Source organism: Telmatherina bonti, assembly GCF_933228915.1.
Source record: "Telmatherina bonti genome assembly, chromosome: 1".
Taxonomy (NCBI): domain Eukaryota; kingdom Metazoa; phylum Chordata; class Actinopteri; order Atheriniformes; family Telmatherinidae; genus Telmatherina; species Telmatherina bonti.
The window spans coordinates 37,220,731-37,364,909 of record NC_136619.1 but is presented as its reverse complement, the minus strand read 5'-3'; the positions used below and the strand labels follow the sequence as shown (position 1 = coordinate 37,364,909).

The 144,179-nt window shown below is 38.5% G+C and overlaps 3 protein-coding genes across 3 annotated transcripts; all 3 read right to left on the bottom strand.

The window, feature by feature from the left end:
- Positions 1 to 46,815: 46,815 nt before the first annotated feature.
- On the bottom strand, positions 46,816 to 99,720 carry mapk8ip1b (mitogen-activated protein kinase 8 interacting protein 1b; the record flags this gene model as incomplete). Its single annotated transcript, XM_079243820.1, has 12 exons — positions 46,816 to 46,888; positions 47,971 to 48,069; positions 48,207 to 48,277; positions 50,362 to 50,478; positions 50,658 to 50,761; positions 52,259 to 52,431; positions 53,508 to 53,583; positions 56,955 to 58,091; positions 59,873 to 59,954; positions 66,712 to 66,969; positions 82,220 to 82,331; positions 99,644 to 99,720. 12 exons carry the CDS (start codon positions 99,718 to 99,720, stop codon positions 46,816 to 46,818), a joined length of 2,379 nt encoding a protein of 792 aa, XP_079099946.1.
- A 2,375-nt stretch (positions 99,721 to 102,095) lies between these two features.
- Positions 102,096 to 107,272, bottom strand: LOC306774584 (malignant fibrous histiocytoma-amplified sequence 1; the record flags this gene model as incomplete). The annotated part of the gene is made up of 8 exons (XM_079264684.1): positions 102,096 to 102,178; positions 102,655 to 102,829; positions 102,915 to 103,072; positions 104,006 to 104,505; positions 105,230 to 105,423; positions 105,536 to 105,641; positions 105,953 to 106,247; positions 106,521 to 107,272. 8 exons carry the CDS (start codon positions 107,270 to 107,272, stop codon positions 102,103 to 102,105), a joined length of 2,256 nt encoding a protein of 751 aa, XP_079120810.1. The 3' UTR covers positions 102,096 to 102,102.
- Positions 107,273 to 116,293: 9,021 nt separating this feature from the next.
- LOC306764916 (guanylyl cyclase-activating protein 2-like) lies at positions 116,294 to 118,324 on the bottom strand (the record flags this gene model as incomplete). Its single annotated transcript, XM_079252214.1, has 4 exons — positions 116,294 to 116,421; positions 116,566 to 116,674; positions 117,707 to 117,856; positions 118,127 to 118,324. 4 exons carry the CDS (start codon positions 118,322 to 118,324, stop codon positions 116,294 to 116,296), a joined length of 585 nt encoding a protein of 194 aa, XP_079108340.1.
- Positions 118,325 to 144,179: the final 25,855 nt, after the last annotated feature.

Genomic DNA, 144,179 nt, shown 5'->3' with positions numbered 1-144,179 from the left:
AGTTTTCCCTCGTAACTCTGTTCTATCCATTTTTTGATAACTTTTGAGATTATTTTACTTGACTACACGAGGACTCAGAAGAAAATTCATTATAGTCAATGTTTGTCAGATTGTGTTGTTAACAAATTTAAGAAGTCTATTTCAGCAGTATTTCCTCCAATACCATGTGTTAACTTGACAGGAAACACCCACCCAAGCTTTACTCCGACACAGGTCGATGAATGCGTTGCTAGAATGACAGCTTTAATGCGTATAACACTAGATAATGTTGCTCCTCCAAAGAAGAAGAGAACCAGTCAGAAGAAGTGGGCCTCATGGTTTAATTCCCAGCTTCAAGCTTTAAAACAGACATCAAGACGTTTGAAAAGAAAATGGCATTCATCTGACTTAGAAGAGTGTCGCATAGTCTGGACAGAAAGTTTAATCGTGTGCAAAAAAACGTCTTTAGAAGCTAATTTTCATTTGGACCGTTTCTTGCCTGTACAGCTCTCCAGGTTAAAAAACATAATAGCTTAATCTAAACCTTCAGCCTGTGTTTTAGATCCTATCCCAACCAGATTATTCAAGGAAATATGTTTCTTAATCAGAGATCGTATTTCACCAGTTTTGGCTTGTTAGCTGTTCTGTATAGGCCTGAACCCCCTCAGCCAACTAATCAACAAGACTGGTTATGGATACCAATTTAGGAAATGGGACCACTATCAGCCATCTCCTGTACATGGATGACATCAAGCTGACTACATAGTGAAACAGGAGACAATCAGAAGAAAATGCATCTGAAAATACTGTATACCTGCAGAGTGCTGCTTGGATTATTGGAGAATAATCTGAACCAAATCTTTTTTCTGTAAATATAGGTGTTTTTGTATATTTTCTATATATTGGATCTTTATTTTGACTAATATATTTGTGCTTGTCATATTTTTAGTGTTTTACTTATGTGTCTTTAAGCTGAGAGACTCTTAAAAGGTTTGTTGTGCTTGCATAGTGTCAGTAAAGATCTTTAATGTTTCAAACTTAAAGAACTGAACAAGTGGAATATGTGGCTATTTGACAACCTTTGTCAAAGTAAGAATCTGGTCTGGAACATTCAGGTGAGCAGGTCCAGTGATCTGATTCACACCACAACCTGAAGGAAAGCCAGTGTTTTGATATGCAAGAGGAGTTGTTGATTCTTATCCGAGGGCTCAACCGGTTTTTCATTCCAACATTCTTCAAAGAAAAACAAGGTGGTTGTTTTCTGTGAAGACCTTAACAGAAGACATCAGCTTTGTTGGCAGGGGATAATTCATAATCTGCAGCTTTTTTCTACAGTTCCACTGGTGGAAAAAGCATGACTTTGGCTGCAGCCAGAAAAGCCTTGGTGAAAGATCACTAGCATTTATTGAAAAAGATTTCTTTTGTAATATTCCTGCGCTTAGGCACAGGTCCCGGGGGAATGAATGAGGCAAAAAGGTAATACGAACACAACTTTTATTTTGTACAGTTCATAAGGCAACCAGTCTCAGACTTGTATGGGATTCGATAGTCAGATAGCAGTTTGTATTTGAGCTAGTCACTTGCTCCCTTTAGTGCACGGTCACAATGGGAGGAGCCACAAGGCAACGCCTCAAACCCACCCACTCCACAACACAGCACTACAACAGAAGTTCCCCACTTTTACATCCACACAGCAAACTCACCAATACAGAGGGAACTCTTAGGACCCACCCATCCCTGGTCTCACCGTGGGGCAAGCAGCGGCAGCATCCAACTCCTAATTTAACAACTCCTACACGGTCCAATACTGGGTGCAAGCAACGCCATTAAAACGTTCCTACACTCACACAGCACATTCATACAATTTATAGAATTAAAAAGTCTATTTAGCTTGCCCCTGGGTCGAGACCCTCCCACGGGGTCTGAGTTTTGGCGCTGGTCCGACGCAATCAGCTGTCACAGGCAGCGCAATGAGACCTCCAAGGACGGCAGGAGTACCTCTCCTCTGGCTGGGGAGTGGAAGAGCGTGCACCTATGTATTCCCCTGACTTCTCCTATCCCTGCATGGATGGTGAACTCACCCTACAGTCCCCCTAACTGTCTTCGCCGCCGGCAGCCCTACACAGCTGCGATCGGCACCCTCCCACCAGGCCCACTGAGCACTAGACGGTTGCTTGACTGGGTAATCACCCGATAGCAGTCACCAAGCTCCTCTCCCCAGAACACCTCACACACACTGACTCAGTCCTTTTGTCACCTCTGCTTGCTCTACCCCGGGTGCTGCCACTCACCTAATCACCAGAGCAGCTCCCACTCACTACGCTTTATTTCTTGTGAGTTGGTGTGGCACAGAGGGAAGGAGTCTACAAACCATCTAATTTACTGTATTGCAGAAATGATGGAAGTGATCCTTCATGAACTTATTGCATGTTACTCATAAAAATATTTATTTTTTTAAGCCGCGTGAAACCTTCACAGCTCATGTTGATCTTGGCTCATTCAGTACTTTGCACCTCCAGCAACAAACACTGAAGTAAAGTTCTACAGTAATCTGAAATTTGATGCGCATTAGCTCAATGATCAAAACCAACTTTCTTTGTTTCAAACACATGGCCAAACATTTCTCTGCATTGGTTACAAGAGAGTGAGTGAGACCTCCACCAAGCAGCAAATTTCCACAGATATTGTGATTTATAGCCAATGTTCTGGTCCTGAATTAATTTTATATGTATACACTAGATTCACACAATTGATCAGGGGCGCTTGTCCAGAATTTGCAGGAGAAGTTCTCAACAGGTTTTACAAAATACCTTGTAATGAATTACCTTGTCTTTACATATGTTCAGAGAAGGTTTATGGGCTACATGCTCTGAAATAAAAAAAAAATAGCCTGTAACAATTAGAAAAAAAAAACTAAAATAGTTTTTCAATGCTTTTTGGTGTAAACAGAGCTATAAAACATCTAACTTGATTGTTTTGACAGTTTAAGAAAAGAATGTCTTTTAATGAGGTGTGTCAGCATTGGATTGCTTGGGGGTAAACAGAAACTGTACTTAATGTCAAGCAAGGCTGAAGAGCAACATGTTTAAAATGCCAACAAGGTTTTGTCTTGGACTGTTTGTTCTCCAACTGATTTGATTATGCGTGACATCTTTGCTAAACTGAATGGGGAGCACACACACACGTAAAGTGTATTGGTTATGCTCTTATGCACCATACTACGTGTAAAAGCTGAGGCATTTTCCAGATCCTTCGACCCGCCAGTCTCTGAGTCTGTGAAATTCACAACCATTTTTAATTAGTTTTAAAACACATAGCAGGTAAATACAAAAAAAAAAAAAAAAATCACACATAAAACATTGTGGATGTTGGGTTTAAACCCCAAACATTTAAAGAAGGGAGACGGACGCAGTTTGACTGTTTGCGCTTTGCAAAGGGAAGGGCAGTTTCGGAGAACCGACCAGTCTCCAACTCTCTTCAACTTCTTCTCCTGAACTCGCAATTTTTAATTAACAAAGCTTGGTGTTTTCACATACCATTAGTTGTTCAAGCGTGTGCATCATACCTTCTTCATACCGACCTGGAACCTTTCCTGCCAACCGAGGTCAGGAGGTCAAGGTGTGGACACTTTTAGATCAGGTAACTTTAAAAGGTTGTCATGCTGGGGAATGAGAGGCGCTACTGGGAATGAGACGTCACGGAGAGGAGAGAAGGCGCTAAGGTGAGAGAGAATGCGCTGACGCGAGACTTGGCGAGATTTGGCAGGATCAACATGACGCGCTACTGAAGTAAAAAAAACCTTTATTACCAGGCTAACGGTAAGAAATGAAACGAATAATTTAAAACAGTTAAAATCTCCAATCGCACCAACCCGGTCACTCTGGATAACAACGAAGTAGATCTCACCAGCCCGATAGAGGTAATCGAAGAAAGCTTCCAGCGGATCATAAAGGGGAAAACCAGCAACACCGCGGCGACGGCGTCCAAAACCGGTTCCACCTCCAAAAGAGTTCGCCCAGCGGATTCCCCCGAAGTAACCTCGCCAGGTTCTCCAACAGGTAGTGTTACAACGGATATCCTAATCTCCATCGACGGGAAGTTATCCAGCCTAGACGCCAGGCTTTCCCTGCTGGAAGTTCTACATCGGGAGTTCCAGTCGTTAAAGCGCAGTCTAGAATACAGCCAGCAGCAGGTAGAAGCTTTAGCTATGGAGAACAACGCGCTTAGAGACTCTGTTAAGACTCTCACGGATGGAGTATGCCGACTAACGGAGGAAAATAAAAAAATGAAAGAATTAGTCTTAGATATCCAGGCCCGTAGCATGAGAGATAACTTAGTTATTTCAGGGCTCCCTGAGCAGCCAGAGGAAGACCCAGAGGTAACCATGAAAGAATTCATCCGATCCCACCTTAAGCTTCCAGAGGAAAAGGTAAAAGCCATCTCCTTTCACCGTGTTCATCGCATGGGAAGAAAAACATCGGAGGGCAGACCAAGACCAATAGTTGCTAAATTCGTGCTACACAAAGAAAAAGAAGAGGTGAAGCGCTGTGGGAGACAGCTCCGTGGGACTCATATCAGCATGAGCGATCAGTTCCCCAGAGAGATCCTGGAGCGTCGTAAGATCTTGTTCCCCATCAGGAGGAAATTCTTGGACGGAGGAGCCCGCGCGGTCATCTCGGTGGACAAGCTCTATGTCAATGGCCAGCTACATCGTGACCATAACACCACTCCCTGGCTCTACTAACCTCACATATGTATCCACACTCTACACGCTTTGCACTGGTGATATTAAGGCTAATAAGTCTCACTGGGATTTAATCAGAGTTTAATGTTTGCTCACAATAGTTAACAACACTGCCAGTCTCTTTCACAAAACAGATCTCCTTATGGGTTTGTTTTTCCTTTTCACCCACTTTCCTCTTTTGGTCAACTTCTGGCTCATCTTTTTCTCTCTCCTTCCATACTCTTTTCCTTTTCTTTTCTAGCTGCCACCTCACAGAACTAAATAACACGGATGCAAAACTACACAGTTCATTTGATAACACTTACATACATAACCCAACACTCTCACTGTTATTATTTCAAACATATTTAGTAACATTCAATACAGTCACACAACACAAGGCATACATACTTACACCTGCGCACACACACTTATTCACATCAAGTGGAAGCATCTAACACCTACCCTGTCACCACAAGCATGACAGTACTTAGGTTTATCACGTGGAATATTCACGGAGCTGGGACCAGAGAGAAGAGACTAAAAATCTTTAACAGGCTAAATGATCTACAGGCAGACATTGTGTTCTTAAAGGAGATTCATATGACAAATACTTCAGTGGACGCTCTCTCTACATCACAATTTCCTCATGTTTACTCCGCCTGCTATAACTCCAGACAGAGAGGGGTTGCCATTTTGATAAACAGAAAAGTGACATTCACAGAAACCAACAGAACCACAGATCCAGAGGGAAGATATATTATAGTGACATTAACTATTCAAAATATGAAGTTATGTTTAGCTAATATATATGGGCCAAATGTGGATGATTCCTCCTTCTTTCATTCCTTTTTTAAAACTGTCTCAGAACACTCAGACAGCACACTTATCATAGGAGGAGATTTTAATTTGGTAATGGGTCCTGTAGACAGGATGAATAATTCAGAAAACAATAGAAACTGGCAGTCTACAAACACTGTTAAACAATATATGGAAGAACTTGGTCTTTGCGATATATGGCGGTCTTTTCATCCTAATATCAAGGAATACACTTTTTTTTTCCTCAGCTCGGCCATATCAAGACTGACGATGATTGCAAAATGATAAAAGGAAAAAATAAATAAATAAATAAATAAAATAAAATAATTATAATAATAAAAATATTCAGATTATCAAGGGCAGCTATATACATGAGATGTCTCCCTTGACAGAGCAAATCTGTCTGGCAAACAATGGCACGCAGATTGCTGTTCTGTATGCTGAGATGCTGGACAGGACAGGTTAAAAAAAAAAAAAAAAAAAAAAGGTTGTCATGCTTATGACTGGTTAAAATGAGATACACAGAGGAATAAAATCAAAACAATAATATAAAACTCCAACATCGTAACTAACTTAATTAACTTACTTACATAATTATGCCATTTTCATAAGCTTTGCATGTGTTTTTAATGTCATTCACATTGTACACAGTGGTAGATAAGTCACAACACCTGGCCACAGCTGGACTGCACAACATGTTCTCTTTTATAACCTCACACGTTTATTGTCAAATGTGTTAAACATGGAGGTTCATTTGGTTATAAAGTTACAGTATAGTTGTTAGTAATTTACCTGTTGAGGAGGAAATTAGTAATTGTAGGTTGATTAGTGAGAACCTTTGTTTTTAATCAGCGTTTTCCACCTGGTTAGAAGCAGCACTAATTTCACCCACGCACACTTACACCATTTGTGGTACTATTCTTTAATAAGTTAAAAACACTTAAGAATGAAAAAATGCTTCATGAAGAGATCCTGGGAGTGCAGTCCAAAAGAGAGCTTGGGTTAAGTTGCAAGAAATTCCTAAACATGTTAGGTATGCTCGTCATTTAACTACAATTCTTTAGAATTACAGGTCAACATGAATAAAAAAGATTAAGAATTTATGTTTTCACTAAAAACACAGACTTGGCATCAAGTTTCTAGACAATCTGCAATTTACATTTTGCCTGCTGGCAAATGACACAATGCAGCACGTGTGTGAACATGTGTACGTGTTACAATAATGACAGGACATCAGCGTAGTTGCATTAAAAATTTAAAATCAAGAACAATTCACAGCTAAAAAAAAAAAATCCAAAATAAAGATAAATTCCACATACTACACATTGAATCAATACAGTGTAATATTTATAATTACATATATTAAATTATTATTTATATATGGCATTTCTGTACACTCGTATAGCCCCCACTGCAGCGCTTCTTCTCCTGCTAACGTGATTGGCTCTTGATAAGGGAATTCATAGAAAAGTTAGTTCTGATCTCTGGATGCAAACACAATGGCTTTTATCATCATCAGGTGATGATGGTTTTGTTTGCGTGGTTTTCTTCATAAAAAATGTGGGAACTGTAACAGGTGAAATAGCTGAATAGCTAGAAGTGACACTATTGGAAGTGTTACTTCCAATAGTTCATCTTACTTTTACAGACATTTTTACCTTCTGTTAAATGTACATGACCTAAAATAATCTGTTAAATAACAAGTTGGTTATAGAAGATGTAGGAAGAACAATTTTTCAAAAATCACTTTGTCTTTATTGTCTGCAGAACTGTGCTGTACCCGTGCTACATAAAAGGAGGCTGTTAAGATAAAAAAAAAAAAAAAAAAAAAAAAAAAAGGTAATCCTTCAGATTTACTCAATGATAAAAAATATTTAACTGATTTGATTTCAGGTCAAGGTGAGTTAAATTTCATTTCATGTGACTAAGCAATTATCCATCCTTTTTATTTTGGGCGGAGGGGGGGGGGGTTAATAGCTTTCCAGCTTAGGTGTCGAGTTTAGTGCAGAGAGCTCCAACTAGTCCTAAAGGGGTCACGATCCAGTTGGTTCTACAGTTCTACACAAGGGCCCATTAATTTGAGTGATGTATGTCAAAGGAGAGAAACATCTATAACTTGTAGGACAGTGACCCTTCAGGACCAGAGTTTGACATCCCTGCTTTGGTGGTTTTCTAGACCGGTTATCCAACTTGTAAAACAGCCAACAGTTTTAATTTGTGCTGTTCCAACTTCAAAACCTATCCAGCGTATAATCACCGGGGTGAGTGGCTGACCTGCGCTATGAATCTGGATTTTCTCCTATTCAGGGAACTTTATGGTAAAAGCTTGGTTTTCAGTACGACGACGCGGGTTCACCTCTTACAGGGGTCATTCAGCCCGGTAACTTCTGCTGAACGGCTAACCTCTGTGGAGCAGGCTATGCTCTGGAAAAGAGATCAGTGAGTATAAAAGCACCACATGCTGATGATTCAGTTCAAAGCCCTGCCCATTCTTTCGACGTTGGTGCACGGATTTTGATGGGGCATTTGGGAGAGAAAGAATTTAAATATTTCTTTTTGCTTCTGTTATTGAGTTGCTACTAAGTACTTTTTGCTCCACAAGGGTTGCATCTGAAATAATGAAGTTAATAATTATGGTTAAACACGGCGGAGGTGGCAGGAGTCAAGAGGATAATAAAACTGAACAAGTTCTGACCAAATCAGGGCTGCAATATAGAAATTCTAGCATTTATTTTGCTTGATAAATTATTATACAATCTGCCAAATTTATGCAACAACAGAGTGAGCTTGGTTTCCTTTCTGTCCGTTTCTGCGGCAACAGTGAGTCTTTTACCCTGAATTACGTGTCTAAAAAACTCTAATACAATATAGAGAATTAAAGGTTTACATATTTAAAGATTTGCATGAATAAAAAAACCTATATTTCATACTTTTGGATCTTTGCACATTTTAGCCCTTCCACACATGTATTATAAGCATGCTTGTTCTGATGGATTAATATTCTTTTCATCTTTGTCCATTTAATATCTTAATTTTAGGTAAGAGATACTCAACCTCGTTTTATCATCTTACCATATTTGCTGTTTTTGAAACAAATATTCAACAGCACGGGTACAGTACTATGGTATAAAAAAATATTGTAAAATATAATGGTGAAATCAAAACAAAAAACACAACCAAAATTTGCATATATGTGATGCTAATTAAGACAAAAAGTCCTTGTTCACATACTGGACATGTAAGGAACTGAATGCAACAATGCATAGCAGAAGACAGGTGAAAATTCCAATTCTTTCCATACGTTCCCTGGAAAAAAAACAATGCAAATTGAAATTACAATTAGACATGATAGTGAAACACACAACATATTTATGTTGTTATACATAATGCATCTCATATGTGATGACACAGAGCGAGATTGCAGAACTGCATAATGAAGAAAGGTGAATAAAGCAGGATATGACATAACTTCTACCAACTAGTTCAGTTTTGACCTGAGACCTTAACTACTAATTTTGACAGAATAAATGTGAGCTTTGCAACACACACACAAACGCACACACACGCACACAGGATAGGGTCTGATTTGTGGCCACAGTTTTAGAACCCCCCAGCCCACACTTTTAAAGAGAGAGGCACACAATGTACCTCATGTTTGTAAGACTTTCTCCATGTCGTAGCAAACAATCCTTAAGGTTAAAGGCACACGATTGTTGGCTCGTAAAGATGCACCTTTAATAAAACAAAATACAGAATTTTACAAGCTAATTGTACAGGTGTTGTTATATTACAAAGGTACACAGACACATATGCACAACAATGCTTGCTGTGGCATTACCACCATATTTGATATTCAGTTGTGCTTATTGTCAGAGTCAGGTGATAAGCTCATGCCTGTGAGAGCAGCTGAAAAAACAACATCCATGTTGCAAAGAGTGGCTAAGTATGCAGGTAAATTGCAGTAAACTGGAGTGGAGGCGTGCTGCCAGTCGTCAGACACCAGGATTCTTCACTCTCTGAAGCTTATTTATTCCCTCCCAGATAACTGAGACTCTCACCTTTTCATGCAAATAAGCAGTCACCTGTGTTTGCAGAGGTATTCACCCTGCAGCAGGAAACGGTATGATGAGCACAGCTTGGACTTCCTGACTAATGTGGTTGGAGAAGAGGTAAACTTTATAGACTGCCTTATTGAATATTTCAACACATATAGTGGTCCAGGTAAATGCACCATCTAATCTCTGATTTGCTCTCTAATCATTTAAATATTGATTAACCTTCACATCGCATTTAGTAATCAAAAGTTCATTCATAAAAACGTTTTGAGGAATGTAAAATTAGTTGATAATAAACATTTAGTTCAATTTGTTCAGTAGTTATTGATCAACTAAAACTTTGTGGCTTCTATTGTGAAATTTTACAAAAGAAAAAATGCCATGACTAAAATTAATTTAACCATCACTTTAACCCTTAAAACCAGTCTTCTCTCTTAAATATAAAGACAGTTTTATTCATATAATTTTACAGGGGAATTACCTCATAGTTAGCCATTTTTTTATGATCAAATTCAAAATCTAATCATCAAAATTGGGTATCACTATGACTACTGAAAAAAATACTATATAACCTTAGAGTATGTTAAGTTTTTTTTGTTTTTTTTTCCATTAAATACAAGTTTTTAAATATTTATCTACTGAAAACAGACCAGTTTTCTATGGCAAATGATTACTAATGACTTACCAGTGAGGAGACTTTCGCAGATAAAAGTGCAAACGTCAGGTTAAGAAAACTGCATAAATACCCGTGGAAATTAAAAAGTTGTGTTTCAAGTTTTATCTGGGTGGGGGCAAAAATTTGAATCATCCTCCTCCAAATATGCAAAAGCAGAATCATCCGGGACGATCTTGATCAGTTTAAAAACCCTGTTTGTCAGTTTGTAGTCACGCACTACATTAGATATAACAAAGTGCCTGGAGGGATGAAGAGGAAAACAACTCATTTTTGGGGGGTTTGAAGCCAACCAAACATCTCTTTGTAATTATATATTGTTTAATTAGTAATGATCTAAAAAATAGATCTGAAGTAGACTTACAGAATTGTAAGGACTGGAGAGAGATTAAAAATACTACTCAAGCAATCGCCTCAAACAAAAAGCTATGATGGAACAGCAAAACTAATAAAGAAACTAATTTTTAAAAAAAGTCCAGGGAGATAAATGAGAACAGGAAATGCCACGGTCATATACCTCATGATGAGTGGACTTAATGAAGCTCACATGCCGGCTCAAACATAGTGTCACACAGTGACACAGTGTGGTGATGAGAAATGGGCTACTGGAACACGGAATAGTGTGACGGGGTCAAATGCATGGGTTTTAAATGAAATTGTTTTATTGCATGTGTCTTTATCTTTGCTGTTTGACTACTAACCCCAGGCCTAACGAGCTCCACCTTAATTGTTAAATGGGAACACCTGTGAGTGTCTGGACTATTTAAAAGAGCAACAGGTGTGGCAGAAGACAGAGAGAAGGAAAACAGAAAGAGAGGAGCAGGACAAGGAAGGGGACGGAGCTCCTGGAAAATGGACGACGGACGACGACGGGACTGCTGAAGGGCCAGTGATGACTGGTCCCACCGCGGCTTGCTGGTGGCCAGGCAGAGCCTGAAGTGCAGCAGCCGGTCTAGACCCAAAGGCGCAGCTACTCAGTCCTGGGCCTACGGATACTCCTGGCCCAGGACCAAGCGTGAGTATGAATGGCTTAGTTTAGGGTCCAGAGGGAGGGGCTGGCTGCAGGGCCAGGCGGGAGGGTCGCCTTCCTAAGCATGTAGACTGCCGCGTATGCTCCTCTCTGCAGGTCCTGGACGTGACGTCGCCGATGGAAGGCTGAGAAGACTGGATCCGTCGCTGCAGAGAGGAGGGCCACCCCAAGCCGCACAGTGGTCATTTTAAAGGACATTTTTAAAGGACATTTTAGAGGACTGGGGTTTTATTTTAACTTTTTAACCTTTTTATTATTTTATCTTGTTTTTATTAAATTGGTTTTTATTGAGACTTCGTGTGGTTGACTCTGCTCCCCCTGATTTTTAAAAGAACCAAGGTGGCTGGGAGGACCCTTCTTTTTTTACCTGTTTTTATTTTCTTTATTTTAACACGCCCCGGCCTCCCTGTGTTACAATAGACTATACTGGACATGAGAGGCTAATAAGGAACTGTTGGAATGCTACTATGCAAGTTACCCTACTGAGTGGGGCTATATGAAGAAGTTGTGGGACAGATGGATCCTTCGATACCCACAGTCCACAATGACACCGAAACACCTAGAAGCACAATGTTCCAACATACGCAACATACAACATACTGTTGTGCTACGTGCTATAGGCGGTTCCAGTCATCAGAGCACCTGCCTGTATAAGGCTGTGGGCTGTTTGCTCTCGTTCTCTCTCAGCCCAAAGCTTGGTTTGTTCAGACACTGACTTGCAACCACTTTACACTACTGATTCCCACGTTTACACGCTGCATACACATACTTTAAGTGCTTTCTTTAAATAAATACATCTTTGTGTATTTACAGCGTGGCTTTCCCTCATTGTTGTCACGGCCTTCCGCACCGGTCGTGACAAAGGTTCATGGATAAAAGCTGATTAATATGAGATGATTCAAGCTGACTACATAGTGAAACAGGAGACAATCAGAAGAAAATGCATCTGAAAATACTGTATACCTGCAGAGTGCTGCTTGGATTATTGGAGAATAATCTGAACCAAATCTTTTTTCTGTAAATATAGGTGTTTTTGTATATTTTCTATATATTGGATCTTTATTTTGACTAATATATTTGTGCTTGTCATATTTTTAGTGTTTTACTTATGTGTCTTTAAGCTGAGAGACTCTTAAAAGGTTTGTTGTGCTTGCATAGTGTCAGTAAAGATCTTTAATGTTTCAAACTTAAAGAACTGAACAAGTGGAATATGTAGCTATTTGACAACCTTTGTCAAAGTAAGAATCTGGTCTGGAACATTCAGGTGAGCAGGTCCAGTGATCTGATTCACACCACAACCTGAAGGAAAGCCAGTGTTTTGATATGCAAGAGGAGTTGTTGATTCTTATCCGAGGGCTCAACCGGTTTTTCATTCCAACATTCTTCAAAGAAAAACAAGGTGGTTTCTGTGAAGACCTTAACAGAAGACATCAGCTTAATTCAACATAAATTGGGAAATGTTAAAACGCCATAAAAAAATATATGGATCTCCTTTTCAGTAGTTTAGGCTTCCATTACTCAGATTTATTATAATTATTTAAATTGCATTTTCAGTTTTCCTACAGATCAAGGAGATCCCATCATTTTCAGATGGCAAACACACAATACCTAATTCATAGCTGCAAAATATCCTACTTCGTTGTTAAACACTTAGCTGGGTCCATGAAGGAACTTACAGTATGTGAAAAAGAACTTCCTCCCTCTTATTCATTCATTCATTATTATATGGCTTTTATTAAAACAAATTACTGGTCCATAACAGATCCTTAAATTATGTAAAAAGAATGAAAGAAAACATCCATCCATCCATCCATTTCCTTAACTACTTAGTCCAGTTCAGGGGCGCAGGAAGCTGGAGTCTTTCCCAGCCACCATTGGGGAAGATGCAGGGAGACCCTGGACGGGTTGCCAGTCCATCACAGGGCAGAATTAAAACGTATCAGATATTTTTATACTGTGTTAATGTTAAAAAGAGTATTTGAAAATATTTTTAAAAAATTGTAACAACTGAAGCATTTGCTAAGTATTGGTTAATTATTAATATATACTGAATTCCTCATTTACAAAGCATATTTCTGACAGTAAAACTCATTTGTATGTGGTTTATAAGACAAATTGTAGATGTTTCACTCGTCATTGATAAGCACATTAGTTAGGAGTTCAAAATTCCTGAATGAATCATTTATAAAGCAAGTTTCTGAGATTAATACTCATTGGTATGTACTTAATAAACACATTTATTCATTTTGTACTCTTTATAACTTATTTTTATGTATGCTTGCACTCACAGGGTTAAGGTGTGTGCCAGTGGTTATTAAATATCTTAATGAATATTCTGTACAAACTCACAAATTTATTTTTCAACCAATGTGTTATGAGCAGTTATTAAAATAATAAAAACAGATACAAAAATTTCAACATAGTACATTAAAAAATAAAAAGTAAAAAACTCAGAAAAGGCTAACATTTCTGAGCTCATTTTATCCACTCTGTCCAATTTGGAGTCGTGGGAAGCTGGAGCCTATCCCAGTAATAATACGGCAAGAGGTGGGTACACACCTGGACAGGTCGCCAGTCCATATTTAATATTTAACAAAAAAATTCAAAATGTTTAAAAAAAACAAACAAAAATATAAAACAAGACAAACAAACCTGATATCAATCTTACAGCTTTGCACTTGGAGCTAAAATGTATTTAGCAGCCAGGTGCTGCCAGATGATCTGCAACTATGCGTTGAAAGTATTTTTCTTTATTGGCACAATTACCATGAAGGATAATGTCCAAGATTTTTGCTGTTGCTGAATGTAATGTGATACTCTTACAGTAGCTGTTTGAAACCCGGACAGATAGATATTCAAGAAATTAGTTAGAATTAAATAAAATAGTACCTCAAATGAGGTTCCTAAAAGAACATATTAATAGCATGACATTAAGAACCAGATATGCTGTGATGACAAATGGGCTACTGCAGTGGTTCCCAAACTTTTTCGGCAGGGCCCCCCTTTCATTAACAACATCAATGTCAAGGCTCCCCCATCCCGTCAAATGTACCAAAGAAACATATTAAGAAATGCGTCATTAGGTTAGTGACTGTATTGTAGTTAAAACCATGTCAGTGTCAGAATTATGATCCATTCTTCTGCTTTAGTGTGAAATGTTTTAAACTAGGAATCTCTTTGAACTTCTTCGGGTGAGCCGAGGTTTCATTGAGACGGATGCTGCTTTAGTAAAACAACTCTACTAGATATGATATTTTATTTTATGGTTTATTTTTAAAGTAACCATCAGGATTTTCTTTGTTTTCAGCATGAAAAGTCCCCAGGTAGTGTTGTAACTTGTTTGGCTTCATACTTCACAATATTAGAATATAATATTTTGATACTATTCTATTCTACAGTCATTTAACAGACGCTTTTATCCAAAGCGACTTACATATGAGTGAACAACACAAGCACGAAAGCTTTTTCTTGCATGTCCTTTCACTTTTCACACTACAACTGGAAGGTTGTCCTGCAAAAAACAGAAAAAACAAAAACATGGTCATTTCCTTCACAGACCTAAAGGTGCAGGTTATATCCCAGTGGTTGGACCAAGAAAATTCATTCATGGCTTTAATTAAAGCCATCCCTAAAAGGTAACTGAGGGGTCAATCTCAGCTGCCACAGACAAAAACTAATATTTACAGAAAGCATCACTGCTGGGTATGTTGTAAAAATATTTGAGCTCACCCAGATTAAATATTCAGCTGTGTTGCCATCACACTACCATACTATTAATGTGATTAGCTTTGTTTCCAAACATAATCTATGACACGGTGATGTCAGTGTGTGAGACCGACTGTCTGTCTGTGCAATGTTTGTTTATGTTCATTCTAAATGTCAAAGTTCCTGCTAGCATATGACCTTCAAATACTTAGAAATCTGAGACAACACATTATGGGCAGAAAACCTTTTGCTTTCTGCTGTGTTTCTGCTGTACCTATATTCAATTCAATTCAACTTTATTTGTATAGCACCTGTTACATTCTGTTAAAAATAGTTCTATGGTGGTACTCCAGATAGTACTTCCTGTTTAAGTGTTGATTCCTGTTTCGTGTCGCAGTTGCATTAGCTAAATCAGAAGCACCTGTGATCTATAGGGTGAGTCTATAAAGGCCCCTGGTTTTTTCCTCTCCCTCTCTCTCTCTCCCTTTCCCTCCCTCTCTCCCTCTCTCCCTCTCCATCTCCCTCCCTCTCTCCCTCTCTCCCTCTCTCTCCCTCTCTCTCTCTTCCTCTCCCTCCCTCTCTCCCTCTCTCCCTCTCTCTCCCTCTCTTCCTCTCCCTCCCTCTCTCCCTCTCTCTCTCTCTCTCCCTCTCTCTCTCTCTTCCTCTCCCTCACTCTCTCTCCCTCTCTCTCGTCGGACCTGCGGCCACATGCCTTGGACACTCGGGTGAAGAGGGGGGCGGAGCTGTCAACTGATCACCACATGGTGGTGAGTTGGCTCAGATGGTGGGGGAGGAAGCCGGTCAGATCTGGCAGGCCCAAACGTGTTGTGAAGGTCTGCTGGGAACGTCTGGCTGAGTCCCCCGTCAGAGAGAGCTTCAACTCCCACCTTCAGCAGAGCTTCAAACATGTCCCGAGTGAGGCGGGGGACATTGAGTCTGAATGGGCTGTGTTCCGTGCCTCATTCTCATCATCACACTCTGGATCTTGTTCTGACATATGGCATCAAAAGAGATCAACTAACAGTTTTCCCTCGTAACTCTGTTCTATCCATTTTTTGATAACTTTTGAGATTATTTTACTTGACTACACGAGGACTCAGAAGAAAATTCATTATAGTCAATGTTTGTCAGATTGTGTTGTTAACAAATTTAAGAAGTCTATTTCAGCAGTATTTCCTCCAATACCATGTGTTAACTTGACAGGAAACACCCACCCAAGCTTTACTCCGACACAGGTCGATGAATGCGTTGCTAGAATGACAGCTTTAATGCGTATAACACTAGATAATGTTGCTCCTCCAAAGAAGAAGAGAACCAGTCAGAAGAAGTGGGCCTCATGGTTTAATTCCCAGCTTCAAGCTTTAAAACAGACATCAAGACGTTTGAAAAGAAAATGGCATTCATCTGACTTAGAAGAGTGTCGCATAGTCTGGACAGAAAGTTTAATCGTGTGCAAAAAAACGTCTTTAGAAGCTAATTTTCATTTGGACCGTTTCTTGCCTGTACAGCTCTCCAGGTTAAAAAACATAATAGCTTAATCTAAACCTTCAGCCTGTGTTTTAGATCCTATCCCAACCAGATTATTCAAGGAAATATGTTTCTTAATCAGAGATCGTATTTCACCAGTTTTGGCTTGTTAGCTGTTCTGTATAGGCCTGAACCCCCTCAGCCAACTAATCAACAAGACTGGTTATGGATACCAATTTAGGAAATGGGACCACTATCAGCCATCTCCTGTACATGGATGACATCAAGCTGACTACATAGTGAAACAGGAGACAATCAGAAGAAAATGCATCTGAAAATACTGTATACCTGCAGAGTGCTGCTTGGATTATTGGAGAATAATCTGAACCAAATCTTTTTTCTGTAAATATAGGTGTTTTTGTATATTTTCTATATATTGGATCTTTATTTTGACTAATATATTTGTGCTTGTCATATTTTTAGTGTTTTACTTATGTGTCTTTAAGCTGAGAGACTCTTAAAAGGTTTGTTGTGCTTGCATAGTGTCAGTAAAGATCTTTAATGTTTCAAACTTAAAGAACTGAACAAGTGGAATATGTGGCTATTTGACAACCTTTGTCAAAGTAAGAATCTGGTCTGGAACATTCAGGTGAGCAGGTCCAGTGATCTGATTCACACCACAACCTGAAGGAAAGCCAGTGTTTTGATATGCAAGAGGAGTTGTTGATTCTTATCCGAGGGCTCAACCGGTTTTTCATTCCAACATTCTTCAAAGAAAAACAAGGTGGTTGTTTTCTGTGAAGACCTTAACAGAAGACATCAGCTTTGTTGGCAGGGGATAATTCATAATCTGCAGCTTTTTTCTACAGTTCCACTGGTGGAAAAAGCATGACTTTGGCTGCAGCCAGAAAAGCCTTGGTGAAAGATCACTAGCATTTATTGAAAAAGATTTCTTTTGTAATATTCCTGCGCTTAGGCACAGGTCCCGGGGGAATGAATGAGGCAAAAAGGTAATACGAACACAACTTTTATTTTGTACAGTTCATAAGGCAACCAGTCTCAGACTTGTATGGGATTCGATAGTCAGATAGCAGTTTGTATTTGAGCTAGTCACTTGCTCCCTTTAGTGCACGGTCACAATGGGAGGAGCCACAAGGCAACGCCTCAAACCCACCCACTCCACAACACAGCACTACAACAGAAGTTCCCCACTTTTACATCCACACAGCAAACTCACCAATACAGAGGGAACTCTTAGGACCCACCCATCCCTGGTCTCACCGTGGGGCAAGCAGCGGCAGCATCCAACTCCTAATTTAACAACTCCTACACGGTCCAATACTGGGTGCAAGCAACGCCATTAAAACGTTCCTACACTCACACAGCACATTCATACAATTTATAGAATTAAAAAGTCTATTTAGCTTGCCCCTGGGTCGAGACCCTCCCACGGGGTCTGAGTTTTGGCGCTGGTCCGACGCAATCAGCTGTCACAGGCAGCGCAATGAGACCTCCAAGGACGGCAGGAGTACCTCTCCTCTGGCTGGGGAGTGGAAGAGCGTGCACCTATGTATTCCCCTGACTTCTCCTATCCCTGCATGGATGGTGAACTCACCCTACAGTCCCCCTAACTGTCTTCGCCGCCGGCAGCCCTACACAGCTGCGATCGGCACCCTCCCACCAGGCCCACTGAGCACTAGACGGTTGCTTGACTGGGTAATCACCCGATAGCAGTCACCAAGCTCCTCTCCCCAGAACACCTCACACACACTGACTCAGTCCTTTTGTCACCTCTGCTTGCTCTACCCCGGGTGCTGCCACTCACCTAATCACCAGAGCAGCTCCCACTCACTACGCTTTATTTCTTGTGAGTTGGTGTGGCACAGAGGGAAGGAGTCTACAAACCATCTAATTTACTGTATTGCAGAAATGATGGAAGTGATCCTTCATGAACTTATTGCATGTTACTCATAAAAATATTTATTTTTTTAAGCCGCGTGAAACCTTCACAGCTCATGTTGATCTTGGCTCATTCAGTACTTTGCACCTCCAGCAACAAACACTGAAGTAAAGTTCTACAGTAATCTGAAATTTGATGCGCATTAGCTCAATGATCAAAACCAACTTTCTTTGTTTCAAACACATGGCCAAACATTTCTCTGCATTGGTTACAAGAGAGTGAGTGAGACCTCCACCAAGCAGCAAATTTCCACAGATATTGTGATTTATAGCCAATGTTCTGGTCCTGAATTAATTTTATATGTATACACTAGATTCACACAATTGATCAGGGGCGCTTGTCCAGAATTTGCAGGAGAAGTTCTCAACAGGTTTTACAAAATACCTTGTAATGAATTACCTTGTCTTTACATATGTTCAGAGAAGGTTTATGGGCTACATGCTCTGAAATAAAAAAAAAATAGCCTGTAACAATTAGAAAAAAAAAACTAAAATAGTTTTTCAATGCTTTTTGGTGTAAACAGAGCTATAAAACATCTAACTTGATTGTTTTGACAGTTTAAGAAAAGAATGTCTTTTAATGAGGTGTGTCAGCATTGGATTGCTTGGGGGTAAACAGAAACTGTACTTAATGTCAAGCAAGGCTGAAGAGCAACATGTTTAAAATGCCAACAAGGTTTTGTCTTGGACTGTTTGTTCTCCAACTGATTTGATTATGCGTGACATCTTTGCTAAACTGAATGGGGAGCACACACACACGTAAAGTGTATTGGTTATGCTCTTATGCACCATACTACGTGTAAAAGCTGAGGCATTTTCCAGATCCTTCGACCCGCCAGTCTCTGAGTCTGTGAAATTCACAACCATTTTTAATTAGTTTTAAAACACATAGCAGGTAAATACAAAAAAAAAAAAAAAAATCACACATAAAACATTGTGGATGTTGGGTTTAAACCCCAAACATTTAAAGAAGGGAGACGGACGCAGTTTGACTGTTTGCGCTTTGCAAAGGGAAGGGCAGTTTCGGAGAACCGACCAGTCTCCAACTCTCTTCAACTTCTTCTCCTGAACTCGCAATTTTTAATTAACAAAGCTTGGTGTTTTCACATACCATTAGTTGTTCAAGCGTGTGCATCATACCTTCTTCATACCGACCTGGAACCTTTCCTGCCAACCGAGGTCAGGAGGTCAAGGTGTGGACACTTTTAGATCAGGTAACTTTAAAAGGTTGTCATGCTGGGGAATGAGAGGCGCTACTGGGAATGAGACGTCACGGAGAGGAGAGAAGGCGCTAAGGTGAGAGAGAATGCGCTGACGCGAGACTTGGCGAGATTTGGCAGGATCAACATGACGCGCTACTGAAGTAAAAAAAACCTTTATTACCAGGCTAACGGTAAGAAATGAAACGAATAATTTAAAACAGTTAAAATCTCCAATCGCACCAACCCGGTCACTCTGGATAACAACGAAGTAGATCTCACCAGCCCGATAGAGGTAATCGAAGAAAGCTTCCAGCGGATCATAAAGGGGAAAACCAGCAACACCGCGGCGACGGCGTCCAAAACCGGTTCCACCTCCAAAAGAGTTCGCCCAGCGGATTCCCCCGAAGTAACCTCGCCAGGTTCTCCAACAGGTAGTGTTACAACGGATATCCTAATCTCCATCGACGGGAAGTTATCCAGCCTAGACGCCAGGCTTTCCCTGCTGGAAGTTCTACATCGGGAGTTCCAGTCGTTAAAGCGCAGTCTAGAATACAGCCAGCAGCAGGTAGAAGCTTTAGCTATGGAGAACAACGCGCTTAGAGACTCTGTTAAGACTCTCACGGATGGAGTATGCCGACTAACGGAGGAAAATAAAAAAATGAAAGAATTAGTCTTAGATATCCAGGCCCGTAGCATGAGAGATAACTTAGTTATTTCAGGGCTCCCTGAGCAGCCAGAGGAAGACCCAGAGGTAACCATGAAAGAATTCATCCGATCCCACCTTAAGCTTCCAGAGGAAAAGGTAAAAGCCATCTCCTTTCACCGTGTTCATCGCATGGGAAGAAAAACATCGGAGGGCAGACCAAGACCAATAGTTGCTAAATTCGTGCTACACAAAGAAAAAGAAGAGGTGAAGCGCTGTGGGAGACAGCTCCGTGGGACTCATATCAGCATGAGCGATCAGTTCCCCAGAGAGATCCTGGAGCGTCGTAAGATCTTGTTCCCCATCAGGAGGAAATTCTTGGACGGAGGAGCCCGCGCGGTCATCTCGGTGGACAAGCTCTATGTCAATGGCCAGCTACATCGTGACCATAACACCACTCCCTGGCTCTACTAACCTCACATATGTATCCACACTCTACACGCTTTGCACTGGTGATATTAAGGCTAATAAGTCTCACTGGGATTTAATCAGAGTTTAATGTTTGCTCACAATAGTTAACAACACTGCCAGTCTCTTTCACAAAACAGATCTCCTTATGGGTTTGTTTTTCCTTTTCACCCACTTTCCTCTTTTGGTCAACTTCTGGCTCATCTTTTTCTCTCTCCTTCCATACTCTTTTCCTTTTCTTTTCTAGCTGCCACCTCACAGAACTAAATAACACGGATGCAAAACTACACAGTTCATTTGATAACACTTACATACATAACCCAACACTCTCACTGTTATTATTTCAAACATATTTAGTAACATTCAATACAGTCACACAACACAAGGCATACATACTTACACCTGCGCACACACACTTATTCACATCAAGTGGAAGCATCTAACACCTACCCTGTCACCACAAGCATGACAGTACTTAGGTTTATCACGTGGAATATTCACGGAGCTGGGACCAGAGAGAAGAGACTAAAAATCTTTAACAGGCTAAATGATCTACAGGCAGACATTGTGTTCTTAAAGGAGATTCATATGACAAATACTTCAGTGGACGCTCTCTCTACATCACAATTTCCTCATGTTTACTCCGCCTGCTATAACTCCAGACAGAGAGGGGTTGCCATTTTGATAAACAGAAAAGTGACATTCACAGAAACCAACAGAACCACAGATCCAGAGGGAAGATATATTATAGTGACATTAACTATTCAAAATATGAAGTTATGTTTAGCTAATATATATGGGCCAAATGTGGATGATTCCTCCTTCTTTCATTCCTTTTTTAAAACTGTCTCAGAACACTCAGACAGCACACTTATCATAGGAGGAGATTTTAATTTGGTAATGGGTCCTGTAGACAGGATGAATAATTCAGAAAACAATAGAAACTGGCAGTCTACAAACACTGTTAAACAATATATGGAAGAACTTGGTCTTTGCGATATATGGCGGTCTTTTCATCCTAATATCAAGGAATACACTTTTTTTTTCCTCAGCTCGGCCATATCAAGACTGACGATGATTGCAAAATGATAAAAGGAAAAAATAAATAAATAAATAAATAAAATAAAATAATTATAATAATAAAAATATTCAGATTATCAAGGGCAGCTATATACATGAGATGTCTCCCTTGACAGAGCAAATCTGTCTGGCAAACAATGGCACGCAGATTGCTGTTCTGTATGCTGAGATGCTGGACAGGACAGGTTAAAAAAAAAAAAAAAAAAAAAAAGGTTGTCATGCTTATGACTGGTTAAAATGAGATACACAGAGGAATAAAATCAAAACAATAATATAAAACTCCAACATCGTAACTAACTTAATTAACTTACTTACATAATTATGCCATTTTCATAAGCTTTGCATGTGTTTTTAATGTCATTCACATTGTACACAGTGGTAGATAAGTCACAACACCTGGCCACAGCTGGACTGCACAACATGTTCTCTTTTATAACCTCACACGTTTATTGTCAAATGTGTTAAACATGGAGGTTCATTTGGTTGTAAAGTTACAGTATAGTTGTTAGTAATTTACCTGTTGAGGAGGAAATTAGTAATTGTAGGTTGATTAGTGAGAACCTTTGTTTTTAATCAGCGTTTTCCACCTGGTTAGAAGCAGCACTAATTTCACCCACGCACACTTTCCTCTCGCTTTCCTGCCACACCATTTGTGGTACTATTCTTTAATAAGTTAAAAACACTTAAGAATGAAAAAATGCTTCATGAAGAGATCCTGGGAGTGCAGTCCAAAAGAGAGCTTGGGTTAAGTTGCAAGAAATTCCTAAACATGTTAGGTATGCTCGTCATTTAACTACAATTCTTTAGAATTACAGGTCAACATGAATAAAAAAGATTAAGAATTTATGTTTTCACTAAAAACACAGACTTGGCATCAAGTTTCTAGACAATCTGCAATTTACATTTTGCCTGCTGGCAAATGACACAATGCAGCACGTGTGTGAACATGTGTACGTGTTACAATAATGACAGGACATCAGCGTAGTTGCATTAAAAATTTAAAATCAAGAACAATTCACAGCTAAAAAAAAAAAATCCAAAATAAAGATAAATTCCACATACTACACATTGAATCAATACAGTGTAATATTTATAATTACATATATTAAATTATTATTTATATATGGCATTTCTGTACACTCGTATAGCCCCCACTGCAGCGCTTCTTCTCCTGCTAACGTGATTGGCTCTTGATAAGGGAATTCATAGAAAAGTTAGTTCTGATCTCTGGATGCAAACACAATGGCTTTTATCATCATCAGGTGATGATGGTTTTGTTTGCGTGGTTTTCTTCATAAAAAATGTGGGAACTGTAACAGGTGAAATAGCTGAATAGCTAGAAGTGACACTATTGGAAGTGTTACTTCCAATAGTTCATCTTACTTTTACAGACATTTTTACCTTCTGTTAAATGTACATGACCTAAAATAATCTGTTAAATAAGTTGGTTATAGAAGATGTAGGAAGAACAATTTTTCAAAAATCACTTTGTCTTTATTGTCTGCAGAACTGTGCTGTACCCGTGCTACATAAAAGGAGGCTGTTAAGATAAAAAAAAAAAAAAGGTAATCCTTCAGATTTACTCAATGATAAAAAATATTTAACTGATTTGATTTCAGGTCAAGGTGAGTTAAATTTCATTTCATGTGACTAAGCAATTATCCATCCTTTTTATTTTGGGCGGAGGGGGGGGGGTTAATAGCTTTCCAGCTTAGGTGTCGAGTTTAGTGCAGAGAGCTCCAACTAGTCCTAAAGGGGTCACGATCCAGTTGGTTCTACAGTTCTACACAAGGGCCCATTAATTTGAGTGATGTATGTCAAAGGAGAGAAACATCTATAACTTGTAGGACAGTGACCCTTCAGGACCAGAGTTTGACATCCCTGCTTTGGTGGTTTTCTAGACCGGTTATCCAACTTGTAAAACAGCCAACAGTTTTAATTTGTGCTGTTCCAACTTCAAAACCTATCCAGCGTATAATCACCGGGGTGAGTGGCTGACCTGCGCTATGAATCTGGATTTTCTCCTATTCAGGGAACTTTATGGTAAAAGCTTGGTTTTCAGTACGACGACGCGGGTTCACCTCTTACAGGGGTCATTCAGCCCGGTAACTTCTGCTGAACGGCTAACCTCTGTGGAGCAGGCTATGCTCTGGAAAAGAGATCAGTGAGTATAAAAGCACCACATGCTGATGATTCAGTTCAAAGCCCTGCCCATTCTTTCGACGTTGGTGCACGGATTTTGATGGGGCATTTGGGAGAGAAAGAATTTAAATATTTCTTTTTGCTTCTGTTATTGAGTTGCTACTAAGTACTTTTTGCTCCACAAGGGTTGCATCTGAAATAATGAAGTTAATAATTATGGTTAAACACGGCGGAGGTGGCAGGAGTCAAGAGGATAATAAAACTGAACAAGTTCTGACCAAATCAGGGCTGCAATATAGAAATTCTAGCATTTATTTTGCTTGATAAATTATTATACAATCTGCCAAATTTATGCAACAACAGAGTGAGCTTGGTTTCCTTTCTGTCCGTTTCTGCGGCAACAGTGAGTCTTTTACCCTGAATTACGTGTCTAAAAAACTCTAATACAATATAGAGAATTAAAGGTTTACATATTTAAAGATTTGCATGAATAAAAAAACCTATATTTCATACTTTTGGATCTTTGCACATTTTAGCCCTTCCACACATGTATTATAAGCATGCTTGTTCTGATGGATTAATATTCTTTTCATCTTTGTCCATTTAATATCTTAATTTTAGGTAAGAGATACTCAACCTCGTTTTATCATCTTACCATATTTGCTGTTTTTGAAACAAATATTCAACAGCACGGGTACAGTACTATGGTATAAAAAAATATTGTAAAATATAATGGTGAAATCAAAACAAAAAACACAACCAAAATTTGCATATATGTGATGCTAATTAAGACAAAAAGTCCTTGTTCACATACTGGACATGTAAGGAACTGAATGCAACAATGCATAGCAGAAGACAGGTGAAAATTCCAATTCTTTCCATACGTTCCCTGGAAAAAAAACAATGCAAATTGAAATTACAATTAGACATGATAGTGAAACACACAACATATTTATGTTGTTATACATAATGCATCTCATATGTGATGACACAGAGCGAGATTGCAGAACTGCATAATGAAGAAAGGTGAATAAAGCAGGATATGACATAACTTCTACCAACTAGTTCAGTTTTGACCTGAGACCTTAACTACTAATTTTGACAGAATAAATGTGAGCTTTGCAACACACACACAAACGCACACACACGCACACAGGATAGGGTCTGATTTGTGGCCACAGTTTTAGAACCCCCCAGCCCACACTTTTAAAGAGAGAGGCACACAATGTACCTCATGTTTGTAAGACTTTCTCCATGTCGTAGCAAACAATCCTTAAGGTTAAAGGCACACGATTGTTGGCTCGTAAAGATGCACCTTTAATAAAACAAAATACAGAATTTTACAAGCTAATTGTACAGGTGTTGTTATATTACAAAGGTACACAGACACATATGCACAACAATGCTTGCTGTGGCATTACCACCATATTTGATATTCAGTTGTGCTTATTGTCAGAGTCAGGTGATAAGCTCATGCCTGTGAGAGCAGCTGAAAAAACAACATCCATGTTGCAAAGAGTGGCTAAGTATGCAGGTAAATTGCAGTAAACTGGAGTGGAGGCGTGCTGCCAGTCGTCAGACACCAGGATTCTTCACTCTCTGAAGCTTATTTATTCCCTCCCAGATAACTGAGACTCTCACCTTTTCATGCAAATAAGCAGTCACCTGTGTTTGCAGAGGTATTCACCCTGCAGCAGGAAACGGTATGATGAGCACAGCTTGGACTTCCTGACTAATGTGGTTGGAGAAGAGGTAAACTTTATAGACTGCCTTATTGAATATTTCAACACATATAGTGGTCCAGGTAAATGCACCATCTAATCTCTGATTTGCTCTCTAATCATTTAAATATTGATTAACCTTCACATCGCATTTAGTAATCAAAAGTTCATTCATAAAAACGTTTTGAGGAATGTAAAATTAGTTGATAATAAACATTTAGTTCAATTTGTTCAGTAGTTATTGATCAACTAAAACTTTGTGGCTTCTATTGTGAAATTTTACAAAAGAAAAAATGCCATGACTAAAATTAATTTAACCATCACTTTAACCCTTAAAACCAGTCTTCTCTCTTAAATATAAAGACAGTTTTATTCATATAATTTTACAGGGGAATTACCTCATAGTTAGCCATTTTTTTATGATCAAATTCAAAATCTAATCATCAAAATTGGGTATCACTATGACTACTGAAAAAAATACTATATAACCTTAGAGTATGTTAAGTTTTTTTTGTTTTTTTTTCCATTAAATACAAGTTTTTAAATATTTATCTACTGAAAACAGACCAGTTTTCTATGGCAAATGATTACTAATGACTTACCAGTGAGGAGACTTTCGCAGATAAAAGTGCAAACGTCAGGTTAAGAAAACTGCATAAATACCCGTGGAAATTAAAAAGTTGTGTTTCAAGTTTTATCTGGGTGGGGGCAAAAATTTGAATCCTCCTCCTCCAAATATGCAAAAGCAGAATCATCCGGGACGGTCTTGATCAGTTTAAAAACCCTGTTTGTCAGTTTGTAGTCACGCACTACATTAGATATAACAAAGTGCCTGGAGGGATGAAGAGGAAAACAACTCATTTTTGGGGGGTTTGAAGCCAACCAAACATCTCTTTGTAATTATATATTGTTTAATTAGTAATGATCTAAAAAATAGATCTGAAGTAGACTTACAGAATTGTAAGGACTGGAGAGAGATTAAAAATACTACTCAAGCAATCGCCTCAAACAAAAAGCTATGATGGAACAGCAAAACTAATAAAGAAACTAATTTTTAAAAAAAGTCCAGGGAGATAAATGAGAACAGGAAATGCCACGGTCATATACCTCATGATGAGTGGACTTAATGAAGCTCACATGCCGGCTCAAACATAGTGTCACACAGTGACACAGTGTGGTGATGAGAAATGGGCTACTGGAACACGGAATAGTGTGACGGGGTCAAATGCATGGGTTTTAAATGAAATTGTTTTATTGCATGTGTCTTTATCTTTGCTGTTTGACTACTAACCCCAGGCCTAACGAGCTCCACCTTAATTGTTAAATGGGAACACCTGTGAGTGTCTGGACTATTTAAAAGAGCAACAGGTGTGGCAGAAGACAGAGAGAAGGAAAACAGAAAGAGAGGAGCAGGACAAGGAAGGGGACGGAGCTCCTGGAAAATGGACGACGGACGACGACGGGACTGCTGAAGGGCCAGTGATGACTGGTCCCACCGCGGCTTGCTGGTGGCCAGGCAGAGCCTGAAGTGCAGCAGCCGGTCTAGACCCAAAGGCGCAGCTACTCAGTCCTGGGCCTACGGATACTCCTGGCCCAGGACCAAGCGTGAGTATGAATGGCTTAGTTTAGGGTCCAGAGGGAGGGGCTGGCTGCAGGGCCAGGCGGGAGGGTCGCCTTCCTAAGCATGTAGACTGCCGCGTATGCTCCTCTCTGCAGGTCCTGGACGTGACGTCGCCGATGGAAGGCTGAGAAGACTGGATCCGTCGCTGCAGAGAGGAGGGCCACCCCAAGCCGCACAGTGGTCATTTTAAAGGACATTTTTAAAGGACATTTTAGAGGACTGGGGTTTTATTTTAACTTTTTAACCTTTTTATTATTTTATCTTGTTTTTATTAAATTGGTTTTTATTGAGACTTCGTGTGGTTGACTCTGCTCCCCCTGATTTTTAAAAGAACCAAGGTGGCTGGGAGGACCCTTCTTTTTTTACCTGTTTTTATTTTCTTTATTTTAACACGCCCCGGCCTCCCTGTGTTACAATAGACTATACTGGACATGAGAGGCTAATAAGGAACTGTTGGAATGCTACTATGCAAGTTACCCTACTGAGTGGGGCTATATGAAGAAGTTGTGGGACAGATGGATCCTTCGATACCCACAGTCCACAATGACACCGAAACACCTAGAAGCACAATGTTCCAACATACGCAACATACAACATACTGTTGTGCTACGTGCTATAGGCGGTTCCAGTCATCAGAGCACCTGCCTGTATAAGGCTGTGGGCTGTTTGCTCTCGTTCTCTCTCAGCCCAAAGCTTGGTTTGTTCAGACACTGACTTGCAACCACTTTACACTACTGATTCCCACGTTTACACGCTGCATACACATACTTTAAGTGCTTTCTTTAAATAAATACATCTTTGTGTATTTACAGCGTGGCTTTCCCTCATTGTTGTCACGGCCTTCCGCACCGGTCGTGACAAAGGTTCATGGATAAAAGCTGATTAATATGAGATGATTCAAGCTGCTACATAGTGAAACAGGAGACAATCAGAAGAAAATGCATCTGAAAATACTGTATACCTGCAGAGTGCTGCTTGGATTATTGGAGAATAATCTGAACCAAATCTTTTTTCTGTAAATATAGGTGTTTTTGTATATTTTCTATATATTGGATCTTTATTTTGACTAATATATTTGTGCTTGTCATATTTTTAGTGTTTTACTTATGTGTCTTTAAGCTGAGAGACTCTTAAAAGGTTTGTTGTGCTTGCATAGTGTCAGTAAAGATCTTTAATGTTTCAAACTTAAAGAACTGAACAAGTGGAATATGTGGCTATTTGACAACCTTTGTCAAAGTAAGAGTCTGGTCTGGAACATTCAGGTGAGCAGGTCCAGTGATCTGATTCACACCACAACCTGAAGGAAAGCCAGTGTTTTGATATGCAAGAGGAGTTGTTGATTCTTATCCGAGGGCTCAACCGGTTTTTCATTCCAACATTCTTCAAAGAAAAACAAGGTGGTTTCTGTGAAGACCTTAACAGAAGACATCAGCTTAATTCAACATAAATTGGGAAATGTTAAAACGCCATAAAAAAATATATGGATCTCCTTTTCAGTAGTTTAGGCTTCCATTACTCAGATTTATTATAATTATTTAAATTGCATTTTCAGTTTTCCTACAGATCAAGGAGATCCCATCATTTTCAGATGGCAAACACACAATACCTAATTCATAGCTGCAAAATATCCTACTTCGTTGTTAAACACTTAGCTGGGTCCATGAAGGAACTTACAGTATGTGAAAAAGAACTTCCTCCCTCTTATTCATTCATTCATTATTATATGGCTTTTATTAAAACAAATTACTGGTCCATAACAGATCCTTAAATTATGTAAAAAGAATGAAAGAAAACATCCATCCATCCATCCATTTCCTTAACTACTTAGTCCAGTTCAGGGGCGCAGGAAGCTGGAGTCTTTCCCAGCCACCATTGGGGAAGATGCAGGGAGACCCTGGACGGGTTGCCAGTCCATCACAGGGCAGAATTAAAACGTATCAGATATTTTTATACTGTGTTAATGTTAAAAAGAGTATTTGAAAATATTTTTAAAAAATTGTAACAACTGAAGCATTTGCTAAGTATTGGTTAATTATTAATATATACTGAATTCCTCATTTACAAAGCATATTTCTGACAGTAAAACTCATTTGTATGTGGTTTATAAGACAAATTGTAGATGTTTCACTCGTCATTGATAAGCACATTAGTTAGGAGTTCAAAATTCCTGAATGAATCATTTATAAAGCAAGTTTCTGAGATTAATACTCATTGGTATGTACTTAATAAACACATTTATTCATTTTGTACTCTTTATAACTTATTTTTATGTATGCTTGCACTCACAGGGTTAAGGTGTGTGCCAGTGGTTATTAAATATCTTAATGAATATTCTGTACAAACTCACAAATTTATTTTTCAACCAATGTGTTATGAGCAGTTATTAAAATAATAAAAACAGATACAAAAATTTCAACATAGTACATTAAAAAATAAAAAGTAAAAAACTCAGAAAAGGCTAACATTTCTGAGCTCATTTTATCCACTCTGTCCAATTTGGAGTCGTGGGAAGCTGGAGCCTATCCCAGTAATAATACGGCAAGAGGTGGGTACACACCTGGACAGGTCGCCAGTCCATATTTAATATTTAACAAAAAAATTCAAAATGTTTAAAAAAAACAAACAAAAATATAAAACAAGACAAACAAACCTGATATCAATCTTACAGCTTTGCACTTGGAGCTAAAATGTATTTAGCAGCCAGGTGCTGCCAGATGATCTGCAACTATGCGTTGAAAGTATTTTTCTTTATTGGCACAATTACCATGAAGGATAATGTCCAAGATTTTTGCTGTTGCTGAATGTAATGTGATACTCTTACAGTAGCTGTTTGAAACCCGGACAGATAGATATTCAAGAAATTAGTTAGAATTAAATAAAATAGTACCTCAAATGAGGTTCCTAAAAGAACATATTAATAGCATGACATTAAGAACCAGATATGCTGTGATGACAAATGGGCTACTGCAGTGGTTCCCAAACTTTTTCGGCAGGGCCCCCCTTTCATTAACAACATCAATGTCAAGGCTCCCCCATCCCGTCAAATGTACCAAAGAAACATATTAAGAAATGCGTCATTAGGTTAGTGACTGTATTGTAGTTAAAACCATGTCAGTGTCAGAATTATGATCCATTCTTCTGCTTTAGTGTGAAATGTTTTAAACTAGGAATCTCTTTGAACTTCTTCAGGTGAGCCGAGGTTTCATTGAGACGGATGCTGCTTTAGTAAAACAACTCTACTAGATATGATATTTTATTTTATGGTTTATTTTTAAAGTAACCATCAGGATTTTCTTTGTTTTCAGCATGAAAAGTCCCCAGGTAGTGTTGTAACTTGTTTGGCTTCATACTTCACAATATTAGAATATAATATTTTGATACTATTCTATTCTACAGTCATTTAACAGACGCTTTTATCCAAAGCGACTTACATATGAGTGAACAACACAAGCACGAAAGCTTTTTCTTGCATGTCCTTTCACTTTTCACACTACAACTGGAAGGTTGTCCTGCAAAAAACAGAAAAAACAAAAACATGGTCATTTCCTTCACAGACCTAAAGGTGCAGGTTATATCCCAGTGGTTGGACCAAGAAAATTCATTCATGGCTTTAATTAAAGCCATCCCTAAAAGGTAACTGAGGGGTCAATCTCAGCTGCCACAGACAAAAACTAATATTTACAGAAAGCATCACTGCTGGGTATGTTGTAAAAATATTTGAGCTCACCCAGATTAAATATTCAGCTGTGTTGCCATCACACTACCATACTATTAATGTGATTAGCTTTGTTTCCAAACATAATCTATGACACGGTGATGTCAGTGTGTGAGACCGACTGTCTGTCTGTGCAATGTTTGTTTATGTTCATTCTAAATGTCAAAGTTCCTGCTAGCATATGACCTTCAAATACTTAGAAATCTGAGACAACACATTATGGGCAGAAAACCTTTTGCTTTCTGCTGTGTTTCTGCTGTACCTATATTCAATTCAATTCAACTTTATTTGTATAGCACCTGTTACATTCTGTTAAAAATAGTTCTATGGTGGTACTCCAGATAGTACTTCCTGTTTAAGTGTTGATTCCTGTTTCGTGTCGCAGTTGCATTAGCTAAATCAGAAGCACCTGTGATCTATAGGGTGAGTCTATAAAGGCCCCTGGTTTTTTCCTCTCCCTCTCTCTCTCCCTCTCTCTCTCTCCCTCTCCCTCCCTCTCTCCCTCTCCCTCCCTCTCTCCCTCTCTCCCTCTCCATCTCCCTCCCTCTCCCTCTCTCTCCCTCCCTCTCTCTCTCTTCCTCTCCCTCCCTCTCTCCCTCTCTCTCTCTCTTCCTCTCCCTCACTCTCTGCCTCTCTCTCTCTCCCTCTCCCTCCCTCTCTCCCTCTCTCCCTCTCCATCTCCCTCCCTCTCTCCCTCTCTCTCCCTCTCTCTCTCTTCCTCTCCCTCCCTCTCTCCCTCTCTCTCTCTCTCTCCCTCTCTCTCTCTCTTCCTCTCCCTCACTCTCTGCCTCTCTCTCTCTCCCTCTCTCTCGTCGGACCTGCGGCCACATGCCTTGGACACTCGGGTGAAGAGGGGGGCGGAGCTGTCAACTGATCACCACATGGTGGTGAGTTGGCTCAGATGGTGGGGGAGGAAGCCGGTCAGATCTGGCAGGCCCAAACGTGTTGTGAAGGTCTGCTGGGAACGTCTGGCTGAGTCCCCCGTCAGAGAGAGCTTCAACTCCCACCTTCAGCAGAGCTTCAAACATGTCCCGAGTGAGGCGGGGGACATTGAGTCTGAATGGGCTGTGTTCCGTGCCTCATTCTCATCATCACACTCTGGATCTTGTTCTGACATATGGCATCAAAAGAGATCAACTAACAGTTTTCCCTCGTAACTCTGTTCTATCCATTTTTTGATAACTTTTGAGATTATTTTACTTGACTACACGAGGACTCAGAAGAAAATTCATTATAGTCAATGTTTGTCAGATTGTGTTGTTAACAAATTTAAGAAGTCTATTTCAGCAGTATTTCCTCCAATACCATGTGTTAACTTGACAGGAAACACCCACCCAAGCTTTACTCCGACACAGGTCGATGAATGCGTTGCTAGAATGACAGCTTTAATGCGTATAACACTAGATAATGTTGCTCCTCCAAAGAAGAAGAGAACCAGTCAGAAGAAGTGGGCCTCATGGTTTAATTCCCAGCTTCAAGCTTTAAAACAGACATCAAGACGTTTGAAAAGAAAATGGCATTCATCTGACTTAGAAGAGTGTCGCATAGTCTGGACAGAAAGTTTAATCGTGTGCAAAAAAACGTCTTTAGAAGCTAATTTTCATTTGGACCGTTTCTTGCCTGTACAGCTCTCCAGGTTAAAAAACATAATAGCTTAATCTAAACCTTCAGCCTGTGTTTTAGATCCTATCCCAACCAGATTATTCAAGGAAATATGTTTCTTAATCAGAGATCGTATTTCACCAGTTTTGGCTTGTTAGCTGTTCTGTATAGGCCTGAACCCCCTCAGCCAACTAATCAACAAGACTGGTTATGGATACCAATTTAGGAAATGGGACCACTATCAGCCATCTCCTGTACATGGATGACATCAAGCTGACTACATAGTGAAACAGGAGACAATCAGAAGAAAATGCATCTGAAAATACTGTATACCTGCAGAGTGCTGCTTGGATTATTGGAGAATAATCTGAACCAAATCTTTTTTCTGTAAATATAGGTGTTTTTGTATATTTTCTATATATTGGATCTTTATTTTGACTAATATATTTGTGCTTGTCATATTTTTAGTGTTTTACTTATGTGTCTTTAAGCTGAGAGACTCTTAAAAGGTTTGTTGTGCTTGCATAGTGTCAGTAAAGATCTTTAATGTTTCAAACTTAAAGAACTGAACAAGTGGAATATGTGGCTATTTGACAACCTTTGTCAAAGTAAGAATCTGGTCTGGAACATTCAGGTGAGCAGGTCCAGTGATCTGATTCACACCACAACCTGAAGGAAAGCCAGTGTTTTGATATGCAAGAGGAGTTGTTGATTCTTATCCGAGGGCTCAACCGGTTTTTCATTCCAACATTCTTCAAAGAAAAACAAGGTGGTTGTTTTCTGTGAAGACCTTAACAGAAGACATCAGCTTTGTTGGCAGGGGATAATTCATAATCTGCAGCTTTTTTCTACAGTTCCACTGGTGGAAAAAGCATGACTTTGGCTGCAGCCAGAAAAGCCTTGGTGAAAGATCACTAGCATTTATTGAAAAAGATTTCTTTTGTAATATTCCTGCGCTTAGGCACAGGTCCCGGGGGAATGAATGAGGCAAAAAGGTAATACGAACACAACTTTTATTTTGTACAGTTCATAAGGCAACCAGTCTCAGACTTGTATGGGATTCGATAGTCAGATAGCAGTTTGTATTTGAGCTAGTCACTTGCTCCCTTTAGTGCACGGTCACAATGGGAGGAGCCACAAGGCAACGCCTCAAACCCACCCACTCCACAACACAGCACTACAACAGAAGTTCCCCACTTTTACATCCACACAGCAAACTCACCAATACAGAGGGAACTCTTAGGACCCACCCATCCCTGGTCTCACCGTGGGGCAAGCAGCGGCAGCATCCAACTCCTAATTTAACAACTCCTACACGGTCCAATACTGGGTGCAAGCAACGCCATTAAAACGTTCCTACACTCACACAGCACATTCATACAATTTATAGAATTAAAAAGTCTATTTAGCTTGCCCCTGGGTCGAGACCCTCCCACGGGGTCTGAGTTTTGGCGCTGGTCCGACGCAATCAGCTGTCACAGGCAGCGCAATGAGACCTCCAAGGACGGCAGGAGTACCTCTCCTCTGGCTGGGGAGTGGAAGAGCGTGCACCTATGTATTCCCCTGACTTCTCCTATCCCTGCATGGATGGTGAACTCACCCTACAGTCCCCCTAACTGTCTTCGCCGCCGGCAGCCCTACACAGCTGCGATCGGCACCCTCCCACCAGGCCCACTGAGCACTAGACGGTTGCTTGACTGGGTAATCACCCGATAGCAGTCACCAAGCTCCTCTCCCCAGAACACCTCACACACACTGACTCAGTCCTTTTGTCACCTCTGCTTGCTCTACCCCGGGTGCTGCCACTCACCTAATCACCAGAGCAGCTCCCACTCACTACGCTTTATTTCTTGTGAGTTGGTGTGGCACAGAGGGAAGGAGTCTACAAACCATCTAATTTACTGTATTGCAGAAATGATGGAAGTGATCCTTCATGAACTTATTGCATGTTACTCATAAAAATATTTATTTTTTTAAGCCGCGTGAAACCTTCACAGCTCATGTTGATCTTGGCTCATTCAGTACTTTGCACCTCCAGCAACAAACACTGAAGTAAAGTTCTACAGTAATCTGAAATTTGATGCGCATTAGCTCAATGATCAAAACCAACTTTCTTTGTTTCAAACACATGGCCAAACATTTCTCTGCATTGGTTACAAGAGAGTGAGTGAGACCTCCACCAAGCAGCAAATTTCCACAGATATTGTGATTTATAGCCAATGTTCTGGTCCTGAATTAATTTTATATGTATACACTAGATTCACACAATTGATCAGGGGCGCTTGTCCAGAATTTGCAGGAGAAGTTCTCAACAGGTTTTACAAAATACCTTGTAATGAATTACCTTGTCTTTACATATGTTCAGAGAAGGTTTATGGGCTACATGCTCTGAAATAAAAAAAAAATAGCCTGTAACAATTAGAAAAAAAAAACTAAAATAGTTTTTCAATGCTTTTTGGTGTAAACAGAGCTATAAAACATCTAACTTGATTGTTTTGACAGTTTAAGAAAAGAATGTCTTTTAATGAGGTGTGTCAGCATTGGATTGCTTGGGGGTAAACAGAAACTGTACTTAATGTCAAGCAAGGCTGAAGAGCAACATGTTTAAAATGCCAACAAGGTTTTGTCTTGGACTGTTTGTTCTCCAACTGATTTGATTATGCGTGACATCTTTGCTAAACTGAATGGGGAGCACACACACACGTAAAGTGTATTGGTTATGCTCTTATGCACCATACTACGTGTAAAAGCTGAGGCATTTTCCAGATCCTTCGACCCGCCAGTCTCTGAGTCTGTGAAATTCACAACCATTTTTAATTAGTTTTAAAACACATAGCAGGTAAATACAAAAAAAAAAAAAAAAATCACACATAAAACATTGTGGATGTTGGGTTTAAACCCCAAACATTTAAAGAAGGGAGACGGACGCAGTTTGACTGTTTGCGCTTTGCAAAGGGAAGGGCAGTTTCGGAGAACCGACCAGTCTCCAACTCTCTTCAACTTCTTCTCCTGAACTCGCAATTTTTAATTAACAAAGCTTGGTGTTTTCACATACCATTAGTTGTTCAAGCGTGTGCATCATACCTTCTTCATACCGACCTGGAACCTTTCCTGCCAACCGAGGTCAGGAGGTCAAGGTGTGGACACTTTTAGATCAGGTAACTTTAAAAGGTTGTCATGCTGGGGAATGAGAGGCGCTACTGGGAATGAGACGTCACGGAGAGGAGAGAAGGCGCTAAGGTGAGAGAGAATGCGCTGACGCGAGACTTGGCGAGATTTGGCAGGATCAACATGACGCGCTACTGAAGTAAAAAAAACCTTTATTACCAGGCTAACGGTAAGAAATGAAACGAATAATTTAAAACAGTTAAAATCTCCAATCGCACCAACCCGGTCACTCTGGATAACAACGAAGTAGATCTCACCAGCCCGATAGAGGTAATCGAAGAAAGCTTCCAGCGGATCATAAAGGGGAAAACCAGCAACACCGCGGCGACGGCGTCCAAAACCGGTTCCACCTCCAAAAGAGTTCGCCCAGCGGATTCCCCCGAAGTAACCTCGCCAGGTTCTCCAACAGGTAGTGTTACAACGGATATCCTAATCTCCATCGACGGGAAGTTATCCAGCCTAGACGCCAGGCTTTCCCTGCTGGAAGTTCTACATCGGGAGTTCCAGTCGTTAAAGCACAGTCTAGAATACAGCCAGCAGCAGGTAGAAGCTTTAGCTACGGAGAACAACGCGCTTAGAGACTCTGTTAAGACTCTCACGGATGGAGTATGCCGACTAACGGAGGAAAATAAAAAAAATGAAAGAATTAGTCTTAGATATCCAGGCCCGTAGCATGAGAGATAACTTAGTTATTTCAGGGCTCCCTGAGCAGCCAGAGGAAGACCCAGAGGTAACCATGAAAGAATTCATCCGATCCCACCTTAAGCTTCCAGAGGAAAAGGTAAAAGCCATCTCCTTTCACCGTGTTCATCGCATGGGAAGAAAAACATCGGAGGGCAGACCAAGACCAATAGTTGCTAAATTCGTGCTACACAAAGAAAAAGAAGAGGTGAAGCGCTGTGGGAGACAGCTCCGTGGGACTCATATCAGCATGAGCGATCAGTTCCCCAGAGAGATCCTGGAGCGTCGTAAGATCTTGTTCCCCATCAGGAGGAAATTCCTGGACGGAGGAGCCCGCGCGGTCATCTCGGTGGACAAGCTCTATGTCAATGGCCAGCTACATCGTGACCATAACACCACTCCCTGGCTCTACTAACCTCACATATGTATCCACACTCTACACGCTTTGCACTGGTGATATTAAGGCTAATAAGTCTCACTGGGATTTAATCAGAGTTTAATGTTTGCTCACAATAGTTAACAACACTGCCAGTCTCTTTCACAAAACAGATCTCCTTATGGGTTTGTTTTTCCTTTTCACCCACTTTCCTCTTTTGGTCAACTTCTGGCTCATCTTTTTCTCTCTCCTTCCATACTCTTTTCCTTTTCTTTTCTAGCTGCCACCTCACAGAACTAAATAACACGGATGCAAAACTACACAGTTCATTTGATAACACTTACATACATAACCCAACACTCTCACTGTTATTATTTCAAACATATTTAGTAACATTCAATACAGTCACACAACACAAGGCATACATACTTACACCTGCGCACACACACTTATTCACATCAAGTGGAAGCATCTAACACCTACCCTGTCACCACAAGCATGACAGTACTTAGGTTTATCACGTGGAATATTCACGGAGCTGGGACCAGAGAGAAGAGACTAAAAATCTTTAACAGGCTAAATGATCTACAGGCAGACATTGTGTTCTTACAGGAGATTCATATGACAAATACTTCAGTGGACGCTCTCTCTACATCACAATTTCCTCATGTTTACTCCGCCTGCTATAACTCCAGACAGAGAGGGGTTGCCATTTTGATAAATAGAGAAGTGACATTCACAGAAACCAACAGAACCACAGATCCAGAGGGAAGATATATTATAGTGACATTAACTATTCAAAATATGAAGTTATGTTTAGCTAATATATATGGGCCAAATGTGGATGATTCCTCCTTCTTTCATTCCTTTTTTAAAACTGTCTCAGAACACTCAGACAGCACACTTATCATAGGAGGAGATTTTAATTTGGTAATGGGTCCTGTAGACAGGATGAATAATTCAGAAAACAATAGAAACTGGCAGTCTACAAACACTGTTAAACAATATATGGAAGAACTTGGTCTTTGCGATATATGGCGGTCTTTTCATCCTAATATCAAGGAATACACTTTTTTTTCCTCAGCTCGGCCATATCAAGACTGACGATGATTGCAAAATGATAAAAGGAAAAATCCAACAAATGCTGGGATGATGTTCACTGAGGAAGGTTACAATGATCTGAAGAAAAAGAGGCACTACTAGTGAAGATCTGCTGGGATAGGCTTTATCTTCGTCATGACTCTTAATTGGACTAAGCTGTTAGGAAAATGGATGGATGGATGGATATGATAATAAGAAAAAAAACCTTCTCTTTAGATAAAAGCAAATATACAGATGCAGGGAGAGGCCATGCTTTGTTTTCTATGAGATACTTTATTCAATTGGAAGATGATTTAAATGTAGCAGTTCCTTGTCCATCACGGAACCAACATAGAAAACATAAAAAACATAAAAGAGAGAGAGAAAGAGAGAAAGAAAGAAGCTCAGTGTATCAGGAAATGTCCCTCAGCAGTCTAAACCTATAGCAGCATAACTAAGGGATGCTAACCATCCCTAGCTATAGGATTGAAGTATAAACTTTATTGTGATGTTGTGTGCCCTCATTCAATGGTGTTGTGGGAAGAGAATCCTGTTTTGCAGAGCTGCTTGCTTGTATCACTGAAGAAGGTAAACTGAGCGTGTGAAATAACTGTGTTTGCTTTAAGCTGTCAGTAAAGGTCATGAGAATGTTGAGAAGACTCAATAACACAACTGAGTCAGCCACTGTGTGTATGTGGGGAAAAGGTTGGCCACCTCTCTACCTGCTCTCGCACGGTGTTGTTTGTGCAAGAGTATAAAGTGGAGAAGCCCCAGACTTCGGTGGAGTCTGCTGCGGGTCTATTCTGATCAGCTGGTTTTGGCACTCTCTACCGGGGTTGTGGTCTCCCCAACCTATCCGCGTTACGGTAAGAGCTGGAAACTGAAAAGTGCCTTAACTGATGTGTTGCTTACTCTTGTGCTGCAAGATTAATAAAACGCTGAGTTAATCATTGGGCAGAGAGTTTGTGTGTTCATTATTTGCCGACTTCCTACGATCCTGCAAAATAAATAAAAGTGTTTCATTACACGGACTTATCAAAAAGATAAGTCTTCAGCCTAGTCTTAAAGGTGGGGAGGGTGTCTGCTTCCCTAACACTAACTGGGAGCTTATTCCATAAGAGAGGTGCCTGATAACCAAAGGCTCTGCCTCCTGCTCGGCTCTTTGAGACTCTATGAACCACAAGTAAGCCTGCAGTCTGCGAACAAAGTACTCTAGTTGGTATATAAGGAACTATGAGGTCTTTGATATATAGTGGTGCCTGGTTGTGGAGGGCTTTATATGTAAGGAGAAGGATTTTAAATTCTATTCTAGATTCAACAGGCAGCCAATGAAGAGAGGCTAACATGATCTCTCCTGCTTAAAGAAACCAAAAGAAGTAGAACTGGGCTCGCAAGGCCTCCATATGAATGAAGGAATAAAGAAATAAAATTAACAACAAAGAGAAAGTGAGGAAAAACTAATTTCCCATTATAAAAGACAGCATTTGTAAAATAATACATTCAATAATTTTACTCTAACTTTTGACTTGATTAAAATTATTATGTTTCTTCAACAATAATGTCTCTATGGTTTATGTGAATTACCTTGTCTTTACATATGTTCAGAGAAGGTTTATGGGCTACATGCTCTGAAATAAAAAGAAATAGCCTGTAACAATTAGAAAAAAAAAACTAAAATAGTTTTTCAATGCTTTTTGGTGTAAACAGAGCTATAAAACATCTAACTTGATTGTTTTGACAGTTTAAGAAAAGAATGTCTTTTAATGAGGTGTGTCAGCATTGGATTGCTTGGGGGTAAACAGAAACTGTACTTAATGTCAAGCAAGGCTGAAGAGCAACATGTTTAAAATGCCAACAAGGTTTTGTCTTGGACTGTTTGTTCTCCAACTGATTTGATTATGCGTGACATCTTTGCTAAACTGAATGGGGAGCACACACACACGTAAAGTGTATTGGTTATGCTCTTATGCACCATACTACGTGTAAAAGCTGAGGCATTTTCCACATCCTTCGACCCGCCAGTCTCTGAGTCTGTGAAATTCACAACCATTTTTAATTAGTTTTAAAACACATAGCAGGTAAATACAAAAAAAAGAAATCACACATAAAACAATGTGGATGTTGGGTTTAAACCCCAAACATTTAAAGAAGGGAGACGGACGCAGTTTGACTGTTTGCGCCTTGCAAAGGGAAGGGCAGTTTCGGAGAACCGACCAGTCTCCAACTCTCTTCAACTTCTTCTCCTGAACTCGCAATTTTTAATTAACAAAGCTTGGTGTTTTCACATACCATTAGTTGTTCAAGCGTGTGCATCATACCTTCTTCATACCGACCTGGAACTTTTCCTGCCAACCGAGGTCAGGAGGTCAAGGTGTGGACACTTTTAGATCAGGTAACTTTAAAAGGTTGTCATGCTGGGGAATGAGAGGCGCTACTGGGAATGAGACGTCACGGAGAGGAGAGAAGGCGCTAAGGTGAGAGAGAATGCGCTAACGCGAGACTTGGCGAGATTTGGCAGGATCAACATGGCGCGCTACTGAAGTAAACAAAACCTTTATTACCAGGCTAACGGTAAGAAATGAAACGAATAATTTAAAACAGTTAAAATCTCCAATCGCACCAACCCGGTCACTCTGGATAACAACGAAGTAGATCTCACCAGCCCGATAGAGGTAATCGAAGAAAGCTTCCAGCGGATCATAATGGGGAAAACCAGCAACACCGCGGCGACGGCGTCCAAAACCGGTTCCACCTCCAAAAGAGTTCGCCCAGCGGATTCCCCCGAAGTAACCTCGCCAGGTTCTCCAACAGGTAGTGTTACAACGGATATCCTAATCTCCATCGACGGGAAGTTATCCAGCCTAGACGCCAGGCTTTCCCTGCTGGAAGTTCTACATCGGGAGTTCCAGTCGTTAAAGCGCAGTCTAGAATACAGCCAGCAGCAGGTAGAAGCTTTAGCTACGGAGAACAACGCGCTTAGAGACTCTGTTAAGACTCTCACGGATGGAGTATGCCGACTAACGGAGGAAAATAAAAAAAATGAAAGAATTAGTCTTAGATATCCAGGCCCGTAGCATGAGAGATAACTTAGTTATTTCAGGGCTCCCTGAGCAGCCAGAGGAAGACCCAGAGGTAACCATGAAAGAATTCATCCGATCCCACCTTAAGCTTCCAGAGGAAAAGGTAAAAGCCATCTCCTTTCACCGTGTTCATCGCATGGGAAGAAAAACATCGGAGGGCAGCCCAAGACCAATAGTTGCTAAATTCGTGCTACACAAAGAAAAAGAAGAGGTGAAGCGCTGTGGGAGACAGCTCCGTGGGACTCATATCAGCATGAGCGATCAGTTCCCCAGAGAGATCCTGGAGCGTCGTAAGATCTTGTTCCCCATCAGGAGGAAATTCTTGGACGGAGGAGCCCGCGCGGTCATCTCGGTGGACAAGCTCTATGTCAATGGCCAGCTACATCGTGACCATAACACCACTCCCTGGCTCTACTAACCTCAGATATGTATCCACACTCTACACGCTTTGCACTGGTGATATTAAGGCTAATAAGTCTCACTGGGATTTAATCAGAGTTTAATGTTTGCTCACAATAGTTAACAACACTGCCAGTCTCTTTCACAAAACAGATCTCCTTATGGGTTTGTTTTTCCTTTTCACCCACTTTCCTCTTTTGGTCAACTTCTGGCTCATCTTTTTCTCTCTCCTTCCATACTCTTTTCCTTTTCTTTTCTAGCTGCCACCTCACAGAACTAAATAACACGGATGCAAAACTACACAGTTCATTTGATAACACTTACATACATAACCCAACACTCTCACTGTTATTATTTCAAACATATTTAGTAACATTCAATACAGTCACACAACACAAGGCATACATACTTACACCTGTGCACACACACTTATTCACATCAAGTGGAAGCATCTAACACCTACCCTGTCACCACAAGCATGACAGTACTTAGGTTTATCACGTGGAATATTCACAGAGCTGGGACCAGAGAGAAGAGACTAAAAATCTTTAACAGGCTAAATGATCTACAGGCAGACATTGTGTTCTTAAAGGAGATTCATATGACAAATACTTCAGTGGACGCTCTCTCTACATCACAATTTCCTCATGTTTACTCCGCCTGCTATAACTCCAGACAGAGAGGGGTTGCCATTTTGATAAATAGAAAAGTGACATTCACAGAAGCCAACAGAACCACAGATCTAGAGGGAAGATATATTATAGTGACATTAACTATTCAAAATATGAAGTTATGTTTAGCTAATATATATGGGCCAAATGTGGATGATTCCTCCTTCTTTCATTCCTTTTTTAAAACTGTCTCAGAACACTCCGACAGCACACTTATCATAGGAGGAGATTTTAATTTGGTAATGGGTCCTGTAGACAGGATGAATAATTCAGAAAACAATAGAAACTGGCAGTCTACAAACACTGTTAAACAATATATGGAAGAACTTGGTCTTTGCGATATATGGCGGTCTTTTCATCCTAATATCAAGGAATACACTTTTTTTTCCTCAGCTCGGCCATATCAAGACTGACGATGATTGCAAAATGATAAAAGGAAAAAATAAATAAATAAATAAATAAAATAATTATCATAATAATAAAAATATTCAGATTATCAAGGGCAGCTATATACATGAGATGTCTCCCTTGACAGAGCAAATCTGTCTGGCAAACAATGGCACGCAGATTGCTGTTCTGTATGCTGAGATGCTGGACAGGACAGGTTAAAAAAAAAAAAAAAAAAGGTTGTCATGCTTATGACTGGTTAAAATGAGATACACAGAGGAATAAAATCAAAACAATAATATAAAACTCCAACATCGTAACTAACTTAATTAACTTACTTACATAATTATGCCATTTTCATAAGCTTTGCATGTGTTTTTAATGTCATTCACATTGTACACAGTGGTAGATAAGTCACAACACCTGGCCACAGCTGGACTGCACAACATGTTCTCTTTTATAACCTCACACGTTTATTGTCAAATGTGTTAAACATGGAGGTTCATTTGGTTGTAAAGTTACAGTATAGTTGTTAGTAATTTACCTGTTGAGGAGGAAATTAGTAATTGTAGGTTGATTAGTGAGAACCTTTGTTTTTAATCAGCGTTTTCCACCTGGTTAGAAGCAGCACTAATTTCACCCACGCACACTTTCCTCTCGCTTTCCTGCCACACCATTTGTGGTACTATTCTTTAATAAGTTAAAAACACTTAAGAATGAAAAAATGCTTCATGAAGAGATCCTGGGAGTGCAGTCCAAAAGAGAGCTTGGGTTAAGTTGCAAGAAATTCCTAAACATGTTAGGTATGCTCGTCATTTAACTACAATTCTTTAGAATTACAGGTCAACATGAATAAAAAAGATTAAGAATTTATGTTTTCACTAAAAACACAGACTTGGCATCAAGTTTCTAGACAATCTGCAATTTACATTTTGCCTGCTGGCAAATGACACAATGCAGCACGTGTGTGAACATGTGTACGTGTTACAATAATGACAGGACATCAGCGTAGTTGCATTAAAAATTTAAAATCAAGAACAATTCACAGCTAAAAAAAAAAAATCCAAAATAAAGATAAATTCCACATACTACACATTGAATCAATACAGTGTAATATTTATAATTACATATATTAAATTATTATTTATATATGGCATTTCTGTACACTCGTATAGCCCCCACTGCAGCGCTTCTTCTCCTGCTAACGTGATTGGCTCTTGATAAGGGAATTCATAGAAAAGTTAGTTCTGATCTCTGGATGCAAACACAATGGCTTTTATCATCATCAGGTGATGATGGTTTTGTTTGCGTGGTTTTCTTCATAAAAAATGTGGGAACTGTAACAGGTGAAATAGCTGAATAGCTAGAAGTGACACTATTGGAAGTGTTACTTCCAATAGTTCATCTTACTTTTACAGACATTTTTACCTTCTGTTAAATGTACATGACCTAAAATAATCTGTTAAATAACAAGTTGGTTATAGAAGATGTAGGAAGAACAATTTTTCAAAAATCACTTTGTCTTTATTGTCTGCAGAACTGTGCTGTACCCGTGCTACATAAAAGGAGGCTGTTAAGATAAAAAAAAAAAAAAAAAAAAAAAAAAAAAAGGTAATCCTTCAGATTTACTCAATGATAAAAAATATTTAACTGATTTGATTTCAGGTCAAGGTGAGTTAAATTTCATTTCATGTGACTAAGCAATTATCCATCCTTTTTATTTTGGGCGGAGGGGGGGGGTTAATAGCTTTCCAGCTTAGGTGTCGAGTTTAGTGCAGAGAGCTCCAACTAGTCCTAAAGGGGTCACGATCCAGTTGGTTCTACAGTTCTACACAAGGGCCCATTAATTTGAGTGATGTATGTCAAAGGAGAGAAACATCTATAACTTGTAGGACAGTGACCCTTCAGGACCAGAGTTTGACATCCCTGCTTTGGTGGTTTTCTAGACCGGTTATCCAACTTGTAAAACAGCCAACAGTTTTAATTTGTGCTGTTCCAACTTCAAAACCTATCCAGCGTATAATCACCGGGGTGAGTGGCTGACCTGCGCTATGAATCTGGATTTTCTCCTATTCAGGGAACTTTATGGTAAAAGCTTGGTTTTCAGTACGACGACGCGGGTTCACCTCTTACAGGGGTCATTCAGCCCGGTAACTTCTGCTGAACGGCTAACCTCTGTGGAGCAGGCAATGCTCTGGAAAAGAGATCAGTGAGTATAAAAGCACAACATGCTGATGATTCAGTTCAAAGCCCTGCCCATTCTTTCGACGTTGGTGCACGGATTTTGATGGGGCATTTGGGAGAGAAAGAATTTAAATATTTCTTTTTGCTTCTGTTATTGAGTTGCTACTAAGTACTTTTTGCTCCACAAGGGTTGCATCTGAAATAATGAAGTTAATAATTATGGTTAAACACGGCGGAGGTGGCAGGAGTCAAGAGGATAATAAAACTGAACAAGTTCTGACCAAATCAGGGCTGCAATATAGAAATTCTAGCATTTATTTTGCTTGATAAATTATTATACAATCTGCCAAATTTATGCAACAACAGAGTGAGCTTGGTTTCCTTTCTGTCCGTTTCTGCGGCAACAGTGAGTCTTTTACCCTGAATTACGTGTCTAAAAAACTCTAATACAATATAGAGAATTAAAGGTTTACATATTTAAAGATTTGCATGAATAAAAAAACCTATATTTCATACTTTTGGATCTTTGCACATTTTAGCCCTTCCACACATGTATTATAAGCATGCTTGTTCTGATGGATTAATATTCTTTTCATCTTTGTCCATTTAATATCTTAATTTTAGGTAAGAGATACTCAACCTCGTTTTATCATCTTACCATATTTGCTGTTTTTGAAACAAATATTCAACAGCACGGGTACAGTACAGAACAAAAAAAAAACACAAAAATCACAGCAAAAACCCCTGCATCTTAAGCTGCATTCAAACTATTTAAACCCAGCACACACACACACACACACACACACACACACACACACACACACACACACACACACACACACACACAGTGGCAATCCAACAAATGCTGGGATGATGTTCACTGAGGAAGGTTACAATGATCTGAAGAAAAAGAGGCACTACTAGTGAAGATCTGAAGACACCAGAGTTTAGTGTTTGCTCCCTTCTCAGCTCTGTGCTGCAGTACCAAGAACCATCCGACTGAAGAACCACTGCTACACGTAGAGCATTTCTATTTCTGAAGTGAAAACTGAGGAGCAAATCTGTAAATCAGCAAGTGAAGGAGATTCTGTTGGTCGGATCTCATACTCTACCACCACACAACCCAAACCAGGAACTGTTCCCCCCTGAACATCTTTGTGAGAAATTTAATGTTAATTAGGACACAAGATCGCTACACACAATAAAAAAAGCCAAGTGTCTCTGGTATTACATTAGGCACAATGGGGGGTAATTAAGCTTACACAGCACTGCAGTGCCAGCAGAAGCAGCAAAAATCTTTCTGAAGACGGATCAACTGTTTCTAGGTGATGCACAAAGCAATCCCAATTTTTCTTTTCATTTTAGGTGATTTAGGATTATGTTTTTTTTATTCTACCATATGGTCAGAATGTTTGCTATTCTCCTTATCCAATAGTGGTCCACTTACAGTAAACACTTTATTTTTCACACGGTTCCAGAATAGACAAATGACCATCTACTAAATGAGTCATATAAATCTGTAATACAAAGTGTTTCTTGGCACTTCCCTGCTGGTCTGCTCACACAACGTTGAATGGCAACACAAGCTTAAATCTGCTCTCATGTTTCTGCCCTGCGTCTCCAGTCTGTAAAGTTTAAAAGAACACTACAAGAATTTATAGTCGCATTTAGAAGTGGTCAAAAACGTGGACTTTTTTGTCACAGCGGCTGTGCTACAAGGATACTGCTCCTAAGTAAGTCTGTATTTCACTAAATGTACATTGTTGAGAATGTTATCTTTGCAAATGTACATCTCCCTCATGCTTGAACTCTTGGTACCTAAAATTAAAGTAAACTCGTCACTTGTTCAGTTTCGCTCCTGCTTGAATGATGCTACAGGCTAACTAGTGCTGCCAAGGCTGTAGACATACAACATTTGTGCTTTCATCGTTTACACCCTGTGGCATTTTGCATCTGCTTTCTCTTGCATGTCCTTTCTCTCTTCCTTTGGCTTTTCTTAATTCATTATTTTCACACTTTCACAACAGCTTTTCCAACAGCCCCAACACTCCTCATTTCCCTGCTCGTTTGCTGGATAGTTTTGTTTTTATTTCATTTTTTTCTTTTAAATTTGGCTATTTCTGTCCTTCATGCAACATTATGTTATGATACAGTGTACTGTACAGGGTTGTGGTTAAAGGCGGGGTTATTCCAGGTAAATGTCTTCTGTAGGGCACGAAAACTCCACAAACTCTTTGTAGTACAACTGGAAGGCTTTCCTGCAAAAACAAAAAGACACAAAAACATGGTCATTTCCCTCACAGACCTAAAGGTGCAGGTTATATCCCAGTGCTTGAAACGAGAAAATTCATTCATGGCTTCAAGTAAAGCCATCCCTAAGCGGTAACTGAGTGGTCAAACTCAGCTGCCACAGACAAACACTAATATTTACAGTCAGCATCACTGCTGGTTTTGTTGTTGTGAAGACATTTGAGCTTCCTCAGATTAAACATTCAGCTGTGTTGCCATCACATTACCATACTATTAATGTGATCAGCTTTGTTTCCAAACATAATCTATGACTAAATGATGTCAGAGTGCAAAACCGACTGTCTGTTTGTCTGAGCAATGTTTGTTTATTTTGTTTTTCTTCATTCCGCATGCCCTAGCTCTGCTGGCACATGACTGCTAAAACCTTTTATTTCTGAAATTTGGACTCAGTTTGGAAAGGATGAGCAGAAAAAATCTTTGCCCTCTGCTTTTCTCTGATTTTCCGCCTCCTTTCTACTGTGTTTGAGCTCCACTAGATGTTGGGTGAAACGCAGCAGCTGGCTCGTGAAACTAAAGGTTTGTTTGGCATGCTCTCCTGTTCTTTGGAGACACTGCTTCAGTATAACATTGCTTCATTTCATGGCATTATTTAGATCCAACTTGTTCCTGTCTGGTTTCTGTTGTGGTACAATGGCACTCCTTTCTACACAGATGTGGGATGACTCAAAACTACAGCGGTTTTCCACGCCTTCAGTTGCCTAATGCATGACTTCAGCTCCAGCCAGGATACGCTTGGCAAAAGATCACTAGTCAAGAAAACATACATTCTGAAGGATTTCTTTCCTTCCTGTTGGTTGGATTTAATGCGCATTATGTGTGTTAATCAGTTGTACTGAAATGTTTCTGAAATCCTGCCACCTGCCATGATATCAAGTCGTGGAGGAGGGACAGTGATTGTTCACATAAAACTTATTTTATGACTATTCTTTTTCCACTTTACTTCGTTTCATCTCAGTTAAATTGTCAGGATGTTTGGTATCACATCCCGATCAAAGCTTTTCATGACACTATACCAACAAGTGCAACTTACCCCACTGATTCTGCAACCGGTTTGGTGGAGTTTTCAGACACAAACACGTGACAGGCAAATCTGTGGTCTGCTGGGTGTTTAGTTATGAAACCAAAATACCTGTAGAGAAACAAAACAAAACAAGCTTTTCAAAAGAAGTCCAATCTTCAACTGAATTCTGGTGTATTTCTTTATTTCTAGTGACTCTGCAGATATTTGACAGTGTAAAAAGGGATTTTTTTTCTGATTTTACTTACTTGCTGTTTTTGGGATGATAACCACAAAAGGAAACGTTTTTTAGCTGGAAGAAGTGGCTGCATTCGTTACTCTGTTAACACAATACAAAGAACAGAAGTAAGAATAAAGTCTGAGGTCAAGATCAAGAGGTGTGTTGAAGCTGAATTTTCAGGCAAACATGTCCAACACAGGAGTCAGATATCTTTTTCTTACTGTGACCTGAAGTACCAGTATTAGTTACAGGTTAAGTACTGGTATTAGTTCATTAAACCACTCCATTAGACAAATGCAGTGGTTTAATGAACTAATCTTTAGATCATCGGAGCCGTTTAAAGCAGAGTTGATCCTTGAGGGCCGCCGTCCTGCAGGTTTTCCATGTATTCCTGCTTCAACACACAGCAGGATTGTGGCCCTCGAGGACTAGAGTAGGACACTCCAGCTTTAAATAAAAATCTAACAAATTTACTTGTGTATTAAAACCATTAAATGCTCTCAGTGACTTATAAGCCCTCTAAAATGATCTGTGTTCCGAATTCTCAGGCACTGGCGGCACTATGGATGGCGATGTTAAACCTGATAAACACGTCAAAGCAGTTTTAGAATCCAGTTTTTATCACCTTCATTGTTTTTGTTTTGTTTTTTTTAAAATAAAAAGTTAATTGTTTTTTTTTAGCTTTTGAGCTCTTTAATAAGTTGTGCATGCTTTTATTTCTACCTGTCTGGACTACGGCAACACTCTTTATTCTGGCATCTGCAATAATGCCCTTTCCAGTTTGAAGTTAGTCCAGAAACCCACACCAGGACTTTTAAATGGGGCCAGAAAATGTGACTCATCACTCCTAATCAGCTCCTTTGCACCGGCTGCTGGTACGTTTTAGAATTAATTTTAATTTCCTATCGTTTGTTCATAAAGCTTCATATGGACCCCTCCCCCAACACATTACCAACTGCCTCCAAGTTTACACTCCAGCGCGCTTTGATGTCCAAAGACCACCGTCTGCTAGTGATGCCTAAGACGGGACTTAAAACTTGAAGGAACAGGGCCTTCTCTGTATTCAGTCCCAGCATCCAAAAAGTTCTCTCCCTCCATGCCTGAAGTCCCCCCACCACCCCCCAGTGGAGTGCTTTAAGTCCGGTCTACAGACCCACTTATACTTTTTGGGCTTTTAACAGCACGTGTTTTGTGTTGTCCTTTTGTCTTTATTTGTGCACTTCAGTTTTTTTAACATGTTTAATTATTTCAATGTGAGCTAGACTTCGCTTTTGTTTTTTGTTTTTTTTGTTCATTGATATTACTGGTCATTGACATGGATACATGTTCTCTTTTTAAAATAAGCTTTATAAATAAAGTCAATTAGATGACAAAAAACATAACACATCAAATTTTACCATATGTCCAGCATATTGAAATAAGAAGTGCAGTACACAAAAGTTCTAATTCATCTGAAAACTGTTACAGATTGTAAATTTTCAAGCACTTTTCACTAAACTCAAGATTTCCTAAAATCTTGGCTTGTAGTTTCTTTTGACGACCACCAGAGGGAGACATGCGCCAATGCCCCAACGAGATACTACCGGAATGAGGAGTTCCTCCAAGGATTTATCAGTAATAATCATCCAATAATTTCGTACATTGTATCTGTTGATGATATTTGACCTTGCCCTGCATCCTGCTGCTCGCCTCATTAAGACCAAGGAAGTGGAACATACAACTCCAATACTCAGATCTTTACACTGTCTTCCCATCTGCTAAACAGCTGACTTCAAAATGCTGCTGTTAGTTTATAAAGCACTGAATGGTTTCGGACTAAAACTTAGGATCTTCTGGTTTCTAATGAACCAACCAGATCCCTCTACTTTCCATTAAAACAGCTGTTAATTCCTACACAGTAACTTGTATTTAACATATTTTACTGCCCTTATTTTAGCTCTCTCTCTTTATTTCTTTAAATTGTTTTATAAGTTTGTTTTTAATGCTTCCTGTATGCATCTAATGCTTTTAATGTTTTATGTAAAGCAGTTTTAACTGTTTTGTACATGAACTGTGCGATACATATAAACCTGCCATGCGTTGTCTTGTTTTTTCCACATTCCCACATGCATGTTGAAATCCCTGTATTTCCTCAAAACTCACTTTATGTGACTGGATGTACAAAGGAACAGTTAGAGTCTTACTCTGTCACAGGCATAGTAATCCTCCTGTACTGCAAGCTTGATGCCTTTGACACTGATCTCCAGAATGCAGGAGGAAGGCGGGTTGTACTTGACTGTCATTCTTCTGTTGGTGGCAATCTGGAAAACAAATGTAAGAGATTATTGTGATCATGCAACAGACCACAGTCTCTTAAATTACTTTTATCAGGTAATTTTAGTTTAAAAGTCATCATAAGTCTGTAAAATCTTTTGCATCCAGACGTTTTTAGATTCAAACACAGATGCAAAGACACACATGTGCATTAAAGGCTTTCTACCTTCTGCATTGCTGCACACAGAACATCATTTCCTTTGTGGCAGGGCACTTGAACTGATCCCAAAAACTTCAAGCGGTAACTGTCCATCCATTCGCTGCTTTTCACTGCAATAAGTAAACAGAAAAAAATGTAAGAAACAAGAAAAATTAGTCAAAGACAATAAATGGCACAGTGACATTTAGGTACCCACAAAACATAGATAAACAAATTACAGGTGAGATTCTAGTTATTATTCTAAAGAAACAGTTCTGGTTGTGTTCAGTTTTTTTACTTATATGTGCAAAATTCTTATATACATATATATCCTATATACTTATACATACTTTTACTTAAATATATTTTCACAGAATAATATCCCAGACTGTGGGCAGTATTGGTGTGTTACAGTTTGTCAGACTTTCAGACGGACCAATAACAGTGATTTTCTTTAGGAAAAATTGTAAATAAGGTCAAAGAACTGAATGGCATCAAGGTGGAAAGTTAAGTAGACTTTAGTCAGAAAAAGCAAAAATAGTATTACTTCTGCTATCATTTCTGACATTCACTGCAAATTACATCATTATGATATTATACAAAAATGAACAGTGTTACCAACTTGGCTCACAGTGGGAACAAAAGAGGTAGTCAAATATACGAGGAGTTATGACCATTCACTTTATTTACAGAACTTAATCAAAAATAAACTCATAATCGGGTCTGGGTGAGTAAAATATCAGTAGTGAAATACTGTGAATGGTTGTGTGACCGTGTGTGCAAAGTTGTACAAAAATACAATCTAAAACTTAACAAATCCTAATAACCGTGATGGGGAGAGAAATGCTGCCCAGCCAGAGGAAAAACAGAAAGTGAGTCTGCAATAAAGCAGGCTTTATAAGTTAAGCCACTCCCACCTCTGCAGGTGCTCTCCTAATCACCAGTCACTACAAACAAAACTAAGATGGCAGGCCATCACAACAGCATACAAAATTATTAATAATAACTGTAAACAATCATGACTGCATCCACATGGCGATGAAAGTGGTTTCATTTTCAAATAGGTTTTCTGTAAAATCTGACAAACTAAGAATTTTGTGCTTTCATACAAAACCACTAAAAACATTGTAGTAACTTATCCAGGCCTTACGAGCAGAACATGGAGCTGACGCATAAACCCGCGGGATGTAAAAACATGCAAAGTATAACATGACTGAGAATCTAGCTGAAAAGGAGACATTGTGTAAAATAATGACAAAGTAGAACTTCTGCTCTTTTTTGCTGCACATGATGTTCAGTATCATCTGCAGCACGAATGCAACACTGTAATCTGGCATTGTCGTACCTGTTGGTGTACTGCTAATGTGGGTTATGAACACCATGTATAGGTTGTAAACGTGGAAACCAAGAATTTAACCTGTCAAAATGATTAACTCTGGGACGTGTTTTTAAAAAAAAAAAAAAAAAAGCGTAGAGGCAACGTTTAAATGATTTTTAAAAAAAAAACTACTTGAAACACGTAAACTTGTTTTGTGGCCTTATGAAGTACTTTCATACTCATATTTAGATGTATTCATAGTATTTACCTGTATTTTCAAACTTCTACAGAAATCCAGCTGTGTCAGTACCTTTATAGCTATCAGCTTCCTTGTTGACTTCCATAGCGTAGTACGCAGGAAAGATCCCACGGGCACCCGTTCGCATGTTGTAGCCCTCATACCAGTAATCTTCTCCTTGGACCTCCACCAGCAGTGGGTCATCAACCTCCAACTCCAGTTCGTCATCATGTCGAGGCACAAACCTTATCAAGACATAAGTTGGGATGTTGCTCTTTATGAGGTAGATGACATCATATTATCACAATCATGTCTTAAACATTAATTAGCCTCCCTCCAAGACTTTAACACCAAAGTTTCACCCTGGCCAATCATTGCAAAGCTTACCAGTCCCTGCTTTGGAAAGAAAACAACCACTATTTCCAAGCAAAAAGGCACATGTAACGACTGGCTCAGAGAAATCAAACTCTTCATGCTGTGGTTCAACGTAAGTCACTTTCTGACATTGAGATTGTTGTTTAGTCAGATGTGCAAGTCGCATCTGAAGACCAGTAACTACAAGCGCAATTTAACCTCCTTTCTGCTTCCAGCTATGCATGGATGATGCCTCATAGCCTCATGTGATCTGTTGGTGCATAGAAGTGCCTCTGTTCTGATGACTGCATTGCCTTACTTCTGTCCCCAGACCCATATGTATCTAACAGCCTGAGGTCCTTAACAGCAGCTGGAAGTCCTCACTGCCAACTGGAGTGTGGCTGTTACCAAGGAAACAGGAGGAAATTATGAAAGTGCTTGTGATGGTTGCAAAGACTGCATTTAGGTTGTATCTAAAGTCCAGAATAACTGATGTTTGGTTGCAGCAGCTAAAAATCACAAGTCAGAAAGATCCTGAGATTGCTCAGTGACTGCAGACATATTCTATTTTTAATGCTTGAAATATTATTAGAGTATAAAAACTAAAGTTCAGAAAGCCTGAATATGTTCAATGGGAAACAATGAAGGCTGAACAGGAATAGATTTTCTTGCAAATGTAAGGACAGCTACCTGCAGCATAATCATAATATTTGGTTTAAAGGATGCCTGCAATTCCATTGTTTAGTGATGCAATAATGAAAGTGTGAACAGGAGTCATGCATTTATATAGACTACAAGCAGAGACCGCAACAATAAAACGTTTTACCCATAGAATAACAAATTTCATTTCTGGTTTGCATCCTGGGTATGAATGCATGATGCATTGATGGAGTTAATTACCTTATTAAAGATCAGTCTTTTGTCAGTTTGTCAGTACAGCTACGTGTTGCGTGGAGCTATAACTCACCTGTATACTGCTCTGTGGGTCTGATCCTTCTCCTCTCCATTTATGACACAAGAGTAAAGGCCAAAGGATTCTGCACCTTTTTCACCACAAAAGAAGAGGAAAGTGAATTGAACGTAAAGGTAAAAAATCTTTCAGCACCTGCGACCAGCTGGCAGAAAGATTAATGACTCTGACTTCAAGCTGAAACAGACGTCCAGCAAACTAACAGAAAATACAATTCAGGTAAACAAGTCAGTTTACCTAAAAGCACAAAGGAACTTTTCAGGCCCCATTAATCACAATTTAATTAAAAAGAAAAAGATGAATGTCACACATTTTGGCTTGTATTCTCATGAGAACTCTGACTCCCTTCTGCACAATGCAGAATGACTACTGTAGTGTTTCCAACAAGCCTGGAAAATAGAAGGAAAAGACTGAAGAGAAAACACAGGACAACACATCCAGAGTACATCAGTCTTTGTTCTATTTCTTTCACATAAATGCTCATAATTTCCAGCACTGATTAATGCTTTAAAAATATGTATAATATCTTGATTTCCTCCTGTTTTGTTATACTTTAACTAGGATAACTTCTAAAACCCTCCATTAGAGGACTCCCCTCCGTTCTCTCGGTCTCAGACAGAAGCTTGCAAGATGTTTAAGTCTCTCAGAATAGCTTTTATTTTAATGACTGTCTGATCTCAACCAATATTAGCTATAGCCATGATAGTATATTTCAATAGGGATCTTATTGAGTCTGCACTGCTACTAAACAGAGGCGAAGTTGTAGACGTTCATTATGGAAGATCTGCTCCTAAGCCCTGGCTTTCATGTGTTTCACTGCTAATCATTACACCATTTTTTTTTTCCCCCACGCCGTCTAAGTTTCATGATTTGGATGTTTGATGTCACTCCTCTGCTCCTGTGTATGACGCTCATCCTTTTACATCTCACAATCCTTTCCATGTCCACCTCTTTGTGATGCCTGGGGATCCTCAGCAAATAGCTGCGACTTCCAGATCATACTTACATGTGCATGAATAAATATTGATCCGTACATTCAGTCGTCTCTTTCTTTCTTTCATATCCAGCTCAACCATTAAGAAGGCCACCTTTTATTGACTAAAGCTCATTAATACTTGGACAAGTAAGCCTGACTGAGACATCTGTTAACCTACAGTGCTGACACATCTCTACTAAAACGACCCCCAAAACTAGAACGCCATACGCTAGCTGTCTGAATGTTCTTGTTCGCTCAGTGTGTTCCTGTAAACATGTATTAATGTCGAGCTCGCCCCGAACCCTTCCACGTTTGGTGTTCTTTTGGCCTTTCTTCATTTTGTTTCTTTTTATCCAACTAATTTACTGTATTTATCTATTTGCTTTTGTACACTGATATTTATGTATATATTTTCATGTTACTAATTTATTATGTATCTTTTATTATTATTTTTATTAATTTATTCAGGATTAAAATGTATTTGATTTTACATTTGCTATGTTTTCCCATTTTTTTCCGGTATTTACTTAGTCTTCATTCATTCATTTTTCTAACTGCTTACACCCTGAACAGCTCGCCAGTCCATCGCAGGGCCACACGGAGACAACCAACCATTCACACTCACATTCATTCCTATGGGCAATTTTAGAGTAGTTAATTAACCTAACATGCATGTCTTTGGACGGTGGGAGGAAGCCGGAGTACCCGGAGAGAACCCACGCATACGCGTGGAGAACATGCAAACTCCACACAGAAAGGCCACTGTCTAAATCTCGCTCCAACCAGATCGAACCAGCGACCCTTTTGCTGTGAGGCCACAGTGCTAACCACCATGCCACCGTGCAGCCTAGTCTTCATATAATTCTGAATAAATAAAAAAATAAAAAAAAAGAAGAGGTCAACGCCAACCACAACACAGCAGCAATAATCGACATTTCAGAAATTTGTGTTTCACAATTTATTCTCCAGCTGATTTTTTTATTGCTTGTTTTCAGTGTGCAGTTGTAATGAAAGAAATGCTCAAAAGCAGACATCTGTGGTTGTGATTTTACCTGATCAAATCAAATCTGGATCAAACCAGTAGGGTGAACACGGTGTAAGAGTGAAATACATCTCTTATCTAACTGCCACACTATTAAAATGTTACCTCATTTATAATTACAGAGCAGCTTCCAAGTTTAATGTCCTTTTTACAAAATCAGGAACTAAAAAGATGTAATTGTGTTGATATATTTGGGAAGTTTAGCAAACTGGAAATATGAGAGAAGGAGGTCTAAATCTTCATGTTACAGTGTTTCTAAATACCATGTTTAGGCTGCAAAATGCCAGTAGAGAGACTAAATTAGTGCTTCTTTGAACATGAAGTGGAGAAAATGAGGTGGACAATGTTAAATCTTTGGCTCTGTGTCCTTCTACTCAGCAGGTTTTAAATATCCAACTGGGTTTGTGCCCTGAATGTGCTGCTGTTAAAATGCTGTTAACATTAACTGGCAGAAAACACCCAGTTTATTTTACAAGCCTTGAAAGCAAACAGCCTTATTTTAACCTCTGATCTAAAAATGATGAAAGACATGATCCATGATTGCGTAAGTCATCGTTGGTCTTTTTATTCTTAGTTTTAAGCTCAATCTTAGTGTGCAGTGAATCCTAAGAACCTCAGTGTCCAGACTTAAAGCAGCCCAGCAGATTATCATCTGTAATGTGTGAGCAAATTTTAAATCCAAAATATTTATGTGGCTCTGCTTTTTTTTGTTTTCAAGTCAAGAACAACATAAGCAGCGCTGCAATGTAAGAATAACTACAGGCATTTTCTTTACTTTCATTCACACAGTTTCAATTAGAGTTATATGTTTAGAAAGCCCTCTTCCCGTATATAATCATCTATTTTCTATACCTACTTATTCCAGTGCAGGGTAGCAGTCTGGAGCCTAACCTAGCAACTACTGAGCCAGACAACTCACACTCCAAAGCACAATTTCTAGAGACCAATTAACCTGACATGCATGTCTTTGAACCATGGGAAGAAGGAAGCCAGAGAACCCAAAGAGAACCAAAGCATACATGGGGAGAAAATGGCCCAGTTTGACCACTGTCCCCCGTTAGGCAGTGGTGGTAACAACCACACCAGTCTGCAGCCCAAATTAAATTAAAGCCTCAGAAATTTGCTAAAGGAATGGATAGAAGAGATCATCTCTTCATCTCTGGGTTCACAACAAGAGACCATCCATCCATCCATCCATCTTAACCTCTTGGTCCAATCCAGGGTCACTGGAAGCTGGCGTCTATTCCAGCAATTATTGGGGGAGAAAGGTGCACCACTGAATGGGTGGACCTCGTCAGTCCATCACAGGGCAACAAGAAACCAAGTCAATCTAAACATTTTACAGCCTTTTGTTTGCCTCTTTATCTTGTAAATAATCTTGGAAGAATTTAGTTTTAGTACGTGAACATGTCTCGTCATGACTTACTGGAAGAGCGAGAGCGGCCATTCAGAAAGACGTTTAGGAACTTCTTGGAGAAATGCAGGTCGGCCTCAGGAGTGGAGTCCTCAGAAAGACAAGCGGTGGCCTCCCTCTGGACTCCTCCTAACCTGGCTTCATGCTCCTCGTCCTCGTCTTCCTCCTCATACTCCTCCCCGATGGCGGACTCATAGGGAGAGGAGACGCAGTTGTCATAGACGGTTGCTGAGTCGCTGTCGTCGCTGTAGCCTTGGTAACACTGTCGGAGGCTGACAAGCTCCAACTGGGCATGCTCATCCACCACTAGTGTGTATTTGACTGAGTCATATGACAGGCCGCTGGCCTCTGAGCTCATGATAGTCCTCAGTGGGACAGGCTTGCTGCCGCCACCGTCTCCCTTCTGCCCCCCCTTTGCCATTCTTCCATCCAATATTATTCTGTCTACATCCTCATCCTCCCCACAGTAGCTGTCGTCTGTGGCGTCCACATACTCTACAGATGAACCGGCTCTCAGCATGGCCCCGGCCCCTGTCCCTGCTCCCGTCAAGCTGAGGTCGAGTGCAAGCGAAGAGCAACCTGAGACAGCCATGCTGGGTGGTGTGATGAGGGACTCTACACAGGAAGCATACGAAGGTGGAGGGATATAGATCTCATCCTCCTCGTAGATGGAGGGGTTGGTCCGGTCTGGAAGGGGTTGATATGGAGGTGGTCCTTCTGTATCGGAGCTTATTGACATGCGGCCTTGCTCAGTCTGCTGTGACAGGAAAGGCCGGTCCTGCACGTCGGTGAGTTCCAGGGGGTCAGCAGAACGCTGCACAGGGGTCAAATAAATCTCCTCCGTGGGCTCTAGATGAACATCCGTGTGGTATCGAATCCTCTCCCTGTGGTGCCCACCGCCATCTGCCTTCCCCGCAGGGTACAGAGGAGCTGGAGTGTAGTTCTGTGGTGGTGGCGGCGCAGGCGGCTTCTCCTGCAGCTTGGAGCGTGTTGCGATACCTCCACATGAGCTGTGCGAGTGTCCCGAGGTCTGGCTGTGTCTGCAGGGGACGTCTGTAGAGGTCCCGCGGTCTTTGGTCTGCGCTCCGCCACCCTGCACCTTGTCCTCGTCACTCAGACAGCTGTGCTCACGTGGAGGGGTGAGGTCACCTAGAGAAGCAAACAAAACAACGCAAGCGGCAACACAAACAAGCATGCAGACACAGAAGCACAAACAACCACCAGACACACACACGGAGTAAATGTACATGATTTCGATGGGACCAACAGAGAAATGCAAAAGACGGACATGGCAGCAAATGCACAGATCCATAAAAGCAAAGCACAAGGCAGGACGAGAGAAAAGCAGCAATGGTTAGGTAATGTCAGGATTACACGTTTAAATCCCCATTACTCATCAAAATTCAGAGTGTGGTCAGAATGAGGTGACCGCTGCGTTATGTCACATGTTATGTCATAATCCATCAGCAGGAAATCAAGGCATCATATTATTTTTTGGTTTAATATGAGTCTGTTTCAATAAGCCATTCTTTAGCCATACTTAACAGGTCCTCCAGTCGATTTCTCTGAACATGAGACTCTTGCATGCAAACATTTCCTGAAAATCTTTATTGAATCGTTATATTCTGATCCTGCATGCTAATGGTGAAGTTTATGGTTCAGTCTACTGTTATTTTTACTAAACAAGTAGGTCCAAAACAGTTCATAGCAATGACTAAATACATTTTCCAGGTTGGTTCCCTCGTGTTTTGGAAATAAGAAAAAAAAATGTTTTAAGGTATATCTAAGCGTTTATCTGTTAGTAAAGTAAAAATGAGCATTCATACACTCATGTTCATTGGCAGTGTCCAAGACATCAACAAGGTCCCAAAATGCAGAGCCTGTTGACCAAGATTATTCTGATCCAACTCGACTAGCTGGCTAGCTGCTCCGAACTCAACAAAAAAAACCACAGATTTTGTTGAAGCATAGCGTGCTCTCTGAAGGGATCTCAACGTATGAAGAGACCAGGGACTCCAGTGCTAACTTTGCAATAAGTGGGCAGCTTGTTTGTTTAATCAATTCATCTTCAGATGTTCAAAGTTTTACTTTTTATTCAGATTTTCAGACCGTATTTATTTAGAACTGTAGGAACCTCATATTCCATTATGAATGAAGTGGCTCGAGTATCTGAAGCCACATGACGCCAGCTAACAGGCGTGTTCAGACTTTTAGGAAAAGTAAAGCCAATTAAATATTTGCTTTAGTTTGGTTTTTTTTTCAAAAGTAATTTAAACGTATACCTTCGTAAAACTGTAAGTTAGCAAGGCGTCTCTACTAATAATATATCATGAAAATGTATATAAAAATAAGGGAAAAAAATTATTCCTTGTGGATATCACCATTTTCTGCACCATATCATGAATATTTGTAACACAGCACATTGTTTTTAAATGAAAAAAAAAACATGTTTAACAAATTTAATCTGATATATTCAAAGAATTTAAAAAAAACTGACTGATTTTACTTGATTTTAAGATTTTCACCCAATTTTGTGCTTTTAAGAAGAATAAATAAGACCCATTAAATTTTTCCAAAGGTTGGCAGTGAGTTTTGGTTAGTTTTTCATCATGTAAGGCTCTGAAAAGAGTTGCAGCAATGAGCTGTGACAGCTCCAGGCCAGTTATCCACCCACGGCATGTAGCATGGCCTCAGCTAACTCGTCTCCCCTCAACACCTAATCTAAGCCTTCACACTGTCCCCAAAGAGCAGATTCACACACAGCATGCCAAGACAAATCCTCACAAGTATTTTGTGACCGTTATTAGCACTACCGCATTGAGACGATAACATTCAGGTCCCTTGAACTGAGTTATTAGCAACTAAACCAGAAAATTCAGAATGTTAATGTAAAAATAGTGATTTTTACTGAAGATGAGAGAAAAACTCACCTGCTTTAAGAGGTGAGGAAGAGCCTGAAACCTTCTCCTGCCAGCTGTATTTCTTCCCAAATGAGTTGTTGTTTAATGTGTCCTAAAAATAAGAAAAAGAGGAAGAAGTAGTGAGATGGAAATATAGATGGAAGGAAGAAGAGAGGAAAGGAGGAGGGAGAAGTTTGGTTTCTTATTTCTGGATCCTGACAAAGTAAGCAACTTCTGGATGTATCTCTCTCTCTCTCTCTCTCTCTCTCTCTCTCTCTCGCTCTCTTTAACAAACATATACCCACCCACCCACGCACACACACTCACACACACACAAACCTTTTATTCTGATGAATGAGCAGGGATTTCTTTTGTCTGTGATCCGTGGTGTGCATTTAAAGGGACCAGACCTTTTCTGCAGCCTACAGGCAGTGCACACACCCCCACTCCCCACACATGCACACACATCCATGAACACTCTCATACACATGCACACACAGTAGGAGTTTCTCTAGCTGTCAGGACATTATGAATCAGTGCTTCTTCAGAGTTTTACTGTCTTACACCTCTTGAAATGATAATATTAACTAATAGTAGCACACAACATGCTGCAAGTTTTTGTTTATTTCACAATAATTACAAAAAACCCAAAAAACAACTGAGGAGTCTGACTTGAATTACAAAATATCATCAACAGAACATCTTAGCAGTGATGTATATGCATGCCGCGGTTAGTCAAAGTCACAGCACTTTTTTGTTACATGCAAATGAGTGACTTTCTGACCCCACCCAACTGCACCCAACACACTTAAAAATCTGCCCACAGAGGGCAGTGAAACACTTCATTAAAGGCTGGAGTCCACATATCACAGAAACATGCGAACAATTAAAAATCCAAAGATTATACATTTAAAATCACTCATTTTAACTCCGTGAAGGAAAATAAACCCTTAGGTGAACATGAAACAACATGGGTTTTCTTATATAAACATATTTCCGATTAAATAAAAGAAATCTATAAATCACAATATATCCAACTTTTAGTTTGATCTAAAAACGTTGAATATATTGTTAGATATACAATATATTCTGCAATTTGAGAATAGAAGACATGTTTTCTAAGAATTCCCACATTGTTTTGTTTTCCAGCAAAAAACATGGAAATGTATGTAAAAGCAAGAAGCAATTACAAAATAAGATTAGAGACCAACGATGTAATAAATTATGAGCTGAACTAATGGATCATAAAACTGGTCATTTTTCTGGAATATTATCACATCCACATGGAGAAATAAAAATCCCTCAGAAACATCCTTTTTAGGTATTTATGGATGCAAAAGTCGTGTTTATCCCTATCACACAGTAATAATACCATATTCTTCAGCAAATCAACCACATCATGCAATTTATTGTGGAGCAATAATAACAACCTCTGATCCCTTGCTGATGTTTGTGGAAGTGCCTCGTGTTCATTTAAAATTGCGAAGAATTAGCTATTTTAACTCTCCCCTCCCCACTGGTTCACACACCTCTTTTTATTCTATCATGAGGTAAATTATAGCTCAGCTAAACAACAAAAGAAGCTAAAATGCAGACACAGTGTGTGAAGCCCAACGTTACCTGAGAACACCTCAGAGTATCGGACCTTTTCTGTCACTCAGGGGGCTGAACTGTCATGACAAGAGTCTTTTCTTTTTCCAGTTTCATGAATAAGAGAGAAACAGAGCAGAATTGGAAACTCCCGTGACGACAACATGTCCCAAATAGGCCTGGTCTTCCTCCCACCTCCACCCACCATGAATGACTCACTTCCCATCTACGTGTACTGGGCCGACTATCAGACTGAGCTGTTGCCGTGGTAACGAGTGAATCAGCAGGTGGGGAAATATTTCACCAAACTGACAAGCGAATCCTCGCTGAGGGCAGTGACTCAGATGTATTCAGATATAGTTTGAGCGTGTGCAGTAGTGACCAACAACTTCACAGTCATGATTGTGATAATACATACAAAGCCGAGTGCATCTCTGTGTTGAGATGTCTGGTAATAAGCCGAGGCCTCTGGTGGAGTGTTTTCCTTCGCTCGACTGTCATCTAAGACTGTCACTCTCAGCCGTGTTAGCAGCTTCATGTGCCGCCTCTGCTCCAACCACTTATACTTGAGCAGCAAATTAAAAGGAGGAAAATGAAGGATAAATAAGTCTAAAAACTCTGTAGGTTTACAGAAAGAGGATAAAGCACAAACACATAACATCATAAATCACAACAGATGCATTTTATAGCAGATAAAGCTTTAAGATTGAGTTTAATAACAGCAAATAATACATTTGTTTCTTGATTGTGACAGAAAATACAATACCTCCACTTTATTTGCATTTTTCCAATCACACATTTTGTCTTCACAGCATAGTGAAGACAAAATCTTTTGTTAGATTTCACCTCACCAGCTTTTTTTTTCGTATTTAATGATTTTGTTTTTGCATCTGAGAAAAAAGTAAAAGCGTAAAAAAAGACTCCATGAAAACAAGAGTGAGGATTATGTAAGTTTGAATCATTTTCCTAAACAGCAATGTAACAATAGAGGGATGATAAATAAACTGCACTGATTATCTTCACCTTAATTCTTTATTAACCCAGTATTTTGTTTTTTTAACATAAAAAAAGAGATTTACACAGGTTAAAGATGGTGTAAAATATTATTTTTCTGAAACAAAACAAGGCCAATAACCAAATCAAACTATCTGACTCAAATATATTTAAGTCTTAAAATATAGTAAATATACTATAGGCAGATGGCTGCCTGTCCTTTAGCCGGGTTCTGCTGGAGGTTTCCGTCCTGTTAAAAGGGAGTTTTTTTCTTCCCACTGTCCCCAATTAGCTTGCTCAGGATGGGAGATTTCCTTATATAGGCTATTATGAATTGGCTTTCATTATGTTTTTCTGTCTGTAAAGCGTCTCGAGATGGCATTGCTGTGATTTGACACTATATAAATAAAGTTGAATTGAGTTGAATTGAATGTCTATCTAATTGCTTACAATTCAAAGGAAACAAGCTGAAAGTTCTGCCATGTACAAATGACCAAAATGTTATTGTCTGCTTGTTTGCAACCCCAGGCTAATATGTGCGGGTGTTTATAGACTGTAGTCATTGTTATGAAAATGCACTGGCTTCTTCTGTATTCTCTGCACACTACTTTATTTTATTTAGCAAATCTGGCTTTATGTTACAAGTAGCTTATATTACACTGCATACCAAAATATCCATTTTAACTTAGAACATCTCAAGGTGCATTCACACCAGTTCTTGATCAAACACTAAATTGCTTGTTGGGAAAGTTTGCTTTGGTTTGGGGAGGCATTAATGTGAAAGCATTGGTGTCAGTTCACTTGTGTGTGATGTTTTATGATTGACAATGGACCTTGAGTCTGATAATAATAAGGATGATGATTTCACAAAATGTGAGAGGCAGACAACGACTGTGGCGGCGGCCATTGAACTAAAAAAGTAGATGAACAACTTTTATTGCACATCAATTGCTTTGTTTCTTTCAGTCAATCCTGATACAGAACTGCTTCGGGTGAGGAGGTGGAACTGAATGAACCAAACCTTGCTCAAAAGGGTCGGTTAGTTTGACTTAGTGCCGAGTGAAAGCAAACTTAGATCAGCTGAACGATACAACCCCTAATTAAACAGAGTCCTCATTTGTACTGAGTCAAGCAGATTATTAGGTGTGAAAATGACTGTAGCTGGAAGAGCGATTAGAGCTAAACTCACATCAAGAGATGAGCAGCTTTATTATCCAGACAGCTTCAGAGACGGCGATCTGTGCAATAAAACTTCATAAAAAGCTCATTTCAGTGCATAACAATCTCCTTAATTTTCCAGATTAAAGTCTTGTGCATCTGAGTACTTATTTCTGATATAACACACAACAGCAAGAGGTTTAAGTACACTGCATCTCATGATACTGCTTTTCGCAGAGCCTCGCGGCTCTGATCCTCATCAGTGCTGTGATTGTTCGACCACAGAAATCTTGTCCGCTGCCAACTGATGCAGAACTAAATGTATATTTAGCATTTTACATATCCACTGACCTAGAAATGGTCACTGAGTGCTGCATTTCCCCAGTTCTTCTCTTACAGTACTCATTGTGAGGAAAACTGCCTGGAAATGATGAGAAATACATTACAGCACCTCATCTTATTGGCTTTGCCTGCACTGTCAGAACTGTGTGAACTGCCTTAGCCTGCAATTAAAGAACTAAACTTTTCAGTGTATTAATAAATTAATAATAAAAGATTACACTATAGCCCACACTGATTTTTCTTTAACCAGTTCTTTATCTTTTATATAAAAAGTAAGTTGTTTTATCTTCCACTGTATACATTTGTAGTATTTTCTTCTAGCATTCACTGTTTAACCCTAACCCTCTTTTTGGGGCATTGAGAGGAGTTGAACTCGTAATTGTAATTACATTAAAAACATGTTTTCCTTTAATTAACTAAACAGTTAAAGCTTCTCTATTTTAAATGTGCTGGAGAAAATATGTCTGTGAAAGACGGCTCCATCAGGATGCAGAAACAAAGCTAACTGGCTGTATATTTTGCAAATCTACTTAGTACAGTGTAGCATTTTTATTTTTAAAACAAATAAAATAATTATTTAGTTAGCTAAAATTCTAAACAAAAATTGTCTTTCCAAATACATTTTGAAATTTTTCCAAAATTTGGAGCAGCATATTTCTGTTGCATTCCTAATCAAGACTTCCACTTAGCTCATTTATAGTGAGTTATTTTCATATTGTTTTGTTTTTTTCCCAACAAGGAGGAAAGACACAAGTATGACAGAGATCAATTAGAATCCATAAAGATATAAAACGACACGTTTTCTTTTTTTATAAATGTATGCAAAGATGATGCAGAGGGCTTCTTTATGCATTTACAAAGAATGTAGATTATCATCTTTCTAAATTTAACAAAATTAAAAAAAAACAAAGAAAAAAAACAAAACATGTATCATGCTGATTCAGCAAAAATCATTAGAAAAGAATGGAGAAAGAAAAAAAAAGTACTTTCTGAATATGATAGTTATAAAGGACACACAACAAAACGCACATTGGCTAGGACAATGAGCTTGTTTACACCACTCGGAGATCTGGCAAAGATCAAAGTGCAGACAAATATAGAGCTGCTCTGTTCACTGTGTGTGTGTGTGTGTGTGAGAGAGAGACAGAGAGATGAGAAAATTCACCATTTCATTCATAACAAAGTCAAAACTATACTCACATTTCAACTCAAACTGGCATTACAGGACAGATTAATGAAACTAAAAGTCAAAAATGGATATGAAAGGTTTAAAGTTTGCTTTAAAATGTTTTAATTCGATCCCCTCAATCATATATTCATTCACTGAGCAATATACTTTTAGCTTATAGTATCTGCAGCAGACTAGAAGCTGAATTCTAGTTTTAATTTGAAATAAATTTTCTTCAACAAATATTAAAGTAGTTTAATTGACAGTAGGTCAGACACCGTATTAATATAGATAATGTTAAACTGATTTATTTGAAAAGAATTATGACAAACCGGCATTAAAGATTATGTTAATATAATTGTTTAGGTTATATGGAAAAAACAAGTTGATCTTTAGAGCGCACATGGTCTAATAAATCCACTTTGCAGCACCTGCTTAGCAACAAAGACATTGTTCCAGCTACTAAAGAGCAGACGGTTGCCGCTAAAGGGTTTCAAAATCCGACAAAGTAACAATGAAATGTTGCTCCTTTGATGCTCCAGGAGTCGTAAGAAAGATGGAAATATGGAAGTCAGATGGAAGTCATGAGGACGTTGAAAGGGTGGAAGGGCTAAAAACATAGTGACGTCAGAAGTCACATCATCACCATCCTTACCCCACCTCAACCCTAAACTTCCATTACCTTCATCAACTTATCATTTTTAACCACATCACAATGCATTTGGTCGGCGGGTGTGACCAAAATTTGCAACAGTAGAGCTGCTATACAGGATACCAGTCAGCTGTTGGAAGCAATCTGGATTTCACTGGTTTGGTACAGAGACCTTAATTGTCCCTTCTAATGGTGGAAAATGAATCTAAACGATTTAAGCATTTTAAGTATTTGTGTTAAAATAAAGTAACTATGATGCCTGAACTTTACCAAACTGTAAACAGAGAACATCCATCTATAATACCTGTAGACACAAACACCTCCATGTTCAGATAGTGTCAGATCTGGTGTTGATTTACAACAGCAAACAGTTTGGTTCTGCATACTTCTCATTTTTACTCGTTTGACACATACAAACACATCCAAATTTTTTTTAAAATGCTCACTCATGTTGGTTTGTCTAGAATTCCATAACACTCCACATTCTGCAGCGTGCACCCTTAAATCTAAGCAAAGAGGCTAAAAGTTAGCCTGAAAACGGACTTTCTAGACTAAATGTCCTCCCTTCTAAGGTTGGTTCTCATAAAGCATGACATACAGAACACAAACACACACAGTCACGAGCTCCAACAGTATTCAAGCACAGACAGAGATGGGCACCAAAGGGGGAAAAAAAAGTGTCTCGACAATCAAAGTTATTGTTTAGGAGAGAAAACGCATCCTGTCAGAGAAACAGTTGTAAATTCAGAGGTCCTCATTTCCACAGCCACGTTTTGTGAGCAGAAAAGAAATCCAGACAGGCAGGCATCACAGCTAGATGTCATTTCCACCAAAACATTTGATCAGTATTCAGTCAGCTGCTAGAAGCAGTGCGTGTGTGTGTGTGTGTGTGTGTGTGTGTGTGTGTGTGTGTGTGTGTGTGTGTGTATATGTGTGTGTGTGTAGATGAGTTAATTCGATTTCTACCTGTGTGCGTGGCACAATTGGAAAGAGGTTAAGGGTCGTGGGTCTCTTGGGCCGGTAAGTATCCATGGTAACAGGTGCTGCAGGGTCCTTGGTGACTGGTGGAGGTGCGATGGCGGATGCCTTCGAGGACCCCTTATCTCCGTGGTAACTGTCAGCACCGTCGATGAGGTCCAAATGCAGCATCTCTGCCTGAAGCTGGCCGACCGCTCCTAGCTCCGCCTTCCCCGACATGCTATTGGTTCCTCGCCTCACACGGCTCTGTAGGGATTGGAGTAAGCATGCCATCAGTAGAAGCAAAGAGAGAGGGAGTGAGATAGATGGAGAGAGTGTGTGTGCATAGGATGAGGGGATTGAACCAATTAGAAGCAGCTCTGTCTTCAGCAACAACAGAGTCACTGCCAACAGTGGACTGCTTAAAGAACAGAACAGAGACTATTTATAGCAGTCGCTTCCATACATGTTAGTATTTATCTGTTGTCATGAAGTGAGGGAAATTCTCTCTGGTTGCTCTGCAACATCATGGATTTTACTCTCATTTTCATTTTGGTGAAGTATTCTCACCTTATCAGCTAATAAAACATATTTTAAGGTTGAGTCACAAGTTTTATTAATGTATTAAACTACACATCAGTCATGACGAATATCTACCTGCTATATTATTATATAGTGTTATAATATTATTATATTCAGTTAGGGCCAAATCATCAGCAGGGATTTGTTTGAGGAGAAATGATTCAAATGTTTGTTATATTGACAGAAGTGAGTGCTTATCTTGTCTATGCGTACTGTAATTTTTCTGCTCATTATGGGATGTTTGTCCTATTGACTCCTGATCTCAGAAAATGACAAACTTCCCAAAACATTCAGTAAAATATCACAACATTTACTGTACATTATGAACAAGAACATCATTTTCTAGATCTGTGTTTGTCCATCCTGGTCCTTGAATACCACTGTCCTGCATGTCTTAGATGTGTTCCTGCTCCAACACATCTGATTCACGTTAATGAACCTCCTCACCATGTTCTTTGCAATCCTGCTAACAGCACACTCATTTAAAGCTGGGGTAGGTAATGTTGCTCAGAGACACCCTTTTTTACTCTGGGTGAAGTGGTTCCTCGTCCTGATAGTAGTCTGTACATTTTGTAATAATGAACAATAAGAAATATAGTTAGACCCCTCAGTTTACTGTAAATCTGTAAAAACTCTGACCAATCAAAACGTTTGGGATGAATTGAAGTTGTTCATTTCTTCTATTTCATGAGCTTCTTCACAACTGAGAAAATGCAGGAAGGGTTTTCCCGGCTCGGTTTATTTGCATCCTCCCGCTAAACAGCTGAAAAAGAGAAAATCGTTGGTAGAAAAAGCTGCGAACTAGAAGAGAGTGCAAACCTCCACCACAGCATTTAAAAAATTCCTGGATCCAAACGATGATCTAGATCACCACCACAATTAAATCTGTTCTTCCTTTTCATATTTCCAACAACTCCTGAAAATTTTATTAAAATCCGTCCATAACTTTTTGAGTTATCTTTAACACAAACAGATAATCGCTGGTAAAAACATAACCTCCTTGGCAGAGGTAAGAACATAGCCTCGCAAGCACAAAACCAGAGGGGGAGGAGCCAAGACAGGGAGCTACTTTCACATTCTGCTAGCTCCCCAACATTACCTACCCCAACTTTAATTCAGGTGTGTTAAAGTAGAGTTGCCTCTAAAACCTGCATGTCGGTGGTACTTGAGGACCACTGAGAAACCCTGTTTTTGTTTTTTTTTTTGTTTTTTTTTTTGTCTTGTCCAGCATTTAGGCAGGCAGAATGATGGTCTGGATGCTGTGTTCTGCTGAGCAAATTTTCTCTGCCAAGGGAAGCTTTATAGATATAATGATCCCCTTGACTTTCTGAATTTTTATTTTATTTCTATGTTTATTTTGTATTGTTGTTTGAATTGTAGAGTTTGTACTGCTGGACCAGAGAGGACAGACAAAAGACAGAAAGAGAAAAGAGAAGAAACACCTCATAAGAAAAGGGAAAGAGATAAAGGGAGAGAAAAGGGAGAGAAAAAAACAACAACTAAAAAATAACCCAAAAACAAAAAGAAAGAAAACAACCTACAGATGTATACATACACACATACAGGCACACACATACATATACACACACATACACACGCATACATACACATACATATACACACACGTATACACACATAATATATATATATATACACAAATATATACATATGTACACATATACATATACACATACATACATTTACACACACACCTCTATGCACACACATACACACACATACATACGTACAAACATATACGCACTTGCCAGTATTAACACATATACATACACATACAAGCCAACTTTAGATCATAGTAACTAAACTATGAATCTAAAAAGTTAAATATAAATGAGAAACAAACAGAAATGAGAAAACTAGCTGCTGTTAGTGAATAAAACTGCGTGACGACTCGGTGACTGTGTCACATGCAGAACATGCAGAGTGGAACGTGTTCCGGAAAAGGTGATCATGCCAGTGTGACCCTTCCCACACAAAGGCAAGAGGCACGCCAGGAGTACCCCCGAGACCAGGGCCATCGGCAGCCATCCCCAGGCGCAGACCCCAACCGCCCCACCCCGGAGCCAGCCATGCACCGACCCAGGAGGAGGCAGAGGGGGGTCCCAGCCAGAGTCCCCCGCAGTCAGGGGGAACAGGCCCCAGCAGGCCCGGACCAGCGAGAAACCCTGTTTTTGATACATTCTTTAATCCATAAGTGCTTGAATCTCAGGACCCATTCACACCTAGATAATTATAGTCTCTCAGTTCTACTGGGTGGGGAATGCAATGAAGTTTCACACATTCATTTGATTTGATTTGCTCTCACACTACAATCAAATGAACCAAACTGTCTGGACAAAATCATGCAGTTACAACAACTGCTAGCTAGAAGCGAGACTCCCTGAAACGACTAACCTAACCAGGAAGAAGAAAAGCAAGAGGAAGAAGAAAATCCTGCCATCAACGAGCCAGGACTGAAAACTGCTCATTAACTGGAGGTAAAAGACAGAGCAACACCAAATTCATTCCATGTTGAAGTTTCTGTTTCACTTTGGCTTTCAAAACAAATACTCCTCACTAAAACATACCCAGGGAGAGCTAATTTAAATATTAGGCTCAACATTCTAACTTTTAATGCAGTACCGTCATCAGGTCAAGATTTTATTTTGTGCAGCAGCAACTAAGTAATATTTATATGGATAGCACTTTTCATTTAAATAAAAAAAAAAAAAATCACAAAAAATCAGCAGCATATATATATATAAATACTGGTAAGTTTAACAATGAGTTAATGGATCTTTTAACACCAAAAGTATCATATTTGATACACACAGTTCTTGTCATCTCTGCACCATTTAAATGACTAAATCTTTCTTTTATACAAAGCTACAGATTTCTTCAACCCCTAGAGTGACTTTATTGATGTCAGCACCAGTCGTTCAATAAAATGGTCGCAGTTCTGTCTGTGAATTGTTATTCATATTAAAAATGACATGATTTTATATAAAGACTCAATTAAAGTTCATGTGATTTATTGATTCAGCCTTTATTATCACAGAAGAACACACTGTTTTTCTTTTGCAAATCATAGAAACTGAAACACATGAGCATCATGTGAGAGACACCTAAAAGGCAACAAGCTTGAAAATAAAGGATGCAAACACACACACACACACACACACACACAAACACTACATACCCATTCTGTCAGCTCTGGCAACATCACTTATGAGCCTATTACAGTCTTTAACTCTCTCTTTGCTTTGCACGTTCTGTATAACACAACAGATACAGAGAACAGAGAACACATGCACAAGCCAGAAAAAGAAAAAAATGAGTAAAAAAATGTCTTGAATTAAAAAAAAATTACATAAATCATGGGGATCATGGTGAGTCAGATAATCTGAGAATTACAAGATTAGTTTTACAAACTTAGGATGTAGTATCTAAAGCTCATAATGGGTTGACAGATCACTAATGTTTATAATTTATTTATCATTTGCCATCAAAAGAAAGGTTTTACCTGGAGTTTACAGAATTTAGTATAATTCTAAAAATCTAATTTAGACCAAGCTAGTTCATAGATAAGGAAAAACTACAATCTTTTAATACCAAACCATATCTACAAACAAGTGTGTAGCAGCTTAACAGTTGTAATAACACTCAGCTGTTAAAGTGCCCACACACAGAACAGCTCAGACATTTTTCAGAGAGAAGATGCAGAGTAGTTCCTGACATTCGTGCTCAGCCGCAGACAGCAAGCTAGCTCACAGTGGATGAATGGAATGGAGGTTAATCCATTTCTATCGGCTAGGTGTTGCTTCAAGCCTATTTGTATGCAATAAGACACTCATCCCAGAAATCTAAAGGTCTCTTTCTCTGCAGAAATAAAGAAGCCTGTGTGCATGAGAAAGCTGCTGTAATGGTTTGTGGCAAAAGCCAGAAAGTGTTGAATAGGGACTAAATAGGGAAAAAAAATGATTTTCATGGATCTTTGCTGTTGAAACCAACATTTCTAAATATAACAGAAAAACAAAGCTTCCTTTAATCTCAAATCCTTGAAATGTTGCCCAGGAATGATGTATTTACCCCATATTTTTACCTCTGGCCATAATAACAACTAAATACTGTTCAAAGCTTCTGTTACTTAAATGTTTGTTACATATTGAGTTATAGTCTTAAATTCTTTGCCTTTTGTTTAACTGAAAGACCAACACATCACATGACATACTGCTGACAAACCAGATGATTGTGCTGGACTGGAGAAGACTGCTAAATGTTGCTTTGTTGCATTGCTCAAAGCAAACATTACTAACTATGGGGATAAAATATAGTTTTTAGCATGCTATGAATGATAAATATTAAAATGACAAAACATGACAGCTTGGGTTCTGAAGAACTCTGACATATTAATCTCCAGTGAGGTAATACAACAACAATTTGTCTTACATTCTTCCACCACACATCCATTTTTTTATCCCATCATCCATCACTTAAAATGTACTCATCTTGACCTTCAAACACATCCATGCATTTGTGATGCTGAACATGTGAATTGATCCGTCCACCTTGTTCATGCATCCTCACACATATGTCAGTCCAATAATCAATATGGCAATCAGACCTCCTTCTATCAAGCATTGTTTCTTCCACTAGTTCATCATTATCTATTCATCATAAATCTGTCTGTCCATCCATTAGTCCATCTATCAGTCTTACTTCTATCTATATTTATTTATCTTGTTTTATTGACCCCTTGTCCTCTTAATTCAGTCCATCCCTCAAACTATTCATCCTAAATAGACACTTAATGAACTCCTCAGTGTGATGATCTAAGAAAATATGCTATAAAACGCTCCTCTTCTGGCTGTATGCTCAGCTCGACCGTTGCATACTCCTGTCTACGTCTCTAATCACAGCCATCACTATTAAATTTCTCCTTTACTCTCCCATCTCCGCCCCTGTTCACCTTTTCAACCCACTAAGAAAAATCAATAACTGTTAATGCACTGAGCTTTTCTGTCACAACACATGACAACAAATTATGGCTGGCCTCTTTAAGAGAGGCCTGCCCCTTGTTGCTAAGAGACAAGAGGCTCTGTGACTGGTAAGGTGCTGTTGCCCTGAAGATACTGTGATGCTCGGCTCTCTTCCAATCGCAGCAGTCGGAGCAGAGGAAACACAGCCAACAGGTTAAACAGAACAAAACAAGAATTGGCTGAAAATGTCAAAACGCCCAAAATCCATAACTGAAGTGTAGAGTAAAAAAAAAAATGTAGATGATCTACTTAAGCAATATAAGGTAAAATTATTTGTCTGGTGTCCAATCAGACCTAAAATTGTGTTAACTCAATACAGACATGGCTCTTTGATAAAGATGTATCATATTTTATACATGCAGTTTCTGAGACCTTTAGCATCTCTTTTTTAATAAAAATGGGCTCAAAACCCTGTTGTATATAATCTAATACCCCCTCGTAAATGCATTAATACAATAATGCACAATAATTTCTACATATTAGACAATAATAAATGGTAAATAAACTTAATATACTTTGTTCAGGACTTCAGATAGAAAAAAAAAATCTCCCCATTTTTTCCTGGGTCAGAATTGAAATGATTGAGTTTTAATGATCCTTCACTTTAATAACATGAAATTGATAATTTAGAATAACTAAATAATGAATGATTGCAACAGTTTCTGTCAGCTCAGTAGAATATTTAGATTATTTTCACTCTGCATCCATAGCCTAAGAGGTAGCAACAGGAAGTAACTAAAAAGACAAAAATCAAATAGCCTATTTAGATAAAATAAATCCAAGCAAAGCAAGAAATATTACAATATTTTTAATATTCTTGTCCAAGCAGCCTGAATAGTGTACAACTCGTCTTGGATAAGTCATTGTGTACAAATGTGAAGCACGCCTAGAGTTTTAAAAAAGAAAAACTTATATTCTTTCTTTCAGTTTTGACTGATTTTAGGAACAAGTTGAAAAAGTCGTCACACTCTAAATTATAAAATCATGCTTAACATTGTTGCTAATCAAACCAATCAGTCTCAGATAAGAAAGTACTGCTATACACACACATTATATCCATGGTGAAAAGAATGGAGCATTTGCAAACACTCCTCTCAGTGGTCATAGGATGTGATGTTAATGAAACTCACAATAAAAGGGCTTCTCTTGTGTCCTTTTGAGATGATGAAGCAGCAGCTTTCGCTCCACTGTTACCATGTATGGAAGACATGACGTGAGCAGTATCTATGGGGGCAGTGTGTGTGTATGTGAGCATGTGTGTGCACTGCATGTATTTTAGGCTTTGACACATGCAGTGGGTGAGAAAAACACTGTTGCCATGGAAATAGGTCTCCTCATCTTCTTGTTAGCTTGCCATAAATGTCCTTTAAAGAGTTTAAAGACATTGTGATCTGAACTAGATGAATTCTATCATCTCTCTGAGCACCAACGTTAAGATATCGTTGCCATTACATTAAAATATATCTGAAAAATATGCAGACTATTGTATGAAAAAGTGTGTGAGCCAATTTACAAAACAAAAAACCTTTAACAACATTAATGTACATTTTAAATCTGCCTATTTATGAAGATACATTAAAATATGTGTAGACAGCATGTTGTATTAAATGAGCCAAAACAGCCTGTGATGAATTATTCTTATTATTATAAAGCTACAAAGTTAAAACTTTTAGTTAAATTAGAAGGTTTCTTGTTGTATCTATACATGTTTGCTACATAATAAGAATTGCTTCCACATAGTAAATCTGAGTGAACATGCTGTGATTATGTGTCTCTATGGTCACTTATTTGTAATTGCCCATTATGGCTGAGCCCACCCTAACATATCAGCCTTTCACACAACAAAAATGAATGCTCATCGAATCCATTCACCCATACAAACATGCATGGAAGCGCACTCCTCTGCCTCTCTGCCCCTGAGTGGTCGTGATGATAATGCATGCTGTCATCTCATGTCCCTGAAGAACAGCAAATCTTTTGTTTTGTCTGGACTTGAGCTGCTCCACATTAACCCTTTATGACTACAGCACTGTGCATGCTAATTTGCTTTTTTTTTTTTTTTTTTTTTTTTTTTAAATCTTCTGACTACAAAAACACATTTTAACCACCTATGATAAATGACACAAAATGATGCCTCCCCCCAAAGCAAAAAAAAAAAAAAAAAAAGACTAACTGAAGTGAAAAACATAAAACATATCATAAAAAAGCATGTTTCCAAAAGAATGAAATTGCTCTGAATAGTTTGTTTACTTTTATGCATTTCTTAAAAGAAGTTATGAAAAATATAAATAACTTACAGAAAATTGGCAGGTACAACACTGACATCTTGAGTCAACATCAAGATTAAGAGCAAGTTAATCATCAGACCATGCTGAGCTGCAAAGAATCCAAGTCCCAGAGGAAAAAAAAAAGATCATTAGAAAAGAAAAAATAAAATATTTGTTTTTGTTTTCTTCTTTTCCAGAAAAATGTAAAGAAGAAGAGCATTCTGTTGAAATATCCACACTCCTACAGACTGGTGACGTATCTGAAATGTAATCACAGCCTCTGGTTTCCTGTTGCCGAACTTCACTTCTCATCCTGTCCACTCCATTATCCAGAGATCAGCCAAAGCTCTACCAGTGTCTCACCAGAGGAATAGCCATAAGGTCAGGCTGCCTCAGCTTAACTCTTATCCTGGCTTTTTTCTTTCTCTGGCTGGGTCAATGGCTCTCCTTGTATCAATGTTAAGTGGACATGTCTGGCTGATCTGAGCATCTGCTACACTTAATCCCAGCTCATATTTACTAAAGCTGAGTGTATCTCTTTGTTGAGAATGCAGAACTAATACATCATTCAATACAAATGAAAAACTCTGTAAAAGAAAATGCATTTAATGACAATAATTTACAATAGATTTCATAAATGCTACTCGTCCAATAAAGGTTTATGTTGAGCCAGTAAGCAAATTTCAGGTCAGTCAGTTCTGCACTACTGGAAAGTGCTACATGTAGCCTAGGAATATGGGTGAACTAACTAGATGTTCTAAATTTTGTTTAAAAATTAAATAAAATAAATATTGTATAAAAATTCATCTTAAATAACTTTTCTGAGGAAGGGCCGAGGCCTGAAACATCACTACATTTTTGCTTGGTGAATAAAACACACTTGGAGCTATTTTAAGTGTGCAGAGCTACATTTTTTTCCCTTGTTCAAATTTTTCTTTGGTTCTGGCACCTGGTCTCATCATATGAGGATGTGTGTGATTTTAACTTTTTCTAATTAAATGTACGGACTTCTGTCTAAAAAAAAAAAAAATCTTACTAAGATTTTTTAGGTTAAAAGAGCTATACCTTGCAAACCTGAATTTGAATGAGCAGCGTAAAAAATGAATGAATGATTTAAAAAAATGAGATTGTATGATATTGCTGTTAGAATAAAAAAAATGTAAAGGAATGTAAACATTGGGTGAGCATAAATGGTTTGTTTATTTGTGTTAGCCCTGCAATAGACTGGCGACCTGTCCAGGATCCACGCTGCCTCTCGCCCAAAAGCTGCTGGGATAGGCTCCAGTTACCCCACGACCCTTAATCGGAATAAGCGGTTTGGATAATGAATGAATGAATAAATGAATGAATGAAAACATTTTTTGAAAAGGCTATAAAGTTCTAGCAAAAAGTAACTATGTGGAGTTTTCTGTCTTAAGATGATTTTGCTTTGAGAACTTTGAACATCATCATTTTCATTCATTCATTCATTCATTCAATTTTCTTAAACGCTTAGTCCAATTAAATGTCGTGGAGAAGCTGGAGCCTATCCCAGCAATCACTGGGAAATATATTTTCATTACATTCTAAGTAAAAATAATTCAACAGCCTGCATCGTGAGTCAAGTTTTACCAAGTATGTTTTACCATTTAAGCCTTTTAAGCCCACAGCACAACGTCCAACGCTCGTCCTTGGAGAGGTGGTTGTTATGCAAGCTCCAGCTGCTAACTGGAAAAGCGGACACGGACACGATTAACTTTTACTCATCGTTTTTACTCAGCAGATTTTTGCAAGATTTTAATATTATGAAGTACATTTTTCTAAGTTAGAAAAACTAGGAACCAAATTAAAATATCTTTTTTCTAAAAGTAAATCAAAGAATTATGTCAACTCAAGCTAATTTAACCACATTTTTCCAGCATACACGCAACATATTCCCATTTTTAAATGTGAATATGTAAAATGTGAACCTAGACTGTTGTAACACCGCTTTAATGTATTCAGCATGCCCTGTGAACCACATCTAACAGACCAAACAGTTACACACCCTTAACCTGCTCTGCTGAGGCACCTGTCTGCAGTGTGTGATGTTCCCTCTATGTGATAGTTAATCATTGATGAGACAAGGTACATCCTGAGACTCCCCTCAGATGAGCTCACTGATGAGGTCACCACTAGTGGTGTGTGCATTGAATGAGGGCTCCCTCTCAGTGGTGGGCGTCTCATCTGTCTTTTCATACATTTTTAAACACACATGTATCCATCAAACATGGCGTGTTTCAAAGAAGAGGATCCCATGTAGGGATTACTGATGAAACAGGACAGAGAAGCCCACTGATCAGAGCGCTGTCACATTTCCTCCCCTGGCTCTCAGTCAGCATTATTAACGTAATTCCAAGTTGAATTCTTGCATGTTGGTAGTTACAGTACTTCTTTTCTTTGAAGATCAAGGAGTCACGTTGTAATCCAAAAGACCTCCGCAACCCTGGTTGGTGGGTTATATGACCGCTTTGATAATTATTTATCTCTCTTTTAAATGTTTTTTTTTTCTTTTATGTTGTCATGTTGTACAGTTAAACAGTTTCTAGAACCAAAAACAAGTTAGTGTGTAGGGCTGTGACCATGTGCTTTTGTCCCGATTCAATTTGATTCCAATTTTTAGGATGCTGATTTGATTTTAACAATGATTTTCACAATTCTTTGATATAGGTGATTTTTGTAGATTAAAAACAAAAAAAATGTATAATTTTATTTTTCTGACATCATTTTTTTAAAAATTTCAATTGAGAAAAAACAACACAGTAGCCAGACCATCATTCTGCTGCTATAATGCTCAAGAAGACAAGTAAAAAGATCAATAAAAATAATCAAAATGACAAAAATTTATGCAAAAAATCCTGATATTTGACTTTTCAATTCAATTTTCCCACCCCTATTAGTGTGTGTGAGAAAGTAGTCTGAGTCTGATCTTTCAGTTTGAGCTGAAGTTTAGTTTTATGACAGCTGCTGATAGCAAACATGCAGATCAGTGTTGAGATGCTGGTGCATTTTTCAGACCCTGGATGAGTTGATGTATCTTGTCAACAACTTATGAAAATGTGGATTAACATCACTTCACTAAAAGAGTGGATTTTGTTAACTTTAAAAAATTTCAAACAAATGCAAATTCTAAAATTGCACAACAACAAATAAATCTCATCTCAAATGCATTATTTATTCCATCAGAAAAACTGCTCAGTCACTGTATTTGTAAAAATGTCCTATATGTTAGAAAAAGCTCATTCTCAGGTTGTATTTGTAGTTTAAAAGCCTGCTTCCCTTTACATCATCAGTACATAATTGTGGTGTTTAAAAAGAAAATGAGAGGCTGCACCCAGTTAAAGACAGAATCAGTATGTTGGAGAAACAAACAAAAAAATACAGCAGTGATTATTTCAAAGCTGTAATATCCTAAAGCATAATTTAACAACTCCGCAGAGCCTCATGGGGAAATGATGAATTGTCAGTTTTGTTCTGTTCAGCAGATGAAGCACAGCTGGAGAAATGATCTGGAGACATCTGCAGGAGAAAAGGAACGAGGTAGTACATGATGTACACCCACATGGTTTCATAGCCTGTGGCTACCCGTCGTTTATGAATTTAATACAACACAAAAACTAAGACAATATTTCTACAGTAATAAAAGTTGCGTACTGCTTGAGAAATGGAAATTTTCAGTACAATTTTTTAGGGCCTTTGTCATAACATACTAAATGTATTTGTCATCCAATCAACACTGCAGGCACTTCAATGACATCAAAAGTGATACTGACATAAAACTACAACCACTTTGGTTGATACTGATTATCAGGGATTGTTAACATAGCACAGTGTGGGAGTAAATGCAGAGTAATACACTGTCACCCACTTTCATATGGACAGATGATATGACTCCCCCCATCCAAAATTTAATTTAGGATTTTAAAAGTGTTAGTGTGCTTTTAGATGTGTAGTTGGGCACACCATCTCTATAAACCCCCTACTATTAAACAATATACCTGCACATGCTTACTTTATAAGCAAGCAACAATAATGACGGACAAGCTCAGAAACGAAACCTGCATAACAACCTGGACACAGAAAGCAGCAGGATGCTTTACAGCAACACATAAATAAGGTGGAAACAAGAAGCCAAGTAGCAAGAACAGACTTGAATTACAGACTAAATTCAGCTTTATGACTGACTTGCTGTCTTCTCGAATACCTGACTATCTCTGTCCATTATTGCTCCCTGTACTGAGCTTTGATATTTACACTTCCCTACCTATCTTATCCAAAATGTGCTGGGTAACCAAAAAAATAACACAATCTACAACAAATGCACATGCAAAGAGACATAAGACATGGATGGTAAGCACAGTTTTCCACCAGCAGAGTCTGCTCGTTCCCTGCAAATCCCTTTAAGATCTATTTAGTCTCCTTACACAGAGCTTAGTTTCATAAACATATTGAGTGACACATGAGGTTTGCTGTCGCTGCTGGTGTCAGAGCTGTCTTATGTTTTCCATTAAAGAACTCATTCAGATTCTGATCCCTGCAAGGTCCCTGCAAGGCGATGAGTCATCAGCGTGCACACATACACACACACACACATCTTCAAGAGAGAGACCTCACATTCAGCAATCTGTGCTAAAATGAGCTTTTTGGATAAGAAATAAAAAGGATGACTGGTTTCTGAACCTCAAAATACTCCCTGCTCGCTGCAATAGGAGTCATTTCCCCATTAGTCAGACATGTGCTTCACTAAATGATCAAATAAGAGTTAAAAAAGAAAAAAACAACTCTCAACCTTCCTGTTGCCTAGGATACTATAGCAGAGCTGAATGGAGGAGGAGGTGATGATGGTTTCACTGGGAACAGAGCAGGAGAGATCTGACAGAATAATAAATGTAACCTCGCCTATCTCCCCCCCCCCTTCATCCTACTTCAGATCTCTCCCTCTACTTACATTTCCCTGTTTTAATCTATGAACCATCCAATTTCATGGTAGCGATAGTATCGGGTCTGTATGCCCTAAAACACATTAAAAAAAAAGCCAAACTAAAGAAACAAAACAAACTCTTGGAGGAATTCAACTGACAGCAAACAGCTCACACTGAATTATTTAGGTAGCTATGACAGAGCTGCACAGTCACATAAAATCAGACTCAGGGTTTTTATAGAGCGCCTCTTTGCCGTCTGTCAGGTCTCTTTGCCTCTGGTTTGTTACCTCTTCTGGCAGGAAACTAAACAAAGCAGCTGTTCAGGACAAAACTGTACAGAGGGAACTCCATCAGCTGTGCTCAGACTCACAAAGGTCTGAAAAAATTATATATAAGCATTAACCACCTAACCAGGGGGATAATGCCTGCAACTTACTGTTACATTAATACAACAGACATTGAACACATAAACAGCTGCTCTTTGCAATATGTGTAAATAATTTACATTCCTGTACTTCTCTCATGAACGGAGTGAAATGTGATGATTCATTGCATTAGAGTTATGTAAAATATCAAGAGCCCATAAAACATGCTTATGTGCAGCTTACTGTATATTATTCCCACACACATAATGATTACTAGCAGTTGCAGAAATGAGCAACACTTTTGCACAAAACATCAACATGTGCGAGAAAGATCCTGCTTTCAAAGAGAGAGCAGCTAACTGTACACGTACTCTGGACATAACAATGCATGTCCGAAGTCCTTCCACATGACTGGCCTCTCCTTGAGGGCATTAGCACCCTCTCTAGTAGCCCTTCTCCCAAAACTACATTTTGCTGACTCAACCTGAAATCTGAAATCAACCTGACTTTTGACACTTGAGTTGGCAAAGAAGGAGTGCTTTTATCACCTCCTGATTAGTCAATTTTCCACACAATCACATCAAACAGAAGTTCATCTCGACTGTGATTGTGGTGTGGGTATGAGCAGTGTCACCCAGTTGCTCCAACATGGATCCAACAGCTCATCAAGTTCAGTGCAATGACCAGTTAATTTGAGTAAGGTGTGTTAAAGCAGGGAAACATCTAAAACCTGCTGGACACTGGAAGACCAGAGTTGAATAGTCCTAGTTCAGGGGTCTCCAACTCCGGTCCTTGTGAGGTACCATCCTGCAGGTTTTAGTGTTTCCCCACTGCAACACACCTGACCCAAATCAATGGCTCATTAACAGGCAGGTGCAGAAGATGACAGCAAGTTGTTGGAGAACCTTTTCAATTGATTCAAGTCTGTTGTATCAGGAAAACCCTAAAACCTGCAAGATGGCAGGTCACGAGGACAAGAGTTAGAGACCCCTGCCATAGCTCGTTATATTTATGTTATTACCTTCACCAAGGTGGAGGTTGTGTGTTTGGGTTTTGTCTGTTTGTTCACTAAAAGTTTTCGATGGATTTTGTTGAAATTCTAAGAATATTTTAAATATAAAATTAGGAACAAGTGATTGGATTTTAAGGGTGATTCAGATCACATCATGGATCCAGGATCATTTAAAAAACAATTCTTTAATTTTTATGTGCAAAAAAGTAAAAAATAAATAGCACTGGCTTGGTAGAGGTTTTCAGTGTTTGAGTGCTTCGCGTCTATTATTTCTATTTTTCATATTTGATTTTTTTCATTTTAACAGAAAAACCAGCTTGTCAGCTTTTAAACAACCATTTTCAGTGGTTGGGACATTGGATTCTGCCATTTGCCATGTGTATACCACAAAATATGGCATGCAGAGGTTGTGTGGTCACTTTATAAATTCCTCCAAGAGCCATCTGCAAAACACATGAAGTCACTGTCTTTGTACTCTGTGTATGATCAATATCAACTTGAGCTGATCTGTCAGTGAATGTCTTGAATGACAGATGTCTAATGACAGCAACATGAAGCTCTGAACCAGGACTGTGCGGCTCTGGTCCTCAGGGGCTACAATCCTGCAGATTTTTTATGTCTCCCTGATCAAACGAGCCTAATTAAAATTAAAAGGATCTCCTCAACAGTTTCTTGTCAAGTTCTGTCCAAGCATATTGACCCAATAATTTGATTCAGGGGCTGCAGCAGGAAACATCCAAAACCTACCAAACAGCAGCCTTTGAGGACAAACTTTGGATTCCTCTGCACTAAACCAACTCAAAATCACATCAGAGTGACATTGACAAGAGGATTGCATCTATAGAACAGAACGTTCTTGCAGCAGAGCTCTCAAGAAGCTGATGATATAAAATTGTTTGTGCAGATATACTGTAGCTAATAAGGCGAGTAGAAGTAAGTAAGTAGTAAGTAAGTAGAAGGTTAAAAATCAAGTCTACAGCTAATGAGTGGTTTCAGTCGATACGAATACCATCAATGGTTTGTTTTTCCTTTTATTTATTTTATTTTTTTCACCATCAATAGTTTAAAGTAAGCATCTTCAGTCCTGGTCCTCAAGGCCCAGTATCCTGCAGGTTTTCCTAATGTCCCTGCTGGAACACACCAGACTCAGACAAGCTCGGCATATGTCTGCTAAATACACTGTGATTTGAATCAGGTGTGTTGCAGCTGGGAAAGCCTGCAGAACACCAGTCCTCGAGGACCTGGATTGAGGGTCCTTGGTTTGAAGGAAATTAAACTGAAGACATTTCCATCCACTAGCATGGTGGCAGCTTACCTTTAGATCTGGACCATTGCAGTTGAGGCTCACCCCACGCTCATCTGTGATCTCTGTAATCTCTGACAGGTCGTCATCCTCAAACTCATCCAGACTGATGTCATGAGTCAGCCTAGTTTTCAGGGAGGGTGAGGTGGGGAAACAGAGAGAGATGAGGAGAAAAGACAGAAAACAAAACAAAAAAAAAAGACTTTTAATCCTATTAATCATTTTCCTTGGAATGCTTCTGATGTAGCTTCAGGCAGATTTAAAAATTCTAAGTCCAGAGGATGAAACACACATCAATAGGAGAATTGATTTATTGTGAAAAAGACTATTTCTTAGATGCATATTTGAGGTCAACATTGGATAAACACAAAGGTCACATTCACACCAGCCTTTTGATTGAAATCTTAGTCTGTTTGCTTGGAGAGTCCACTCTGTTTGGGGTGATGAGAATATGCAAACAAATTCTGATTCGGATTAAAGAAGCAGACTCGATCCACCTACAAACACAGGTCTTGGCCTGTTTCAAGTGGACCAAATACAGGCAGCGAACTACAAAACAAAGTGCATTGTGGGTTCAGCACATGACATCACGGTTAAGCATAACGAAAACATACATGCATGTGGGGTGCCTATTTCTGGCAGGGAGAAACAGGTCTTGGTCAGATGTGGAAGAATTCTGTAAAGGTTGTGCATCATAAAAGATCTCTGAGATCTGAGTCTTCTTCAGAGTCCATATAGCAGCTAGGACCAAGGCCCTGATGAGTTTAAAAAACCATAACCTTAAAATCAGCTGTAAAGCTGACAGGTAGCTGATGCAGTCTATAAGATCAGAGTAAGACAAGCTTTTCTGATCTGAGTTCCTGCTGCAGTTGTGATTCAGCCTTCAGAGACCGGACTATTACAATCTGTAGAAATGGTTGGATTCCAAAAATGTTCTTCAGGTGATAAAACACATTCTTTACATTTGTTGTTTTATTTCAAAAGATTCAATATTCAGAAGTCAAAAGTGACTTCAAGGTTTTTACCCTGTTATATAAAGTACAATGCCAGAGTTTGTAGTTTTATGTTAAGTTTCTCTCGCTGAGCATAAGTATCTGTGACCGCTATATCAGTTTTAGCCTAAAAATATCTCTATGTTTGAGACAAAATTGTTTGTCCACCTGTTTGCTATTTATAGAAATAACATATTTTCCTGGCAGCACTTAGGTCATAATAAGTAGGCTAAAAATGAAAATATACTGAACTGAGAAACCTCTACTCATGGGATTCTAACAAGGGCTGGTTACTCATTACCAGGATGCATGTCAATGACACAACAGCAACTAAAACCTTCGTAGGCTGAGAGAAAACTGAAGAAAATAACTTAAAAGTTTGTGTTATTTTCAAAGTGACCATCTCAATGCTCGAGCAAACTTGGATGAAGTTCTACATGCAAATTTGTATTTTGTCAAAAATACAAAAAAAAGGAGATTGTCTGCTCAGCTGAAAGGCTAGATTTATTTTTAAATCAGTAATCTAACAGGGAAAAAAGGAAACATAAACAGATAAAAAAGATGAAAAATTCAGTCAAAGCTGAACTTAGTTGCTAAAAAGCATCACCACCAAGCAAATGTCTTGGCCTCCAGACACTGGTGGGACAACTGGATTGATAAGCAGACATTTTATATGACTTCACCTCTCCTCATCTCTTGCATCCTAAAATCCACTGAGATATAAAACAGTATTGGAAAAAGCACATTTATATCTTCCAGGGAGGACTTAGGAGGTCTGATTGCTCTAGCAGCAGCAACCTTGAACATCCTCCATTGTCAGGCAGGGAGATTAACCGTTCCCATGTCTGCAGCAGGATTCAATTAAGTCCCAGTAAACAATGCTTCAGTTTTCCTCATGTGCAATCATGTCTGCCTATTATCTCTTTAGTCTGCAGGGCCCTGGCCACAGCAGAGCCTGGGCAGGGAAATGATATTAGGAAGCGTAAAACAAAGATGACAAATCATGAGAGGTACCAAAGAGAGCTGTCAAACAAACCCGGTGAACCTGGAGAGCTGAAATCCTACTGCTGATGGTGTTTTATTTGGTTACAGCAACATTTTCGGTGTCTCATAATGAAAATGCACACACAAATGTGGCGGTCTTCAGCTGTCATGTGTCAGGAGATGTGCATAGGAGCTAAAACAACTGAATAAAAACATCAGCTTCCCTCAATGATGTGTGAAATGAGGTGAGAGCAGGGCAAAGACAAAACGAGAAAGAGAGAAAGAAGACAAAGATATAAAAGGAAAGCAACAAATATCAATAAGGTATTTTAATTTACAATAAAAAGGCTGAGAAATTCTCTATAATGCTCCCAAAACAAAAACAACAGTCACACACTGTGAAACACGTGCTTTGACAACAGATCTCATTGCATTTACAGCTGCCAGTGTGATTAAACTGCTTTTGAATGTGCATTATAACATAGTTATTTTGCAGTAAAAAAAAAAATAAATAAAAAATAAAAATAGAAAAGAAAAAAAGGAAATCCAGACAATAGACTTGAATAAGCAACAACCCTCTAACGAATAATTTGTTATTAAAGCAAAGTGCAGTCAAACTACTTTTTCCTTCTAAAAGCAAAGCATGATAAATGCATCAACAAGGTAGTTTGTGGTGAATAAAAAGCAGCCAATGTATCCTACTTAGAGATAAATCTGCATTCTGTGCTTAATCCAGCGAGCCAAATAGTTCTAATCAAATGATTAGAATTAAGATTAGCTTAAGTGGCTTGCTGAAATTGATACAACATTGCTTTGGCCATAAATTACATGTGATGTAAGGAAGGTAGAAAGACCTAAAAGAGTAAGTTTCTGAAACCCAAATCTGGTCAATGAGTAAAGACTACACTACAGCTTTTAGATCAGAGGTGCCCAAAGTCGGTCCTCCTCACCGCTGTCCTGCAGGTTTTCGATGTATCCCTGTTGCAACATACATGGCTTCTGTTAAATGCCAATGAATCAAATGGCTGAATTCCTCATGTGCATGTTATCAGATCTGCAGAGACCTGTTGATGAGCCATTTGATTCAGCTGTGTTAGAGAAGGGATGCATCTAAAAGTTGGATGGTAGTAGTTCTTGAGGATTGGACTTGGGCACCCCTGGTTACATAAATGTAGAATAACTTTGTTTCTTTGCCTACATAAGTTTATTGAGACATGTAGAATAACCTGTGATGTTCTTTCCAAGGACCGGCATCACTGCAAAGCAAGTTATAGTATTTCACCGTGTGTCCTAGTTGTAAAAAACTGATGTTCTGGGTCGTTGCACGGGTATTTCCACAGTTAGCTGCAGAACTACTTTTTATCCATTTGTCCAATGGCTCCTCAGAGCCCCAAGGCCCCTGCACTGATTGATTCTAGATAAACTGTCTGCAGAGACAAAGCAGACTTGCACTTCCAGCTCTTCCATTTTGCAAATGCATTGGCCACAAAAGCTGGAATCGAAGAGTTGATGACTCAAAATAAGCACCGTTAGAAAGCTTAAGGTTGTGCGAAACTGCAGAGTTGAGCCACTTAAATAATTCCTAATTAGTCTCATTGGATTCTGGGTTAACTTTCAAATTACATTAATCCATGATAGGATGGATTAGTTTGCTTTAACATGACAAAAGCTCTTCATGTGTTATTGTATAAACAATGGACAATTTTAAAAAAGATTTTTTCTTTCATGAACTTGAATTTTTTGTTGTATTTCTTGTTATTGTGGTGTTTCCAACAGCATTATTTTTATTAGCATTATTCATGTCAATATGTTTCTGGCTCTTCTTGAATGTCATTGAGAAATATTCTCTTGCTGAGGGCGCCATCCTCACTTATTTTTAGCTTGACTGAATCGCAGCTGACTAGTCATAGTTTAAGGACACTTCTCTGCATTGGACTCACAAAACATTTCATGTATTTGTTGTATGACTCTGAAAAGAATCTCCACTTGTTAACATCACTTCTCTACAAGAGAAAGATAAAAATGGACAAGAAGAAGGGAAACTTGTTATCATAATGCACAATTTCAATCAGGCAGGTGACATGTTGCTTTGACCCATAATTACATATGCTGATCAATAACTTGGGCCTTACAAGGACAAAAAAAAAAAAAGGATGGGTGACTACAGTGATGTTTAAAAAGTCAGAGAAATTTATGTTGTGACTGTAAATCAAACCCTGAGATAAGTGCAAATAGAGCCAGCAGACGGTGAAAGGATGGAGAGTCATGGAGACCAAAAGCAATGGAGGGTGGAGAAAATTAAGTGCTAGAAGATAAACCAGCTGAAGAGGACAGTGTGACCCCTTTTGCTGCAGTGAATTGTTGGTAAGGTGGATGCAGACACCAAAGCAGAGTGGGTGATACAGAGCAAATTACATTGTCACATTTAAAGGCTCAGACATGAACAGTGGCGAGCACACTCGCATTAAACAGCATAAACCGCACATTCACGTTGCAGTGGCAGCATGAGACCTGTCATAAACCATGGTGATTACCCAAAGTTCCTCTGTCCACTTCACCGATATGAAAATAGTTGTCTACTTGCAGAGAAGTGCTCTGCTTCAAGCCTTCACTGATATTATTGGATGGACAAATAGACATACCTGCCAGTCTAAAAATCTCTACATCTTTTGTCAAAATTCATTTAATAAATATAAGAAGCAATTGTCAATTCCATCTCTTTTAGCTTTTACAGGGCTAGTTTTTTTTCTTAGGATTAAGCGGCAACCTCCAGCGGTTAAAAGTGAAGCCTATGCGGAAGTGCATAAAACTGCAGTTCCCCCTTCATCCACTAGGGGCTGCAAAACAGAGCAAATCCCCATAGACTCTCATGTTAAAAAGACCAACTTCTCGGCAGAAATCCACATGTTTACAGCCTGGTTCAAAAATCAATTTTTGGTTTAATAGGTCAGGTTTACCTTCATGACAACTGTGGGGGGAGTGAATTTTGGCATATTTAGTGGCGTGTCCTTTTGATTGACAGGCACAAATCTCTGGCTTCAAGTAAGAAGAACGTAGAACAACCACGGTTTTTAGCTGGTTAACAACGTGACTTAGCTTTAGCCCGCTTACCACCGTTAGCTGAGTAGCTCCTGTTATCTCGGGGTTAGCTCGGTTAGCTTTTAGCTACAGAAAGCTCGGAGTTCACTCGATGTCAATCATCCGCCATGATGCTCACGGCTCCCCTCTTAACTCCACCTCTTTGCCCATATTTGTATTTTCCGGGTGAGACGACGCACATGACGCTGCCAACATGGCGACAGTAGGAACCGCCCACCAAGCTTCAATTCAGCCCTTCAGAAACCTATTGGTGACGTCACAGAGACTTTGTCCATCTCTTTATATACAGTCTATGGCAGAAGCCAACTGATAAGCGAGACAGGATAAAATTAAATAGCTTTTAGTATTGAAAGTTCAGGCAATGCCTCCAAAATGGCCATTCTGGGACAGTTTCCCAAAACTTCACAACATTGTGAATGTATGCTCCTGGTTTTATTCTGACATTCACAACCTCCCCCAGCTGCGGAACATCGATTTGGAAAATGTTAATTAGGAGTAAAGTTTTTCAAAGTGAGTGCTGTTTTTAAGAAGTTGTACTGCTTTCACATGAAACTTTGCTCATGTCAGTGGCATGATCTTAATTTTTATTCAAAATGACTAAATGGCCAAACTCTCTGGGACACACTGTGCTCACCGGGGGACTCTTGTAGGGAGTTCCAGACCCCAGTTTGGGAACCACTGAGCTGAGCTCCTAGTATAATATAATTTGATATATAATGGACCGAAGAGGGAGTTGTGTCCAGCAAGCAGCTATGAGCCCGTGTGCAGACCTCCTTTGTGCAGTCTGAAAACCTGTGACCTGAAGGGGCACTACGACTTTTAAAGGATGAAAAATTCAGAATTCCCCAACTATATCAATATTCCAGGCACAAATATCCTCTTTAGTTCCCTTTGGGATTGTTTTCCTGTACTACATATAACCATCAACTCTAACACACTCAGAACACTCCCAGTGATCGATGCATGCTGACGCAGCAGATTGACCGGGCCCTCCAGGTCAGGGATTCCTTTGACACATCTTCATCCCTCAATATATGATATTTCTCATAGCTTAAAATAATATCTCATTTACTTTTTTCTTTAGTTTAATTCAGACAAACAACTCAAATCAGTTGTAATATGAAAAGACAGCAGCTAAATCTAAACAACTAGCTCACAATTTAAGATGCACTGGCAGAGATTAGCATTTAATAGAATCATTGAAGTCCAGACCAGAGATCCTGAACAGAAATCTATAAGACAAGACGACAATGCTAAAAATAAATGCGGCTTGATACATCCCATCCCCCAAACTATCACCTGCTGAAGAAGGAAGCACAATGCAGCCAGAGTTATCTTGAGTTGTTGCACTGATACAATCAAACAGCTTAGGGCCATAACAATGGCAAAATGATGCAAACTATGAAAACTATGCAGAAGATACTGTGCAAAACATCAGGAAATGTTAGGATTTGGTAGTGACCGCTGCATAACATTGCTTACTCTGGTCACACCACAATGCTCTGAACCGAGTTGTGAATTAAGCTTTTGTCCTGGAACCTCCAGTGTGCACAGTGAGACTAATTTAAGGTCACTGTTACTAACATTTTAAAGCAGTTTTTAACTATTCTTATGCATGCAGTTTCATGTCCCAGTGTTTAGTGAACTTGCAAATAAAGGTACATCAAGGCACAGATGCTGGATGGGAAAAGTCATTGAGTAATGCAGAAGTTATACTAAATGTAAATCTAAAAATGTTCAACTATGAATAAATTTGAGTGTTAAAATACTTTCCTTGACTTGTACCAGATCTGTTCTTGGCTAAAGTCCAAGTTTCGAAACGTCCGTTCGCATATGCTGTCAACAGCAGACGGTGTAAAAGACATGAGACGACAACAGCGCTGCAGGACTGATGTTTCTCTTGTTTGGCCAAGGATTCGTGGTAAGCTGCAGCATCATTCCAACAGCAGGAGGTGACAGGGCAGCATACTGGCATTCTGTGTCTTCCTGGCCTGTCTCTCTGCGTGTATTAATGAAGGACAGCATGACCTCACACTCAGGCAGTGATGGACCTGAACTCATTAGTCTTTATCTGTACCCAGCTTTAACCTGTATGTCAACGTAGCTGTATTCATCCAAAAAGCACAAACTTTGTTCACAAACAGCAAACAAGGTCAAACGTCCACCCTGTTAACAAGAGACAATGTTTGCTTATTTTCATGTCATGCTATTATATTATGGATGTAAAAAAGAAACTTTTGTGGGGTTTTTGGTGGAAAATTGTCATTCAGACACCACATGTGGCATTAAAAGAGAGAATAACATTATCAATAAAAATCTTACTATTATAAGAAAACAGAAGTAAAAAACTGAGCTTCACATCTCACTAATTATTTCGTCATTTGTTGCATTATTTGGTGAATTGTAGACAGATTAGACTAGACATTTATTCCATCTGTGCTAATCTATAATGATCACACTCAACACGCCTTATTCGGGTGTCATGACAGATGCAAATATTCCTCCTAGATCCAGTAGTTCATACATGTATGATGACATGCTGTCAGTCATTTATCAGTTTTGCCCTCCTGCAAGGACAGGACGGGGACAAGCATCAGGCTCAGGACCGTACTGTCAGACTGAAGGCATCCAGGTAAAATAACCCACTCTCCTAAAGCTACTGAATGAAAACAAACCAGACATACTCCTGCAGCAGGACTGTCACCAGAACATGTATATGCCAGCATGAAATAATAAATGTATTTCCCTTCCGTGGCTTTCTATGGTGCTTTTTTTGGTCAATACGAACCTCTGCTGCATGCACTGCCTCTCTTCCCACACAAACATACACACAGCCATATGCATCCGGTCTCCTTCAAGGGCATGCCTGCCCTGAGCGTTAAGATACGCGGAGAAGGAACAGAACAAGCAAAGGGAATTTTAGCAGTTACACTCGTGCAAGGTCACACACAGCTAAGCTGCTGCTCGCGAGGAAGGCAAAAAGAAAAAGGCAGAAAGAAGAATGAAAGAGAGACAGAGAGATACTCTACCATTTTTCCCACTGGTCCTCCATCCAACCCTCTCCTCCTTCTCCTCCTGAGTCCATACTGTAAGTGAGGAGGGCATCCACAGTCAAGAGGAGAAGAGGATGAGAAGGAGCAAAGGGGTTAGAAAGTGAAGGAGGGAGGGAGCGAAGGAGGAGCGAGCAGGAAAAGCCTGAGGAAAAGAAGGAGGGGTGCAGCTCGTCCGGGTCGATGAGAGAGGCATCCGATCCAGAGCCCTGCTGCTACCGCTCATCCAGATGGAGAAGAGAGAGATGGATGGGGCAACTGCCTGGAGCTGTGGAGGCTAAAAATGCCAGAGAGGAGTGTTATATAATCTACTCTGTCTTGTGTGCATCAGATTTACTACGCCACTGCAGAAAACTGCTGTTGTTAGCAGATCATCCAACGACACGGGAAGCCCAGGCAGGAAAAACATCAGCACATGAGGACACTCCCCTCTTTCTCTCTCTCTCTCTCTCTCTCTCTCCTCCTGTCTCTAATAAACAGAGCAATGCTAAATTATTCATGAGCCCCTTGATCATGTATGTCTTCTCACTTTCCTTTTTCTTTCTCCTGCTCTACATTTAAAATGTTTCACAGAATATTGCAGCTGATTGTCTTTCCTTGGTTCTGCAGTCTTATGCTGAGGTCCAACAGGATAAATTGAAATATCAAAAAAGACAACTTAACAGGTTGCCTTCCTGTCATCCTATCGTCTGTAAATTGATTTAGTGGTAAGAAATGCCAGCTCTTATGGTTTTTAGTTTGTTGCATGCATAGCAATTGAGTTTTCTTCAACCATCCAAACTAACACGCATGTTAGCTAACATGTATTTGGGTTTAACCTCGGTGAAGCATGCTATGTAGAGCAGAAGAAGAAATCTTTATTTGTCTGAACATATTCACAAATAAATTTTGACACATCTAAAGTTAAATTGGTAACCTGGCCATGTACACTGCTTTTTGCAAGGGAAAAACTTTAGTCCTCTCATAATCTGAAGTTGGATGGATGCATCTTTCTGTCATTGTTTTATGCTATAGCTGTACTAGGATCCGACTGATTTATCGGCCAACCGATTAAATCAGACAAATATAGCCCTTTTCATACAAATCATTATTGGCCGTAGTTTTGCCAACTATATGCCAATTTATGCGAAATTTCTTATAAAAGAGTAAATGCTAAGTGTTGGAATCACTTACACCTATAGCCAAAATCTAAAATAAAATTCATAAGTACAGCTGGTAGCCACAGGTTTAATGCTTTGTTGCATTTTTTTTGTACTTAAAAATTCATCCCTGCAATAGAGTTAAATAAGTACTAAATAACAAAATCTTGTGAAAAAGGTAAAAAAAAATTTTAATTATTTGGCTGATTATTCCGTTAACTTTTTTTTTTTTTTTGCCTAATATAGTTCGCATTTGCCTCAAAAGATTGATATTGGTCAGACCCCAAAATGTACAACTTAACTGGAGTCAAGCAGTGCAACAGCATCCATATATATGGTCTTGTAGTTGCAGGATAAATCATTTAAAAGCTCTTAGATTAAAAGAAGTGTGAACAAGATAAATATCTCTGCAGCAATTAAAGACTCCAAAAGCACAGCAATCTGCACCAGTTAGACATTATTCTGGATGAACTTACCAGATAAGCCAAATGAGGAAAGTAAAAACCTTGTTTTTTTGTTCTTTAATTGGCCTAAATTCAAGCACAGCTGGAAAATAGCACAGGTCTACCCAGTGGTTATGTCCGATAATGCAATGTAATCTCATATTTCACATATTTAACAATAAATGACCATTGGACTTCTAAATAAAAGGTTTGTAGACCATACAGTTATCTGTAAACATGTGCCTGACTGTCCTTTGGCCAGGAGTCCAAACTTAAAAAGTTATGTGGAATTTGTTCATATGCCCAGCCATGCCAGCTGTCATTGACCTTGCTGATTATGAATCCTACCACAGACCAAAGAATAAAAGATTAATTTATGGACCTGATGACTGTCGAGAAAGAACTTCTAGCAGTAAAGATTCATGATTCAGACCAGATAGAGATCTTATTTCTTTAACTTTAATAAAAGGGGTATTGAACAGGTAGCAATTGTCCGATGCAACTTTTAACATCCTAACATCAGATTCTGTCAACTTACAATGTTTCTCCACTCCCTGTGTACAGCAAAAGTAAATCACCAAGCCCATTCACAAGACCAAACACATGAACGGATGTAAGATAAATAATGATATGGGATATGAAGAAACAAAAACAAATGAAAAAATGTACCAAAACAAAGAAGCATAATTTGTTCTGCTCCATCTATTATAGGCAAATGTACCTCGTTATTGCTGCGAGAGTTACTGTTCATTAGGTGACAGAATAATGATAGCTCCAGCCAAACAATACAATTACAGTCAAATTAACCACTGACTCTTCTGCTGTTCCTGCAAAATCAAAGCATTCCTTCTGTAGCTTTTTATTGTAACATAATTGCAGAAACCATGAGAAATTTAAAATGCAATAGATGGGAAAAATAAACACAGCAGATCTGCATTGCATCTCATAAAATCAATGGCTGGGAATGTTTACATGGAGGATTAAATGGAAGACAGCATTTTACATATGAAATGTTTTTTTTTTAATAATTTAAAAGTAAAAATTCACACTAAATTTTAGGACACTTCACAGTATTAATAAGAGTAAAGAAAGAAACAAAATGTTGATAAATAAATATGTTTTGCAGAGAAACTAGAACCAATCTATTAAGTCAAAACTCCTGCACAAAATAAGGTTAATAAAATATTATTATTATCCTTATCTTAAAGTTTTCAAATGTCTAATTGCTTCACTCTACAGGCTGTTGCAGTTGTAATTCTTCTGAAAACCAGCTTGATATGTTTTTGCACAAACAGACAGAAGAATAAGGGAGGCATGCATTGTATTTGCAGAGGGACGTTGCTGTCGGCTGAAACATGTCCTGTCAGCAGAACTGAGAGACAGCAGTAAATAACCAGCAGAGGGGAACTGCAACCAGAGCAATTACTGTGTGCAATGTCAGCTTCTGCTGAGAAAGAAATTTAAATTTACCCTGTTTAAGATCCTGTGGTCTTTAGTTAAAGGAGAGAGCTAGGAAACTTTAAAAAACAAACAGACCCCCACCAAAAGCTCAAAAAACATCAAAGTCAGACAGACGAAGCGAACGGGTAATAACTGACTCTTCAAAATATGTTGATCCTCTTCATCTCTCCCCTGCCTCTCTTTTTCTTACACACACACACACACACACACACACACACACACACACACACACACACACACACACACACACACACACACAAGGAAAGCATCTGTCAGAGCAGATCCTGTCACCAGTCATGGAAGCAGCAAGTTACAAGATGAAAGGAAAAAAAAAAGGGTGAATATATCAGAAAACGGTCAGTTAGATGGAAGAAAGAGCCAAATCTACTCAGATACAAAGTGTAGTTACACTGATGTTTACCGACGTCATATTACATCTAATTCTGCCTCATATTAAAAATCTAAATGCAACTATTAACAAATGGTTAAATATATCACCAGATTACTAAATACTCTGATTTTTCTTGTATTACTATAAGCAACAGTCCTGCAACGCATATTTTTGTGTACTAATTATTTGTTAGTAAAATAATTTATTTTAATATACTCTCTAGTATTAAATTGTGAGAAGCAGGATATTGAAAGAACCTAAATCCACTTAAATCCAACCTGAAATAACCTGAACTTCTGGTTAATGAAGAAGTTCTTCAGGTCCTCAAGAACATTAATATTGTCGAAATTTCTTTAAAACTGAACCTAGGAAAACAAAAAGGTGCATAAAACAGGTGACTATCCTTTCAAAAAAAGATGTATTTTTTCTGTCTGAGCAAAAGCAGACATTTATGATCAGTCTTTAGAAAGTTCTCAACTTTTTGGAGCTGCAGTTGCTGGTTAAAGTTGGGGGATCTGGTTCTGCATGCATATTGTTATTCTTGTTAGTTTGCCATCCAGAAGATGGCGATGCAAGCCTTGCTGTTTAAAACAAAAAAAGAAAAGAAGAGATTGCATTACCTCTCTAGCTAGGCTTTTTACTGGTACTAGTACTTCCTTATGGGTAGTTTAGTTTAAAAGTAAATTATTTAAAATTAACAGCACAGGTTTATTTTACTTACATGCATTGTTAGTAAATGTCAAATGTTACAAATTTAGCAGCATGCAAACCCATCGTCTCTCAAGTCACGTATTTCCATCCAGGTGTATGTTTACATACAAGAAAATGAATCAAATAAAACAGTGAAAAAAAAAAGTTTCATGCTGCTGCAATTATAATAGAACCCATCATCTTCATTTTCTTCTTAATAGAAACTAATGCTGAACATTCATGTTGCTCCATGCATTCTACACAAACATTTCTAGACATGCTCTCTGCCATCTGACCCATTTTGATGACACAGTGACATTTATTAAAGTGGAACTATTATGTGCATTTCAGGCTAATTTATTTTTATTTCTGAGACCAGAAGGGCTCGGATTGATCGAGTTATTGTCACAAATCGCTTTATTTACTTCAGACCGACCCTCTCCGTAGGCTGTCAGATCAGCCTGTGGGCAAAACGAGTGGATCGAGAGTTCTCCGCATTAAGCCCCGCCTCCCGCCACTGCACTACATCGGGAGCGCGCACCGCTACTGCTTTTTCCGTCATTATAACATCTCATAAAAAGAAGGATTAGGCTAATATGAACTCAATAAAAAAACAAAACACAATGTCAACACATAGCACACAGCCCTACATGTTGGAACCTGAATCAGACCCTGAAAACGAAGTGGAAAACAGCAACCCACAGCAACGAATGCAGCAGGATGTCTCTCTTTGGTAAACTCACCAGCCATCGTTGGAAATAACTTTATCTGACGTTTTCCACCCGCCTGATGTATTTGTACATGCCCTTGTTAACCAGTAGAAGGTAACCAATCACTGAACCTAATCCCCCGGGACGTCACAAGGATTTCCAGGTAGAAAAAACTCTCTAAAACTACGCGTTTTTCGTCGCCATGGAAACAGAATGGAGAGTGTGCTGGAACTCAAACTCAAACTCAAACATGCGTTTAGGTGATAAAAAAAACAGTGTCGTTCACATGTCTGATGAGGATTCAACACTGTAACACTGTAGAAAGCTCAGAAAACTCCAAATACCATAATAGCACCCCTTTAAGTACAAAGCTTCACAAGCTAGCAACTAGATATCAGCACAGTGGCAACTATGAACTGGCTAATTTTTCTTGAAGAAAGCATAGAAAAGAGAATAAAATAAGAAAACTCAACATTGGACTGACTTTTACAGGCTGGAAAGAGCTCAGAGAACAGGTAGGAATCAGGATAAATACTAAATTAGCCGTCATTAATGAGAAATCTACCAGAATTCAGTAATAATGACTGCGTGAGCATGAGAAAAAATCCTGGAGGAGTTCAGAATGCATGACTAACTAAATGAATGACAACATTAAATGATGTTACAAGGTACAGGAAGGCAGTGAGTAGCCTCATCTAGGGTTCGGGAGGCAGACTTCCTCCACACCTTTAAGATCAAGCTGAAAACCTTCCTTTTTCATGATTCTTATAGTTAAGATATGAGCATCTCCTGAGTTGGAGTCTGGATGTACAGGACCCAACTGTCCAGGTTATGTTCATTGCTCTTATAGTTATGGGTAGTCTAGCCATCCATTACTTATGTAGTAATGGGGATGTTACCTGATGCACTGAAAAGTACCTCGCTCTATTTCTCTAATGTATTAATGTATAAATATATGCCAGTATTGCCGTCTCTAACTTGTTTCTCCTTTTTTCTGCAGGTCTTCCTGAATAAGTGCAGTTGTACATGTTGATCTGTCTTTCCTATTGTCTCCACCCCAACCAGTCGAGGCAGATGGCTACCCTCCCTGAGCCGGGTTCTGCCGGAGGTTTTCTTCCTGTTAAAGGAAAGTTTTTTCCTTCCCACTGTTGCCTTGTGCAGCTCAGGATGGGGGATTGGATCAAAGTCATGACTCGATGCAATCAGTTGGTTTCTAATATAGGATATGTATGAATTGGCTCGAAATGATGTGTATGTTGATTCGTGTATGTAAAGTGCCCTGTAACAACATTGTTGTGAAGTGGCGCTATACAAATAGACCTGATTTGAACTTTGCTGGAAACAAACTGTGTCAGTATTTGTTAAACCTAAACAATCGCAGGGTGGTTGCAGTCAAACATGTACCGAGATGTCAGGTACAAGTAAGGGAATTATGCTACAGAAAAAAGCGAGAGCCTGGGCATCCAAGCGTATAGTGATACAGGTTGGGCTGCTGATGAAGAGAGAAAAAGTACCACTGGCTACTGTGTAAGCTTTACCCAAGATGGCCCCCTAGTGTCATGGAAACAAAGCAGTCATACTTTAGCACTATACACTTGTGAAGCAGAGCATATAGCTTTGACTGCAACCACCGCCTTAGTCAGAAAACCTGTCAGTAGAGAGATGTTAACAAGTGGATGTAAAGAATCACTTTATCAGATGAGCTGTGGATGGCAGGAGAGTACTTTCGAAGTATTGTCCAACTGATACGATGCTAGCAGATTTGCTGACCAATCCTGCAACTAAATTCAAGTTGGAAGCAAAAACAAGTTTAACTTGTTTATGCTTGGACACGAGTAAAGGTTTTCTTTTTTTTTTTTTTTTTTTTTTTTAATCTATCATTTATCTTCTCTTTTGGCTGTAATAATATGAGATCAAGTGGGGTTGTTGACAGATGCTCTTAGTTATTCATGAAGAGAATTTGTATTTTCATTTGCAGGCCTAGGTGTGTGACCGCAATCACCTCTGAACCTGGCTGTTAGCCGAGTCGAAAAGCATTTTCGGTGAAATTAGTTACTGTGCTTTACACATAAGTCTTGACTCAGAACGTTAAAACCTGACAACTGTAGCTCTTATCAAATGGAAAGAGAGAGGACACAGAGAACAGAACAGAGCATGGTAGAAAACGCCACCAAAATGCCTTATTACACATAGGGGTCTCCAACTCTGGTCCTCGAGGGCTACCATCCTGCAGGTTTTAGTGTTTCCCTAGTACACAGGTGTCAAACTCCAGTCCTCAAGGGCCGATATCCTGCAGGTCTTTGTTGTCTCCATGCTACAACACACCTGACCGACATACATAAACAGGTTGACAAGAGGCTGCTGGATCCATTTGATCTGAAATCAGCTGTGTTGGTGGAAGGAAACAAGAAAAACCTGCCGGATACCAGCCCTCAAGGACTGGAGTTTGACACCCCTGTTCTAGTCCAACACAATCGATTCAAATGAAAAGCTTCTGCAACGTCTCATCATCTTCTGCACCTGCTTGTTAATGAGCTAATTGGGTCAGGTGTGTTGCTGTGGGGAAACACTAAAACCTGCAGGATGGTCCGAAACTGGTGAGCCTTGTATTACACAGATGCCACGCAAAGAGTCCACCAATCACAGCAGTGAATATAGTTTTGATATGAAGACGACGAAGACTGACATGTAAACAGGTTAAGAGAGCACGGAGATTAGATCATAGGGAGATACGTGAGCACTGCGCAAAGCAAAAGAGAGGACAAAATAAAGCTGCATATGTACGAGTGAGGCACACTGCAATACCTATAGTGTGGTAATACCCCCCAATCAAATTGTACAAACCCCTCCTTATGTGAGGCATGTAAGGAAGAATTGCCCCTCATTTTGAAAAAAAATTTCAGCCCCTGTCTGCTGCCTTAAAATGGGGTCAGAATGAAATAACTAAATAATCTGAGGCTCTGAAGTGAGATATGAAGGGGAGTTGTTCCCATATCTCTTTCACTGGATATCTCCACACAAAGGCAGCAGCCAGTCGGCGAGAAATAGATGATTCAACCACAGTGTGTGAAGGCTGGAAGGTGACGGAAACAAATATGTCAACATATGGCTGCTCTGGGACTGAGCCAGTCCTGGTTTGTGGATTGCCTGGCTTCCTTTCATTTGCTAGGCACAACGATTAAAAATCAACTCATATAGTTTTATCAAAACATATCAAAAGAAAAGTCCAGTTTGAGCTTTTGACTAAGTAGCATTACCACCATATTCTGCTGCTTGCTGAATTCTAAAACACAATTTTAACAACAAAAACAGGTTTAAATCATTTGTTTTTAACTCATGCAGGGAACATTTTTGCTTCAATTGCTTGTTTTCTAATAGTTTAAGATTCTGGTGAAGCTTGTTTTTAATTCATCTATATATTTTCTTTTAGACAGTTAATACTGGAGCCACACTGATGCCATTAAAAGGACAAATTTGAGAGAGATGGTTGCAGATGCGCCTGTTTGCAGCACAGTAATGAAACAGGGACAGATCAAGCCTGAGGGCGGCTTTATGTCTGTTGCATTCTCCCAGGGGGTATATTGATCATGGGGCTTCATCCACTCAGCAGTCCTGCAAAAGGACCACAGCCTTTCCTCGGGCAACATGTGAGACACTGGATGTACAAAAGCAACAGTGTGCAGCTTATGTCATGTTCAGCACTATAGGCCTAGGATGTATTTTAAATCAACTCGGACTAATCACTTCTCTGTGGGTTGGAGCGTAATCATTTGTTTTTACTGCTACAGATGATCTAATAATTCTGCACAAAAATGTATTTTGTTCCGCTCTGCAGAATAGTCCAAGATAAAAACCAAGATATATGCAGAGGCAAAACACTTAAATAATGCAAAAATGCAGAAAGCTTCGAACTAAAATAGCTGCCATTTGGCTTTTATGGACACCAAAACATATTTATCAATACATTTCTGCTGCAGTTGACAGGAAGGATATTAGGTATTAAGCCTGAGAAGAAAAGCAGTGTGCCACAATGCAAAGTTAAAAAATAATGACAAAAAAATAAATAAATAAATAACACCACAGTCTGCAGTTGGCATCGAGACAAATATCCACTAATGCGTCACACCCATAGCTATCTAACTGGTAAAGCTGGTGATCTACAAGCCGACGGGGATTTAAGGTTAGAGCCGATTATTAAAAAAAAAAAAAAAAAAAAAAAAGTAGGCTATGCGACATATGCTCCGTGGAGCACCCCGCTCGTGCTCAGTTCAGTCCTCTGGGGGCAGACACGCCTAAAAACACACAAAACATGCTACTCAGAGAGCTCATGAAGACAAACGCAGCTGCAGCGGGTCAGACAAGCAAGCATCACCAGCAGCCTTTCAGCTCTGCAGAGCCGCGGTGGCCGCGCGGCTCCGGTCCCGCTCAGCCCGGCTCCGGTCAGCCGGCTCCGGTCCCGCTCAGCCCGGCCTCTTACCTGAAGCTGGCAGGAGACTTGACTTGGACGTTGCGGCCGGAAGGTGTTGTGGCTTTTCTCTTCTCTCTGTCGGCCATGCCGCCGCGCTGTCATTTCACCACGGGCTTCCCTGTGTGCAGCCGCCCGGCACAGACACCTGAGAGGTGCGGCGATGTCGCGATAACGTGGTGCCTTCGCAGACTATGGGAAATATGGCAACTTTGGCTGAACAACGTTACAGTAGCCTAATTGACCTAATATCGTGTATTTACCTCCGCAGGTTATTTTTTTTTTCTTTTTGGTTTTTTTTTTGTTTTTGTTTTTTTTTTTAAATCTCTTTATTTGGAGAAAAAAAGCTTGAAGCACCAAAACATTTTTGTAGATATACACAAATATATTCAACATTTTGACTAGTTTGAAATGACAGAACCAAAGATCAGTTTCACAAAGGCCACTTTGTTAAAACTATTTGTTTATAATGAGAGTAGGCTATAATTGTTTAATGGAGGGGTTATTGGTAAATATAATTGGCTAATAACCCCAAGAGAATATCATATTTGTAAATTAATCAAGTCACAGTTAAAGACAGGATTATTATTCTTTTCAGTGATGTGATGTTCTGGCAAACTTTTCTCAGCATGGTTTAGTCGCACAGAAGGGCATCAAACTTTGTAGGCGTTGGTCAACATACTGTGGTCCTGAATGTCTCTCATAGTAAATAGTCTTTACTGTGAAACTACAAGAAATCCACTTTAGGTGCAGAAATGATAAGTCAAATAGTTTACAACGTGAAAGGTGATAGTCTCCTGCATGTTCACATTGCAGCACACAGCAAGGGAGCAAAAACATGGCATTTCACCTGCACTGTTCAGGTGGAAGCTGTGCAGTTTTTCCTCACTTCTGGGGGCATTTCGTGCCTTTTTTTTTTTTTTTTAATCTAGCTGCAGATATATTGCACATATGTAATTTTCTTTCCAGTATTTCAATTGTGCTTTTTCAAACAGCAAAACTTGAAACATCTGTTTTGCATTCAGGATGAAGACTTTTTGTAAATGCAAGACTTGCATAATGAACTTGAAGTCTACATGTTATTTTCAATTTAAACCTTTATTGACTTGAAATTGACAAGACTTAAGTTTTGCGGTTAGCCAATGTCATTTTTTCATTCATTACTTTTTAAACCAGGTTTTGCACCAAAGTGTTGTACAAAAAAACCCAAAAAAACCCCAACTAATCTACAGCAATAAATTATTTTAAAAAATTTAAACTGTAAAACAAACAACACAGATTTCTATAGGAAGGAAGTGGAAGAAAAAGTGTCCAGAGTATTAAAATCCTTACAAACCATTACTGCAACCTAAAAGAGACTCCTGTAACAAAATGGGAAGCCAGAGGTTAAACGCTAACGTGGCTATAATATGGAAATCCTTCCTGTTGCTTAGCAGCTGCATAATGCATTTGGCGTAAAAAAAATATTACTGCAATTACTACATGTAATAAATATTCATTTTTACAAGCACAAAAAATATAATACACATAGACATGTCCAAGGACAGCATGAAGGTCACACCAGTTCCAGTCCGTGTGAACACTTAATTATCTGACCATTTATTGGGTCTATTTAAATGTCTTGCTGCATCAAGATGTTGATAATTATAATACAGATTTATATTGATAGTGGTTTATTAATTCAGAAAAGAAAACTTTTTTCTTTGACTGTTGGTCAAAAAGCAGCAATATTTGTGGATTCAGTGGAATTCAAAGCAGTGATTTCAGATTCACTGTGTTGTGTGTAACAATGCCCAGCAGAGGTCAGTATTGTTCAATGAAACAAGTGAATTTAGAAATGTTTTATCTAAAAAAGAAAGACAATGACATGAATTACTTTGTTCCCTTCTTGAAGTTTACTCATGATCTCAGAGCTCCCATTAATTAAACAATGCAATATTTATTTGAACATATCAAACTATCAAACAAGTCAGTTTATACATTTACATGATGAATTATCTCTTCTACCTTTTAACTTCACAACAATCCTGCAAATGCAGTTAAACTTAAAATCGTTTTTCTCTGGCAAACTAATGAAATCTTACAGTAGAAGTTATAAAACATGTGCCATAGAAAGTATTATACATTAACATATTTCTTTTCCCAAAGACAATCAATGTGATCTTTAGATTCTCAATTGATTATTTTATGTGATGTGATAAGGAATTTGGTTGGGCTGCCTGATTTGTCTGTGTTGTTGAAGTTTGATGCATGTTATGTCCTTCTCTACACCCCATCCAATTGTATTTAAGTCAATCCACTTTACAGTGACACGAGAAGCTTTGCAGATGTTAAACAGTCACTCATCACTGTTAGTCTGCATTTTGCAATTTTTTGATGCAGTCAAATATAAATAGCAAGCAAAGTGAAATTATAACTGGAATAACAGTAAACCATCTCTTATCTTTTTTTTCTTTACATACAGATGTCTTCTATTTGCCTCTTGGAAAAATCAGTGCTGTTTTTCTTGTATGGCCTCCCTGGCAAACTATTTTCTCCTCTTTCACACTGAAATAAAACAAACAAAAGAAAAACAGGCAGAAAAAGTGTTATGATCACATTTACTTGACATACATGCCACATTCGACTTCTGGACCATATTCTCTTCTTATTCCTGCCAGACCTGTTTCTTACAGATGTTTTCAGGCCCTTCCCTATCTGATGCATCTGTTTCCATCAATCCGTACCCAGTTAATCTTGCAATTTGTGCATCTTTTCCCCTTTTCTATATTTTCTTACTTAAATGTTATGCCGTAAATATAATACATCAAAGTAACAATCTGGTAGATTTTCATTGACTGCATGTTCTGGGTATGAGTGGTCAGAACAGATTGTGAAAGATCATCTGTCAAGTAAACTCAACAACCTTTCAATAAATATCTATTCTGGGTTCATAAACATACAATTGTAGCATTTAATTTCCAGACACAGGTTTGTTCCTCATTTAATTAGGCTCATAGGACCTTCACTAATCCAAAACTTACAGGCTGTAGAAGTCGGTGCTGTGGAGCTCCTGCCAGTCCTTCCAGGTAAAGTAATGTGGACAGCCTCTCTCTGGACACGGGGTGTGCACCTGCTGGGTCAGTCCTGGCCATTGCTTTGACAACACAAACAGCTTGGACATCACCGCCAATATCAGATCCCACACCTGCTGAAAATCTAAAGAGAAAACAGCTGGATGTTTCACTGCACTGTCAACAGTAAGGATGCGATAATAAAAGTCACACTTATTATTCATTTTCACCTTCATTTGTCTCAGGTCTCCTGCAGCGTATCTCTATAAACGAATCTCCATCTTTACTCCTCTGTCTCACCAAAGCCAGTCGGTTTCCACAGCAGAGGAGGCACTGGTCTTTTCCCACCCAGTGAGTTGGGTACAGCGAACATGTCTTAATAATCATTCTGATGATTACACACATTACATACAGAAAAAAACAGAAAAGTAACTCTGTTTAATTAAAAACACACAAAGTGATGATAAATAAATCATAAATAATAAATCTGACCCATTTTCTCATTCACAACTTTTCACATGTGATGCTTTGTCCAAAAATCTACCCCCAAAGCATCACTTGTGGATGTGCAAGGTCTTGCCAGGTGCTAAATGTCATAAGTGTGGATGCACTGATGTATTGCCATGGAAATATGGAAATGACTAGTGAAGATGTTTTTTTTGTTTATCTTGCCCTTTTGGTGTTTGTTTGTGTGTGTGGTTTTTAACATCTAACTATAAAATTTTACTAACCTTCACCTGGACCTATTCATGGTTAATCTTAACTGAGAAGTTTCAATGTGAACATTACCGTACAGTAATGGACAGAAAGAATTTAAACTAAAGACCCAAATTAAAAATAAAAGAAAAACAAAATTGTTCTGAAACAAGTCTCAAGCTTGGGAGCAGAATGTCTGTTTGCTCCGTGCACAACCAGTGTGCCACATACCACGTCATCGACACACCTCAATCTGCTGTTAAAGAACATTTATCTGTTTGCATTGGAAATGATGTAAAATAGCACCGCATGCGTTTAAGAGATGATGCAACAGGATTTAGACAAAGTGAAAGTAAATGAGGTTTGAAACGCTCATCAACCAGTCAGCACAGATACAATTCAGAACTTGGACAAATAGAAAATGTTCTTTGAGGAAGTTACTGACTTTTGTGAAAATAAACTTTTCCAACAGTGTGGCAAGATTATCTATGAAGCAGAGACTTACTCTCACTGCCAATTTCCTTTTTTCTAGGTTTTATGAATGATAGCAGATTAACAGGATTATGGATTCCAGATGTGGTTGCAACATGCGTCACGGAGAATGTCAAAGGATGAAACAAACTACCTGTGGAAGAAACCATGGGGAATCTCAGGGAGGAAGTACACATGAACAGTGATGTCCCCTTGCCTGTCTTCACCCCATTTATGACACACTGTAAGGTTGTTCTTCAGGTACATTGGGAAGAGACAAGCTCCATTTGGATCTCTCTTGGCCTCTCCAACTGATTCCCACATCTTTTGACCGGGAATGAACTCTGCTGCTTCAGGATTCATCGGACTTCTGACAAGTGTGGGGAGGCATACTTCAAAGTACTGCAGTAAGGTAAGTACTATGCCTTCCTCCTGCTTCGTCCCCACTATCTCTCTGACTAAGTCGTCATCCTCATCAACCAGTTTCTCCACCTCTCTACGCAGTAAGATGCGCATTGCCGCATTATGCAGGATGCCTCTGCACCTCAAGTCATCCAGCCAGGTGAACTTCTGTTTTACCAAAGCCCCTTCCTGCATGAGAAGGTCTCTTGAGATTCCTTCCAGTTGCTGCTCCAGGTCATGTCTCACTGTGGTCTGCATTTACAGAGAGAGGATTAAAGGATTGGGTTAAAGAAAACAGTTTAGCATCAGACTTGCTGAAACAGACATAAGTCAAGCTCTGTTAATGCGTCTGTACCTCATAAATGTCTTGGAATTGTAGCTAATTAATTATCTTTTACATCTCATATGAAGCAAATGTAACACATTTTGAAATTAAGTTTTAATTTCAGAGTTAAGCTTTTCTTTTCTTACCTGTTCTAGACTGAAAGAAAAACAGACTTATTAATTGCTTACATATTTGTGCTGTATTAAAGTGATTTCGCATCCATAATGCTTCATTTGAATGTTTTATAACTAATTTCAGCCAAAAATAATTCATGTTGGCATATTTATAGCAGAATTTTGTTCATACATTAATATCCCACTCCCTAATTTTCATAGTTTTTACTTATTCTGTGTCAGACAATACCCTATCCACTATAAGTGCTGTTGGTTCAAAGGAGTTCATGACAATAAGCTGGTGTAAAGTGGAATGCATTCATAAGATTTTGCTCTATCAGAGTGAATTGAGCTTCATTTGCATTTTTGATCAGGTTATGGCACAAACCTTGGTTATGTGAAATACTTGACATTGATAACTTTGTGTTTTGCAGTAAAACTCTACAACAACCTCCAGAGCCAACCCTGATGCTCGATGCAGTATAAGTGAGAACAGGCTTTACATGTCCTCTGATAGAAATAAAATGCAAATACTCACCTTAAACATTGAGATGAGGAATGAAGGCTGGATAAACACTCTGTCGCTTAGTGCACTGATGTCTTCATACCAAATTATCACCCCAATCCGATGCAGATACCGCAAGAGGACAGACAAGATGGAGTTGAGATGCTCTCGGCTTTGTGTAACGTGGTTTGAAATGAGATTTTCCATTTCTTCAAACTGAATAATTCCTAAAATGCATTTCAATGAGGAGTTTTATTTTAGTTAGGCTGTAAAGAAAACTTTTCCATATTATTTTACATTAAAAAAAATCCTAATCCCAAAGTTTCCAAGTTGACTTACCGTGTTTAGGAATTTCCTCCAGTGTGATGAGTTTTGGAATGGCTTGCTCCACTTCCTCATAGCTTTTTGGTAAGATACTCTCGGAACACAGACATGCAGTTTCTGACTGAATGCAACCCAAAATGTGTTTTCTGAATTTTGCAATATCTTCACTTCTTGTGCAATCAAGAGTTACAAGATCCAGAACCTGAAAGTTAGCGGCACGTGTGAAAGGTTGAAGCAGAAAGCAAGAAATATTTCTATCACTGTGAAGACAGTCAAAAATAAGATTGGCACAGTTCTTGCCCTTAGTAAACTAAACGTGTATTTGAAATCGTGTAAATAAAACAATTTTTTTCTTGTGGGCATGAAAAGAAGTAATGATAGATTAGTTAGTAACATGACACAATAAAAAAAAATTCATAGATTCATCATTACTTTAAATTTGCAATCCAAAAGGCAATCCAGCTCATCCATCTGGTCCATGTAGAGACATGAATCTTTATCTTCCAGATTTTTCTTCTGCTGTTTTAAAACCATCTCTCTGTTTTCTAACGCAGCTTTGACCTTCTCCTCAATGTCCGTCTTCTTCTCCATCACTTCATCCAGGTCTCTGCATTGATCGCAGTGTGTTCCCACCAGCATGACCAGTGCATCTGGTGCACGCAGCTGTATGTTGTTTATCCAGAACCACAGTTGCTCTTTGAATGATTGTGGGTCTTCAGTGCTGTAGCTGATGGATATTCCACATTCAGCATTTAATGCTAAATTTCAAAATCACACAATGAAAATTGCAAACAGTCTCTTTTTTTCCCAAACAGAATTAAATAATCCACAATGGATTAAAATGGGGGGACAAAGAAAAAACCAGAGTTTTATTCACAAGGAAATTGCTCCTAAGGTCATTGCACCTGAATAAAGATCTGTTTCTGCTCATACAAGAACTTCCTATGAAAAAGTCTCCAAAATCACCTTTAGAAAGACCTAGAGAACTGCATCTACTCACCTGGCTAAATCAATGGTCAGGATGACAAGGGCTCGTGGTGTGATGAAGACATGGTGTGTCAGGTAGTACTCCTCCTGTCCGGCAAAGTCCCAGAGGAGGAATCGGACCCCCTTGGTGTACAGTTGACTAATTTCAATTCCCTCAGTCCGGTCTTTCACTGCCACCACTACTGGCTTCCCTTCCCTCAGACTGCAGCACAGTGTGGACTTCCCTGCCATGGAAGATCCCAGGAACATAGCCTTGACTGTCCAGGCAGTGTGTGTGTTTGGGTTTTCTTCCATTTGAATGAAGTAGCTCTGAATATCTGTGACCCCTCCAGCACAGACCTCCTCTGGTGGGCACCTGAGAGGGTTCCCTGTGGCTTGAAACACTGTCAGTTCACAGCTGTCTTTGCTGAAAAGCTGGGAAGGAAGTTCACTCAGCTGGTTCTTCTCAACCAAAAGCTCCTTCAGTTTTGGTAGGCCAACTAGTGGCTGGATGTCTTGCAGGAAGTTCTTACAAAGGTCCAGGTAAATAACGCTGCTGCACTGGTTTATATCAGAGGGAAGCTTGGCCAACCGATTGGTGCTGAGTTTTAGAAATTTTAACGCTCTAAGATGAGGAAAGATTCCATCTGGGATCGATCTGATATTGTTCTGGTTCAAGAGGAGTGTCTCTAGTTTGTGCATATGGTGTATTTCCAGAGGAAACTCTACTATCTTATTCCTGGAGAGATTAAGTTCTGTCAAGTTGATGAATTTAGAAAGGCCCATGACACGTTTCAGTTTATTCCTCTGTAAGTGCAAACTTGTACACACACTAACATGCGTTACAAGATCCCGAGGTAAGTTCTTTAGATTCTGTCCTGACAGATCCTGCTTTTCCCAGCTGTGGCTGAACACCAGGTGTTCTGTACAAAAAATGAATGACTTATTGAGTGCAAGGTACAAAATCTCAAAAAGTAAACCTAAAAAATTAGAAATAACTAGATCTTCCAGCAAGATCAGTTGAATTCCAAGTCTGTTTTCCTACACTTTACATTTTTAAGTGTCACTGATTAAACACCAAAACTACTACACTCTTCAGTATAGAAAATTACAGTCACTTATTGCAACTACAGCAGTTAGGTGCTTTAAAAGGCAAACATTTTCCACTATACAACACACTATATAAAAACAATCTACATTACACAAGCAATCAAAGATGTCTGAAAAGTTCGAGTACATAAATGTCATGCTACTTACGATTTAAAGAGGCCATCTTTTACGAACCTTCAAGTGTTTATAGCACAGTTTTCTTGTTCAGAGACTTGTTCAGGAAATGTGCCGACCGCAGATGTATGGTTGCAAACCGGACAGCAGGTCACGCCTACAGAACAGGAAGTAGATAACTCAACACAGTAACTTCCTCCTTATGAAGGGTTTGTGGTTGTCACCATACAACAGATGGCAAAACTAAAATACTGTATCACTCCAACAGAACTTAACAAATCAAGTTACCAATCAAAATGCATATTCACATTTTCAAAAGGGAAATGATTTACAAAAGCGACTTCAGCCGGAGGTCTTAAAACATCTTGGTTCTGTATTACTATAGTCTTGTAATGGTGTCAGTATAATAAGGGCTAAAATTGACTTTAGTGTTTAAACATAAAGTGTTACACAGGATGTTTGTCATAGTTTCAAAAGTTAATATGTTTAAATATGTATTCTACTATCTGATGGGAATCCTCCAGCAAGCATCGTGGTAGTGAGCTGAGAACTACAACTGACGATAACTAAGTTTTGCTTTACCACTGGTTGTGCTCAGAAATGTAACACACTATTTTAGAAAGTATTTAATATTGTCTATTAAAAATAGTCAGTAATATTGTTGGAAAAACGTACCATTTGATTGGTTATGATATAGCTATATCTGAGTTAAATGTGTTTTGTTTGTATCTATGTCCTGAGATGAACTTTGAGTTGGTGCAGCCTGAACTGGGTTAGATGCTCACGTATGAGGCAAAGTGAACGAACACACCTGTTCTTATATTATCAGCTGATATGAGACTTGCATTAACTAGTTTTTCCATTAAACTCTCTGACCAGAATGAATCAAATCTTTACTCTCACACAAAAAGTAGAACTATAAAAGACTGTAAGCACAGCTTACCGTTAGTTTTCCACTTTTCACCATATTGCAGAGGTATTGTCAAAACTCCTCCAACTGTACAAGAAATAATTTCATTCCATTTCACTTGGGTTTGCTGTTCTTAGTGTAGAAATATCCGTCTGAATTCTTCCGACAGGTACTGTAGTATAAACTGAAAAAATTTGATTTGATAATTTACTTTCCCAAATAAAGATATATTTAATATAATAAAGTTCTTTAAACAAACAGATACAGATGTATTGTGTTCTATTGACTTTCTCTGAAATTTGGGAAGTGCAACAATACAGGGCCTCTAAACCAGCTGTTTTGTGTTCCTGTGTTTCATCAGGTTTAGAGAAGCCTTATTCATAAAAGGGAAATAGATTTAAAGTTCAGAAAGGGAGCTTTATTTAACTAATAAAAACCTAATGCAGCATATGTGTTGCAGTTCCCATGACTAAGAAGATGTCCTTCGGTGCATTACAAGTTGATTTAACCACAATATGTTAAAAACCATGAACGCTTAAAAACTCAAGCAAAACACAAGAATAAGAAAAGAACATCTAAAATATTACAAGTCAGTAGAATAGACAAAACATTATGGAAATTTAGATTAATTTACTAATCAGGGAGTCCTCTTCTTTAGGTAAACAACTTCCTTTCCTGTAGGATAAAAGAAAAGTATGTAAGAATAATTATAGCTATTTCTGTTCGGTAACTGGATCGCTAGAATAACTGAGTGAAGAACAAGTTCATAACATGTTGGGTTGTTGCTGCGGCACTTGGTGTATATTTGTAAGCTTGAAAGTCTAAGATTACTTTTTTTCCTTCTCTTTCAAGTTCAAAAGGATTTAATTTGAAAATAGACAAATGGAAAAATGAGATGTTATAAATGCAGCCAAACTAATGCACCACCTAAACCTTGGTCCTCATCCTGCAAGTTTTTGTTGTTTCACTGCTCAAAATACACCGGATTCTAATTATCAAGTCACAGTGCAAAACTTCGTATGCTGTTGGGTTCATTTTGTTTAAATAAGGCATGTTGGAACAGGAAAAACATGGAAAACTTGATGGATTGTTGCCCTCAGAAAACAGGCTTCCCCATCCCTGACCTGAAGAATGTGACATGGCCACTTTGAATCAAATCAATTCAATAAAGCCCCTTTCATGCAAAATGAAACAAAGTGCTTTACACAGTAAAAACCGTTTAAGAAGTCTCCACACATCAGAATATTTAACAACTACAAACATGAACTTCTTTAGCTATTGTTCCTTAACTGAATGTTGATGTAAAAATACCAATAGACATTAACATCTGACTTGACGCTGCTGAGTGGAAACAATATCTTCAGGATCCATTCACACTTTTTAAATATGTTTGTATGTCTGTACTTTTTAATGGACCTAGAGTCTGAATAAAGAAATAAAGAATAAAGAATGAAACACTGGAAGTCAGCCCACCAGTGAACACAGTAGGCGCCACCGCAGGGACCAACCAGGGCAGGATGGAATCAACACTATGGTAATAATGTAGTAGTTCAATGCCCCCAGCCGCCCAGACAAGGGCGACAACAAGGTAAGTAAGCTTGCAAAATTGCATCAGAGTAGCCTTAAACATCCCCTTCCAAAAGAAAACAAAAAACAAACAAAAACCAGTTAATCATCAGCCCAAGACAAATGGAACAAAAAGAGAAAGCAAAACTTTATTTAGAGCCCGTTAACAAGCTCCCACAGTAAATATCTCTATGTTCTCTGTTTAGAAAATTGGGCCCTCTTGACATTGATTTGATCCCTCTCTATTTAGAAGGCTCCTTAGCCAGATACCAGAGCTAAATCAGTGGAGGTTTGCACGCTGTGGACTGCAAAGCAGGGATTTGCATTCAGTGAGGCTAAAATATTGTATTTTTAACTTTTAAAAGAAGTAAAAATCCTCCAAGATTACGGAAGGGGAAAGATTTCTGGGCCATGAACTGAGAGAACATGTTCAAATATAACTCAAGACAGAAAAAAAATAAAAGAAATAAAAAGAAATTAAACCTAAATAATAAAGCTGAAAAGCAAGCAAAATTCTTTTGGGCTGGGATTTACAAAGCAATAATGAAAGGTATGTTACTAAGTAAATCAAGAGCTAAATAAATACCATGCAGAAAGAATGTGTGTTTATTAACCAAGTAAATATAATTTTCACACAATCCTTAAAGAAACACTGGGATACATTGATGAAACTCGATAAGGCTATTTTTTTTATCTTCATTCATGAATGAATATATATTTCTGAATATAGCAGAGTACCACTTCCTGCTTTTGTTGGCATGAATTGGCTCTTCTTCTGTTTTAACTGGTGACATTTTATAAATCCAGAGGATCCAGAGCCTTTTCAGTCGTCACTCCTAAATGCAGGTCAGACAGGTTCTTTTTGAGCTTTTATAACTCATCTAAAACATACTTACTCCTCAGCCTTTAAACATGTGCAATTTGTCATCTGTCACATTTTTTTAACCCCTTGCACATTAATCTGAAAATTTCTATAGTTCCTTTGTCGTAACTTTATTTTTATATTCTGACTTTATTTGCATTTTAATTACTGTTCTTCATTTATGCCCCTTTTCATCTTATATATTCACACAGCACTTTGGTCATCAGCCATGATGTTTGTAATGTACTGTGGGGAAAAAAAGTATGGTATGTTATGCAATGGTATGATATGTACACTAGATCAATTAAAAATAAATTAGCAATAAGATCAATTAAGATTTGGATAGGGGAATTGATTTCCAGAGATATACATTTTACTTTGCAAGTCAGGCATCAAATTGTTACTGAAATTGCTTCGATTTTTATTCAAAGACTGAAATATTTGATTTCAAAGCAGCTTTGTAATTCATTTCAAGTTGTTTCCCTTTTCCTTTGATAAAAGTCTGTACGAGTCTAAAGATGATCCACTTTGGGATTCAACATACATTTCTGGAAATGATTGCCACCATTGCTCTGCCTTTGGTACGATCTACAGTTTAGGTTAAAGATAAAAACAAAATTGGCCATCATTGCAAATATTGTGTGATTTTTGCATTGCGTTGTGTTACTGGTGCAACAAGTGTCCATTCCTTGGATTTTCAGTGTCTTTATCAGCTCTGGAGTGCAGACCTGAGTCAGCTGTAACAACAGATTCAGGTGATGTTTGACCCCAACTAGTAGGCTTATTCTTAGCCAGAGGCTAGCAAGCTGACTAAAGCAGTAATCCACATACCTAATCCCTTCTGAACCTTTAGTGACCCTGGCTCCAAAGCACTTTATGTAATTACTTATACTTGTGATACCCTCATCATATTGACTAGACATAAGCTTTTTGCTGTGTTTGGACATACAGTATGGAAAGACTAAACCACTGGTGTGGTTTCCTGGTTCTTAAAGGCCACAGTCCTGCAAGTTTTGGATGTGTCTCTGCTTCAAATCAAATGTATCCAACAGCACATAAATAGCTGAAAAGTGACTAACTGATTTAAATCAGGTGTGTTGGAGTGGGGAAAACATCCAAACACTTGCAAGATTGAGGGCCAAATTTACCCACCACTGGACTAAACTAAACATTTGCATTTGAGTGGGACGCTTTCAGTCTGAGCATATCTCAGACTGAGATTTAATTACGGCATTTTGCTATCGTCTTTGAAGACAAAATAAGTGAAACACTTGCAAGATGACAAAGAAATGCAGTCGTACAGCCATATTTATAACAAAACAAGCAAAGTGTTAAAACTTATTCAACCTTGTAGCCAGGGACAACAGTGGCTCCAATGGTGGAGCTCATCGTCCACTCCCGTTCCCTGTGTCCAACACGCTTCATACTCTTTGCCTCCAGTGTTGACATCATTGGCATATGAATGTTTGGCATTGGTTGGAGAGGCCATTGGTATGACATGGTGGCCATGTTTTCAATCAGTCATGACTGTGAAATGACTGAATAATGGATTCAGTGTAAAGTGCTTTCAGTGCCTTAAAGTGATGTGACTGAAAATTTTGTCTCTTTGAGATGCACTGATCACATGTTGTGGGAATCTTGATGGCAAACACTACAGAAAGGAACATGTTTTATGTGGATCTCAGATTAACATTACATTGAAAAGCAGCTGGATTCTCAAGTGAATTTTCTGGGTTTTGTTGTGTTTTTTTTTTTTTTTTTTTTTTTTTTTAACCGGTTCTGTCCAGCATCACAGCATACAGTACAGTAATCTGTGTGCCATATTTTTGCCAGACAGATTTGCTCTCTCAAAGGGGATGTGTCATTTACATGGCTGTCCTTGATATTCTGAATATTTTTATGATTATTTTGATTGAAATCATCATCAGACTTGATATGGCAGCGCTGGACCTGACAGTAGAAAAGAAAAAGAAAGAAGAGAAAAGAGCATGTCTAAGCTGCTAAAAACACAATATTGGCAAAAAGCAATAAAAACTACTACAGTGTTACAGTACAACAAGATATATAAAGTGGAGTGATAATGATATGCAAAAAAAAGTAGACACACACACAGCCGTTATTGGACATACTTGGAGAGAGACTTAACAGATAAATCTGCAACATTTAGCAGAAAGTAGGTGGAAAGATTAAAACTTTTGTGGGAATGCACATGTGAATGTGCAACCTATGGTCATGTCATCAAGGATCAATTGAGTACTAGTTAAAGGAGCGCAACTACAGCCAGAAGTGTCGGGGAGGAACACAAGGCCCCCAGGGCCCAGCAGGCCCACCGAACACAGAGCAGCCAAAGCAGAGAGCGCTGCCGTACCCTGAACCCAGAGCAAAGAAAGCACCCAGGCAGGTGCACCCTGGCAGGGGCCTCCAAGCGTGATCGGGCAAGGGCACAGAGTAGCACAGGATGATGGCGAGCACGGACAAGGACACGCCCATAGCCCATCCCCCCAGTAAGGCCTCAATGAGAAGAAATGGGGGAAGGGCCACCACTGTGGCTCCTGTCCGTCCACCCACCCAAGGCCAGTGCGCCTGCCCCCTCGAAATCCTAAGTGTATATTGGTGTCTATGTTGCAGTTAAAAAAATGAATGGGGCAGGCAGCCTTCACCTGCCCTACTGTGCTCTATGTGTAGTATGTATGATGTCGGGTGGCGGGAGAGGAGAGGGGCATGCGGAGGGGCGACCAACTCCTCAGCTGGCTGCAGTAGGCACCCCCACCTCACCCGGGCAGCCGAAGGGCAAAGGGGCTAGGCCAGACCTGCCAAGAGCCACAGGAGGCAGCACCCTACCCCCCCCCCCCCCCCCCCCCCGTATTGGTACATGTTGTTGTTGCGGACGCCGTCATTTTTGTGTACATTACCACCCAGCAGAGATGCTATTGAGCGTGCATGTGACTCGGCAGAGATTATAATAAAGTAAGATGCATCACCCCATCGGAAAAATGCATCCAGCGACAATAGTTGAGAATGGAATAGATTGTTGACAATTTTCATTGTAGATTTTTGTCAACAATGTCGACAAATCGTTGCAGCCCTGCGGGGTGAGTCCAAGTCACATATTGATTTTGTGTTGATAGACAAATAACTTGTGCAATCACCTTCTAAGCATCAATTGAAAGTAATGACCCTTTTCTAAACAGCTTCTCCAGATGACTGTGGAATCCAAGTGGCTCTTAAAAAAAAATAGGAATTATTGGGAATTACAACTAGTTGTCAATTTGTATTGTCTATTCTGTCTGTTACTGTGCGTTGCCTATAAAATAGACAGTACAGGGCATCAGACTGCGAAATGGTGACATTTACATGTTGCATGTGGCTCCTTGTAAATACAGCAATTAATATATATTGAAATGTTAATGATTGTACTGGCCATTTCATTATTTATTGCATTTTATTTATGTTTTTTTTCCTTTAGTTTAGATGTGCTAATGAGAAACAGTAAATTGGATTTTGTTTTATGGACCAGATTTCCATCAACATGGACAAAAAAAAAAATCCTTATTTTTGTCGCTTACCATTTGTAAATGGCTATTGCAATTTGATTTCTTTGGTGGGAAATCAAAGAGTTAGAGTTTTTCTTTTTGTCTGCACATTAAAAAAAAAAAAGCCAAAAACAAAGCTATTTTGGGAACCACTTTTCTTTTTTGTGTGGTTGTGGCTCAGAAGGTGCAGTTAACCCATAACAGATGTTTTGAGTGAACAAAAGATACAGATGCAGCATATAAAGTAAAATTTAAAAAAAAAAAAAGAAAAGTTAAATTGAATTGAATAAGTTTGAATAAAACAATTTTTTAAATAAAAAAATAAAAAAAATAAGTTATTAAAATTTTATTGGTGTCTAATGTTAACAACTACACACTTTACTTGGTGTATTTTACTAAAATAGAAGGTTTCTTTGTCAGAGCAAGTCATTTATATCTGCTACCACATAAATGGAAGCTGGCCAGTTGTTGCCACAATTATTAACAGAGTATCTCTGAATGGTCAAACAACTTTTTGTGTATAGTGAGAATGCACTGACTTTAAAACTACCAGACTTTGTTGATAAAAGCACATCGTTAGGGAAAAGTAAAAGGCACATCGAGAAAGACAGCTTGCAAGAACATCATGTTGTAGTGATTACCTGTAGTGCAGACATCACTGCACCTGAAACCACCTGATCCAATCGCAGATGAAAACACATGTATACAGAAGAATTTTGTCCACTGAACACTCACAACTCTGCATTTGAATTAATTTCTGTGTCCATCTTTTCAACTACATGCAGGAATTCACTGTACCGCTAATATTCATTGAGCTCCTGGCAACACATTGAGTGTATGTTGTAGCTGCATGACTCCACGTGTCAGCAATGTCCGCAAACAGTATAAAAAGCAACATGCCTGCAGGCAAAAAGAGGGTAAGGCTGCAGCTATTATCAGTTCAGGAACTTACCTCGCTTCCTAAGACACCTCAAAATAATTTTCTGAATTCACGACAGCATAAAGACTGAACCTCAGCAATTCTTCAGCATCAATTTTAATAACTTGAGAACAGATATAATAACATGAATTTTTTTAAAAGTTTAAATTTAAATTAAATTCTGCTCATCAATGGAAAGTTCATCGGAGATTTCTTTATTACACGTTTATGCTGTTTGCATAGTAATGACATCAATGAATACTGATTAAATTACATAACAGAAAAAAATAAAAACCGATAAAAGGCAAATGGTATAAAAATCACAAGAAAAATACAAAAAGCAATATAATTATTCATTATTCACACATTGACACTTAATGAGGAAAAAAGGCTGCCGAGTTGCATTAGCAAGCAAAATGTACAGTAAATGAACCACTTTAAAACTCTCACAACAGTTTCTTGATTTATAATCATAACATTATAATCAAATGTAGCTATTATTTGGAAAATTGTATCACTCAAAAACAATTACATAAATAAAACAATCAGAAAAAAGAAGCCACTATATGTTTTCGTTTTGCTCATTATCATTTTGATGTTATGTCCACATAGTACCAGAAACCAAATAGCAGCCTTAAAGACAACTTCTGTGAATATACTGCATGCTTTCATAACAACAATAATAATGTGCTTCAGAGGTATGATTCACACTAAATGTATATTTAGGTCTGTTTGGTTGTAGCCACAATTGATATTTCTTTGATGGGATTAATGAGGCCAAGGTGCTTTAAGTTCAGAAGTGTGCACTTTTTCTCCTGTGCTCCAGAACCCATCCTGCAGGGTTCATGTCCAACCTCAGCATGCTGAGCACCCATGGGTCCTGTTGAGCACCTTTAATAAACTCTTCCATACTTATATGACCTGTGATGGCAAGAGAAAGAAAAAAAAAAACAACCAACAGGAAAACCAGAATTGATCACTTCTGCTGTTGATACAATCATGAGTTGTCTTTTTATAGTGCTTCTTTGGTAATGCTGATATCACATACCAAAACTAAGTACTTACCATCTCCATCAGAGTCAACAGCACTCAATATCCGATCCACAACTTCATCAATTGAAAGCTGTGGTTCATTCACTTCAGTCTTTGAGCATTTCTTAATTCGATAAATGCTCTAAGAAAAAAAGAAAAAGAAAAAAAAAAGATGATATTTCAGGCATTAAATGGTTAAGGTAATTGACTTTTTTTTTTTTCAAGCCACTGTAGAATATAAAAAATAAATACCCAGAACTTGAATTTACAGAGAATGCCGTTACATTATTAGCATTTGTGCTTCAATATTATTTCAACTTTGACTGTTAATTTCAAAATACAATATGACACTTTATGATAAAGGGGAAGAACCAATATAGATTTAAATATTTACAGTGCAAATCATTTAATGTACACTTTTTTGCAATTGATAGATAATGAGTCAGAGGTACTGCATTATTTTATGGTAAGGGTTCCCTGCTGCCTCCTGGTGGACACCTTTTACACTACAATTAGTTACAGTACGCATTTGCAAAATTATCATTATTTATAGTAACATTTCTTTGACTATCCGTTAACATTTTGTTTAAAGGCAAAAAAAAAAAAAAAAAAAAAAAAAAAGAGTAAAACAATAAAACATCAAGATGTTTAATTTCCCACTCTTCAGCTTAAAAAAATGCTCATGAAGACAAGCAAAGGTTTTTCTTAATCTTACCATAAGGCAGAAATATCATAGTCATTTAACTAGAGGGAACATCTTTATCTACCACGACTTGACTCATCTTATCGCTGCACTTTGAACAGATTATAGGAAAAAGTACTGGGTGTTTATAGTAAAATTAGACATGTTTGTTCATGACAAAATGAGTACTGTTAAAAAATCAATTCAAGTATTTTTTTTTTCACATTTAGGACTGATTGTTACACTATGGGGGCACAAAAACAGGAGGGGCATATCAAAACTTAAAGCCTGTCCAGCAGAATATGTCATGAATAGAACAACACAGAGTTGCATCATTTGCTTCTTATGTTTGCAGCTAATATTTAGATTCTGTCAGCAGGGGAATAAAATTAAATTTAATAAAATTAAATAAAATTTATCATTCACTGCAAGTTTATTTAGTTATTTGCAACAGCATATGGAATTATGCTTAAACTGACTCATTGGACTTACATCAATTATTGATCTCAACTCATTCCTGTCCACAAAGCCATTGCCGTCTTTGTCATACACCTTGAATGACCAGCGCAGTTTGTGCTCCAGATCCCCCCGGAAAACAAGATTCAGTGCTGCCACAAACTCAAGGAAATCAATAGTGTTGTCCTAAAAAAAAAAAAAAAAAAAAAAAAAAATCACAAGAAACAAAATGAATATTAATCACAAGATTTTAACTAACTTTTAGTTCTTTCCTATCATTTTATGATTATTTTTTTTTAAGTTTTTGTCTTTCTTCATTCTCTTGATTTGTCTTGTTCAGATGACCTCTGTCCCTGTTACCTTCTAAAAATACAGTAAAAACTTTTAAGGTAAGGAAAAAAGAAGAAAGATACATAAAATAGGATCAGTTTTGTTGGGATTTGTTTTCTTTCTCACCCCATTCTTGTCAAAAGCTCGAAACATGCTCTCCGCGTAGTCCGATGCTTCTCCTGTTGGGTCCACTCCAAAGAAACGCTTGAACTCGTGCAGAAAAAGTACTCCACTTGGGCACTCCATGACAAATTTTTTATACATATCCTGAAGGGCTTTAACGTCTATTTCCTCTCTGCTTTCTGTTTGCTGTGTCTGGCCCATGACTAACACAGCAGTCCATAGTCTGTCAGCCAGTAATCTCCACGGTAGAGTTACCCAACTTGAAATAGGCATCTCTTACTCTTAGGTGTTTTTTTTTTTATATAATCCATTGGAATCCCCACTGGAATCCTCCCATTTGTGCATGAGCCAAGTGATTACTGGAGCCTCAGGATTACTGTGGTATTATGCAGGTAGGGTTTCCTCTCAGTGGGTTGCTCAGGTTTGTAGCTAAATGTGGGTTGAGGCCAAACTAAGAATAATGGCATGAGCATCCCAGTTGCTGTCATTGTTATCCTGCCATTCTTCTGTGAGAACAATTGATTATATGAGTGTGTAAATAAAGAATAAATGTGTGTGTGATATGGGGTAATTTGATGTATTATGAAGAATAAATCCAATAGAAATCTAAAATCTAAATCCATAAAATGACTGACAGTTATTCAAAATGACTGGAACACCAACCTGTTGTGGTCCTGTTGATCTATAGTAGAGAATTATGACTTTAAAATGGACAGGAAATAAAGTTAAGTGATCAATTTAAGATGTGGAAATGTCACAAAGTTCCTTATACACAAGCGCAGTGAAGCTTTATATAAATACTAAATACTTACTTTGGATACTGGATGTTTTTTGTTTTTTTTTAAAGATTTTTCACTTCTTTCTTTATACTTATATTTCATACTTTCTTTATATTTCATTCTCCTGTGAAAATGTCCTGTGAAAAGGCTCATTAGTCTTTAGATTTTCTAAAAGATGAAGTCAGCATAATTGAAACCGACAAAATACAGTTGGTTTCTTTGTCTATTTCAGTCCTTTTCCAACTCAGTGTTGACCTTGGAAAGCAAAGCTTTTTAAGCCCCATTCTCAGTATATATAAACTTTAATGACACTGACTAATCAGTGATTAAAAAAAAAAATTATTAGATTTCAGTTCAAACATAATAGGCATTTTCTGACACATTGTCTCGGGACGAGAGAATATTTGACAAATTATAATTTTTCCAGTAATTATAAATTTTATTAATTTCAATTGGGAAATTTTCTTCCTCTCTTTTCCCATCTCTACAGGAAGCAGCGGGATGCCAGGTTGCTGTGCTCATGAAGCTGGGAGGTTAGGGGCCTTGCTCAAGGGCCTGCAGCGGTTCCCCTCTGCTGGCACGCTAGATGTAAACCTGGGTTCTTCAGAGGAAACTCACTTCTGCAACCACTAGGTGCTCCCTTCAATCATATTTAATATGACAAAATATGAATATAAATACATGTGCACATGAGGTCTTAATAGGAAAAGAGGGCTTATGAAGATTTTTTTATTTTTTATTTTTCATTGTTCAGAAATCTTATACTTCTTGAAGGGGACTATGTATGTATAAATGCCTTAGTATTGTATTTAGTATAGTTATGCACAAAACTAGCTGTAAATGTAAATTTACAAAATGCTGATGAAATGTCACAGAAACGCAGACGTGAATGTGTCGGGCAGTACTGGAAGTAAAGCCTGCTTCATAGATAATTCCAACGTTTGGGTAACAAATCAATCAATCAAAGATACTTTATTTATCCCCGATGCGAAATTCAAAGTTCAAGCCAGCTCGTCCAAGGTTTGACAGCCAAACAATAAGAAAGCAAAAAAAAAAAAAAAAAATCTATGACATGTAAATAGAGGAATGCTTGATCCAGAATCTCCAACCTCATCCAACACCTTAAAACCAACCCAGAAAGCTCGATCACTCTGTGATAGGAAAGCTAAATGTTACTGAGTTTAGTACCTCAGCAGTGTAAATGTTAGCTTGTTACTCCCTCTGAATTTAATGACATATTACCGAATTTATTTTTTCTAACTAATTCTGAGACATTTCTTTGTGTTCATGAATCAGTGCTTTCTGTTGACAGCTAATGCCAAGTCTTTTGCTGTCCCTAATCAGTGTCAGTGTTGCTTTTCTTGAAAAAGAAGCTAAGAGGCTAAAGTAGTCAAGGGCATGCTAATCAGGAATTGTTATATAAATCCCTTTTAATTAAATTGCTCTGGGTAAGCTGCGAAAACAAATCCTTCGGTGGTGAAAGAATCCCTCATGGTAGCCAACAACAACTTAAACATTTAATAAACATTTAATGGTTGCTCATTTGTCTCACATTTAAACCTGAAAGATGCACAACAACAACTATGCAAACCAGCAAGCACACTGCTAGACTTTTAGTTTCATTTGAGCTTGAGCTTAATCATCTTTTGGTTTTGAAATTAAAAGATAAGCGGAATATGTAAATTTCCTCCTTGCTCTTTGTGGAAAATATTTGCTTTCTACATTATAAAGTGAAGTATTGCCCTAGATATTACAGAAAGGGTGAAATGTTAAGCACCTACAGGTTTTATCTGCATCTATCAATCACTTTCAGCTGCAAGCACTCATGGGTAGAGAAGATGTACTTAACTGAAAGCTCTGACCCGAACATAAAGAAGCAGGCTTACACTACTTATTTAGCTGCTAAACTGCTTCAGTGTCACACTAGTAGATATTACACCTGTGGTTTATTATTACGCCTGTGGTTTATTATTAAACCTGTATGTGTTTGACACTATTTGCTGCAAGCAGAGTATGCTCATCAGGGGTGAAGACTGTCCAAATAGATAACAGAGGAAAAAAATGAGATGTTAACGTGGTAATAAGTTAGTTTAACGAATTAACCAAGTTTAAACTAAAATTTTAAAAAAAAGGAAAAAAAACTGCTTCAAATAAAAGCTTATAATAAATTGACCATTGAGCCCCCAGACATAATGATTGCAGAAGCACTCTCTTATTCCCAATAATAACTACATGGGGAATTTCTGTAAACAGTTATCAATCATACACTAAATTCTATGTATAAATGTTGCTGTCAAACTTAAGTGGTGCAACGGGTAAGGTTTATTGAAGTTAACAGTAATGGACATTAGGAAAGACGGGCTCGCTGCTGACTCTAAGGTACTAATTTGGAAAGTGGTGTCCTGGAAGACTAGAGACAAAACTATGTCAAATATCAAACAAGTTTGAAGTTATTTCTTGTCCAACTTTTGGTAATTACATGTAATATGTGTTTTATATCAAATATCAGTTACAAGATATTTAGAATTTACCACCACAGCATTGAAAGTGCCATTAAATGGCACTTTCATACAGACAGAGCGGCTGCCAGATCAGTCTAGATCATAGGTTTTGGCTTAAAATAGTAGTATATATGTTTCTGACTTCAAAACTCTGTACTTCTGACTCTTCTGACTCATTTTTGTAGCAGAGATATATATTATACCTATACTGGAGTTAGTTGCACAGTAGCACCCCAAGGCTGAGAAATTCTACCGTATTCCTGTCCTGGCACATTGCTGCATTTAGCTTGGCACATCATCACATGCTAGCAACTGGATGTCAACACACTTGTTTTGAATGTGCACAGTGGCTGATTCTGTAAAGAAACACAAGATGATATTATTGGAAAGACTGACTGGAAAGTGCTTAGACTAGAGGCATTGTGCGTAACTGATACTGAATGGTCAATGAGCCTGTCTGTGTTTGTTATGAGAACAGATTCAATTTAAAGTGACAGGAGCTCAGGAATAAAAATGTCAAATGATATTCCAGTTATTTTTGTGATTTTGATATGAACAGGAAAGACTGTGTTCAATTACCTGTTTTATCATTTCATATCAAAAGGTGAATCCTAAAAGGAATAGAAATCTGATTGTGACTGAATTTGAGATATGGCCAAACTCGCTATACATTAAATCCATATAATATTGTATCGGGATCAAACTTGTGATTTACCCCCCTCCCCCAATAAATGATCCCCATCCCATCCAGATAAAAATCTGTAGATATGAATGACAGGTGATCATGGACCAGTTCAAGTATTCTCCTTTTTTCATGTAATTCTAGAGCAGGCTGATTTTAGGTTAATGTGTCTAATGGATGGTGTTCCAGCAAAACTGATTTTTTTCATTTACTAAATCTAGAATGTAGAAAGTAGTAGATAAAGTAGTAGATAAAATATTGACATTTTAAGGGTAACTTTCTTGTCTGGACTGAAAATATTTCTGAACCTTTCTGTACACCATTTGTGATGCATTTCATGCTACCGTCTGTGATTATTGCACACGGTAAAAACTGCATTATCTTGAGTTGAATGGAAGTGAATGTACACTGCTCAAAAAAAAATAAAACACTTGAACAACACAATGTAACTCCAAGTCAACCACACTTCTTTGAAATCGAACAGCAACACTTATTGACATTTTCACATGCTGTTGTACAAATGGAATAGACAACAGGTGTAAATTATCGGCAACTGGCAAGACACACCCAATAAAGGAGTGGTTCTGCAGGTGGTGATCACAGATCACTTCTCAGTTCCGATGCTTTCTGGCTGATGCTTTGGTCACTTTTGAATGTTGGCGGTGCTTTCAGTCTAGTGGTGGCATGAGACGGAGTCTACAACCCACACAAGTGGCTCAGGTAGTGCAGCTCATCCAGGATGGCACATCAATGCAAGCTGTGGAAAGGAGGTGTGCTGTGTCTGTCAGCGTAGTGTCCAGAGCATGGAGGCGCTACCAGGAGACAGGCCAGTACATCAGGAGACGTGGAGGAGGCTGTGGGAGGGCAGCAACCCAGCAGGACCGCTACCTCCTTCTTTGTGCAAGGAGGAACAGGAGGAGCACTGCCAGAGCCCTGCAAAATGAGCTCCAGCAGGCCACAAATGTGCATGTGTCTGCTCAAACAGTCAGAAACAGACTCCATGAGGGTGGTATGAGGGCCTGATGTCCACAGGTGGGGGTTGTGCTTACAGCCCAACACCGTGCAGGACGTTTGGCATTTGCCAGAGAACACCAAGATTGGCAAATTCACCACTGGTGCCCTGAGCTCTTCACAGATGAAAGCAGGTTCACACTGAGCACATGTGACAGACATGACAGAGTCTGGAGACGCCGTGGAGAACGTTCTGCTGCCTGCATCATCCTCCAGTATGACCAGTTTGGCAGTGGGTCAGTAATGGTGTGGGGTGGCATTTCTTTGGAGGGCCGCACAGCCCTCCATGTGCTCGCCAGAGGTAGCCTGACTGCCATTAGGTACCGAGATGAGATCCTCAGACCCCTTGTGGGACCATATGCTGGTGCGGTTGGCCCTGGGTTCTAAAGACAGTGCTAGACCTCATTCGGCTGGAGTGGAGAGCAGCTCCTGCAACACAAAAGCATTGATGTTATGGACTGGCCCGCCCGTTCCCCAGACCTGGATCCAATTGAGCACATCTGGGACATCATGTCTTGCAACGCCAAGTTTCACCACAGACTGTCCAGGAGTTGCTGGATGCTTTAGTCCAGGTCTGGGAGGAGATCCCTCAGGAGAACATCCGCCGCCTCATCAGGAGCATGCCCAGGCGTTGTAGGGAGGTCATACAGGCACGTGGAGGCCACACACACTACTGAGCCTCATTTTGACTTGTTTAAAGGACATTACATCAAAGTTGGATCAGCCTGTGGTGTGTTTTTCCACTTTCATTTTGAGTATAACTCCAAATCCAGACCTCCATGGGTTGATACATTTGATTTTCATTGATAATTTTTGTGTGATTTTGTTGTCAGCACATTAAATTATGGAAAGAACTAAGTATTTAATAAAAATATTTCATTCATTCAGATCTACGTGTTACTTTAGTGTTCCCTTAGTTTTTTTGAGCAGTGTATATATGATGATGCCAATACAATTTTTATCGCATTCATAGTCTGTTTAATTGTACGATATTTTTTTGGGATAAAAAGCCGCACCAGATATATCAGAAACCGCAGCAATAAGCAATATAAACAACTTATATCGAAGTGCAATACCAGTCTTTGTGGGTGGATCTATATTATCAAGTGCTGTCACTAAGTTAGAGGCTGCTTTACTCTCTAAGAGGATTTGTAAAAGGTGTAATGGGATATTCTATTCATGATTTGAAGTTACTGTTAAAAAAGTAACAGCAAACACATCAGGTAATCACATTTTTATGGCCGCGTTAGCTATATATTCATTTAATTCTTAAAGTAAAACAGTGGTATTTACAGCTTCACTTTTTCCCATTTTTTCTACAAATTCTCAGTGCTATTTTTGGAAAAAGATGTGAAAACATGACTACTGCCATAATTCTAAATGCACTTGTACAAATCTTTAGTGTGTATTTTGCAAACCTGTGACATGACTGTACAACTGATCTAAATTAACAATGAATTTTAGATATAAAGAATATATATCTCTAATTTTCTGGTAAGTGTTGAACTGATGCAGGAAGGATCCAGGCAGATTTAATTTCTCTTTAACACTTTGGCTATTCTGCAACTTTAAACAAAAGATCTGACAACTCTTGTTTAGGATAATTAGGTCAGATTCAGTACAATGTTTTGTTGGCAGTCCTTAATTATGTTGAAGTCAGGGTCACAAAAGCCAATTACAAGATTAAACTCCTTAGACAGGGATTATCTTCTCCTCATGGAAAAGTTTGCCCTTAAAAATCTCTAAGAGAAAAGCTTTAGACCATGTGGTTAATGTTGTGTAAAGGCCTATCATGGTCTTAGTTCTTTGACCCATAGTAAACCAACTAGCTTTGTTACAGAAGACAGTTGATTATGGTGCACACTTTGTAGGTGAATTTACCCTGATGACTGATTATTTACTGAAAAAAATGTAATCTTCCAGCTCCTTTTCAAGCATGATGTTGCAATATGTGCTCTGTTCTTTGTCTAGTTTTAGTTTCCTTTTGCACAGTCATGTGAGAAGGAAACTGTCAAACTATTTCTGACATTGTCTGAAATATGACCAAACATAACAGATGACAGAATTATTTTTATTTCCTAAACCAGATCCAAATAAAAAGTAAAAATATGTTGAAAAAGAAAATATTTTACTTTTACTGGATTGAACATTTTCTTTTCTGTATATTTATCTTATGAGAATTCCTCCACTAGATGGCGACAAAAAACACTATTGAAAGTGTTGGCACGTACAAGTGTCTTTACTCTCTTAATGTCAGGAAACTACTTCATTGTAAATCACAAATTCATTCATAGCATATTCTTATCAGTCTATAACAATGCAAGCCTTCAAACTTTGAGATTTGTATTTCATGTCATGGTGCATAGTTGGTTTTAATGAACAGATTTACTCAAACAGGCAAAAGAAAAAAAAACATTTAAAATTATTTCAACCTGTAATTACAACATCTTGTCTTATCAGTCCCAACAGCTTTTGTAGAAGACAGAGACATTTTTTCTTTGTCACTTAAAAAAATGCTTGCTGCAATGCAAATCTCTTACATATATGTCAGTTTCTTTCTACACATGACCAAATTTGATTTTTTCAGGCATTTTTTTTTTGTTTGTTTTTTTTGTTTTTTCATGTGGTGAAATCTTGTGGCGATTTTATTTCCAAATACAAACTGAAATTTTTAGGCAAACATGCAGTTACTTCCACAAAGTCTTTTTTTTCTGTTTATTTAGTATTTTCTTAAGATAATCTCATAATCTCATGTATGCATATGTATAATGATTGCTTAATTAACTCAGTGTGTCTTTCTCCAGAGGCCCAACTTTTCTAAGCAAATAAGCAAACTATTTGTATAGTGCTTTTCACAGACTCCAAGTCACAAAGTGCTTCACAATATAAAAACATAAAATAATAAACATACGATATATTGAGAAAAACAATACTATATAGCTGTATAAATATGTTACTTTTGTCTTTTATACGCATTTTTTTCTTAAGAGATGTATCACTGCTGAAAGAACAGCCTTAGCAGTTTTATATCTGCTAAACAATTTTTGCTGAAGCTTTTAAAGCAGTAGACAAAACTCAACTTGTGAGAAACACAATAAGTCAAGTAGTTGTGATGTAACAGCTGTTTTTGTAAAACATTTAAAAAGGAAAACAGTTCTAGTAAAACTCTGATTTCTTGCTTTTGTGCTTAAAAAAACATATACTCAAATGCATTAAATATATAAAACACAAAGAAACAAACAATGATACCTGAAAATAAAAAGACTATTTAAAAATTCTAAATTTGTCAGCGCCATAATGCTTAATGTCCACTAGGTGGCGACAAGACACCACACCGAAGGCGGCACCAAGGCTTTTTAGTAAAGACTTTTTTTTTTTTTTTTTTTTTTTTTTTTTTTAAGAATTCTTTTCGAAGGGTAAAATAATAAAAAAAAAATGTAGGTTTAATTTTCCTTCAGTGTGTTATGGAGACAAATTCACTCTTTTTAATCTCTATATGCACTCAAAGAAAAAAAATGCTTCAAATCAAAATGTGCTCTCACTTTGACTACAACAGGGATTATTCCTCAGTTCCTCTTGCATTTAGCTTCATAACCACATGACATATTGTTACATATTTTATTAAGTAGGACTTTATAGGAATCAAACACTAAAACACAGCTATCTGGAAAACAAATGCTCAGACATGCTTACACTCCCCTTTCTTTTATTATAGCAATTTAAGAATCACTTATAAATGCAGTGTTTTTTTTTCTTCCAGTCTTGAATTAATCACAGAGAGCAAAATCTGCAAAACTGAAAGATCTTCCTTGGATGCATTTGTAACATGGCATTCACAAAATGCTCCGTTTTAGAAATTGCTGGATTAATTAAACATTCTTGCAGCCATCAGAAAACTAAATAAACATTTGAACATGCTCAAAAAGGCAAATAGCTTGTGGACTCTTACTCTTCAATGAAATGAAAAGCAAACATGATTTTATGTGAACAGAGTTTCGACTGATTTACTTCAGATAAAACCAAGTCTGTTCAGCTCAATGCCTTTTGCTCATAATGTTAAGGATGTAAAATGCTCATTCCAAAAACAGTAAATTAAATAGTCTTCTTACAGTGAAACTAAACAGAACTGGAAATGTGGCGACAATAATTTAAAGACTCAACAAAGGCACCTTATGAGGAAAACAGAAGTTAAGGAGAAATCAAGCAGATGTAAAACAGACATTACAAAGGAAGAGGAAAACTCCTCTAACAAATAATACCAAAAATATAATGACTTAAATTTGATAGACAGTCAAAAAACCAACATATCTTTGTCCAAGATGAGCAATAATTTAACATCACCTCTACTGTATGTCAAGGCTCCCGTATCAGCAAATTTAAGCAGTATATCTATTATATAAAAGCTAGAGCAAGGGTAGGTGACTCACCTGCAACACACCTGATTCCAATCAATGGCTAATTTGCAGACTTGTAGAGCGTTGATGTCAAGCTCTGAAGAAGTCTGCTAACTAGGTCTGATGTGTGCCAGGTGTGTTGCAGCAGGGAAAGTCTTAACATTTGCAGGCCTGTGGCACTCCAGGACTGGAGTTGCCTACCCCTGAGCTGTAGGATAGCAGTGAAAATGACCTTTTGTCACCACGTAACTTTGAGCAAATGACATATCACAACTTTGTTAAGCCCAAATTTGTCAGATCTTTGACATTTTAAATATATACAGTATATCTTTTACAATTGCATTGAATAATGTACTAAAGAGCCCTTTCTTTCTCAGTTCAGCTTAAACACATGCAGATCCATCAAGCCACCACAAGGCAAGCAGATGTTACTTAGGCCATCCTTTGACTGTTTTATTTTATGCTTCAAGTTCCTGTAGTTGGTCAGGCTTTGGATACAGACCACTGCATTGCTGTATGACACACATCATCATAGAAAACATATTCAGTCAAAATATGAGTATTCCTTGTATTCTTTTTGTGTAACAGAGTTTGTCAGCTACTTAGATAGCATAGAAAAATAACTCAAATCCTTTTTCTGTATTAGCTGTATGGAAAAAAGGCACAAGTTCCTTTTTGACCTGAACATCCTTGAAAAGGACATAAAACATGGAGCAATATTTTAAATCTTTAGGTACCTGCTTGAAGTTCAAACTGAAAATGAAGAAACTGTTGATTATTTCAGTGGTTTGGTCTCAAATGACTTGTAGAGTAATGAGTTCTCAGGTAATTTGATTTAATTCAAATAAGAAAAAAATATATATATATTTTTCCCTCCTGACAACTCATGATAAACAGTCTTTTGAGGTCAATAATAGAGAAGGTAGGAGGACACATTGATTTCTGCTTTTTCTTCACCCAGCACTCCATCAGTGTTTGGTTCTCATGCTTCCTTATTCTATTTTAGTAGCACACACAAATACCATTGCAAAACACCCAGACCTACAATCCAAAGGTATCACAAGGACAGAACAGAGCTTTTACTTTTTCACCAACATTTCAAGGTCCTTCTCCAGTTGTATCACATTCCTGGTTTACAGTTTTTTATTAACTCATCTTTTCTTTATTAAAAAAAGGGAGGTATAATGTGCATCCATCAATAAAAAACTACATACAAAAAAGTATCTCTGTCTACTGAAAACACTCATCATAGCCTAAGTTCCCTGGCTGGACATTTTATCAACTGTCATGCAGAATGAAATGGTGATACCAAGAGTCCAACTGGTCTGATGGGAAAATGAGTTTCCTTCATGAGAGTATGGACATGCACATAATGGGTTTTGTCTTTCTGAGTGATAGACAGTTTTCAGAGTTCAGATTAAAAACCTCACTGCCCTGAGTCTGTATCTAATAATACAGCAGCAAGTCATGGCAAGTTGTCGAGCTTTAGTTTTCTCATCCTGACTGGATGATGGGCTCACGGCAGTAGGGACCCTGAATAAAAGCAAATACAGCAATCAAGTTCAAACTACATGTAGTCCCACTTCCGTTTTAGAGCATTTCTGGCCTTCAAACATATTTGATAACTCCTAAATAGTGAATGCAGTTATTCTGGTTGGTGTAACCTCATGAGTGCCTGGGAGTGTGTTTTTTATTTTTATGGAGCTATTTTGTGTTTAGGAATGCAGAGGGAATCAGAGGCATAGTGTGGGCTAAGAGCTATAGAAAAGTCTGAATCATTTATACAGTTTGATCCCAGCAGCACTGCTGAGCTGAAGTAAAAAACAAAAAAACAAAAAAAACAACAACAACAAAAAACCCCCCCCACCCATAGGTGTGTAGAACGGGCTGTAGAGAGTCAAATCAAACACTGTAGCAGAAACCCTGGTGACAGCCTGCCAGCTTTGCAGCATTATGCTTTGCTTAAAAGGTATTTGATACATTTGGATTAAATTAATTCCTTTCTCTAAAACTGCTCCTCAAGACTTAGAAAGGATTGGTTTTCTTTAATGTAGCAAATTTTCAGCAAAAATTTGACAACAATACGTCTTCTTTTCCTAATTTGAGTTCTCCGAGATTAAACCGAGTAAAGTTGACAAATTCAAGACTTTCTGAATGGTCTATGGAGCATAAAAGTGGTTTACTGCTTCTAGTTTCTCTTTAGGGAAGAGAAGCAGGATGCAGTTTACGGAGGATTAAAGCCATCAGAGCATCTAACTGGAGTCCGCTTTTACTTCTGTGCTAAAACTTTCAGTGATGTCAAAAAACAAAAGGAAATCCTATCTCTGTATCCATCTATATATCTTTACAGTCTAATATTTAATGACATGTTAATTGTATAACAAAAGTTACCCCAAAAGCAACATTTTGTAATTTAAATGAACAGATCTAAAGTTGAATGGCCATTTTAAGTGCTATTATGAACAGCTCAGGCTGTTTTCTAATTAAGATTCTACAACATCTTGCAGTTGTTTTTGTCCATAATTTTCATTAATAAGCATTATTATCTGACAGTAATCCAGGGTGGGATCAGTCAGTGGAAACCTTGTCCCAGCTGTTGGGTGCTGCTGCTGTGTGAGAGCTTAACAAAGCCTCATTTTTAAAAATGAAATAACAAAAGGTTTAAAGTAGTAAATGGTCTGTATGGGCTTATTTTTTTATTTTGATATTTAAAATCCATCCCAGTGAATCATCTCGGACACAACCCGATTTTGATGGTTTCTTGTGGGAACTCCATGCGGTTCTATGATTTTCTTTGTGGTTTCTATGATTTGGAGGAACATGCAGAGGCCTTTCTTTTTTTTTATATTTCATTGAAATGACCAAAAATCCTAACCAGATAAACAGTCAGCTATTCCAGCGCTTACATTGCATTTGTCTTCTGATTCACTTTCAGGATTAACAGTTAATGGCCACACTCAGAAGTAGATAATCTTATAGACTATTATTATTATTATGAGAGAAGGGAAGGGTATACAAGGAAAAATAGTAAAATCAGATCAGTGTTTTCTTTATAAAACATTAATAAGCAAGTTTACATTTGCATCATCAAATGTTTAAAAGAGAGCAGGGAAAATCCACATATAGCTTCTGTATGTCAATTATTGTCCCCGTTTGGCTGTCTGTGGTGTGTTGCCTGTTTTCCACTCCAGTTTAAATGGGCAAAAGCCATGCATGGGGGAGGGAGGTTTTACCCTTTTACCCTTTCATTAACCTTTTCTCCCCTCCCCAGACACAGTGACATGCACTGGTGAATATTGACTTCATGGTTAATCTGACAGAAAGAACGGTTGTGTGTGGGTGTGGGTGGGTGTGATCATGGTTGTTATCTGTAAATCACGTCCTTTGTCTCTAGGTCAGTGAGCAAGGTCACAGCTACAGTCTCATTTTTGCTCCACGACCAATGGACACTGTAATTTCCCAAAATACAAAGCTGAAGAGAAATGGAACGCATAGTTCGTGCCACATTCATATTATTTTAAATGTTGTGCATTTCCTTACCCGGTGGTTTTTACTGGGACTGATATTTTATTCGGGGATGGGCGTGTCGATACTTTAATAACTGACAGTCTAAATGTTGGACTTTGTTCTTTTATGAAATATTGTGATGCTATTATATCAATGCCAAAAACACATTAAAAATTCTGACTGGGACAGGCAATAAGATTACCTGCATAAACGCTACAATCCAGAGACGAAACTTCCAGTAATGTTTCTTTGTTCTCTAAAAAATACAGGCTTATTAATTTTAGAAATGCTGTAAATCTGTAAATTATAAACATCACTAGTATCATCTTATAGACGCATCATAATTATCGTTGATTTTTTATGTTTTTTTTTTTTTTAACCTTATTTAGGCTAAACTTGAAATATGATTAAATATAGCTTGCAGACGCCTGCCCCTTCCTCTCTGCTGTGCTTAAAGGGGTGCTATTATGGTATTTGGAGTTTTCTGAGCTTTCTACAGTGTTACAGTGTTGACTCCTCATCAGACATGTGAACGGCACTGTTTTTTAATCACCTAAACGCATGTTTGAGTTTGAGTTCCAGCACTCTCTCCATTGGGTTTCCATGGCGACGAAAAACGCGTCGTTTAAGAGTTTTTTCTTCTTGGAATTCCTTGTGACGTCCCGGGGGATAAGGTTCGGTGATTGGTTACCTTCTACTGGTTAACAAGGGCATGTACAAATACATCAGGTGGGTGGAAAACGTGGGATAAAGTTATTTCCAACAATGGCTGGTGAGTTTACCAAAGAGAGACATCCTGCTGCATTCGTTGCTGTGGGTTGCTGTTTTCCACTTTGTTTTCAGGGTCTGATTCAGGTTCCAACATGTAGAGCTGTACGCTATGTGTTGACATTGTATTTTGTTTTTTTTATTGAGTTTATATGAGCCTAATCCTTCTGTTTATGAGATGTTACAATGACGGCGAAAGCAGTCGCTCCCGATGTAGTGCAGTGGCGGGAGGCGGGGCTTAATACAGAAGAGTCTCATTCCACTCGTTTTGCCCGCAGGCTAATCTGACAGCCTACGGAGAGGGTCGGTCTGAAGTAAATACAGCGATTTGTGACAGCAACTCGATCAATCCCAGCCCTTCTGGTCTCAGAAATAAAAATAAATTAGCCTGAAATGCACATAATAGTTCCACTTTAAGGTGATTAGTTGAAATGGGAACAACAGATGTTATAACAAAATATAACAAAGCAAAACTGAAAACTTGTTTATTTTACCATTTTATTGGTATTTTATAAAGTGCTCTAGAAATAAGAATGGCATGGTATGGTAAAATCCTCTGAGATGAAATGGGAGGTGGTGACAGAAGTGTGTGTGCAGTATAGGAACTGCAGTTTTACAACCAGCTAAACAATTGTTTGCAGAAATGAAAAAGAGCCATGGAAAGCATCAATCTCTTCTCCTCACTGTAGCTCGTCACATCATTTCACACAGAGTGAAAATTCTAACTATCAAAACGTAAAAACTTTTCATGTTCACTACATAAACTCTTTCTATTGCAAACACATGTAACTTACTATTTTTTTTAAATTACAATGACATTAAACTATTCAACGATGAAACATACAACGCTGCTTTTGTAGCAGTCACAGTGTGGATATTGCACAAAGCAGAAAGGCTAGCTTACTTCCATGAGGGGACTAACAGGAAATTGGCTTGTTAAACACTTGTCAGAATAAAGGTCTGCTCATCAAAATAATGTGTGTTGTTTCTCAAGACCAATATTATATCTTGAGAAACACCACAATGTGCTTTAATGGATCAAACCAGCATCTTGGCAAAGTTGTGAAAAAGCATGGTGTACATCACTAGCATGCCAAAAATCACAAAACAACCAGCAATGAATCATACATAATATTAGTCTAAATAAACCACTATTGCACTGGGGAAGTAAAAAGTGATTTAGATTTTGAGATAGTGTGCGGTATCACAGGAAAATTGTAGGTACCACACAACACAGCAAGCCCATTGACTTGTGATAATGCCTTCATTATAATTTGGAAAATAGTTTGGAAAAAGATAAATTGGTGTGGCAAAAGGGTCCCTCGTTTGGTTCATTTATAAATAGAAGAAAGCAACTTGAAGAGGCGCTCAATGTTGTGGCCACATACTGATCTATGTAAGGAGCTTATGACTTATTTCTTTTCCAAACCAGCACAAAGCTAAAAGATAAAAAAACAAAAAAAAAAAAAAAAAAAAACACAAAACAAAAGAGCAGCCAATAGTTTAGACATACAAGTACTATGGCTGTAGCCAAGTCACAGAAAGATGCTACAACATCTATGCCCAGTTTTTATATCACAGAGAAGTCCTGGCATAGGTAGCTGCCTGCCATGCGCTGACAGTAATTGGATTTTTCATCCGGTTTCTGACAGCGAACAGTGATAATTTCAGAAAACATGACAAAAGTCATATCTCTGTTTATTCAAAAACAATGTCTGCTTTCAGTTTAAAAAAATGACCAGATGTCCAATTTGATGTCACCTGGACTCATATATATCCTTTGTATACCAATAGTTATTTACTCCATTTCAGTAAACTAACTTGCTTTTCGGAAAGGCTAGATGGACGTTTAATCCTGTCTATTATGCAATCAAGAAACTCTGTTATCTCCTGCTGTCCAGATGCTTAGTGACTCTAAAAGCATGTTGCTTTGCAATTACTGCTGTCTGCTTTTGTACCAGAAGGAAGTTAGAAGGGTAAGATAAAAAAAAAAAAAAGAAAAAAAAGGCTGCCATACCCAGAGAGGCTAGAGGATTTGTTTGTTACTAAATGGAACAACTTAAAAAAAAAAGAAAAAGAACAAAGTACTTGTACACTTTTGTGACAAAATTGGAAAAAAGAAAGTTCAAAACTTGCAACAGATTTTAATATTCATACGATTCAGTGTGTTACTATGAGCTGGCAAAAAGAAAGAAAAAAAATTCTATTTGGAGTCATCAGAAACTGTTAAAAACTCAAAAAGCATAATCAGAAGGTTACCTCGAGCAGCTGTCACCAACTGCAGCCCTCGAGGTCGACTGTCCCACAGGTTTTCAGATGTTCACTTGCTGCCACACACCTGATTCTAATCAATGTCATTGACAGGTTTGTGTCAGGAATTATTGACAGTAGTCCTCGAGCGCCACTTCCTGCAGGTTTTAGATGTTTGTTTCAACCCGCCACACTGAAAAGAGTTAGTCTAGTCATTTTGTTAATACTTGATAAATAGGTATTTTTTCGTATTTTCTATCTGACTTAATGTTTTTAATATTTACAACAATCCTTCTCTTGTCATAGAGGTGGCAGTATTCAGACATGGAAGGGGCACTGCATCGGGCATGATGAGGTCTGGTACTGAAGAATTCAACCAAGCCTAGCTTGATGGCCAGCTTGTGGAGTATACTACAAGCTGTAAGGATGGGACAGAACTTTTCAGGTCAATATTTCAAGGTTCCCCAGGTACTTGACTAAACTAACCATGGATCCATTGTGTCCTCCGCAGGGGGATCTCCTCAGGCTATGGTCTTGGTTATAATTCTGCTTTGAAGGACTGCGCTGGGTATGGGACTCATGGGGCACCAAAAGCATGAAGTTAAACAGTTGCATACTTTAGCAATGCATAGTAATGTTGCTACAATTACTAATAAGTAACTGATCTTTCACAGCATGTCGACACAGTCTCGCTGAGGAACAACATTTTAACAGTCTTAAATGGGGCATTGAAGGTCATACATTGAGGGAATCAAATGCTATTCTATGGACTACATTTTGTTTTTCAATGATGCGTTGGCAGTGTGTATGCATCTGTTATTCCTAACTGCTATGCTGTTGCTATGTTAAAGGATGCTAAAGATATTTTAGGCCCAAGGAAAAGAGCAAATCCAACATGAATAGCATAATTAGTGCTGATGTTGGGTGGGATGTTGGAGAGTGCCACTGACAGAACCACCAGACTTGAGAACCAGCAGGTGCACTTCTGTAATGATCTCTTTTGTGAAGTGTTGGGAAGCCACTCTGACTTCTTGCCAATCAGATAACCATGCTCTTGCACTCGCTCTGGGCGATCCCCTCCCTTGTCAGGGACCCCCAAAAAAACCTTTGGCATAACCTTTTAAGCAATTTATGGTGGGGAATAATGACCCCCACTACACAGTCCATTCAACAGCTAGCTTTTTCTGTTTAAATGACACACACACACACACACACACAGACAAAACAAGATATTCAGTGACACTAAGATCCATGAATATTTCTATGAAAATATGTCCCAGTTCATTTGTTAGATATGATAGTAATTCATCCTCATTCTCTGGTCATTTCTTCATCACACACTCACAGTATACATACCTGACCTTTAACTATAGTGGTAGACTTTTCACACCAGTGAAAGGTTAGTTATTGTCAATCCAATTACCAAACTGTTCAACAACCTCTTACAGCATTGTGAAGCATTAAAAAAGGTTAAGGTTATCACCAAGGTCAGTTGGCTTTGATAATTAATTTATTACAAATGTTCTGGTCAGTCTAACCTATAGCTGTATACCAAATGGTACAATGAGAATGTCATTACTAGAGCTGCTATAATATCCATACATCCATTTTCTATTTCTGCTCATTTTAATGGAGGGTTGCAGGGCTGCTGGGATGTCTTCAAACCACATCAAATTTCCATTATGTTTCATTATATTTCATTATATCATCAGTTCAATAACTTGTTTACGGTTACTGTGTGTGTGTGTGTGTGTGTGAGAGTGTGTGTGTGTGTGTGTGTGTGTGTGTGTGCGTGTATATCTTAGTCTCTGGAGAATGATGTAGATAATTAATGTTTATGAAAAGTACATATATGTACAATCCTCAGCCAAAAGGAACTCAGTGTCTTTATTGTCCAGTGACAGTGCTGGTTTGTGAGAAACGTGCACGGTAAGTGTGTGCTTTGGGCCTAACCATGTTTATTTCAGTTTTGTGCAGTTTTCACTGCACAGATATTGTCAACATTAGATAATACACAAAATCAACACACATTTTGTATCTATCCACAACTGTGTGAAGAGTTTACGGACTATGGAAGTATATGAATAGACAATAAATCTGCTGATGTGCTATAAATAAATGACCAAATACATACAGTCTATAATACCGTCTATTGATAAACAAATACATGCAGAAAATAACTTACACACTTTCCAAACTATCCCCAGGTATCTATGCACAGCATTTTAATTTCAAAATGGTTTAACATTACAGACCTGGTGTATAGAAGGTCCTAAGGTAGCATCTTAGTGGCTCCTGAATAAAATCATCTGATGCTGCACCTGAGATACGTTGGAGACACTCACATAATGAAACTTAGGCCACAGAATGCTCAACTTACAGCATTTAACAGACACATTTGGGATTTGCTTAATTTATATTCCTGTTGGATATTAAAGAATTTTGATTGTTGATATAATCTGTTTGGATGACCCTGAACAGCTGATCATGCAGATTTTCATAATAATGTACGAGAACAAAAACATGGACAATAATTACTGCTAATTTTTTGACTACCGATTTCAATTTGAGTGTTTTTTTTTTTTCCAGTTCTTCAATGTAATTTTACCATTTTAGAGACGCCCTACTTATTTCATGCATAACCACGTGCATCCTGTGGGCATTAGCGCTCTAATGAAAGCCAGACAGGATTGGCACTGATCATAGATGCATACGCTACATTAAGCTTGCAGATGATCTGAGCTTGGAGCTGTCCGACCAAGGAAATGGGCGCATTTTAATGTCAGCAATACACGTCAAAGACCAATTTTCAAGTTATTTTTAATACAATGTAAAATATGGAACCTTGTCAGGTGTAGACAGTGATTTGTTGCCCGGTCCCTGACAGTATGCATCAGTAGTCTGATAGTCAGTTTATTTCCGCATGACAGTGTTTTACAGCAGCACTAGAATTTTAATGCAACAAGGAGGAGCCTTTTAATGAGCAGTTAAAGTAAAAGCCCCATTTGTCTGCTGAATTAGTGCCCAAATTTTATAATGAGGGACTCCTAAAAAATTACAGCTTCTCTTAATATTTAAATGTTTGTCAAAAAACATGCATACACCTTGTTAGAATAAATAAATAAAAAAAATATATAAAGATGGTCCCAAGTTGATTCAGTGGAGGGATAAAAATCATACTTTATATTCTCTACAGAGCAAGAGAGTGGGATTAGAAAGATGCCAAACATGGTAAAATGCTACAAATCCTGAGGAAGAAACTTTCTTGGTACACTTTATTTATAACTCAAATACTTTCATGTAAATGAACTAATTTTACCTTATTACCTATCCCAGTCTGTGGTCTATGATATAAGACTCTGCAGGGCAGAACTGATGGAAAATGCTGCTTACATGTTTTTTTTATACAGCTTCATTACATTCACAAATAAAGATAAAGCTAAGCATGTGAGACTCATTTGAGAAACATAAACTGTTGGGATTTTATTAAAGGTATTTTTAGGAAGACATTTGGCATCTCTATCATTTGGCATATGCATGAGTTTCTTCTGGAGTGGCAGCTTTAGTGGAGTTATCTGCTAGCTGTTGTTGTTGTGGGTTTGTACTGCTAGCAGAACCACCAGTGTTGTGCTGAGGTTTACCTGCAGGTGCTTCTTCAGATCTTAAATAGTCTTAAGTCTTTGCAGCTGACAGTTATCAACTTGGCACAGTTTGCCATTTTCTGTTCTTTTAATCAGATTCAAAGTACTGCCCAGTCTGCTGTCTTGCTAGCTGAAAAGGATGCATGTGTAGACTAAGTGTTGAGGAGCTGAGAAGGGTGAGCCAACAATATTCCTTAGTCCCTTTACCTTTTTTTTTTTTTTATATGAGATACAGTTTCATCCCTGTGCCTTTAATGTCTGAAAAAAAACAGACATTACAGTAACTTTTCTGTGAAAAACGTTACCGCTGACACTCACAAGAAGCTATTTCTCGAACCTCTAATGGATGTTAAAGTTCACACACAAAAATCCCCCCAAGACATGCAAAACTTTCACAATATATTAGCATGAGGCACAAAATCACATTCACTGATTTCTGATGGATAAACAAAACAAAACAAAAAAAAAAAAAATCAGGGTCACTAACTTCAAGATAATACACAAATACACCAATAGTAGGTTGTTACACATTAGAGAACTGCACTATGGACAGTACTACTGTATTCCTACAATATTGATGAGCTTTAGGTTTAATTATTCACATCAAGGGAAGAAAAAATGAATTCTTGAGTATGCAAAGACAGTGGTAGTATATAAAAAGCAATGGCTTTTGTCTTGAGACTTATGAATTGAACAGGAGACGCCTCTCTTCAGCTGAGAAACTGGGTCATGATGATCATTAACTTTTCACAAGTGCAATGTATTACAAACTTATGACAGGATATTGTATTAAAGGCAAATACTGCTTGTCATGGAAAAAAAAATGTTTAGAGGAAATTTAATAATGACCTGGGGCCTCATTTATAAAACTTATTTTTATATATTTATGTTTAAAGATGCACAATAGCTTATTTGGCACTGCTGGAGGATGTGGCACATGAAAGAAGTTTTCAGAAACCTGTTGGACTGAGGGGTTTATATGGTATAATATATATAAAGTATAATAATGAATGGCTCTTGAGTCAGTTTCGACTACCCCGTGATGTGCTCTTGGGCCTATGTGATGCTTTGGGCTCGGCGTCAGAGAGACAGACCAGAAGGATTGACGCTATGCAGTCCCTCTGAGAGTGCTGACATCACTGGGTTTCCTGGCAACAGTTCCAGATGGAGCTGGCTAATAGGTCGGGTATATTGCTGTCAACTCTCAGCCATATTCTACCAGAGGTGTTAGAAAGTATCATTGGTCTCTTATAGTGGTACATAAACTTTCCTATGGTAGAACAGGCAAACAAACAAAAAGAATAAATGCATTTTGGTTTGCCCAACATAATCAGTGCTATTGACTGAAGTCATGTTGTGATGAGGGCACCATGTTAGAATTAATGTGCTTTGACTCAGATTTATAAATGGAAACTGGTGCACACTGTTTAATAAATCCAGTTGTTTCCCATTTTCCCTTTGTATGCCACCTGTAGTGATCTTTGCTATGCACATTTGTTTTAAAAGAGGTCACAGAACTGCGCTCACGGCTGAGGAGTGGCTATTCCAAACACAAGCACAAATAAAAAGCTCAAGTAGGCTGAAAAAGCAAAAAGGCAACTAGCAAACAAGGACAAACAAGGACTGCAAACGTCTGGACAAACTTGTCAAGAGGGCTTGTTCTGTCCTAGGCAGAAGTCTGGACCCTGTGAGAGCTGTGGTAGAGCAGAGGATGAGGAGAAAACTTCAGGGTATTTTGGATAACAAAAAACATCCCCTCCATAGTACCCTGGCAGGACAGAGGGGCAGCTGTAGTGAGAGACTGATCTGTCTTCGGTGCAGGAATGAGAGGTTCAGAAGGTCCTTTGTTCCAGCTGCATTTAGACTGTTTAATATTAATCTTTAATTTAATCTATTTATCTATTTTTAAAGGAACTGTTGGAACAACCTGAATCCCCCCCCGGGGATGAATAATGTATCTATCTAGTTGCTGAGGTGCCAAAAGCTGCAAGGCCTTTGCAAACCATATAAAAAAAATGTACTTTTGATTTGACTGAAAGTCTAATCAGCATAAATTGCGTCATGCAAGCTTCTCAGCTTAACCAGTCAGGCTCTATCAGAATAGTAAGTACATTAATTGGTATTTTGATACATGTGGAGAAGCTTAAAATTAATTGACCATATGGGATAAATGAACTTGTCTAAACTTAATAAGCTCAGTATTGTAGCTGGACAAAAGAGAAATTCAGACTGACTGAGTAAAACACAACTTTAAACTACATGCTGTTTTAATTATAACACTGAATATTAAATCTGGATAATTCATGAAATGTACACTTAGTAAGGTAAATTATTAAAAGGAAAAAACACTGATGTTTACTCAGGCTCCTTGGAAGTTGTTGCTCACATCGTTTTTTGTCAATGTTCCAGTCATCATCACGTATGTGGTGTGTTACTATATTTAAGTTCATGAGCAGAGGCTCAGAGGGTCAAAGTAATGCACTATACCAGTGTTGTATAACGATGGCAAGAATGATTGTGGATTACCCTTTACTGATAAAAATAACAGCATTCATTTCAGTGTTGTTAATCCCATCACTGCTAATCTGACATATAACATGGAAGTGCAGAAATAGTTTTAAAAAGAATAAGCTTTGAAATACTTTGCTCTTAAACGCTTCACACTTTAGTCATCAGTGGATCCAATATCACAGTTGGAGGAAGCTCCTATAATTTCTTTTAGTAAGCAATAAAAGTACTGTGACTTCTTTTAAATACATATGTTTCTCATACTCAGTTTCTAAAAATGTGTCCAATGGGCTCCTGAGATTCAGATGTACACGAAACTGAGTGAATCACTGGACTGATGTGTGTAAAAAAAAACATTCATCATTCTCCTTCAAAATTGGATTACAAGTCCTATTGAATCAAAACTACTTTGATGGGAGAGTAAAACAATTCTTTCACAGTACATGATAAACTGCAAGCAAACTAGGCATTTTCTTAGCGGGACAATGAGATTTTTGGACTGACAGTTTTTTTTATTGATCTGACTAGTCCATAAAACCTGGTCGACCAGCAGTCCAACTAACACTGAGCTGGCTTGCTCATACCTTAAAGCACTGTGGTCCCTGTGCCTGAGTAGCTCATTCATCCAAATAGTCAACACAAAACTTTCCTTCCTGACCACCAGCCCATAAACCCCATTGGTTCTGTTTCCTCACCTAGACCAGGCTGAATCAATCAGATATTTTAAACATGTTCTGGTTTTGTAGTGGATGCAGCTGGTTGCCATAACTGAGGAGAAGAGGTGCATTACAATTAAAATAAATTCATCCATCCATCCATCCATCCGATTGATATGTAATGGTTAAACAATGAAGAACCGTGCATTAGACGGTTATAATACACAACAAACTTAAAATAAAACACTGTTTAGAAGATTTTTTATTTTTACTGTGCATACATTAAAATTAGTGCATACATTTGTCTGTATGTTAATGCTGATGCAGCCTCTTTACCAAAGTATCCAATAGTTCTGGACCTGACTGAATCATTAAAAAAAAAAACAAAAAAAACCAAATCCATTTAATCTTTTTTTTTTCCCAACCTGGTTGAGAAGAACAGGGATGTCTCAACACTTTGTTCCTGCAAATTTACTGCAGGATTTTAGTGTAAGAATTTGTATGGTTAATATTCACATTTAAGGAGAAACAAAGATTTGTTGTGTACAAAATCATACAGGGGATAGACTGGCGACTCGCCCAGGTTGCTTCTCACCTGCTTATTGCTGTGATGGGCCACAGCTTCCCTGAGACCCTGAATTGCAATAAGCAGTACAGAAAATGGAATAAAATATAAATGTATATCATACAAATGCTAGGGCAGATTCTCCCCCCCCCCCCCCCCCCCCATTCTGTCTCTTTTCACAACCAACCTACGCTATAAATGATCCATGCCATTTATACTACACGTAAGTTGGACTATAAATACTGTCATTACAGCAAAAGGAATATGAGACATCCTATTTAGTCAGTATTTGCCTTGCTTCTACACTTAAATAAGGTTTGGCAATGATTTCAAAACAAATATAGTAGTGTATGACGCGGAGGAGGTGGTAACTAGCAGTTTAATTTAACATTAACATACCTATCACATATGCAAAGAATGCATCAGAAGCCTGGTGCTCATCTGAAATGTAAACCACCTGCGAATCTCCCTACACAGTTTAAACTCCTGAAAGCTGATGCTTCTGTGTTACATGTTGGAAAATGGATGCTTTGCTTTGTGTGTGTATGGGGGGAGACAGCCAGCACAGGACAGCACAAGTGTTGCTTGGTGTGGAAACGAGAAACCAGAATGCTTCAGACATAGGCAGGAGGAGTAAACAAAGTATGCACAAACTGCTGGATGACTCATGTTCATTTTGCACTCTTCACTTTTGTTGTAAATGGAGGAAGACAGTGAAAACGTGCAATGGAAACGTCGTATCAGTACAACAAAGTGCATGATCCTAGCAGCTTTCTAGTGTTTTATTGACTCTAGAATGCTTAAGATTGTCCTTTAATAAATCAGCTGTTTTTTCTCTTTTCATTGTCACTGCCTGTAGCATTAGACAGAGAAGCAAAAAAAGACTAATTGGAAAAACACGAGAGAATGGCTCAGTAAGAAAGTACCTGACTGCAGGCTTTTATCAAATTGGAATGGGTTCCATAATCAAATGGTTCAATACCTGTTCAGTTTAGATACTGCACCTGAGTCTTCTATAAAAGTGGGGAAAAAAATCCACTTCTGAGGTTGAAATAAAACCTGTGAGAAAGTGGATTTGTTATTTTATTTAATGAGGCGATGACACTGAGGGTACATTCACAGCAGCCTTATTGATTAGAATCATAGTCTGTCCGCTCAGAAAGTCAGCTTCGTTTGGGGAGCTGAATGATTTCTGAGTCGGACCAAAGAAGCGGACTCAGTCCGCCTACAAACGCAAGTCTCGGCCCGTTTCAAGCAGATCAAATACAGGATACAGACTACAAAAAAAGTCACTTCCTGCATTTGACATATTGTATTGTAGGTAAATACATAGTGATTGTGTTAAGGGTCCTCTGCCTCGGCTGTTGTTCATACTGCGTCCATTGATGCAGTATATTTCTGCAGTATACTTGAAAAGACAACATAAAACATAGTTTTGTGCTCTATGTTTAAATCACAATGAAGTTTTCTTTTTCAGCTGGGTCTTTTCTCTTTTGCTAAATACTCTTGCAGCGCCACCTTTAGTGGGAATGGGGATATGTTTGTTGACCAAAGTGCAGCATGAACGCGATCTCGGTCTGAATGAATACACCCCTCGACAACTGAGCAGAGTCCCCAATCGGTCCGAGTCTACCAGACTATCCCGATGTGAATGCACCCTGAAAGACCCAAATACAGAATGACAAAGCTTGAGGAAGGTCTATGGAGCTAGGACAGGGACATAAGTTTTGTAACTTGTATCTTCAATTTTGTAACTATTACATTTGTCTTGTAACTTATATCTTAATATGTAAGTGTAACAAGTAAAAGAACAAATCGAATCTTCAAGTGCGAAACTATCAAATTTACAAGCACAAATACAATCTGCAAGTATGCTACAAGTCTGAATATACAAGTCAGATTTACATGTACAAAATATTTATCTTGCACTTTACATGCTCAGTCGAGAACCACTGGAGGTGCTCTGTTTGACCCATTAATCAGCTAATCCAATATTTCTAATCACTAACTAATTGCAGTGGTAGAATAGAAGAAGTCCACATTTTAACTTTACATCATTCCGAAATGTAAGTTAGTTCATAGATTTTCAGATTTTCTTTTGGGAGATAGATAAACATGTTGCTACTATTAGTTGAAGGGAAGATCAGCCACAGCCATCTAGGGCCCCTGAATATCATAACTCCACTTATACTCTTACTATCACTGGTGCTTGATCAGTTCACACACTGTCAATGTAGCATATATATTCTATGGCATTTTTTTGTTTTTGGAATGCATCATACCAATATGGTTTTTAACCTACTGAACTTGTATTTTAAGTAATGGAAAAATACAGCACATAAAATATTTACAGTTACTAGTTAAACACCATAATTGTAAGTAAATTTAAAACAGCTTAAAAACATAGCTAATATGTCCTTGACTTCTTATGTTGGTTTGTAGGGTGCTTCATGGTGCCAAACATTTTGTGCATGTGTCATCTGACAGAGGCAGTAGCCTGCAACTGGAATTCATTAAAACAGTATTACAATGTTGTTTGCCATGCAAACATGATGGACATAGTAGAAAACTGAGTTTGTGTCCATGACCATTTTTATTTGAAGTATTCAATGAATATACAGTATGTTATTTCTATCTTTTTTTTTTTTTTTCTCCAAATGCACTTTGAGGCCCCTTGTGGTGTGGGGGCCACCAGAAGCTGCTAAGCTTGCTTATGCCTTGGGCTGGGTAATATTTTAAGGGTTTTAAAAACAGGCGGTCCTCTGTTTATGAACGAGTTCTGTTCCTGCTGCTG